General features: G+C 43.5%; 2 protein-coding genes across 3 annotated transcripts; one reads left to right on the top strand and one right to left on the bottom strand.

The window, feature by feature from the left end:
* The first annotated feature begins 10,913 nt into the window (after positions 1 to 10,913).
* Positions 10,914 to 85,251, top strand: drosha (drosha ribonuclease III). The gene is made up of 31 exons (XM_070928041.1): positions 10,914 to 11,767; positions 11,848 to 11,916; positions 12,596 to 12,908; positions 13,687 to 13,828; positions 14,921 to 15,081; positions 15,565 to 15,645; positions 16,593 to 16,679; positions 16,934 to 17,020; positions 18,999 to 19,070; positions 19,420 to 19,501; positions 20,101 to 20,175; positions 21,334 to 21,503; positions 23,350 to 23,474; positions 26,572 to 26,671; positions 30,434 to 30,541; positions 34,300 to 34,407; positions 40,450 to 40,588; positions 40,708 to 40,768; positions 41,090 to 41,149; positions 43,304 to 43,403; positions 45,569 to 45,671; positions 52,134 to 52,204; positions 59,428 to 59,472; positions 62,835 to 62,992; positions 67,933 to 68,038; positions 69,292 to 69,433; positions 71,798 to 71,880; positions 73,361 to 73,464; positions 76,404 to 76,496; positions 77,504 to 77,550; positions 84,607 to 85,251. The coding sequence occupies exons 1-31, from the start codon at positions 10,914 to 10,916 to the stop codon at positions 84,735 to 84,737; spliced, it is 4,077 nt and encodes a 1,358-aa protein (XP_070784142.1). The 3' UTR covers positions 84,738 to 85,251.
* Positions 85,252 to 88,684: 3,433 nt separating this feature from the next.
* Positions 88,685 to 118,068, bottom strand: LOC139304166 (cadherin-6-like). Of its 2 annotated transcripts, XM_070928042.1 has the most exons (11): positions 117,832 to 118,068; positions 110,014 to 110,308; positions 107,382 to 107,501; positions 103,646 to 103,813; positions 101,392 to 101,579; positions 97,781 to 98,034; positions 93,304 to 93,440; positions 91,883 to 92,004; positions 90,758 to 90,875; positions 90,293 to 90,544; positions 88,685 to 89,187 (listed from the first exon to the last, which is right to left on the bottom strand). In XM_070928042.1, the coding sequence occupies exons 1-11, from the start codon at positions 118,066 to 118,068 to the stop codon at positions 88,685 to 88,687; spliced, it is 2,394 nt and encodes a 797-aa protein (XP_070784143.1). The 2 variants fall into 2 exon arrangements, with proteins under 2 accessions (XP_070784143.1, XP_070784144.1); XM_070928043.1 differs by lacking the exons at positions 107,382 to 107,501; positions 110,014 to 110,308; positions 117,832 to 118,068 and having other exon boundaries at positions 101,392 to 101,568; positions 103,635 to 103,787.
* Between the last annotated feature and the right edge of the window lie 26,111 nt (positions 118,069 to 144,179).

Genomic DNA, 144,179 nt, shown 5'->3' on the forward strand with positions numbered 1-144,179 from the left:
ATGCTCTTATTCAATAACTGAGACAGATGTGGTGCATTTCGCAGTTTTCTATACCTCCTCTTTTGTGTTAAATATAATATCATCACACAGAAAATTGTTTTATGGTACATTTCTTGGGGGACTGCCTCATGGGAAGGAGAGAGAGAGAGAGAGAGAGAGAGCCTCATTAGCAGCGAATGATGGAAACTGTGCGAGCCCAGGTGTTTAGCTTGTTGCTAATAGTGCTTATGTTTTGCCTCAGGAACAGAAACGCCGTGATGATAGAGACACAAATATATCTGCCTGTGTGCGTATAAAATCCCAGAGATAAACATATAAAAAGCCCATCCATTCAGTTCAGATCAGTCCTGAACCGTGCATCCACACCAGGGGGAGGCCATGAGTGGCATCTCTCACATTATATTTTAAAGGGATTCACCAGTGCTTTTGTATCGCACTTCCCTGAAGTTAGGGGGACTCACTAGGGAAAGGTTTTTATAAGAACTGTCAAAATCAAAGCAGCAGAAACAAAGATATTGTGACTCCTAGTAAAGAGTTTAGTTTAGTTTGGCCCATGTGATATCTCAAAGTGTCTCATTTTTTTGTCCAACAGTAGAAATGCCAAAGATAAAGCAGGAAAACAGCAGAAGGTGTAACCAGGCAATTCATTTTCATAACTTATTGTATCAGCTCTAATTCAGTGTCCAGTAATCTGCTGTCTTAAATGTCACGTGTATGAGAAATTATTTTATTTCCATAATCATTAAAAAAACCTTCTTGACAGCTAAATGAAAGAAAGATAAAGTCCAACTAAAACTGAAGCTGACTAAAGTTGACTTTAACAGTTGATTGTTTGTAAAATTCAGACATATTTGTACTATAAGGAGAAACTGTGAGCTCCTACAGCAGCGTCCACATTCTGACCTTATTTCTCACAGTGGTTTCTTGAGTGCATGTAAACAAAATAATGCATGATTTTTACTGCTTTATTTCCCTTTTACTCAACAGGTAAAGCAACAAATGAATCTTGCAGAGACTCAAACTTGCTGTGGCATTTAGAGATCTTAAATGACTACTATAATGACAAGGTGAGAACATGCAGTCGAGCTAATGGATGCTCTTAACCGTCATACTTCCAAATGTCAGAAAAACAAAGTTGTTGACCTAAAAAGTGGAATAAAGGAGAAAATCTTGGCTTCCGTTTTCATCCAACTCTCTCTTTTGATTGACAATATGAAATATATAATATATAACAATAAGACAGACGCTGTGAGCTCCGTACACTCAGGCTGAGCTAGATTCATTTCAATCAGGCGATGCTTCACAAAGAGTGAACAAATGTTTCATTGACGTGCTCAATAAAGATAAGAAGTCTTTGGCGATTAGACCCATCGTGATGTCGGATCCACTCTGTTAAGATGTCCTTGAGCACGTTAATCTCATCCATCCTGTATGTGTCGGCATCGATCAAACATGATGATTTCAGCCTTCTCTAAGCCAAAACAAGACTTGACTGGATTTTGCCTCCGTGAAACACCAACATGCATGCTCACTTGAGATTCAGACGAGATCTCTCTCTGTCTGACCTGCCTACCTGACTGGACGCACAACAAACCCGCTGCTGACACCATCGCTTCAGAACCTGACAAGAAAATGATGTTGCTGGTGGACTGTTTTGGATGGATTTATAAATATATATGGCAGCCAAATCACAACACGCCAGTCACAAAAACAAACTCAATCTGGTTCAAAGAAGTACTTCATCGATTTACGCTCAGCATTGCTGGACACTGATGGACAAAAACCAAAGATATCGTCTTTTTTATTCCACGCATTCTTCTTCCAAGTCAAAACCTGGCTCCTCCATTACCCACAATGCAAATCGGCCGCTGACAGTTCAGTTGGGGATTCATGCGTGTGTTATGCTCGTAGCGGCTAATGTAGCCTCAAGCAGAGATGAGGAGCAGTGCAAACAGGCCTGTGTCCCCTTTAAGCATGAAGTAAAACAATAAACATAAATAGTAAACTGCACAACGATAGTTATATACAGTATTCGGGTATATTCAATAATGTAGGAACAGATGATTGACTGGAGAGTCTCAATGTGCAGCAGACAGTAAAACATAAATAAATGATATATGTTTGATTTTTTAATGCGCACAAGTCAAAAGTGAGCAGTCCAATGGAAACTGTTAGTCTGGCAGTGTCCTCCTGTAGTGTCTCCTTGTACCTGTGGAGATGGACATGTCTCCACTGCTGACGTCTTCTCCAACTACCAACTCCAGCAGGTTCAGAGGGGTTGTAGCACAAACCCCAGGCTTCCTGATCACTTCATTCAGTTGCGCTGCAGAGGTAGCTCTAATGCTAATCGCTAAGGCAAATGAGATTGCATTCAAAACTACAGACAGGTGGAATATTTGCAATATTTTTGCTGGACAAATTAAAGGAAAACTTTCCATTTTATGGAACTTAGTACTTCTACTCTTGTCTGATCCAGTGAAAACTGTGTATCTATAGATTCTCCTCCCTCTTAAGCTAAATAAACTATTTAAAACCCTCCTTGGATCAGGTGGAAAATGCATCGTCACAAAGCTGAAAACAGGGCTGTTTTTCTGAGCTTTCTGAAAAGTTGACTTTTTAGAGACACTTGGCACAACGCAGCCACAGACCACAGGTTCAGCCTTGTTTGGCAAACACAATAAGAATGTTTTGAACACAATTAGCACACAGATGGACAGAGGAGAAGTGCTGCAGGAGAGATTTGGAGAGTTTCCCTGGACATTTTGATAACTTGTTTTCACTACGAAACTAGGTCGCTGTTCAATTCAATTCAATTCATGCTCCAAACTTTTCAAAGCTGCCTTTCATGCCTGCAGGTGACTGTTTGACACTCAATCATAAGTTGTCACTGGAGAATTCTCTCACAGAACCTAAGAATCCACTCAATCCCTTCCTGTAGAAAGCCTCAGTATCGCCCTTTTAGTCCAGTCTGCTGTCGAGGAACCGAAACCTCCTCTCCGAGAACGGAGACTGGATTTGTGTTTGAGTCCTTATGTTCCTAAAATCCACCACCATCTTGACCACGTTGACAAATTCCTCCCACTAAACCTACACCCAACAACCCCAGTCACAGAGGACTCAGAGTTACACTTGAACTTGTTGTACAACAAGAAACCGCTGGACTCCTACACTGTAAAAATGCCAATTTACACATATTCTTTAGTATAAATAAAAATTACAAGTTGTTAGGCCTTGGAAACCTTAGAATCTTAATCTGTGATACATTACAAACCAAGAAAAGTCTGTTGTTAACTGGATTGCAGTAAAAACCAAATTCAACTCCGTGTTTACTTGATCCTTTGCACTGTAAAATCCCATAATGAGATTTAATGTCATCGGAGAGGCATGCATTTCTAATGTAACTGGGTCCTTCTTCCCCCATAGTGTCCCTCTCAACATGTTCACAGCTGCACTAAACTCTAAAATACTACAGCTAGTAAATGCACCAGTATTTATAGTGATGTATATTTTCTGTTACTGAAAGGTGCAGAGTGAGGAGTGGGCCTGGTTTATGTAATGTCCCCACCACTGCACTTCAGTACAGCCTCACACATTCATGGCTGTAAACTCTTATCAAACAGATATTGACATTCACTATAGGACAACTTGAAGTTCCTGGGTTCAGAGTTCTCCAGCAAAATTCCCCAGGACCCATGAACCTCAAATCAAGCCGACAAGCACCCAAAACATGTCTCTCTCAACGGGTGGATGTGGTGGCTCTGTAATAGGATGTAATAGGACACGTTCACTCTCCAAACACGATTCCTTGTTGCAAAGCTGCTGCCTTTTGAACCCTAATGTTCTGTTTGGAACCCCCCCCCTCCAGGCCGTCTTTAACAGCTCAAAAACACACGTAACTTGGTATCAGCTTGACTTTTCCTGTGCTCATATGCATGATTACTTGCATGATTGTGAACTGATCAGACGTCCAGAACCCAGCTGTGATAACATGATTACATACAATATATTTTCAGTCTAATATATAATGCATAGCCCATGTACTGTACGGAAGATAAAAACATGAAATATTTCCTGTTATATTCTCTACACATACAGCAGTGGGATCTGCATTATTACGAAACAATATGTGTGAAAAATACAATCTTTCTTGCATAAAAGAAGGTTGAATGTTACATTGATGAGAAAGTTCTCTTATTATTAACGCTCAGAATGCAGTCGCTCAGGACCAAGGACACATCAATACTATTGTGTTCAAAACTGTGACACAACAATAAGACACACAACTTTTGGTGGTTGCGGTTGATGCGAGCTGCATCACTGGATCACGAATAGAGTCTAACTTTAAGCATAGGTGTTGTTTTACAGAGAGACATACCATCCCCAATAATTAATCATTTGAGTTTTATTCAGAGCTGAAAGTTTCGCTTAATGTTGGTTGTTTTGTTCGTTGTGACCCTCCTGTTTTCTAATAGTTTTTACTCCTGTGTGTGAATGGATTCACCTTTAATCTCTCATTGTTCCTGCTTGATTCTACGCTTCCATCCGTCTTTAACATCGTTCAGCTGGGAGATTGTGGGATTTGAACAAACAATGCGTCAATCAAGAAACAAGTGACGTGCTAGCACCCCATTTATATCCAGAAGAATTCTTTAAGTATTAATGTATTTAATGTCTTGATTATGTATTTATTTTTTAACCATCGCTAAAGTTGAAATCAGAACTACTTGTCCAGGTCAGCATTTATGAGGACATGCGTACGCAAATGCTGCATATGTATACGTAGTGTATCTGTACGTAAATGGTGCCCCATTCAAAACATATAATTCTCTTTGAACACTATAGTTGTAGTTGCTTTAACAGCTCCAGGTATACGTAAAGTATCCTTGGCTGACATAAAGACACTAATGACAAGACTCCTCACTTAAACCCAGCCGTCTATACTGCGTGCTGGCTGCATTTAACTGAATGCTTTTTGGGAAACTAAGGTAATCACATGTAATCACAGCAGTGCCTCGGTACTTAAGCTAGGTACATTAAAGAAAACTTCCTGACCTTCATTTTTCTATGAATTTAATTTCCTCCCCCCAGCACTTCAATGAAATGCCTCATCTTTTGCCGGATGTAAAGTGTGCTCCAACCTCTGCACGCCACCTTTGGTAATTATGCGTTTCTATGTGTGCGCAGGTACTGCACGGCGAGTGAGATGACAAATGCCAAGTAATAAGGAGCGTGTTCCTCGAGGAAATGACACTACCATCTACATCCATCAAGGAAGCCAGTTCTCCTGGTTTCAGTCAACATCAGAATAATCACTTCTTCTCTTGAATGGAACAGAGCTCCTTAACAAGATAAACCGTGAAAAACGGCAGTTAGATTTTTCCTCCCAAGACTCAAAATTACAGCCCTTCTTTACACGTATCCAGTCATGTGGATATAGTTAGGTAACCATTGTTTTTCAATTTAATGACTCAATGTAATGTGAAATGACAGTGCGGAGTTGGCCCATGAGATGATCCTGATTATAAGACAGCAAAACACGTTTCGTGAGCCATCAGGAACTCCTGCAGGTCAAACTGGGCTAAGTGAACACTTTTAGGGCTGACTAACTCTGACAAACACACTATAAACAGCCCTGAAATAACTCCCTAGCCTAGCAGGGGTTTGTTACGGCTACAAACGACCCGTAATGCAACACTCTGATGTAGAAGCTGCTACTCTAGTCCACACATACCGACCCCCACTTTTTCAAAAGCAATTTCCAGAAAAAAATACTGCCTTATATTCAGGCTAATGTGGTACTTTCAATCCCACTGTGGTCGGTAGGACAATAACAGACGGGACTGAGCTCCTGGTAGGTTTTGCGATCATTCAGCACAGGCATTAGCACAGCTAACTGTAGAGTCGGTACGTTGGCTGTTTGGGAGGAATAATAATAATTTGGACTGCCAAAACATCCTAGTTGTTCCTTTGTTCAGTCTGAACACATGTTAAAACAGTGGAAGCAGCTTCAAATCTATGGAAACAAAATAGGGTCAAAATGATTGAATGTGTAAAAACGTTTTGATCAAATGATAAACTCCTGATGAATAGATACTAATAATAGATAATAGACAACTAGAAAGGGTCAGTGGCTGCCTGCTTGTTTTTAGCTAATCATGCTAATGACATTCATTCATTTTGCTTTGAGTAAAATGCTAATTACCTTCACTCTTAGTAACAGAAATATTTGGACATATATCAAGTTATGAAGTGGATCATTTGTTAAAAACGTATTTGGTACTGATAGAATAAGTGTTTTACTCAAGTTCAAGTAACTTTTCTGTTTTGTTTTCTTGCCAAGATTGATGCCACTCTTATGTCTGTGCATTAAACATGAAGCTGGAGTCAGGAGAAGTTTGCTTACAGGCAAACAGGATATATATCCCCTGTTTGTAGTCTTTATGCTAAGCTAAGCTAAGTGGTGTTGCTCTTCTCAGCTAACTCTCAGCAAGAAAAAGCTGATTTCTCAACACAATAGAACCTTTTCTGTAATTTCAAAAGGATTTATAGGGAATATTTTGTATGCATATGTAATAGGTATTCTGCATTATTCTATAAAACGTCCAGCAGAAAGATACACCGCCTGGAAAACACATTAAGCATTTTAGGGTTTCTGTGCGAGTGCGTGAGGGAGAAAAAGTGTTTCTGTGTGTACAAAAACATCATTACACAGACGCTCTGTGTGCAGGATCCAGTGGCACAGCCGCCATGCGACCTTGTCCTTATTTGTTTCAATGACTCAATATCAAAGCAGATGACTAATCACTTCAGAAAAGCGGTCCTTCTCTTCACTTTTGCAACCTTGAATAAACTAATTAGCCTTGGAAGCAACTTAATCAGCACAATTCAGCATGTATCAAAAATGGGCATTATTTAAAAGTTTCAAATTTTCAAATCCTACTTGATGATTAGGGCCAACTGGAGCGCTGCTGTCACCTCTTTTACGGCTGCTGCAGTCAGTCGATTAAACGACAGGAAAACTTCAAAAGGGACGATTACGTATGTGTATAACCTATACATGCGCTCTACACCAATCAAGTGGCTCCTGTGTCTCATTTTCTCGGTATTCACGCTGACCTTTTTGAGGCTGCTTTCATAAAAAGTGCCTTACAGCACTGAAATTACACTTCTATTACCCGCAGAGGCCAGGAAGAGCTGATATACCTCTTGTATAAGTCATTTCCATTTAAATTATTCTTTTGAAGATATGTGCATCCCTCAGCAACTGCAAAACACAACATAAAACTGCAGACGTTCTGAATTCAACACCTCTTATACTAAATTTCATTTTCTCCCTGGCCCTTTCAACCATGATGAATCCGAATAAGGGATAGAAAGGTGTATTTTCGCGCTCGATAGGTGCGACATGTTTGTCAGCTCAAGCTCTCCAGAGGTGTGTTTCAATGTCATATCCTATTGCAAGGTCAACACTCTCTGGTTATTATCTGGATTCTCTTTTTATTCGCTACTCCCTTGAATCTGGATGTCAGAATCAGAATCAGAATCAGAAACTGTTTATTGCCAAGTAACATACATTACAAGGAATTTGCCGTGGTCTGAAGGTGCTATTGTTTTGACAACAAATAAGTAGAATATAAAAGGTAAAATAAGAATAAAAATAAAAATAAGATAAGTGTGACACGTTCTTCAGGAATTGTGGTAAATAAAAGTTACTTTTAATAAAGTTTTCAGCTCCTGAAAGTGTGTCAGTAATGTGTGATAATCAAACATATAGTCATATAGTATTCAAATGGATCTTTAAAAACACACGTGAGGTGCGGGGGATGTCTGGTGTTGAAACTCTCTTGAAAAAGACATTTTCATTTCTGAGGGTGCGGCCGGCACCAAGAAAGAGAATATTAATGCTGCTTGAGGCGACCTGAGGTGAATCGTAATGGAGTTCTTCTGACCATCAGACATGTCAGAGGAAAACCAAGAAGCCTTTTTTTCTCATCTCTGCCATGTATGTGAATGTCAAGTATGGAATTTCATTTCATCTGTAAATATCTCTGTTGTGAATTGAATTGCACTGGCAACTAAAAGACAAACGACATGTGTTTATTGCTCGGGATTGGTTTTACAGACAGCATACAGATTTGTCAGCTCAATTCACGCGGGACGGCTGACGGCTTTGAGGGAGAATCCACCCTAAAATATGTTTTTTCATGGCGGTTTTTAGTGTATAAGTATGGCCATGTAGAAACAAGTCCACATGTATGCCTTCTTCCCTTTCTTTTTTCCCCCCAAGAAAGTAGCTCAGCTAATGTTATTGCTAGCTGACATCAGCCTTAACAATCAGCCTTGGAATGAATGAAATCCCTCATGTTACTAATGTTTCATGTGTAACGTTACCCAAAGTTATTAAAAATATTTGGCTAATGCTGCTTAAACTAATAAATGTGACTCAACTACTACCAGAAAAGATTACGCTTCTGCACGCCAGCCTCGATCCACTCTTCTGCGGAGGCTTACAGTAATACACTACATGGCCACAAGTATGTGGACATCCAAACATTTCACTCCTTTGTAATTGTTTATCATGTCATTGCAAAACCACGGGCATTAATGTGCTGCTATCAGCCAGCTTTGTGTCATGTTGAAACAGGAAATGTTCTTACCTACACTGTTTCCATGGTATGTTGTACCATTGAGATTCCTCTTATTTGGGTGGAAGGGACGTAGCCCTAACCATGTGGGCAGGGGTGTCCACATACAGTGTAACTAACCCTCTGGCAGTCTAAATGTTTTACACAGACTCATGCCATACTAGGAGATCAGTGGTCAGTACAAAATGTAGGAGTTTCTGCAGTTTTCCTCGGAGCAACTTTAACCTTGCGCCTCCACATTGATTCATCCAGAGAGAATGTGCAGTGCATAAAATCACAGCAAGGGGTGCGTCAATGCTACCGCACACCGAGGTTAACAACTGGGCTGTGAGCCATGTATTCAGAGCATCAGAGCAACATCTCCTAAGAGAGGGTCAGATCACTACAGAGCGTAAGTCTAATAGGTCCCCCACTCATTATACAGGAGAAGTAGCATGGATTGAGGCCAAAATGTTCCCCAGGTTCTTAAAGAATGCAAAAACAGAGTTTAGCCTTAAGAAATAAAAGCACTAGGTTAGATCTGTGGTGTTGCCTCTGCCTCATTAGTTCTGGAAATTATGTGTGATATGTTTCCATGGTAATGTTGCGCCAGTTCATTGTCATGCAATAAAACAAGCCTCTGCTGCCCTCTAGTGGATACATGGCACAAGCACACAGCAACAGCTTATGGTGGTGTTTTATTTCAGTGAGCTGTGTTAAATAAGACACACACAACTTCCAGACTAAAATAAAAAATACGCACACATAACAAACACAATTCAATGCAACCAAGTCAAATCTAGAAAGTTAGGTTTCACATTTTTCTAGACTTGTTTTGAAGGAAGGCGGGGAAGAGGTGACAAGCCCTGCAGTGTTTTACATCTGGATACATGAAGGTAATAAAGCTTGTAAGATACAAGCCGTAACCTGTATTAACTGATATCAACTATTAATGGATCAGGTATTCAAACTTGACAGACTCTCTTTCTATGAAATACCAACCCAGTTCTTTACTACAAGCATTCCTCAGTTAACAGTAATTTTCAGTGTGTTCAAATGTACCAATTTGGATGACAAATCTCTCCTTTTCTTCGTTGTTTCTTTTCTGTTTTTTAATGAACTACAGTGTGTTGTTCTGTTACAGTAATGTAACATGAGAAAAAAGTCTGTTTATGCTCTACAGTGGTGCTTCCGCCCGGCGAGAACCCCTTCAAAACTACGCTGGTTTTCATTGGGCAATGGCCGCGTCGCTGAATGTGATTGGTCCATCCTTGTTCCTCACTCTAATCACTCCGACCAGAAACACGGCCCCTCGGAAAGCGTGTTAACCATCAGATAACTCATTGTATCGCACAGATTGTCATTAGTAGCCCTGTTTAAGACAGTTGACACTGGTGTAATTGTAGTTTTTTGAACCAGTAGTGAAGACGGAATGATACGCCTCTGTTTCTAGTGCTCCTTATTTCTTGTAGGTAATTTCTTCTCTTGTCATCATGTGCTAGCAGGCTTGCTAACATGTCACCGCTGTGGTATCCAGTGGAGCTTTAACCTAGCTGCTGCTGTTAGCTCAAAGATAATTCTACTAATGACCACAGTTACTACTTTCTCTTCTAACGATAAACATTTAGCCAGTTACATTCAGTTGCTTTCTTGCGTGTTTATGCGTGTTTTGGATTACATCTGTAGTAGCTAACGCTAGCTAGCTAATGATGCTCACATCAGTGCAAGCAATTCGTTTAACGGTGTTCAGATGTTGCTTATGGTATTCAGCTATAACGTAGCTTCTCGTAAACGACGAACTAACAATTAGTAATGTCAATGAGTTATTTTATTATACTTCTTTTTTTTTTTCAAGATGTCTTGTTGAGGTCAAGAAGTTTGTGTTGCGGTTCATTCCGTTAGTACGGTTCAAAGTACCGGCGCTGTAGTTTAGACCGCCTCCCCATCAATTAGTTTTTCCCTTTTCATCAACCTGAACACAACCCTAAACCCAACCAGTCATCTCTACCACTCCAACTGAACTGTACTCCACTCTAACCTCTAACTAAAACCCGGTGTTGACCTAAATGTAGCCCTAACTCCATCTGTAGAAGGCATTGCTATGGAAACAGACTTCTTTGCAGATCAGTGTTTTGTTTTTTATTTATTTATTTAATCTAACTTGTCCTGTGATTTCCGTCACTGTTGCTGGCAAACTTTCATTTAGGTGCATTTACGTGTGTGTTTCATTCATGTAGGATACAGGTGGATATCAGCTGTAACTTGATTATTTTTGTCACGTCCACAGTCATGTCTTTCCATCAGGATCGCGGGGGTCCCAGGGGAGGTATGCCTCCAGGCCAGCACGGCTCCCCTCAAAACTACCGACCCACCAACCTGAGGCCTCCACCTCCCCAGCCTCCTGTTCCCCCATACCACTACGATCCTCAGACTCCTCCCAGTTCAAGCTACCATGGAAACAGTGGATACATGCCTCCACACTCTGACTTCATGCAGTACCCTCCACCAGCACCGTCCCAGACTCCCAGTTCTCTTAACCAGTGCCCTGTGCGCCCACCTTTCCCCAAGCCCCCTGTCAGGCAGGGTTTCCCAGAACCCCCGCCTAACTTTCCACCTCCTCCCCTTCCCAGCTCCACAGGTGGTCCCACACCAGGGTCCCATGTGTCTGCTCAGAATGCCTACCACCCTTACATGATGCCTCCTGTGCCCCCACCACCGTTACCACACCCACCCATGCCTCCCCCTATAGCTTCTCAGTCTATGAGCTACCACTCTCCATACTCCATGAACTACCCCCATCCTCCCCACCCTCCTTTCCCTCCTCCCACCTTCAGTCCTGGCTACACTCAGAGCCCCAGCTCATTCAAGCCAGACCACAGCTTCAGGCATGGGGGGCAATACAAGTACGAGAAGCCAATGGACAACAGGAGGTCGCCAGAAAGAGGGTATCGCCACGATGACCACAGGCAGAAGGGCTATGGCTACGGTAGCCATGGAGATAAGCATAAAATAGAATTTCCTGGAGAGAGGAAGGACCGCGGGAGGAGTCCAGACAGGCGTGGCAGGCCAGAGGGTGGATGTTACAGGTCTGAGTACGACAGAGGCCGGACTCCCCCCAGCCACAGGAGTAGGGATCGTAGCAGGTACATACATTTCAGTATTTCTCTCAAATGAAAATCTGAAATTATTTTTCTTCCTACTGAATGTGTGCGTTTGTTCTCAGGGAGAGGTATCGTCACAGAGAAAGTCGGAGATCTCAGTCGCCCGACAGGCACAGAAAGAGGCCTCGAAGGTACACATGCAGTCCGTTATTTGTCCTGTTTCTTTGCTTACTTCATGTATATATTTATTTACATTAGGGTTTTTTAAGTTCAGTAAGTTTAGAATTAATTATAATTGTACACAGTAACACTTCCATAAAGTTGGGGGACTTAATATAAAAAAGGACCTATCGTCGGTCAAGTTTCAAAACCCGGGAAAAAAGTCCACATCTTTAAAACGTCATGCCCCTTTTGTGTGTTTTGTTTTTATTTCATGCCTTCAGTAGATAGGAAATAGTAGAGAGATGACAAGAAATGAAGGGATCCCCATCTGGATGTGAACCAAGGATGTTTGCTGTTTGCGGTCGTAGCCGGCCACCAGGATGTAATCGAGAACGCCTGCTTTTTGTTAAAAATGTGTAGTCCAAGCCGAAATACTAGCCGGTGATGTCATTGGAATACTTTTCTCACACAAAGCTTCTTCAGAGCCACCACAAAACTGACTAGTAATTTGACTTCAATGTGTAAAATCAGTGGGGCTCCCTTTTTAATAACTTCGTTGCTTTCAACCATATCTCACAGTCTTTATTTAGCGATTGGAGCTGGCTCAGGTGTCGTCAAGCAACCTTAACTTGGTCCTTTGGTCACGTGACATAACCATCATGACTGATTGCAATCATTGAGTTTTTATTTTAAATCTGTGCTTTACAGTCGGTCCTCAAGCAGAGACAGGAAACGTGGTCGCTGGGAAGAGGAGAGGGACAGAAGGTCGGAGAGCTCCTCCGGCCTGAGCAGAGAGCGCAGCTACTCCTCCGTCAGGAGCAGAGACTCTGAAGAGGCCTTCGCTGACCGAGAGCGAGAGAGGGACCGGGAACGGGACAGAGACCGGGAGAAGGAGAAGGAGAAGGAGAAGGAGAAAGAGAAGGGGGATGATGAGAAAGAGGAAGAAGAGCTGCTGAAACCTGCCTGGATCCGCTGCACACATGCTGAGAACTTCTACTCCAATGACCCCATGGACCAAGTGGTACTGCTGGCACATTAGATTTAATTATATCTGTCCAATGATCAGTTAATAATTGTTGTAATATCTAATTGTTAATATAGACCTGGTACACCTTTGAGTCCATAGCCATAAAAATGTCCTTGCCCGCAGTTTGTTTTATGGAGATTAAACAGGAGAATGACTTGTTTAACACAGACTTGTTTGATGTTGTTTTATTCAGCTGGCGTGCAAAGGGAACTTTCCTAATCTTCTCTCTGCCATTTTGTCAATTTTGTCTGGCGGTGTTGTTAAAGAGTTGGCTTAGCTGCTCTCCAACGCTGGATGTTTTTCAGCCTTTTCAGTTAATGGCGAGCACTCAAAAGACACCTTAGTATCACTTTGGAAATCACCACCTGCCCTCTCAAATGCTTTTCTGATGTCTTTGGATCTTTTGGATAGTGCCAACTCCTTTTTCTTCTCTAAAACTCTGACCTTTACCGGAAGTCTCTTAATGCTTGCTTCATGCTGTCATCAGCTACTTTTTTTTTGCCATAAATTTCACGTTCTGCCTAGGACCTGACCTGTCTTTCAAATGTAAATGTCGGATGGAGCCCAACTTTATTTCTTTGCTCCTCCATGAACAGCTTTAGTACCGTGGTGTCTCTGTATTTCCTGCTGTGACAGTGAAGACAAAACCTGTGGGAGTTACTTTAGCGTGCAGATGGGTCACATAACCTCTGCTCCTTTTTAGTGAAGTTTATAACTTTAGAGCTTAATCCTGTTAATCATGTGCTTCTATCTATTCTTTACATTTGTTTAGGGAGACTCTACTGTGGTGGGGACCAGTAAGCTGCGGGACCTGTACGAGCGCTTTGAGGATGAACTGGGGAGGAGACAGGAGAGAGCTAAGTCTGTTCGACCGAAATGGGACCCGCCCAAGACCAAACTGGATGAGGATCCAGGTGGGTAGTCCTGCTAAACTAGTTGGGTATAATCATGGAGGAATGATTTTGATATGTGAAAAACACTGTCACAAAATATTGTTGAAATATTAAGGCACATCAATGCGACTAATAGCTGCGAGTACAATATCTGGGTTATTATTTTAGCACTGTGCAACATTACATGTTTGACAGCTGTAGCAGTCAGTGATTCCTAATGTCACCCTTTACCTGCTCTTTCTTGTGCTCGTGTTACTTCTGTAAGCATGCGAGTTGTTTTGGATGAGCGCAACAACTAAATAATGTGTAAACAGTTAATACATCTGTTGACAATCTTTTGCAATTGATGTGCAAAGAACGTGCTGTCTTCTCAGCAGTGCATTAGGCTGAGACAGAGATTAAGTTCGGTGTTTATGATGTTATCTGCAGGGCTGTCAGCCTGATTGTCTCTTTCAGCACTGCAATAATATAAATCTCGCTCAGGGAGATCTAATTTGCTAAACACGTTGCCCCGGGCACTGACTTCACAATCAAGTACTCGAGTTGAAACGCTGATAAGGATTGAAGACTTTGCTCAGCTAAGAACCGCAAACTATTCTGCTGACTCTTAATTATAATCCTCACTTTGGTTTGAGAGAAATAAAGAAAAACATGAGTGCCGGATGTCAACACTGGCGACCGTGCTGCTCTTTTAATCTCATAGATGCATTTAAGTCTGCAGTTGGCTTGAAAAGTAGAAATTGTGATGGCTTTGAATATTTAAACAATGAATCCAACATAGTGATTGGCAAATAATGCTAAGCCAATTTTTTCCCCCTAAAGAAACATTAATTAAATACAAATTAGATAACAGAGCTGAAACTTTTGTGTATCACCAGCATTGTGTGGATAATGATTCCTCTAAAAGAGTTGGCAGAGCCAGACTGCACAGAATTTGATAGCATTTTGACAGATCGCTTCACTGAGACTTAATGTTGTATAACACTTTGTGAGGGCACAGCTGAGAAGGGGAGCTTAACCACTCGACCAGCTCCGGCTCACCGAATCGTGCTTCAGTTATCAGCCCTGTGACGTTCTTATGATTAAAGACCTTTTTTGCACTTTTGGTTTCAGACGACAGCAGTAGTGAGTCAGACTGTGAGTCTGATGGAGAAGGAAGCACCTGCTCCAGCAGCTCTGACTCAGAGGTTTTCGACGTCATTGCTGAGATCAAGAGAAAGAAAGCTCACCCCGACCGCCTGCACGAGGAGCTGTGGTACAACGACCCGGGGCAGGTTGGTCACTCAGATTCAATCTCCATTTGTTTTCTGTCTTCAACCTTCAAATTATTAAAAGATAGAGAACAGATCCATCCAAAACCACTCCTGAAGCGTAGGAATGACAGGGCCACTCATGATATAGTGCAGTGGCAGGCAGATAGCAGCCAGTGGGCCAACTGCTGAATTTTTTTACTACATTTACCAGATTTTTCACTAAATTAACAGATAACAGTAGATGCAAGTAGGTTAAAATGTGAATACAAAGCTGTAAATCTCAATAAACATGACCTTGTACCATCTTATATGGCCCCTACGTGACGAAAAGCAGGAAAGTGCCTAAAAAAAAGACTGTCAATAAGATGTTCTTGCCTTCTCGTTGCGCAGACACTATTCCAGTGAAGACATAAAGGTCAGGGATGTGAAATGTTCTGCAGCCTCTGTGTTATACATAGCAAGTGAAGCAGTTGTGTCTGATTTACGTATTTTCTTTCTGTCCAGATGAATGATGGTCCCTTGTGTAAGTGCAGTGCCAAGGCCAGACGTACAGGGATCCGCCACAGCATCTACCCGGGGGAGGAGGTATGACACGCCGTGAATAAATCACCCTTTCATAACCTTGAAGCTGTGCCATAGAGGGCCAAGGACCTTATTCTAGTCAGCCTAAATGTATTCTCTATACAGTGGCCATTTTCCATTGTATTAGAGGGACAATAAGATTTTATCGTCCCAAGGAACCAAATGATGATATTACATCTGTAAGAATTTGATCTATTCCGCTGAGTCATCGACTATTTGGCAGAGATTTCTGGTTTTCATGACTCACTTTCTGGCCTTCAAAAAAACTCCCTCATAGATGCATCTTCAACTGACCAGTGTAACACATTATCCTTGTATTGATCATAGGTGTGATATTACTCCGTCATTAGATGTTTATTAAACGGTTTACATTTTAGGAGAAAGGGAGGCCTGTTGAGGAGGTGGTAATATGTTGTTGCAGCCACAAGGTCATTTTATATCTTTAAACGTCTCTTTGGGTGGGAAATGAACATGACCCGCCCCCTTGTTAGTCGATTAGTTGACTAATTGCTTGTTACGGGCTTGTTTGACCTGGAAATTGTTAGTCAATTAGTTGTTTTTAATGGGTTTATACTGTATATGGGAAGTGTGACTGTATTGATTAAAAAGGATGTCAGTTATGTTTTGAATCATCAGGCATTACTGGAAATTGTTGGTTAGATTATTGATAACAATAATTTTGACAAATGTGATTTTTAGATTTTACAAAATCCTTGTGTGGGACTTAATCTGTGTAGGGGTAAATACTTTCTTTTCTCATTTACATCTGTTTGACTAAAAAAAATGGGCTAAGTAAGTTATGGGATGTAAGAAATTCTGGGGTATGTTTCCATACATGAGCATGTGTAATGGGCCGTCCGGGGTAACCAGTACAGTGTACGAACACAGCACAAATACAGTTTTAGAGAGGATAAGCTACATATCAGTCACTGAGTTTGTGTCTTTTTCAGCCTGTGAAACAGTGTCGCACAATGAACAACAATGCAGGAAAGCTGTTTCACTACAGGATCACCGTGTCTCCCCCCACCAACTTCCTGGTAAGTTGCATTTCCTGAAATGCCAAACTGATTAACATTGTACAGCAGAATGTGTATTATCAGTGCCTTTAATTCCTCCAGAGTATTTTTCTGCGTTCTTTAGCTGGTATCGTATTGCAGTACTTGAGTATAGTATTGTGAGTTTGTTGAAGTTTAATACATTTTCATGGTGTGGTGCAGTAATCACTGTGTAGATATTCACAGCACTGCACCGAAGCTGCTGTGTTGAGTGGCCCTGCTGTTTTCTGTTTCAGACTGACAGGCCGACGGTGATCGAGTACGACGACCACGAGTACCTGTTTGAAGGCTTCTCTCTGTTCTCCCACACACCTCTGACTAACGTAAGCCTGCTTTGAATTGTTAACGTATAGGCGATAAGCCATGAATATTACGCCACAAAATAGTTTGACAGTGTACGTCACTGTACAGCCATTTTCCCCTGCTATGCTATTTGATGTCATCTTTATTATTTATTTCCTTTTGTATTGTCTTTTTGGGGTCAGGTGTCACGCTGAGTTTTCTTGACTATTTTATTTGAAAAGACTCAATTTAAACCTCACAAAGGTAAAACAAAAATGTTTACAGGGAGTCACGTCATACTCAAATACACATCTCATTTTGGACAAACCTAAACTTCCAGCTCTGATTTGTTCTGGTGGAATGCCCCTTTCAGTATTAGGGCATGCTGATATTTCAAGGGAAATCATATCGTAAGGATGTGTTTTATAAAATTGTACTGTTTGTGTAAATTATTCCAAGTAAATCATAATTTAAAACTAACAGTTAAAAACTTAGACAGCTCTTGCACACCATTTATCCTTTATAACGGCTGCATGGGGCTGAAAGCTAGTTGTAAATCAGTTTGTAGTCTTTATTTAGTTGGGACATGTCGGTTGGTAGATTGATTTGATTTCACTTTATTGTCAGATTTCTCTGTGATTTGTCTGAAGTAAGACGACAGGCTGCAGGACGTCTGATTCCGTGTTAATTTTTAGATATTAGAGAAGAGTTTTTAATGCATTTGATATATTAGTTTATACTAGTTTCAACTATACAGCCCACTCCTGGTATTCCACCCACATCTACTGTGAGTTCGGTTCTGTCTTCTTTGTGATGTGTGAGCCTGCCTGCATGAACCTCTGCTGTATAAAGCAGCCAGGTCCATGATGCTGTTATTACCTCGCTCCATACACTACTTGTCCGCTGCTCCGCTGGCTCTGCACTGGCCACACATGGTCCCATCCTCCTTCTACATGTCTGTTCGGGCAACACATATAATTTAGGTCAGCGTTTGAGAGAAAAATCCCCTCCTCCTTTTAACTCCACTCTCCTCGAAAATAACTTCAAAATCGGCTTTTGGCTTCAGGCCGGCTTCTTTGTTGCCCGGACAAAGTGCTGCTCTCACTGCGCTGACCTTGTCGCAGAGTCCTCTCCCTCACTTTTGAAGGCCCATCACTGACTGTCAAACATTAGAGAGGTCGTGACTTAAAAGGACCCTCTCTTTCTGCAGCCATTTGAGCTGTGTGCCTGACTTTTATCCCAAGGAGGAAGTTTAAAGGGAGTGAGGAATCGATAGGGGACCGCCAAACCCCATTTCTTGAAAATTTGTTCAAAGTGTGAATCTTTCTGCGTCTAGATTTACATGTGTGTTTGTGTCCGTCAGTGTCTGCGCGTGTGTGTTATCCCAGCATGTTTGAATAATAAACTACTTGGTCAATATCTGGCTAGCTTGAAAAGAGCCCAGAGGATTAGGAATGATTTGAACTGGATAATTTAAGCAGCCCTTGTTAAAAGCTGGGGTAAACGCTTCGTGGCAGTGTGGGGATTAGGAACCTCGGAGCGTGGTGATATTAGCCCCCTGCTAGTTAGCTGGCGGGATGGGCAAGGATGAACGTGGCTCCCAGGTTAATCTCATAAAATGGACCCCCGCGCTCTGACAACAAAGACCGTGTAACTAGGGAGATTAAACACAGAAGAGCAGGCTTATCTATTTAGTGAGATTTGAGTTACTTAATTTTCAAGTGTGTGTGTGTGTGTGGGGAGTGATTTGTGGGAGTGTTTGCACATGTCAAAGTGTTTTTAATTGCCCGAAGGTTGTGCGTGTTTATACACATTACAGTGAGTTACAGTGTGATTTACCGAGTGTACATACTTTTTCTTTACATGCATATGGTTGTGTCGGCCATTTTGGGTGAGCTCCACGGCAGAGATGAGCTTTTAATGAGTTTCCTTGAAAAGCTGTAACCTCTGCCTAACGCCATGGTAATGAGTGGGCCCGTCCTTTCTTCTTCTCGTCCTCTGTTCCTTTCATCATCACAGATTCCATTGTGCCGTGTGATCCGCTTCAACATAGATTACACCATTCACTTCATAGAGGAGATGACACCGGAGGTCGGTAAAACCCCGCTTTATCTCCCAGCTCTTTCTCTCCCCTTTCTCACCCCTTTTTGTTTTTATCTCAAACGGCCGAGTCTGAGCACAGCTGAGCCACAAGTAACCCTCACACCTCAGTGCCTGGGTGAGCGAAGGTGCTAATCCTTATAGAAGAGGGAAAAGAGATTCTTTTTAACCTGCAGAGGTTGATTACACCGATAAGGTGGCTTATGTGAGAAAGTTAGAGAACTGGATTTACTTATCAGTAATATCTACATTAAGGTACTCTTCATGGCAGTATTGCAGCTTGCTTGCACTGTATGCTCACGTAACACTGCTATCGACACTGTCTCTCTCCCTTGCCCAGAACTACTGTGTCCGAGGCCTGGAGCTGTTTGCCGCCTACCTGTTCCAGGACATTCTTGAGCTGTATGACTGGAACCTGAAAGGTACAATTCCCGAACCAAGATCGTTTCACAAATGATTGTCGCTTGCAAATTGCAGATACATTTGCGAGTCCTACCGGGCGCTCACATGCTCATGCATGGGTCGCAAGTATGACATTTGTTTTGATAGCAGAGCGTGTCGAAGTGAACGAGAGGAAATGATCTCAAATCGTAGCTTGCATGTTGCAGAAATGATGAAACGGGCTCCTGGTCGACTGTTGAATCCCTTTGTTTGTGATCATCCTGTTTTTATGGAACGGTATCAAGAGTCCTGGCATGTAGACATTCTTTTGATAGACATATATTTTCTAAGTAAGCGTCCTCAGAGGCAGGACTGACTAACATGTAATTCCACAATCATCACACATAATCACAGAATATTTAGTGTATTTAATCTTCACTTTTTACTTTTTCTGTCACAGGTAAGATTTGAGTTTAAGAAAGAACATTAAGATTCATACAATGAATTCTGTGATGAAAACTGTCAAGCAACATAATTGTGATTGTCATTTCAACCATATCTTTACACCTCTAATCTTAACCTTGTGTGAAAAGCTTGTGGGTTTCCACTGTGAAAGGCTGTTCTCTGCTCTTTCTTCCAGGTCCTGTGTTTGACAATGAGTCCTCCGGATGCCAGCAGTTCCATTTCATGCCCCGTTTTGTCCGATTCTTACCTGGTGAGACTCTTAACAGCCTACAAAGAACCCGTGCTGCCCTCTGTTGGTCAGTGTTGACCCAGTTCTCAAGTTAAAAAAGTGCCACAGAAAAGAATAAGGAGCTTCATGCCCCCAGTGGTGTCTACTCCAAACCTTTCTGCATACGCTGGTGTTGATTATTGTGGTATGTTCTCGGCGAAATGATAGGTTGACTTGCAGTTGCCCGAGCTGCTGTGTAGGTGCATGGTATTCATCTTTGATACACATGATGGTGCTGGTGCACTATGATATTGCCACAGTGTTTGTTATGACAGCCGTGCCACCTACCTTCTTTCCATCAAAAAACAATTTCTCTCCTAGCTCTCCCAATTTAGTCTGCTCCAAACACTTATCTGCCTCTTTTACAAAAGCACAAAAAAAATGTTTCTGATGTGATCTGTGAAGAGAAAGCGAGTGAGAGGAGACGGGGAGCTACAGTGAGAGCATGGTGATGGCGTGTTTGAAAGTTACAGTGAGAGAGTGTGGATATGCATTTGCGAGGGCAGTAGATTTTTGTGTGTCTGTCCATGTGAACACTAAATGGAGGTCAATCAATTTTGCATGAGTGTCTATTAAACCGACTCTATCTGACCTGGTCGATGGCTGTATTTCTCTGCGCACGCATTTGTGAGACTCATTCCCTTTTATTTTTTTTTATACAGATTGGAATGTTATTCTATATCCGTATCATTATGTGCCTTCACGTATCGTATGGCATCCGACCTCGCGCCGCCGCCTCTGTTCACCTGTGCATTTCCTGAACAATGCGATTGCGATGCATGGGGACATTTTCACAGTGTGTAATATTGGTTCAGAAGCTCTGAGTTGGCAGAGGTGAGACGGGGTGAGGTGCTTGTATAAAAACAAAGATTTTCTCCAACATCAGCCTTGATTTTGGGCCAAGGATTTTGAGCAGCTAAAGAATGCATTGTATGGAAGCTCGGTGAAGCATTTTTCCTTGTGGAAAATGTCACAGCTTGTTTAATTCCACAAGCTATTAGCTACAAAAGACTGAGATTTTTGCATTTTTTTCAATTAACTGTGAATCCCCGGTGAACTGCGTACCTTGTGGTGGTGTTTTTATGCTTCTGTCCGTGCATTTATTTTCTGGTGTGTATTTTTATTCATGAATTGTCTTAGATGGCGGGAAGGAGGTGCTGTCCATGCATCAGGTGCTGCTCTACCTGCTGCACAGCAGCAAGCCGCTGGTCCCAGAGGAGGAGATTGCAGACATGCTGCAGTGGGAGGAGCTGGAGTGGCAGAAATACGCGGAGGAGTGCAAGGGCATGATCGTCACCAACCCAGGCATGGTGAGGCCTCAGTTTCACTGTTACGACAGGAGGTGGCCTTGTCTGCTCTTTCAAGGGCAGTCGTCGCCCCCAACCCCGACACTGCAGGAATAAGGCTGTTCCTGTTAGCCTGTGACATGAGCAACCTCACCTATTATCCCCAAGGGCGTTTGCTGTCATCAACACTATTCGGGCCGAAGCTTTTATGTCACGATGAAGTTGGTTAACCTTCTTGTCTGGCCCATATTTTAAAGGATGTACAGTAATTGTGTCTGGGTAAAGGTGAATATGTCATTGCTAGCTAAAAGGTTGCATATGAACAGTGAATATGATTGTGTAACCTTTGGTGTGGGTGAGTTATTGAGTCAACTGCTCTTCCTAGCAGGACTAAATTGTTGCTGTCAGGGTTTTCAGATAAGTGGGTGTATAACAGTCTTCCATCCCTAGACTCAAGTTAAAGATTGGTCTGCCGGTCAAACAAAGTCTATTTAAAAGGTCATATATAGAGACTTAACCCTGCTTGGCGAAAATAGAACTGTCTGGGGCTGTGGTCAACAATGGTCTTCCTTGTCGCTCCAAGGATTTTTTTATAGTGAGTTTGGTTGTTGTTTATTTTATAAGAATTTCATAGTCATAGTCATTTTAATGTTTTATGTAGAATTACTGTTTCCCGTTATTGACAGTAAGGCTGCAACTGATTAAAGACTTTGTGGATTAATCTGTCTCAGAAATCAAAAGGATCAGAAAATATAAAGAAATATTTAAAAAAAGATAAGTTCCTCAAGCCCAAGGTGACATTTTAAGATGTCTTGTTTTGTCCAAACAATAGTCCAAAACCCAAAGATAATCAATTTACAATGATATTAAACAGAGAAGAGCAGCAAAATGTCACATTTGTAGATGTGGAAGTTGTAATATTTGCTTGATAAATGATTTAAACGTTTGGCCGATTATCAAAACAGATTTAATTTGCAAATAATTAAATTTAAATTAAAATCAAATAATTACTTTTGCAGTAATTGATAGTGATCAAAAGCCTCAAACACAATTGGTGCTCTATAATCAATGAGTAATCTTTCGGTGCTACTTCATTTTGTGGAAATCGTACCCACTGTGATATGTCAAGGTCACGCATACTACACCAAATGAAGCGGTCCGATGCCAATCAAACATGCCATGCTCAAGTGATTATGTCGCACAGTGGCATGGTTGACAAATGAGGGCGCAAATGTCATCAACCTTCAAACAGCTTTGGTGCATTAAAGCATAGGTAAAGAAGCGGCGGACACTGAAGGGCCTAGTATATATAAATTAGCATGTTTGTGTCGGGGTTGTAAACAGGGCAATCATCAAGCCTTCCATCAAGCCAATCAAACCTGATTATGTCGCTTTAAAGGCAAAATCAAAGTTGTCTGGCGACCTCTTGCTCTCAAATCAAAGTTTGTATGCAGGCCGTGACGAGCGTGCGCGGCTAATGTCAAGGTGAGCCCGAGCCTCCAGCCATCTGTCGTGCAGCTCATCACGCCTTATGCTACAGCCCCTTCCTCTGATCTCGCAAAACGCCTGACAGGCTAACTGTGATTTGGGAGTCGGCTGTGGACATGTTGCTTGTCAGTCTCCTCCCTGATAAGAGCGTCAGAAGTTAGCTCGCCGTCCCTGACATCACTTTATCATTGCGGTGCGAACGCTACAAGCCGAATCCGGGCCTCCTCTCATTACATTCCTGTGACAGACGACCCTCATGGCGTGGATTATTTGTTCTTTCTCATATTGGTAGCAGGTGATTGAAGGATGGCTGCCTTGTAGCTATATGATTGTGTTTATGCTGTAATACGACTCACTGTACTGACCTCTTTTTTCCCCCCAGAAACCGAGCTCGGTGCGTATCGACCAACTGGACAGGGAGCAGTTTAACCCAGACGTCATCACCTTCCCCATCATCGTTCATTTTGGGATCCGGCCTGCGCAGCTCAGCTACGCCGGAGACCCTCAGTAAGATCCCACACACACACACACACACACAAATGTTTCCCACCCATCCGAGTACAGATCTTTCCCCCCACCTGCTGTGTGTAGTCTCCCTGGTTCCCTCTACTCCTTACCCACCGGCGCTCTCCCAGGACACTGTGACGGCAGAATCGCTCGTGTCGCACGTCGAGGAAGACGAGAACGGCGTATGTCAAAGAGGAGGGGAGATATGGAAATATGGGGAATAGAAGGATGAGAAAACGAGTGGCGTGACATTTTCACATGCGTCGTCACGGGTCCCAGGTTTCCGCTGGGTGCCTCCGCCGTGGGAGCTGCTGCAGTTTATGTCTCGTGAATAGTAATGCCACACACACACACATGCACACGCACACATGCCACGGGGCTGCAGTTGGGAATACTGTACTGTGTTGCTGCATAATTAACAAAAGCAGTGTATTAGATCATCTGAGCTGCGGTCTCTGAGGTGTTCAGAGGGATGCGACTACACCACGTCAAGCACCAATCAAAAGTCAGTACACAACTTGGTTTCTGTGCTCTCCGTCTAAATTTAAACCTGTGGATTTCTTTTTCAACTCAAATATCTGGTCTCACTCACAGCAGTCAGGAGGAGGTTCAGGAGGCAAATGCCGGTGATGAAGACGCAAACAAGAGGATGATCATTAGGAAATCCATTTAGGCAGAACTAGTTTGCTTCTTCCCTCCGACTAATGTCCTCTCTCCCCTGCCGCTACATTTTAGCCGTCTGTCCGCTGAGCTCTTTCATCCCTGTGCACCCTGCTACCATGTCAAACTTCTCAAAGCGGCAGACAACGACAAATTTATGGATGGACTGGGACATCATTAGCTGATGCAGAAACGAGTAGTAAGAGACCAGTGGAAAGGATTTCCTACCACTGCTAATGATGCGTGTAGCGAGGCCAGGAGTCGGTGTTGATTGCGGCGGTGGCAATGCCACAGAGAGGGAGCCTTGGACACAGCAGCAGCATATATTAACTCAGGAGACTATAGAAGCTGTGTTGTCTTCTTCCCTTCACACTGCCCAGTGGACGCATTTGTGTTCAGGATCGGCACTCGAGCTTCCCCGGCTCAGTCACGACTGCTGAGGCAAGAATGATGACATGTCAGAGGTCAGGGAATGTAAAGAAAAGAGAGCAGGATGGAAGGATGGAACATGGCAGACAAGGCTGACGAGGGCGGGATGAAACATGAGAGAAACATGATGGAAGGACTGAGAGAGGGAAAAGGATGCAAAAACAAAAAGGAGGTGTAGACTAGCAGACAGAAGCCTCTTTCAGACATAGACATAATGTGCTGTCAGTTTAACATGTCGGTCTCTTTTCTGTAAAAGTCCTGATGACAGACTTCCGGCTGTAACACTCCCGACCTGGCTCAATATTGAAATTAATATTCTCACATATACGCCTGGGTGTCAGGGAGCAGGGTCTCCCTCTTCTCTGACTGATGGTGAGCGCATAGTTTAAATTCTCAGCTCTAATTCTCAGCTCTGAAGTAAAATGAAATAGTGTGATTTGAAATTAGAAACGGCTCTACAGCAACTTCATTCAATCTATAAAAACATTCTTCACATTCAGCATGTCAGCAAATAGGAATTAAATGACAGTCACAACATCTTTGTTTTGAACCATGTAAAGTGGCAGAATTCTGTATTCTATCTGATAAATGATGACAGTGATGAGGAAATTTATTAGGGGTCTTTTTAAGGTTTGTTACGCGAGTGAGAAGCATGCGAAGAGCGCCCTCCGTGCTCACAACTGTCATTAATGAAGCCACGAAATTGATCATTTGTAATCAGTGTTTTCCAACTCACTGCTCCTCTTTGCCTGCTTTACCCGCCAGGTGTCAAACATCGCAAGTATTGCAGCTCTACCCGTAACGTTCCCGTCATGTTTGAATAGAGCCATTACAGAACATTTATGTACGTTCGAATGCCAAAAAGCCACTACTCTGGCAGACAGATGAAGCCAGCAATGCTACGGATACCATGCCTGAGAAGGGCCAGAGATAGGAAACCGAAGAGAAAGAAAGAGGCAGCATATGCTAATGAAAGCATGTGCAGGGAGTGGCGAGGGCCGCTGCAGTGCTACCCTGAGAGCACAGCGGATCTGTGGAAAGGTCATTGGAGCGGATTGGGGACGAGGAGGCCTCCCAGGCTGGATAGACTTTCTCTCTCGCTCTCTCTGTCTCGCTCTCTCTTTCTTCCTCTCTCTGTCTCTCGTCCGCTCGGGCTGCTTCAGTGCGGAGGTGGTGGTGAGCTGATAATCGAGGCGGTAAAGCCGTCTCATTCCCTCGTCTCAGTCTCTAATGAAGTCCCCACTATTAAAGCTCTATAATTCTTCTATTCCACAGTACACCCCCACCTCCCTCCCTTTCCTTCCTTCCTTGCTGCTCTCTCTCTTTCCTTCTCTTACTTTATGCCGCTCTGCCTTTCTCTGTCAATGCACCACCCTATCCCCCAAACCCCACCACCTCACCCCTCCATCCCACCAATCATAATTGAATAACTCTGGGTAAATGAGGAGAAAGTCTCCTGAATGGGAGCAGAACGGTCACACTCGGCCCTCAGTGCATCAATCAGGAGGTCTGATTGAAAAGAGAGAGAGGGGGAGAGACGGGGGAGAAAGGGTAGGTGGTTAGTATGATGGCTACATGTCACCTTGCCGATAACTTCCTGCCGCTTTTCAGATGCAAATGAGAGCAAAGACAATGGGGTTTTATATAAAATGAGAATAAGGAGGTTGTGAGATAGCTCTCGAGCCATGTGTCAGGGCTGCTCAAATGTCTCATTACTTACAGGTTTTTACCAGAAAAGAAAATGAGATGGAAGTGCAAATCGTCTGTGTGTGTGTGTGTGAAACTCTGCTCACAGTTCAAACGCTGGACATCTGAAACACAGAGAATCTTCTGTGTCCACTGCCCTCACACACGAGCAGCTAATGCAATAACGGCCGCAGGCAACTGTTAAATTATGTTTAATATCAGGCAAGCCGCAGATGAAATATTGATGTGTTGTTGCAAAGCAGGAGAGTGAGGGGGAGATAGACTCCTGTCAGCCTGACACCTCCTTATTTACTGTTGGCAGGTACCAGAAGCTGTGGAAGAGCTATGTGAAACTACGCCACCTGCTGGCCAACAGCCCCAAGGTCAAGCAGATTGACAAGCAGAAGCTGACGCAGAGAGAGGTGGGTTGAAAGAAAACAAACACACTTTGATATTTTGTTTTGTTTCCTTTGTCACACTCATATTTTAACATTGTCTGGTGGCCCGCATTTGTTATGTGGATGTGGTGCAATGTGTTTTCAATTTAAATATTTTGGAAGCTCATTTCCTGCAGATATGAAAGGTTATACTGAAACACTGGAGCACTTGATTCAAAGCCATTAATTTCAAAAACAAAACTATTACCATTACTATTATTCCTGCTGTGCGCACTGATTCAAATGCTGCTTATCTGCAGCTCGCTGCTCGTAGTCAGACTTATTTTCTGAAAGTAACAAGGATGCAGTTTCACTAAACAAAGTGAGACCGCCAAAACTTACAAAGGCAGCATTATTTTCTGGTTTTGATGAGTTTTGTAAAAAAGAAAGCCTACAGCCTTACTTTCACACATTTAATGTTTTGCCACAACAGATGAATGTTTAAAGGGCTTTACCTTGAAATTCATTTGCGCATTAGTACCATGTCCATAAGACTAGATATGTGTTATGTGATGTCGAAAATTAAATGTTAGATATACAGTAATTGGTTTTACTTTACTGTAACCTTACCTTGACTAAACAGTCAGATTGTCCAGCCTCTACGTGTACAAGCAACCATCTCCTTGTCATTATTCATCAAACGTTCACAGAGTCCAGAGAAAACAAAATAATTTTGTTTTGGAATTGGTATAAAGGCAAGTTTTGAGCTTGTTGTTTGAACTTTGCCTCACATATTCCACCATCCCTCCCTCACGCTTCAGACCCTCTCCTCCAGCATGTTTCTACATTTCTGGTTTTAGCTTTACTTCAGGTATAAATACTTTGCTTTTATTTTGGTGTGGAATGATGGGAGGAGTCTTTTATTCAACTTAATAATGCATAATTTCTACTTAATCAACTTAATTTCACTTGATTATGCATAATTTAGATGAATTTACCGTTCAGAATGAAACTGCAGTAACTGCTCTCCTGAGTTGAGTGTGAAGGTCAAACCACCACTAGAGGCCGAGAATGGAAAAGGTTTAGCTTTGGTGAAGTAATGACCATGTAGCCGCAGGGAATCGCAGTGTACAGGTGCTGTGTGTGTGTGTGTGGCCTGAAGTAGCTGAGCAGAAGTGCTTTGTCCCACCGTATCTCTCCTGTAGGGACTGCTGTAACGTCTCTACAGTAGATACAGTCTTTCCACTCTCTAAGGCTTTGAGTGTGCTACAGATCCAGTCTCTTCCTTTGGTCTGTTTGATGCACTCTGAACCAATAATGAGCAAGAACTCCAAGCTCAATTAGCTTGTTTCCCAGGTAGCTCGGCAAAGCTCTCAGGCTAACAGGCCCTGACAATCCTACTGTCAAGCTGCACTGGAGCAATTAGTGAACCCAAACACATGCGCACTCACACACTGGGTCCATCAGGCTCCACCACAAGCATTAGCCATGTCAGTGTCTCTTCACTGCAGTGGCATCGTGGCATCGCTACTTATTTAATGCCCGAGGGAACACTCGAGCTTCCTGTGTAAATGGTCTTTCAGTGAAAGACTAAACGTCTGTTCCTCTGATAGGCATTTTCTACCCTGTCAGAGGTGTTCACAGCAATATTGTGCTTCTCCAACTACCTCTGTGCTCAGTCCACAGAGCTCCAGGGAGACCAAAGGTGTGCGCCTCGGCTAGAAGGGACCTTCACACCAGGGCGCACGCCTCTGCACCCATTTCCAGATCTCATGCTGAGAGCACGGAGGGTTGTGTGGGTGGGCGGAGATGGTGTGGCAGACTGTCAGTGTGTGTTGCCCAGATGGATTTTGTGCGAGTCCCTCAGCCAAACACTTGACAGACTGATATTGTCTTCAGAAAATGTTTTTTTTGGATGATTTTCCTTTCTAAATAAAACAAATCATCTTGAAATTTACATCATTTTTTTTGTTGGTGAACAGTCTCCACAATGTCGCCAATAATAAGAAGGAGAACACAGGTTATAAGACATTTTTGTAACTGTATTGAAAACGAAATACAGAAGTATGTTACTTTATTATCTCAGATCTCTAATTTGAATAAGTATTCAGCCCAGAGTCAGTACTTTGGCAGTGAATTCAGCTTCGAGTCTTCTCTATCAGCTTGGCATATGTGGATTTGGGGATTTGCTCTGATTCTTCCTTGCAGATTTGGCCAAGCTCAGAAGAGCTGTATGAGGAGCATCTTTGAAAAGCTAAATCTTAAACTCATTCCACAGATTTTCCATTGGTTTCAAGTCTGGGCTTCAGCTGGGCCACACAAGAACTTAACACTATTGTTCTCAGTTTATTCCAGTGTTGACTGTGATGTGTTCATGAGGATCATTGTCCATCTGCATCAGCAATTGGCCCAATCTGAAGACTTTGGCTCCTAAACCTGTTTATTGACAAGAATCTTCATTTATTTGGTCCCTAATATAAAAAGCAATCAACACAAAGATCCTACAGGCAAAGATACAGAGAGTGAGACGAAGGTGACAACGCTTATAAATTGGGAAAAGGGAGAACAATTACATTAAAGATCAACGTGGTAGAAACGAGAGCCTTATCAGTTGTGACAATGTGAACAATGTTATGAGAATGAGCTGAAGTCCCCTAAATGAACCTGCAAAAGCACACGTAAGCCAGGGAGCACACGTGCAATAAATGTGCACTTGTTCTTCTGCAGGTAGGGAATTTCAGACAGCGTCTTTGGTGTTTGACCTCAACCTGATCCAAAACACAAGCACTCCTCTCAGCTGAAGGATGTGAGTCAAATGTGCCGTGACTTGTCTGTTTGACCAGCAGACAGTTGGTCTCTTTATCTCCCCCATCCTGGTTAATTATTTACTTTTTGTACTTCAGTCCATTCCCTGACCCTGTAGAAAACCCTGCATAACAAAGTATTTACATAACATTCGCACTTCGCAGTGATTACTGCTTTCCATATACAGTGGCTGGATGTCCATGGAAAGATTTGTTGTGTGTGGTTGCGCATGCATGTGTTGCGCGTGGGCGAGTGTGTTCACTTTGATGCACAGTTCAAAGTAGGATGGCATTATTTATTCATGCCTTTGTTGTTCTTATTTCCTCTGTGAGTCAAAAATTCCTGGCGTTCCATTTTAGGCAGATCACAACTAACTCAGACGGAGTCGATAGCATCTCAGTTGAATGAAACACATTTGTGTGCACACGCATTTAGGAGGTGCAGTCTGTCAATACATCTTCCATCTTGGTTGTTATTTGTAGGACCCTCTTGTCTCGGACTCACCTCCCCCCTACTGGATTTCCAGTTATTTGCTGTAGGGCTGACATGATGCTGTGTGTGTGTGTGTGTGTGTGTGGATCTGTAATGATTCCTGCTGCTGCTGCTGCTGGAGGTACCTCCAGGCTCTTGAGTGGTGGTCCTAATGGGCAGGCAGGTGCCTCAGCACTTGGTGGCTGGGACTGAAGCCTCAGTGTCAACCTTCCTGCACCTTGTACCGCCACCACCACCACCACTGCCCACAGCCATGCTGACCCATTACAGTGCCCCAATTAGCCAGAACCAGCAGAGCTGTCATTTCCCCTGTTGCCCCTGTCCACTGCTGTACGGTATGTGTGTCATGCCATGGAGGTTTCATTTTATTGCATGTGCCAGCCTATCTGTTGTGAGAGCAGGAGTGAAAGAAGGGAGGGGGTGGGGGTGGGGTGGGGTTTTGAGGATGGGAGCTGTCCCCGTAGGCTCTGCTCCTGCGGATCAATAATTGACTGGCTGGTTGTTTGGCAGGAAGCTCTTCAGAAGATCCGTCAGAAGAACACTATGCGCCGTGAGGTGACAGTGGAGCTCAGCAGTCAGGGCTTCTGGAAGACTGGCATCCGCTCCGACGTCTGTCAGGTAACACCCGTCAACTGTATGCATGCACAAACACTGACACGTGCATACATGCTGCAGTACACACTCTCGGGTCTAACACGTAGATGCAAACAACACATTCAGATGTCCAGACGCATGCACTCACTTACACAAAAGCACACACTGACATGCACATAACAATGAAACTTAGAATATATCTTAAGTGTTACAAAGGGCTATAAATATCTTTTTTTTTTTTATAAAAATTGGTTTTTAAATGTGGCAGGACAGGAAATAACTTTAACTGTAAAGTCAGAAAATTGTGAAAAAGTTCCCAGAGCCCAAAGTAACATCTTCAAATTCCTTATTTTGTCTGACCAACACTTCAAACTCCCAAATATTCAACTTACACTCGTATAAAACAAAGAGAAGAGCAAATCCTCAAACATTTACGAAGCTGAAACCAGAGAGCGTTGAACATTTTCGGTAATAAATTATGTAAAACGGTGAATTAATTATCAAATGAGCTCTTTAGGCAGACAGTTCCAGAGGTTGGGTTCTCTGACCTCACCTATTGACACCAATCTGTCCAACTATTAAGACCGAATCTTCGGGTATCTATAGGGTCAGGGTCCCAGCAATCTAAACAGCAGCCAGACCGTGAATAGCCCTAGAAGTTAGCAATAAAATATTAAAAGCAATTCTAAAACTGACTAATAGCAAATGCATTGCAGCGAAATGCTTAGTGCTATGCTCATATTTAATGGACAATTACAACTTGTTGTCATAGCTTTGGCCATATTTCTTATCGATGATAACAGCAATGCACTCGCCAGTTTAAGTGCTGAGACGGACGGTAAAATGATTTCCCTGATGTAAACATCCGTCATAGCTTACAGACCGACTTCCTGCTTCAGTGTTGACCTGATGTTCTGCTCTGTTTGGTTTGACTTCCAAATAAACAGGTTTAGATAATCTTGAACTTGTCTACATCCTGTCTTATTAACAAAGCGAATACAATAACTGGTAGAAATGATGGCCAGAACTGTGTGAAAATGAGACCCAATTTGTAATACAGCGCAATGAGACAGACACAGACCAGCGCTCAGCCGCAGTCAGAAACTTTGCTTCTGATCTTTCCACACATTGCGTCACTTCTCCATTGTGTGTGTCAAAATCTGTGTAAGGAAAGTGGACTCCCACAGAGCCTCCGCAACCATACCCTTCATTAAGTAATGTCTCAGACCTGACATGTTATTTATATGCAACTTCACCACCACTCAGTATGACAAGAGCGCATGTGCCGTTATCTCCCTTCATGCACTTGTTAGCAGCAAAATGAGCCCGGATGGGATTTTATCTCCACATGGTCTTTATGTTCTCCGTCTCAGGGAAGTGGGACAACGTATCCAGCTTACAGTCCCATGCGTGCATGCAGTTTAGCATGGGCGGCCCTAATGAGACTTGAATCATAACCCTGAATGTGTTAGTACCATGCGGTGCCCACTAAAACATACGCAGCTGCATTTGTTCATGGATTTGTCAGTGTAATGAAATGGACCACTGTGCTTTATTTTATGATTCTGTTATTTACTGTCTGTTCCAATATTTTCTGCCTGTTACTCAGAAAATAATTGCCATCAGCGTTGCACATCTTTTTCTCTGAACACATCCCCTATCTCTGTATGCAGCGAGGATAGCCTACAGCTGATACTCATGCTCACATTCGGAGAGGAATGACAGAAAGTTCTAGCCTCGCAAACCAGACCTCTCTTACAGCAAGGTCTAGCAAAGAAGGATCCGATCCATAATTGCCGCCCAATTATATTTGCTTCAAGCTGTACTGCTACGACTAATTGGTTCATGAATAATTTCAGTTCGAACTGCAGTGGTACACTCTGCACAACGTGTGACACAGTTGAGAGATAACGGCAAAAACTGACCCACAGTTTTGATTCCAAAAGCAGGCGCCCTATTCAAAACAAAATCAACCCCCTCGTTACTGACATCGTTCGGTTACACCAAGGTTGTTTCACTTGAAAAGCTCTGTCAAGGACCAGGCCTCACATTGGAGGCAGGAATGGGATGTTTATTTTTTTTTCTCGAATTTTATGTTTGTATGTTTATTTTTTGATTTACTGCTGTTTTTCTGCTTTGTCCTCCTGCCTTTTCGTGTCCCTGATCACGTCCATGTGAAGGCTATCAATCGGTCAAAAACATTTCAAGGGAAAGGCAAAATAAGTGAGAGTGCATCTTTATTCACTGCGACAGTGTGCTGCATTTATTTATTTAGAAATCATTATCATGTAGTATAGACATTAGTCCGCCTACTTATATATCACCTAATCAAGCCAGAGCATGGAGGACTACAACTATCTACATTTATATTGGTGGCAAGTAGGTAGGAAGTAGATTAAATCTCTACTGCAAAATTGAATTGCTTTAATATTTGGCATTGCTGAATATATGTTTCCTAATAAAATCTCTTAAAATATGTTAGAGCTCTGTGAGCCTTTAGCCTTACACTGACATCTCTTACAGCGTGCAGCAATATACATGTTCACTTCAGTTTATTATTTACTCCGTAAGAAACAAAGGGATTTGATTTAGCAGAGAACAAGTTGGGATGAGCATTTCATCACATTCCAGTTAATACAATGATGATATAGGGAGTTAAAGTGCAATTTAAAATTCACGCTTGTCGTATTTCAGCCAGGGGAAAATTCAGGCCGCTGGTCCAGTTGGACGGCGTCCAAACTGCCCAAACGTCATCCGTGACAGTAAATTAGAAATTTCCCACCTTTTAATTACTTGAGCATCAACTCTAACAAGCCCCCACTCCGCCTTTCTACACACACACGTACTCAGTCACTCCGGCAGTCATCAGAACAGGTCAGGAGCTGTAGACTCGACCAGGGCCTGGCTTTGTTAATTGGCTGCTTAACAAGGCCTGGGGAGTGTGTCACCACGGCCCCTGTGATGGCCCTAGGGCTACGTGGCAGCACTGCTTGTAGCCGCCGGGCCTCGGGCTCACCCTCCCCAGTAGCACTAATTAAAACATGCGTGGCTCCCTCCTCTCTCTTGTGGTGGCACGGGGTTAATGTGTGTACACCAGCCTTTGCTTCAGTTTCTCAGCAACTCTGACTGGCCGACTTGATAAGCCTCCACTAATGATTCTGTAGATTGGCTCTCGGACTGTCGGACTCATTTGCTGACCGCTGACTGTTTTTTCTTTTGCTTTCATTCTCACCTTCCGTGTCACACTTCTGTGTCCCTCGCTGATATGCACACTCACTTCACTCCCAACTCATGCACCAGTTCCTCCTCTCCCTCCCTTTTCACTTTCCTTTCACTTTGTTGCACTCAAACTTTTTCTTTTATTATATGAGGGTCAGCGGGGGCTGTCAGTGTTTGTCCAAATGCAAGTGTGTCAACATGTCGAAATGGGCTTCGATTTGACTGTCCTGTTCAAATGTGAATTTCCCTCCTCTCTTTCATTCCCTCTCACAGTGCAGCGATTGGGTTTTTGATTATTTCATCTCTCTGTTGCAGAGCACCACTTAATAAATAATGACTGGTTGATTGATTTCTCCCTCCCTGTTCCCTCTATCAACCCTCTCCCTTTCTTTCTCACAATCTCTTCATCACATTTTCTCTCAAAACACACTCCCCTCAATCTTTTTTCATGTGAGGCATGATCCGTATTCTCTATCTCTTCCCCTTTCTTTCCTTTTCCTATTTTTTCTTCCTATGCTGCGTTCCCTCTTGCCCTTTTTGCTAATTCTCTCTGCCCTCCACAGCACGCCATGATGCTCCCTGTCCTCACCCATCATATCCGGTACCACCAGTGTCTGATGCACCTGGATAAGCTCATTGGCTACGTCTTCAAGGAGCGCTGCCTCCTTCAGGTAAGGCACAGTCATGACAGCTGCTTACTTACAAAGTGTGACTCTATGCCTCAACCCAAGCTGCATTATTTAAAGGCTGGCATAGTTGATAACTAGCAGGATAGATAAAGGTAGGCATATCCCCGCAGTTCTTTTAGGCAGGGTGCAGTCTATAGCCGGTTAGATAGCCAGATAAAAAAAGTAAACATTTTGTGCAGGGGCTTCTTGTGCGCACAGATCCAGGCAGGCAGCGTTTGCCTCATTATTGTGCCCATTCCACCTCTACAGGGACAGTTCAGGTGGAAACAGGGGCTCAGGAGTCAGCTAAGGTAACCCACACACCGGCCTGAGTCATATCTCTGCAGCGAGCAGCCCGGGTCTGCTGTGAGTTGCAGTGACAGTAGTCAGGACAACAACAGCCTCCTCCATAATGCCAGCTCTCCCCTGTCAGGTCTGCAGCCTCAAGCTGTGTGCTCTTGGAGCAAGCCCCACAGCTGCCTCCAGCAATATTGAAGAGCTGTCATAACCTGATACATTAGAAATCAATGTGTTGTAGGCTATTCATAGTTAAAAAGGGGAAGGATGCATTAAGATTCGCTCAAGGCTCTGTGTGCCTCTGTGTGCATGACTGCTCCGTGTGCTGGGTGTGTTTATGTGTGGGGATTTGCACATATCGATCAATGATTGGCCTTTTTGTCGTTTCTATAATGATGACCTATCATTATGAGTGCTAAAAAGGAAACGCTGACCTGCTGTGAGGCCAGCCGGCGGCCGACAAGCTGCGGCCCTTTCATCGCGGAGACGCCCATTTGAGCTTGACATCTCCGTCTCTTGGGGAGAAGTTAATGGATTTGTCCCTCCCTCTTTCTCTTTCAATTTCTTCGCCTTCCAAAAAGACAAACAAACAAAAGAAAAACAATCAGTTTGATCTCACATACAGGCCTCTGCAGTGTGTGTTGCCTGTCTGTCTGCATCGCAGTTCTATCCACTGAGGTGTTAATACCATGACATCGCCATGTGTGTGTGTATGTGTGTGTTTAAAGCCAGGGTAAAGCCAGGGCTGTCAGCAGTTCACCACTACTGGGACTGAAATGGCCCAAGTCGGGAGCCATCATTGCTGGGCTTACAGCACCTTCCTCATCTACTGCACACACACATCAGCGGCTAATGTCCCACCACACACAAACTTTCTGCCCAGATAGGTTTGGACAGAAGGGCTGCAGGAGTGCAATGGTGCTTGTTCAAACAGCCCTCTCCGAGTCAGAACTGATTTCAGATCAGCCATCGCCTCCCATTTGCCTTCACCCTGATGGGATGATCACATTTAATGAGTTGAATGTTTTCCAGCGGCAGTCTACTGATTTCTAACATGAGAGAATCTGGTACCATTCTTTGATTGCGTTAGAAATTAATTGTTCTTTGATACAAGGTTTGTGTGCTTTTGAATTCATTTATCTGTAGCTGTATATAATGTATGGGTGAATGAAGACATTGTCAGACCACAGCATGGGTATTATAACACTGAAGTGTGTATATCCGATGCCTGAGGCTGTACTCACTTTGCCAATAAATTGCCAAATATGCTACTTGCGGTAGCACTTCAGAGCAGGTGGTGATGAAGTGACACAAAAGTAGTATATTTAGCTAGAGAGAAGCCATGAGGGTTTTGAACATATGGATCAATGGCTTATATTGTAGGGATGGTTTGAAAGGTTTCTATGAACGTTTTGATGGGTTTTTTTTTATTGCCACGACCTCCAATCACCTTTGGAATCCTTTGTAACTCCAAGTTGACGTCCTCGGTGAAGTGGCTCTCCCAATAAGTTCTGGGTTCTCTCCTTTTGAGGTTTTGCCCAGGGTGATAGCCAAGTATAGGGATACTAAGGAGCACTGGGCTGAGAATCACATGATCGTCTCTGTGCACCGGCGTGTTGTGGACAGGAAGACTCTGAGTGATTTGAAATAAGGATGGCCAAAAAAAATAGCACAAAAAGCTTTATTTTACATGTTTCAATTTAATGTGTGATACATGCCGTTTTTAAATGAAAATGAAAATAATAAGCTGGTTTTACAAAAAATAAAACAAAAAAAAGGACAAACCTGCTACTTCATGTGCTTAACATTTATCAAATTATATTAAAAGTCAAACACAGCATAATACATACTAGTCTTGTGTGGGTTTTACTTAAAGAGGTATTTCTAGGGAGGAACAGGACTTGGGTGGTCATTCTAGGTTTGGGACACTTGAATCTGTATTTCTGAATGGGAGTTTTTGTTCCAGCTATGAAGGGTAATGAGCTGTACTCCCATTAAAGGAATGAGAATTTATTTCATATTTTCCTTAGAAGAGATGAAAGCAGCTGATCATCTGGGAAACCAGAGAAAGTTGGGTGGGTCTGTACAGAATCAGTGCTTGTTTCCAGCTCATTCTCTGTAATGTTTTAATGAAAGCACATCTGCGAATCAAAATCGCATATGTCGTAAATGTATAATCACTATACGATACTCGGCCAGTAAAGCCATGAGAACATCACTCGATTCTCTGTGCAGCAACATACCTGTTATTGCAGTACAGAATGGCAATGTGATCCTGGCATGAGGCAACTGACAAAAACCCAGCCTGAGAGTGGAAGCCTCTGCACTCGGCACTTCCCCCCGCCTGGCTCTAGTGGAGCCACGGCCCTTTGAAGCTCCTCTTCTGAGAGCCTCCCTGTTAAACATTTAACATTTAAAACTTGGGGGGGTGGGGGGGGGGTTGGAGAGACATGTGTTCATGGTCGCCACATGCTCCCGCATCTCCACATCCACCAGACCCTTATAATCCTACCCACCCCCTGTTGCTTCATCCCCATTCCTCACTTTTGACCCATGCTGACAGAATGAGAGGCATCACAGAGGATCTCAATAATTTAACTGTACAAGTCCTCTGCCCCAGCTCTGATATTGCATGCTTTGTTTGTGTGCCCCCATGAATGCGGCTGTGACTCTGTGTACAAAGTACCAGGGTATTTTATTTGTTTTGTTATTCATGGCGATGCTCACCCAGCCATGTGATTAAGGTGTCCATCTGTTTCAAGTACAGGGTTCGCACAAAGTCCTGTAAGTTTGGGAAATGCTTAATTTTTAGCCGTTATGTTTTCAAGGTTAGGAATATGCTTGAATTAGAATGCACTCCTTTTTAAAAATGCTTGATTCTAAACATAATGTGGTGTTTCATCTACACAGTCACTCAAAAAAATTTAATATTTGAAATGAAACAATCCCCCACATCAGACGAGTACCAGACCGGAGCTAGATGGACTGACACGGGCGCCTGGTGTAAACCCGGCGTCATGAGGGCGACCATCTGCTCTTAAAATAGAACTTTTTGACTTAGGTACCTTGAAAGTGTTTGAATTTTACTCCTAAGAACCCGGCGAGTAGGGCTGGCCTGAATACCTTTTTATCAGGCTGAGAAAATGTGCTCGTATTTCTGACAGACGAAGGTTTTGATTTATAGTTCAGCGTCAGATTTTACTGGTTGATGGCACCACGGCAACACCAGACGGATGCATTGTGTATGATTTTGCCATATTGTGCTTTAATTATACTTCCCACAGTAACTGTGTTTGCGTTCTTTAATTCTTTTTGTGATCTAGAGTGACGGTGGGAAGGTTCGGCTTGACTCACCTCCGAGACTACTGCCATGTGTGTTCGTTTAATCACTATGATAAAGAGCGGCGAGCCGAAAGGTTGCAGTTAGATCTCTTTGCTAAGACACTTAGACTAAGACCGTTTAAATCCTCTGCACCATTATGCGTCTATTATGATGAAGTAAATCGTAAACCATCTCCAAAACATTTGTCAACTGTAATAATGTTAGAACTCTCTTTGAGCATTAGCTTAGTTAGCCAACAATCATGCACAGAGGCACTATGAATCAACCATATTAGCAAGCTAGCAAACAGATGTAGCAATAAAACTGATGAAACCAAATCTTACCGTGACAAGAACATGTTGACAAAAGTGGCTAAAACTTTTGCCAACTGGCTAAATTGTTAAAATTTCCTTTTCCATATTTTACTCTCTCCACCACAGACAGCCAAAGCAGTTAGCTCGTTTTGTCTGTTTACCCCTGAATCCTTATTTACCTGTGCACTATATTAAATAATGCAGTACACGGTAATGACATTGTTGAGTGGTGTTTGCCAAGCAGGCAGTTTGCCCATCACTTTCCCTGCATGCGGGGGCAACAACACTCTTTCCAGTCAAGTCTGCGGCTCTCCACTGAGCGATGATGTTCATTCCCGTTTAGCCAAAGGCGGTTGAGCAGCAGCTGAGGCAGTGATCACTAAATCCAAATCCCTCCGATACTTTACGCAGTCATTATGTTGACAGGAACAGTTGCAAACGTCAATCCTCTCCACAGATTCAGCTTAAAAGCCAATACTGTTGTTGGATGTTGTCCTTAACTGTGAAGGACCTGCAGTGTTTACAGAATAACGGATGTATTTTGCTTGATTTGTTTCCTTTAGAGTACCCAACTCTGTAGTTCAGGCAGTGTGGTAGGCAGTCATTGACTTGTGTCTGACATCGCACAATGGGGGAGTTGAAATTGGAAGTAGACGTGGTGGTGGTTGTTGTTGTTTTTATTTATATTTTTTTTATCAAACTGTCAACACGGCGCTGAGAATTGCTAGATTTCTGCTTGTCTCATGTCAAATAACTAGCTTTTTGTTTTTTTTCACTCAGACACTGTTCCTCTTAACCACAGGAAAGAAAAAAATACAATTGCTAGTGAATTTGTCATCTCTGTGTTCAAGGCTACAAAGCTGAAGGCCTCTTGAGCAACTATAAATATTGAAACCTCTCTGTTAACGTTTTACATATATATCTCATTGGAGCTTGAAATTGATTTGAAGTTGGCTGAAAGGAGACAAGCATTTTGAAAAGCAAGCCCAGGGGGGAGAGTAGTCAGAGTTTTTTTTTTTTTTTTTTTGGGCTGAGATTAACATTCTCCTAATGTAAGATTGATAAAGGCTTGACATATCCTACTGAGCCCTATCTTTTTCCTTTTTCTTCCCTCAGCGAGTTTGAGATGTTCAGCAGCGACAGTCTTTCCAGGCACAGCAGTTTTTGTCCTCCTTTCAAACGAAGCTGAATGTCGACTAATGCGTTTCCTTCAGGGTTATTTTACCTTAAACTCCCACTTTTGCCTCTCTTTACAGGTTTGGAAGTTTAAGTCATTAATTTTCATACAAACAACTTCACCGTGACAAAGAGACACGTGGGACACTCGCTCTCTCTTTCAGTGGCTCGCCTCAGTACAGCTGCCTCTCCTCTTTTCCTTGCCGATCCAACACTATTAGACTGATTTGCGTTGACCAGTGTTACCGTTTGTAATTAGCCATTAGCCAAAAGAGGAAATCAGGCTCTGTGGAGGGCTTTCACAGGGCCTGGGGTTGGGCCATGTTGTTGATGTCTAAACGTGTTCCCTGTGTACACTATTGGTCCTCTGTGACCTGGAACTAAGGAGCCCCAGCACCTAAACTCAGGAAATATATCAGGAACTAATAGCCTCTGTGGTGCATTCCTGTTTGCTTCTGAAGATAAGGCAAATTAGAGTGATACAAGGAATCTGTGACTTGTTTTGAGTTGCATTTTTTTGCACAGGATAAGACAACAGTCTCATTGCATGTTCTTTATAATTTACCGCTCTGCGACTTTTATGTTGGAGTGGATGTTGGAAAGCAGATGTGCAGAGGTGGAATGAGACTGAAAACGCCACAAAGGCACACAGTGTTGCACTCTGTTGTTCACATGAAAATGTCGAATGTCAGGTAACCCTAATCCGACGTCACAAAACTGTGAGGGATTTTCTGAGGCCAAACTCTGCTACAGTAGTTTCTGGGCCATCAGAAAATACTACAAGCAGAGAATATCTGAGGAACTACAGTGAATGAAGTCTCCTCCAGCTTAAACGTAGTTGAAGTTCCTAGAAATGTTCCTGAAAATGATCCTGTGATTGAAAAGTGTTGCGTTACTCCTATTTGCTGTCTATAACTCCCTTATTCTCTCCTCCAGCTTGCCATGACTCACCCCAGTCATCACCTCAACTTCGGCATGAATCCTGATCACGCCCGCAACTCCCTTTCCAACTGTGGCATCCGCCAGCCTAAGTACGGAGACAGGAAGGTCCACCACATGTACATGAGGAAGAAGGGTGGGTCATTTTTGCCCTTGTATCCCCCCCCCCCCCCCATCTTGGTTCTTTTCTCACTGTCAAATGACCACTCTGTCTATTATGGTCCCTTCATCTCTCTACCCTGAATTTGTTTTCAGGTATCAACACTTTGATTAACATCATGTCTCGTCTGGGGCAGGATGACCCCTCCCCCTCCAGGTACGCTGCCTGCAGGCACATATCTGTTCATGCTATCACTGACCACAGGAGCAATCAAAGGGACGATTCTTGTGATTAATATACCCGGCAGGCCTGCTGACAAGAAAATTAACTTTAACTGTGAAAAGAAGGGATATCTCATGGGAAATGAAATGAGCTAATTTTAAGGGCAACGACTGCTAATTATTGAATGTGAGCTGCTGTTATTATCAGAGTGCTGATCAGGTGAGCAGCTGTGTGTGACTGTGTATGTGTGTTTGCCTATAGTCTGTCTTTCTCGCTACTTCTTCAACTTTCCTCCCGTCTCCTCCCCACCCCTAGGATCAATCACAACGAGAGACTGGAGTTCCTGGGCGATGCTGTTGTCGAGTTCCTCACCAGGTGAGAAAGCGTTCGCCCATCTTTGATAGACGCAACCGCTAATTGAAGCCGACTACAGCACTATCAGCCCCCCCCCCCCGTTCCTTTCTCACTCTCTCACTTCATTTCTCCCTCTCTCTCATTGTCTACATCTATCCATGTCTGTGACAACCACACTCCTCTCCATGCTTTCGACTCATTCAAGACAGTGATTTACTGGTAATTGGAACTGGGATGTAATTTTTCCCCCCCTACCCCTTTTTAACGGCCTGAAATTCTCCATGACAACTTGCAATTAGCTGTCTGGAATTGCTGTCTGGAATGCTGACTGTGTTATTGACTCCCAGGTGAGTGCGGACGTTTCTGCCCGGCACTTACCTAAGCACAGTGCTAATTATATGTAGCTATTATTAATCTCGCACACTACCTAGCAATGTAGTGCCCACCTACCCACTGTGGCTCTGCCTCCTCCTCTGAGTGGATGCTACTAGAAGAAAGGGGCTAGATAGATTTTTCTTCTTCCATTCGCCCAACAACATAACTTCTACTACCAAAATCGAATTCGTAACCGTCGACGCTAACACTTCCACAACAGTGAACGTTCAGGAGCAGGATTAAACCTTAATAGAAACTGACAGCGGGTTACACAGGACACTGCTTCAGCTCCTTATGCAGCAAGAACAGTGTTACAAAGAAGGTGGTTAGCCTCTGTTTCTCTGGATATCGCTGGGCATGTTTTGCCACTTTCCCCCCTTCGTCCCCCTCTTCCTCTGCCTTCCTTCTTTGATTGTTAGCGTCTGACGAGACATGCTTGGCCTACGCTCTGGCCCTCTGAATTATTTATCAGCCTCTTGTCCAGTTAAATGGGTACAGCAGATCCAGCCAACTGCCTTGTGCACCTCCAGTGCGCGCTGCCCTTGGAGGCTATCTGTGCCTCTGCTGTCCAGCCAACAGAATATTTTGCACATTTGAATAGCCCCACCGCAGGGAGTTAGTGTTGAACAGAGGGGGGTCATGAGATGATTTTTTTTTTTTTAAAAGGGTCAGCAGATGATGTAAAAAAAATAAGTCCACTTGCAATATTTGTGGTCTTCCTTCTGAAAAAGTAAATATTTCATAAGAGGGAGTTATTGAAGTTCAGGTAAGATTTTAAATTGGTAATAATTATTAAAGATAAAGGCAAACTAGAAGTTGTTTTTGGAAGTAAAGAACACAGCGGGGCAAGTAAACATCACTTGTGTTTTTGGATTTTTTTTTAGCCATAAAGTTAGATCACAGATGAGCTTCAGCGTTACAGTTTTTATGTTCACTTAATGACCCTTTGAAGTACTGGGGTCGATAGTTCACTTCATCATGAGCAACATTTTCGAAGAAGAAAGATTTTCTTTGAGAATCAACTTTATCTATGTGCTTCTCATTGACAACCTGATGGACAAACACGTCGATGTTTTTGTACCTGAAGAATGCTACGTAGCCCGGTTAGCCCGTCTCTGTCACTGACATTTTTGCCAGCAAACCAAGTGTCTCTGGTCTAATTATTTTTCATTACGCTAAGTGGTTTTTATTAATTCCAAGTGCTTTGTTTTCACACTAAGATCACAATACCCTGACAAATAGACCTCTCGTGAATTTGGAAAACAGAACGCCACCTGCTTTCCTCTCTTTGCATTGATTAGAAATGCCTGAATTAAATGGCCTGTTTTAATTCAAATGAAATCAAATGATACGCTGCGGTTAGGGAGACGCTGGACCGTAATGAAAATGGAACCTGCTCGCCCGGAACCCAGCTGTGGAACCACTGAAGCGTCTGCGGCCGTTTCTGGGTTCCAACACAGACCTGGAAAGGCTGGAAATCTCTGGAAAATTAATTAGGTGGTCTTGAAATTTTTGGCAAATGCAGGACGAGGCAGCATGAAACAAATATCTAACAATAATCATCTGACTGAACATTTTAGAAAGTTGTACATTTACTTTTCTTCATCACACGTTCTCATTTTTGTTGGTCTGAAGAAAAACTTTCAGTAGATTTTGTGATGGTCATATTTCTCTGCCACTTTTTCTGTTGTAGTATTAAGGCGCTGAAAAAAGTATGGAATATTTACAGCTAAAAGTGACCGTGAAATCTGAGACTCGTTCTTCAACTGTTCCAATCTGTTTTCATTTCTCTGTCCGCAGTGTCCACTTGTACTACCTTTTCCCCAGTTTAGAGGAGGGCGGCCTGGCCACCTACAGAACAGCCATCGTACAGAACCAGCACTTAGCCATGCTAGCCAAGGTAAACTCGCCTCCTCCAACTCATAACAAGCCCTCCGTCTGCAGGTCAAAACAGTGAGAGGTCTGCGAACTGACAGGAGAACATGTTTGAGACAGTCTTATTGTTTTCTGTCTTGCCGTTATGACTTTGCTTCTTTCTAAGGGGGCACTGGGGAAAAGAGTAATTTTGTATTTCTGCCATCCCTACCCTGCTTTTTTTTGCCCCCTCAGGTTTGTAATTGGAGTTAAAAGGTTGTTGTTTTGGAGGACTACACTAGTGCGGCTGGGGTCCCTGTGGGCCCCTAGAGGTCTCCCTCAAACACTCTCCAGTTCCTGTTATCACTAGGCCCCCTTGCTTCCCTCCTTCTCTCTCTCGCTGGCAGCGTCGTACAGCCAAGCCTCACTCACTGGCACGTTTGTAAAGAACACAACAATAATCGTCCCGTGATGTGGAGAAAGCAATTAAAAACTTCAATCTTTCATGTTGCTCCCTGCTGAATACAAAGATGCAGCCGCCCGAATCTGCATTAGTGCTGTGTAGCAGTTTGGCTTGTTTCAATTTGCCGCTCGCGGTAAAGTGAGTGTGATACAGTGTTCAACGTTGCCAAGTTGTTTACCAGGCTCCTCTAAAGCCGTCTGCTCAAGAACACTCGTAATTATCTTTCAAAAAATATCTTCAGCGAGCAACGGCACAATCCGCCACTTCACTTGGAAGGCTTAAAAGTAAGAACGGGTTCCCTCTGAGTTGGAGTATTTATGAATTGTGATTTAATTTGTGTGCGCAATCACGGGGGGTAGGATACCACCAACAGTTATCAGCCATAATTAAATAGAACCCTGACTGTTTTTTGCCGGGTGTTTCGTCTGTGGTGCGCTGCCAGTAAAGTCAAGTTGGGCTACTTTTGACTTGGCTCAGAGAAATAGTTGCAGAAAGTTTGACTGACCCACAGTCCCACACACATCACAACACTTATTTACATGAAATACAAGAAATAAACATTTTATGATAATCGTTATTATTATTATTATTATTAGACTGAGCGTGAATACTTCTTCATGCGATGTCCTGCTTTACTCTCACACAGTTTTTACAAGCCTACAAGTTGACAACCAGCTCCACTGGAAGTTCACTTCCTTGTTCAAGAGTAGCTTGGTCATAGTTGTCGGGTCAATTATAGGAGAGTTCATATTTTTATCACGTATTTTTCAAGCAGGTCATCTCAGTCTTTCCCTCTGGTGACACGTAAAGTGACATAAACTGTCTCATGACAAGGTAACGCCCAAAAAACCCAAACATATTAAAAGATGAAGAAAATTTGGGAAATCAGAATGAAAAAGACATTGGAAAAAAAAAAGATAAAAAGAGCACTTTGTTAATCCCACTGGCAAATTACAGTGTTACAACTGCTAAGGCACTTAAATCACAAAACAAATGACACTCATTAGTAGTGCAGGTAGATAATATTGTGTTCAGTGTCATATCGTGTACTATACAGCAAGTTGCTGGATTGCGCTTGTATAGATTAATATACAATTAACTGTACATTGATGCTAACATGCACACAGGCAGAGGTATGTAATAATGCAGGGATATGAGGCACCGCAGAAAATAAATAGGACATTGTTATAATAATACATATTTATAAGCTTTGTACTAGCTTTATAGTAACTGTCAGTATAATAAATTCAATATCAGTTCTTTATGTCTTCATTGAGGTGGAGGGGTCAGCCTTTTCCCTGTCATGCATATTTATAGAACTAATGCATGTTATTGTAAAAAGTGGTTTACCAGTGAAAGAACTCACTACTCTTCAGACAGAATGAAGGTCACCACTGTACTATTTCACAATTTATCTTGGGATTATCTGTGTGTGCGCGCCAGTGTAATTTTGTGCGTGCATGTACGCACGTGTGTGAACATTTTCCTCCTGTGTCGGCTTAGTGCATCATACCACAGCTGGACAACACATGGGCACATCTGTCAGTGCCATGAAGTAGAACCTTTTCCAGCAAGGGCAGGCAATCTTTTTCATTTCCCTCGAGTTTTTTGGCCCCTTTTTTTCCCCTTGTTTTCCATGGAGAGCCTATGAAAATGTGTAATTCCAAAAACTGCTATTACTTTTTCAAGAGGCTATTACTGAGGTGTCGGTGGCAGCACACTGATATGAATGTGTTTGTCTTTTACAGAAACTGGAGTTAGATCGCTTCATGCTCTACGCTCACGGACCAGATCTGTGCCGGGAGTCGGACCTGCGACACGCCATGGCCAACTGCTTTGAGGCTCTTATCGGTGAGATTCCCACAAGACAAAGATAGAAGCCGGGATGATGCCGGAGAACAAAATAGACATGCATTTTGAGTGAACTAAATATGTAAATCTATTCCTAAAAGGATAGATTTACATATACTGAAAACAAATACTGTCTCCTGCTCTTATGAACACAGCACAAAGATAAGGAGGGGGTGTAATACTCTAGTTCTAGTGGAGTGCTGCTTTGCTGGACTTTGTTGCAGCATGCAGGTATTTTTATTGCTTCTATGCATGAATTCACCTGCTAACTTCATGTGCTTTGAATAGAACTGAATCTTTTAATAGTTTAATTCAGGATTGTATGTGTTAAGCTGCGTAAATAGCTGCGGTGGACCTCCCATGAGTCCCTGGAAACATTACACAGCTTTATTGATCTCGGGGGACGTGGTTTGACCTCTGGCTGGACAGGCAATCCCCAGAGCACTGCTCTCCTTTACCCACGGCAAACACATACACAAGCTTGCTATTCATCTCGCCAGCAGTTCAGTGATCGAGTTTGTGCAGTGATTAGGACCCCGTGCTGGAAACCATTCACACAAAACACACACACAGAAAATTCTTTTGGTGGGGACGGTCTCCGTCTCTCCATCCAACCCCATGGGCAGCGCCAAGCTAAGCCTCACTCCTGGAGAGCTGCAGAGTCGGCAGCTTTCCTCATCTTATCACCATCTTGATTGAACCAGTTCAGCCATCTCTGCGCTCCCCTGATGATAGATACAGAAAGTGGGTGGCTTTAAAGAGATCGTCTTCGCTTCCCTCCCCCTGCACCGAAACAGCAGTGCACAAGGAGCGGCGGGGAAAGTGCTGACTGGCACCACGGCCCCCTGTCGGCCCCGGGGCCCCATACTTGTTACGGGTTCATTATCGGCAGAGACGAAGTCATAATCTATTCTGTCCCGTGGCTGTCGCCGCCTCATTGCTACGCACATCGGAGCCGGGCAGCGGGGCCACGACACTGGATGCCTCTCTTTCTTTTCCTCTTTCTCTTCTGTCTCAAATTTCAACTTAATAAAAGTGATGAATAAACAGAGATGGTGTTATAAAGGAACCTGTGAGAAAACCGCTGTCAGAGAGCACCCTGTGGTGATGGGTTTTGGATTACTAACACAAAAATATCACCCCACCCCCTCCCCCCTCCTCAACGCAGACACACATGCTGAGGGGCAAAACATGCACACGTACACACCGATTCGAGACGTACAAAGTCACTTGCATTGAGTATGCCGTCTGATGTTGCCTCTCTTCTTTCACTGAGACTTTTGTCATCTTCATTTCAGTTTTTTTTTAGCTCAAACGCCTCCTTTAAGACCTTGTCGTTGAGCCGTCTATCTTGTCTCCACCCTCCCCTGTCTCTGACTTACTCTTTATGTCCCTTTGCGTTCCTCCATCTCTCTCTGTTCCCCCCCTGTGATCTAGAGTTTGGGTGTTATTAGGTGAAAGATGTGCCACGCAGATGATGAGTCATCCTGTCACTCTGTCATCTCCCCCTCTCCTCCTCCCTCCCCCTCCCTCCACCCCCAAGCCCTCCAACTCTCTCACCGCACAGAGCATTTTCTCCTTACAAGACAAACTCAGATCGCTCACACGTGCCGTAGGATGGTACGGGGGGGCATACGAACGCTGTCATTTCATCCTCACGCAGGCCTTTCCGCCTGACAGCGACGTCAAACCACCACTTTCCCAAAAGCAGCAGGCACCACATCAACAAACATACACTTGCAGACGTGTCGCTGCCTTGTTGTCTGAAGGTATCATTTTTTGAATATTTTTTCTATTTTACCACGCTTTTTTCTTCTAGCGTGCACATGCGTAGAATTCAAATGGGCCCCTCTCTGAAAGCTGTGATGGAATATGACATGCTCGTAATATTTCCAAGGCCCTGGCAGATAGCTTTAACGGCTTACTATGCATGTTTTCTGACCTTTGTTTTATTTGTTTCTTTGCCACAGTGACCATTGAACCTGGGCTTTGTTGGAAATGGCAGATAATCTCCTGCTTTGCATGGGCAAAGCTTTCCCTCCGTGGAGCCGAGAATGTGTCTATCTCCTAACCCTGAGGCAGGGCCATTCTCTTGCTCGAGACAGAGAGTGAAAGAAAGGGAGAGAGCTGGAGAGAGAGGAAGAATGGAGGGAGAGCGGTAGAGGAATGGAAAGCAAAGGCATCTGCAATGCAAATGGGTGCCCTGCAACCCTGAATAATTCAAAGTGTTGAATGGAAATCTTGCTTTTCTGATCCCCTGTCATTAACTTCTGCCGGAGTGGGCCATTCTCATTTGGGCTCTTTTGGCCTGAGCACCTCCCATTCTGTACCACCCCCTCCCCCCCTTCTCTCTCTCTCACCCTCTCCGTCTGTACTTTTGCTCTTGCTCACTTTACCTCTTCGTCTTTAGAAACCACTTTCTCTCTCTGCTTATTCATAGAAACTCTGCACGCCTGTTGCCCTCCCGTTTCCCTCTCAGGTCCTCCTCACTGATAAGCCACGTCGCTTCCTTCCTACTGAACTGTTTGAAAAGAATTGAGAGAAGAAGAAAAGAGGCCCCACTCTGTTTTTATGGCCCTAATTTCCTTGTACAGTTGATCTGTGGATTATACGCTGCCAGCAGCCATGGGGGATACAGATGGTGAACCTTTGTGAGGGCCCTCTCTAAGCTCTTCCTATTAAAAGAACGGAGAGAAAGGATTATCTCTCACTTGCTGAATATCAGATTCATACACAATGCAGCCGGTGTATTCATTGAGCGAGTACAGCTCCCTTTGTTAATTGCTGCAATGGTAGCAGTGGTGGAGTTGGTTTCTTGTGCGCCCTCTTTTTTTGTTTCTCTGTCTCAAACCCCCCCCCGCTTCAAGCCTCATTTTTGAAAAGTAAGATGTTTGATGTTACAATGCACTCAGCTGCCTTTGTCGCTGCTGCGGTGAAAATTCTATTTTCCTGTTTTGGTTTCGTTTATTTTTTGCCTTTTAATGTTGCTTTCTGTGTCCGTCTGCTGCTTCAGCCCCCATTGAGCTGAGAGGGAGCAGCTTAATATATTATTTGATGGATTAGAGCCTGAGCGTTTTTGAATAATTCATTCTAGGTTATTAATGTGACTGTCAGCCGCTGGTGTTTCATATGCCCCTGACTCTGGGTTTTTATTGGTCACTGAAAGCCCACAGACATTGGAATTCTATTCCTAAACATAACACTGTACAGTCGGCGTGGCTGTCTGAATTAGACTTGTGACAGATGTGGAGATTCATTAGTGGCTGGCCTTCTCTGGCCATGACTGATATTCTCTGCACAGTACTGCATGAAAACTTTGTTAGAGTTTGTACTTTGTGTTCTCTCTGACCTGTATCAAATTTGCAATTTATCAGTTTAAGGTTGGGCTTCATTAGGCCCTGGTTCCATTTTTGGGTCCAAGTTAGGAAAATACCCAGATTCATTAAGCTTAGTGTCTAACAAATCTAACAAAGGCAAAGAGCAGCGTTAAGGTGATAATTTATCGAAATAGCAAATATGCCTTGAAAAAATGTGAGTTTTAGTGCGCTGAACTTTGAGTTCTTAAATACGGAGTTATTTCTAAAGTTGGTTATTTTAGATTTTAAGCTAAAAGTCAATACATTCGATTTGAAAAATGTTTTATACCGGATTCAGATTCAGTGAAATGCTGGTGAACTCCAGGCTTACATCAGTGTTATTGGGCTTTGTAGGAGCTGGTGAATCAATCACATTTTCCTGGAAGTTTCAAAAGGGCATCCAGTGCACCTTCAAATCCAAAATCCTGCAGCGTCAGTGATTCCTCATGTGCATATTCTAGGCAGGTTTACCTCACTCGTAGCCCTCCTGCATGTAGTGCTGGATGTCCTGGCAGGGTGGACAACTCAGTGTGTTGAATGTGCCGGAGCTCTGAGACTGTGATTTGGCCGGGGCATGATGTTACTGCAAGATGAGCTGCCGGGAGATGCTAGCATGTAATTGCCAGTTGAGTTGGCTGGGCGTCTTTGTGGGCTAAGCGTATTCAGGGCGTCAGCTGCAACTTTGCAGGCTGATGGGGTGGACTGTGAAGCACAGATCTCCGTTTAATGATTGCAGCAAGTTGTACGATTGATTGGATCGCTTTGGGGCACACTTTTTGCACGGACAGCCGCCTTGTCAAGGCGCTCTCGCTAGAATTAACTGCATATCTTGGTTTCTTCATCCACAGGGCCTTTGATTGACACCAAAGGTGTTGCTTTGAGATTTGTAATACCTTTATAAATCTCTTGAGGCTCTCATGGTTTTTCCCCCACTCCCTGCTTACCCCCCACCTCCTCCTTCCTCTTGGAAGAAGTTTTAAAAATCTAAAAAGAGGCAGAAACTTTGAGTTTCAATGACTTTGAGGCCTCCATTTGGGGAACTTTCCGAATCTGCTGTGTCATCAAAACATGAAGAACTGCCTCCCGGCCCCACCCACCCCCCCCCGAGCCTCAGTGTTCACACACATGAATGCATTATGAGTGATCGTTGAAAAGACATTCAAAACTTGGTCCTAGGAGGGAGTTCCTATCCTCCCACAGCTGGTCTCCAGAGGAAACATCTGCTACATAGCAGCGTCTAGAACTGAGGTCCGCATTATGGTTAAACCACAAATCTCAGTGCTGATGCTTAGTGGGAAACATCCTGTGAAGAACCGCCCCCCTCTCTAGAGCCTCCTGCGGTCAGTAAGACGCTCTCCCTGTCATGCCAAGTTCACAGATGCCTTGCTTACTGATACACATCTGCAAGGGGTTTGGTGGGCTGCAGTGCATGTGGACGACTTCAAGAGTTTAGATTTATGGATATTGAGTTATAGGCGTAATGTGTTCAGATTTTGGATGGTCGTAAGCATTGCAGGAAATTACTTTTTTGTCTAAAGACCACAATGACTGGTGCCCTCCAAATTCACAAGCTACTTTAATTATTTTACCACTCAACTAGATTTTTATATTAGTAAAAGGCCTCCAAATGAACAAGAGCCTGTTACTTGCCAAAGTGGCTGCCAGGGTGAGACTAAGTTGTCAGGCTTAATCAAATTTTACGAACATTTGGGCAATGGCTGGCAGTAATTTCCCACTCTGTTTAGAAGTAAAGGGCATGCAAGGCAGATAGAGTGGGTGTGCATTTATGTTTGTCTTTGTGCTAGGTGGTTTGTTTGTATTTTTTATGGTGTCTGTTGTGTAGGCTGCATCTTCACTGTTTGTGTATGTGTGTAAATGGCCTGTTAGCCATCTGAAAGCAGTTTCCCTCCCCAGATGATGAATCCCTCATATGTTTTTGATGTCGTCCATGAAAGCAGTTTGTGCATTTAGACTTGCAACCGCACCGCGCCCCATTTCCACTGGCTCATTTATGCACATAATAAAAACCGCTGCACGATTGTATACCCAATTTGCCAGGTGGTTATTGCTTTCCAAATTGAATGAGCCGCCCTAAGTGTGATGGTTCGAAGTTGTACGCAGCTTAAAGGCACCATGATAGTTCCACTGATTTTAGTAGAAACAGTAGAAGAGCAAAACAACGAAACACACAAAGGAGAGTTGACTTGTGCAGAGGAGCTGACTATTGCAACTGAATGAGCTGGAGATGCTGCATATCATTCCCATAGAGAGAGAAATTTGGGATACTTGTCTTGATCTTCGCTTGCTGTGACAGCAGCTCTTCGGGACCAATCCTCTATCGAATTTCTTTCTTTGTCCCTTGTCTTTTGTTTGTGTGTGTTGGCGTATGCACAAGTTCTATTAAATGTTTGTTTTTTTCTTCCTTGAAATGTAAGTTAGATTCATGGCATTCTGTGTGTTGTGTGGACATATGCCGAGATGTAGGCGAGATAAAGAGGACATTATACTTTTGCCCACACTGTCCATGAATGGGTTGGAGCGTGAAGTACATAAGTCTGTATGTTTGTATATGTTTGTCAGGCCTATTCATACCTAAGCATGTAACACTGGCTCAGCCGAATTCAAGTTTGATGTTTATGTGACCTTGGCCAGTTCCATTTCAGTGTGGTGATGCAACCATCCCTTCCTCCTCCTCCTCCTCCTCCTCTTACGCTCTGACAAGGGGGAGGTGGATCTGCACGGGAACCCCGAGGTCATTTCACCGCCAAAAAGCAATAAAAATGTACTCCTACTTTTAATAAAGCAATTATAACTCATTGCCGAGTTCAATTAATTTTAAGTTTTCCATTAGGAGAGAAGTCTGAAATTGCCTCAGAATTGCTAGAAAATTTCTACACCAGGAATGCACTGGTGGAGTGTCATGCTTTTCACAGCTACTTTAAATTTGTAAAGGCGCCGGTTTACCGTTTCACGTCATAGAAAGTATCCTGCACAACCTCCAGCAAATACTCTACACACACTTCCTGATTGAACTTTGTTGTATTGATTTGCGTCTTCATTCATACTTAGTTTCTTATTTCTTCTTTTGTCTGTCTTCTGTTTTCAGGCGCTGTGTATTTGGAAGGAGGCTTGGAGGAGTCCCGGCAGCTTTTTGGTAGACTGCTTTTCAACAGCGAGGTAACTGACAAAATGTATTACTCCGCTCGAATTTGCTTTCTGCCCTTTGCCACTCTGTAGCTTTATGTACAGGATGTGTATTTGCATGAGTGTGTGTCTCTTTCTTTTTGTGGACGCTCATGAGTTTGTACACATCAGTGAGGGAGATGAGCTGCGGACATGCTAAGCAAGATTTTGCTATTTCGATCTGTGGAAGACATAACTGTAATGTTTTCACCAATCTGGTCTCTTTTATTGGTTGAAACCCACACGCTGCATGTTTTGGCAAAGTACCACACATTGCACGATATTGAGTCCTTGCCAGCCTCACATAATCTCGCTCTACCCGGCAATACGTTTGACTAGCTGCTTATTGTGTGTGCAGTAAGGCTGAGAATAAAGAATCTGGATGAAGCCATGGCTTGGCTTGTATATTTTGCAAAATGAACTGGAGGTGTGGAACATTGCAGTTTGCCGGTCTTGAGCAGGACACCTGCTATTGTTTGTGAGAGTGTGTGTGATCAGCAGGCATGAATAATTGATGAATGAATCAGTATTTGCATTTATCTTGGCAAGAAATGTTATGAATCAATTAAATGACTTGCAGCACGTCTAGTATGTAGCAGCAGGCATGTTTCTAATTGGCCATTGAGGTTGTTTGTCTGAGATTCAGTCGGTGACTCCCACACACTACAGGACACATGGCGATCTATCAAACACGTTTGATCAAAATCAGTAGTCTTTGAGAGACCAGATCAGAGGCTTCAGGGCTAAATCTGTGAAAGCCTCACACCACAAAAACAACTGGGGAAGATTATCATTAATTGGTTATCACCCTTCCAGAAAAAAAACAATTGCTGGAGGGATAAAAAAAAGTATCTATTCCATTTGTCTGAAATACTTTTTTTACACACTAACTTTTCTATTGATAGGACTTCTTCAGGGTTCAAGTCCAATAATTCAACATTCTGTGTCAACTTTTAGCCTTTTATTTGCAATGTTTTCACTTGAACTGACAAAATATTTGGCCTTGATTTGTATCCTTGCTTGGCCAAATTACTGATCCTTTTCTACTGTGTGACCACACATTGTGTTTGAGTGCTGACTGTAGAGTGTGTGTGTGTGTGTGTGTGTGTGTGTGTGTGTGTGGAGAACTGAAACGTCCATGGTTCTGTTTTACTGTCATCCTCTGGCCATGAAAGTTGACAGCAGTTAATCGTGAATTGGAGGTCTTTATTTGTGTGACGAGAAATTCCCTCATAAAGCTGGAGCTGCTGAACAGTGGATTGGAAAAAAATACAAAATGTCAAGTATTCTAATCACAAAGAGCAGTGCGGCATCTATTGGGGCAGACAGAGGATGGGGCACAAAGAGAAACATGTACACACAAACATGTCTTGTAATGCAAAAGAAACAAACATTGTGCACATCGATATCCCATGGCTATTAAAGATACTTGCTGTTTATATTATGCTATTATATGATAGTCTAACTGATGATAGGATATGGTGCACAGGCGTTTGTTTCATCACTCAGGGACACAACAGATGAGAGGAAAGTTAGACATGCTTATGGGAGCATCCATGTACCATGAGTAAATTAAAAAAAGGACAAAGACAGGGTGTATTAGTAGCATGTTTTATAGAAAAAAGGATCCCAAGTACACAATGAGTGTGATATCAGATGCAGAATATTTTAAATTGTGCTCAATCTTAGATGAAATCAATCTGCATTTGATCTTTCAACTTAAGTAAACAGCGAGATCTTAAAATCAATTCTAAAATCTAATAGGAGCCTGTAAAAGGACGGCCAAATGGTGGATATGTGATCCATATTCTCTGCAGTGGAGATGAGTGTGAGCTTTGCAGCTTATGCAAGAAAACAAGGAATTCAATTGGTCAATACAAGAGTCATAAAATTATAAATAACTCATTCCAAATCTAAAAGGGATAAAGAACATGATTTAAAGACCCTTTGTACATGATTTGGGAAGTTTAATTCGAATAAAAACTGCCCTGTTTCCAATAAAGCTTCCTAATGTCAACCAGGCGCAGAATACAAAGTCAGTTGATTCACTCTGGATCTTCCATCTCTCACAGTGTGGCTCCTGGTTCGGGCTCTCTGTGGGAGTTGGTTACGATACGGACTTCCTGTAAACGGAGGCAAAACAAAAACACAACAAGAAACACAAGCTCTGGTCACACCAGTGAAAAAAATACCAGGTTCTCGTTCACATGGGCATCTTCAAGGGGGCTCGGTGAACAAAAATGGCTCTGCTGGTGACATACACGACTCCGCAGCGCTCCAGCATACCTTCTTATCAAACCAACCTGACAGCCAATCACGTCAGGTGTGGCACAGTGACAACACTCTGTACAGTCCGAGTTGCACTGCAATAAACCTCACCACTACTACTGTACAGTCCGGATCATAGTACAGTTGTAGCCTATTTGTGACCGAAGTTGTGCAAACCAAAGTGAGTGATTTTCAACTTTGGTTTGAAAGTTTTTAGACATGGAGACTAAGGATTGAAATAGTATGGCTTCCCCCCGCCCTCCCTGCAGAATCCTCCTGATGGCTGATCTGTCACACAAAGCTTAGAAGAGACAGATGGACACAGACCAGAGAGCCAAACACCAGCCGGGTGGTATGACGGGTATGGGGGTGGGGAGTTGTGGGGGAGTTGCGGGGCAGACCACAGAGAGGCGGACGGACAGAGGGTGTGATAGATTTCTGTGGTCTGCGGGACCACTTGAATCCATCTGTATTTCTAGTTTAACACGTCAGAATGGGTCTTCACACTGCACATTAACAAACTAATGAGATGCTGTGCAAAACTGAAGGACTCTACATTTTTCTCGGTATGGTATTCCATTCACGCACGGGTGATCAGTCCCATACCCTCCTTTTCTCTCTGTAACAACAGGATGCTGGCTGGTGTCTCTCTTCTGCTCCCTCTTGTTTTCTCCATCTTTCCTTTCCATTCTTTCCTCTCTCTAACACCCCAGGATGTCATTACCCCCACAGATGTTTCGCTCCAGTCCTCTTATGACAAGTCAACACAAAAGCTCCACAACTCCCGGGGTAGAATTCAGAATTGACTACCTAAAACAAAGCACGCATGTAATTTCCACCTCAAGACCTAGCCAGACAACTAGTGGCCCCAGTTTATTCCCCCTCTCCTTCTCTCTCTGTTATTCCCTAATTGGTATGGCATTCATGGCTGGAGCGCAACAGTTATTTCCATCCACTTTTGTTTTTCTCAACACATCACCTTTGCTGGCACTGGTTCCCAAACAACAGGGCTCTTGCAGAGGATGGAATCTAGCTTCATTGCACACAAAACCCCGGAGGAAACAATAGATGCTAATTTGCTAATGACATTACTGTGGAGGTTATTAAAGCATCAGCAGAGAGGCAGGAAGCATCTTCTTCAGGGGGAGCTGCTCGATTGCTCCCAACCTGGACTCAACAGCAGTGCAATATTGCAGGGAAAGGATGTTGATGCCACAGTGCTGTCCTGAGGGCAGTGTCTCTTTTGAGGAGCAATCACCATAATGATGATCTCACTAGTTGCCCCATGGGCTAATCTGTTGGCTTTTATTAACACCACCACACAGGCATACACACTCCAACACCTAATGTAACAAAGGTTGCTGTGACAACTGAGATGGTCACCATGGTGCTGCGATGGTCGCTTTTGGTTATGGCATCGCAGACTTCGTCCTAACTCCCTCACTTCTGGGTGCGGTGCCAAAAGGGGTTTTTAGAGCAGCTTGCTTTCAACTGACTCAAGCAGAGATGCATAAACAGTGTGAATCTTTCAACCTTTTCTCCCCATTTTGATATTGTTAACAGTGCTGCTATGTATTCTGGATTGCCAGTAAATCAGGTTTTAACTGTATTTGATTATCATGACTTACTCTGATGTTGTTATGGTCTCTTGGTACACCAGTAGAGTGTGCTAGGCTTACATCCGGGTGAAAGGCTGGCTGACTACTCCCTCCATACTAACCCCACCTCACTGGCGTGCAGCAGTAGTAAGCCCTTTCTCTGTTAGGGGGATTCAAGCTAGTTGTTTCTGCATAAACACAGGTCAGTCATTTGTGTTCCTTTTTTACAAGAACGTCCAGTCTTTCTGAGAATGAGTGTTTCTGTTTTCTGGTACATGAACCACAAACATACACTCCACTTCTTTTCACTCAGCCACTCATGACCCCTTCAACATGTCAATGTCCCTCCTTATTGATATTTGTGCAATTTCTGTGCTTTGTCTGGTGACAACAGCTAATATTTCAAATGTATGGATGAGAGTGCGTATGCCTTTTTTTTTTCTTTCTTACTGTCCTTGGTTTAGTAACAGCATGGAGAATGAATGCATTCACACATTCACAGGCCATTTTGCATTCACATTCACTCTTCTGCCCACACTAACAGGAACTATAAAAGTTGTGCTCTTCACCTCAACCATGAATCGCATGACAGCCTTCACCAAAGAGACGACATTAGTTATCCCTTATTTGGAAGATCACCTTGACCATTCACTGACAGAAGCCTCCGTTTTGGGCTGCTTTTATGTTGGTATTGATCAGCGACGCTATCTCTTATTGATTTCTTTGCTGCACTACTACATTTGATGGATTGATTGGCAGCCTGAAGCTAGAGACCAATTTGTCAAGGAGCATTGGACCTTGCCAGAGAAGAGCACCATTATGTCCCAATCATGGATGGCTAACAATCCCAGGGGGGGGTGTGGGTAGAGTGTGTGTGTGTGTGTGTGTGTTTGTGGTTAGTGGGTATAGTGGTGTTGCCTATTCACGGTTGGCTTGTGAGCCCTGAGTATGTGCAAGACTGAGCAAGACTGAGCCTGCGTCTCAGCTCCCCCGTGGGTTACAGTAGCGCTGATTGAAGCCCACCTTAAACTGAGATCATAGGCGTTTTTTTCCCCCCCCAAGTTTCTTTTCATTATGCTCTTAATTTCAACTCTCATTATGGGTAGGCCGTTGACATTCAAATAAACATGTTTGCATATGTTTTCTTTTTCCTTTTTTTCCTGTTTGTAGCACAAGAGCTCCATCCTCCAAATGGCTATGATTCAGCTGCTGCACATGATGATTTGTGCCCCCAGTAATTATACCTTCCTCATGCTGGGAGAGAGAGAGAGAGAGGGCGTAGGGAGAAAAAAACCTGTTGTTATTCTTAAATCCCCACTCGATGCTGGCTTAATCATTGTCTGCCTTGTCTTTGGAATGGCTGTAATTGAAACATTAGCCGTTCGGGTCTATATACAGCATGTGGGCGGATCGCGTGCGCCCTGTGGACGGATTTTAATCATAAGCCTCGATCACAAGCCGAAGCAACTTGTGTGTACTTCACTTCTGCTCTCTTTGTTTTTGGTGTTTTCCTGTTCTCTGTCCTCATTTTCTGCATCCCTGTATGCATGTGTGTGCTACATCTAGACGCATCACTTTCATGTGTATTTTACAGCATTTCCGTGGCTGCAAAATCACTACGTTGAAAGCAAGCGATCCATTAGCCAATGCTATTGACTTCCTCGCGATGGCATCCTCCACACCCAAGAACCCATGTTGTATTTACAAGCAGGCTCTGTGTTGACTTGATACCTGCTATGTACTTAGTGCTTTTCAACTCCAGTCCCGGGCTAAGAGACAAGCAACCAAAAGGAAGCATTTGCTCAAACGTATTGACTACTTTCATGAATCTTTTATTGGCTGCTCAAGGCGATGGGTTGCCAGCTGGGTAGGTTGAGAAGATGAGGCGCCTATTCGATGCCGCTGACCACACACAACCTCCCTGTGGGCTAGCGCCGCATTTTAAAGGTTTATCTCCTTGAACCTTTTAAACACCTGAGTGATACTGTACTTTAGAGGCCCTCGCCACATCTCTATCACCGCTATGACTCACCCAACATTAGACCCCAGGCCCAAAACTGCTTCTGACTGGCGTTGTCCTTGGCAACAACTTGAGCCACAGCTTATACTCCCTCTCTCTCTCTCTCTGTGCTGTCTATTTTTGAGCCTCTGTCTCCCTACCATTCGATCTTGTATGGTTACCTCAGAGCAGGGTTCAGGAAACATGTTGATCTTGCACGTTTCTCTCCACAGGCAGGGGAGGCAAAAGGAGTCCAGCACTGTCACTGTGTGTCTCCAGAGACAACACACCTCTCAAAGCCAAAATCCCACCAACCCTCCAACCGCAACACCCCGTCTTCCACTCAGATCCACCCCTTACACCCCCCACCTCACTCCCCAGTGGGTGGTCGATGTACAAACCTTTTGGTCTGAAAATGAGATGCTGACTCATTTGCTGTTATTTCGCCGCCCCCCATTGGGGCTGCTGATGGCACCTGAAAGCACTTGGCCTAAGGAATGTGTCTATGTTGAGTGTCCCGACACAGAGCCATCTGTGGCGCATCGTCACAATCTCTGTTTTTCCAGGTTTTTTTCGTCTGCCGCAGAACGATAACTAATGAAAAAACTAAAAAGCAATTGTTTCGTAATAATGTTTAACCATAAGGTGATATGTCAATAATGTGTTTACAGCTTGTTCCCCTGCCCCCAAGTGGCCAGAAAATCAATGAACACATTCCCCAACCTGTTATCTTACACATCTGTACAAATCACTTGTATAAATGTGTACGATAATAAGGCAGTCGACAGAAATCCTAACCTGGAGCTCACATTACAAACAGTCTGCTTAGCTTCTGGTTCTCTTAATTAACTTTAAGTTTTTGCAGGTTTCTTCCATATATGTACAGGTTAAAATTAGAACTTTGTGTCAGTGTAAAAGGTTTCCTGTCCCATCAGAATAGCAAATTAAACTTTTCAGTTCCACCATTACATCACAGGAAGTACGCAAGGCTGATGAAATTCAACAAAATACATGTTTAAATACTTTGAAATCCACCTTATAGTACACGTTCGTTGTTCTGAAGCTGGGACTTTAATTATTTGTGGTGCAACTAAGCATTTGGGGCTGTAATTGCCACCTGAGGAGGGATTGAATGGATCACTGTGGCATCTGAAGATAATTAAATCCTTTATCTATAAACATATAATCTAATGTTTTGTATTATTTTTTTTTATTTTTTTTATTTATTATCGTGTTTATTTGTACTGTTAACATATTGTCAGAATGATATTCTTCAACATTGTAGACCCTCACTCTGTAATCTCTTTCCTCCGACTGCTCACCAATCCTCCCCATCTTTTCTCTCTTTGCAGAACCTACGGGAGGTCTGGCTCAACTACCCACCGCACCCCCTGCAGGTTGGTTGAAATATGTTTTATTATTGATGTTTATTTTGGCTAGGTGCCTCTCATTAAAACTCACCTCACCCCCAAGACACAAAAGCGTTCTCCCATCTTTGAAGTTTTCCAGGCCTGAATGTATGTTTTTTTCTTGTGTGTGTGTGTGTGTGTGTGTGTGTGTGTGTGTGTGTGTGTGTGTGTGTGTGTGTGTGTGTGTGTGTGTGTGTGTGTGTGTGTTGCTAACAGAGGTGGGCAAGCTGTTAGTTATTTTGCCTGAGGCTGATGGAGTTCTTTGTAGCTGTCACAAGGCCCCCAGTAGCCTTCCACTAGTCTCAATTGTTTTGCTCATGTGTCTCGCTGCTCTCCTTTTTGGTCGAGACCCTAATCCGCTTTTTCATTTACTCTCTCTTCCTCGTCGCCATTGCTCCTTTCTGTCCTCTTTCTCCGCTGCGCCGTTCTCCCCATCTCCATCATCATGCTTCTGCACTCACTCACTCACTCTCTCTCTGTCTGTTCTGCCCTTCTTTGCTTTGCATGATCTGCCCAGAAACATTGAACATGTCAACAGTGTTTGTTTGAAATTAGGATTTGGAAGAAGAGATCAAAGATGCCATAACAGGATTACAGTCCCGAATCACATGGGGCCTCCAGGGACCGTCAGGCATCCTTCTCTCTGATGTGTTTGTGTAGAGAAAGTGTTTCTTTGTGTGTATGATGAGACTCGTCTTGAAGCAGTTTATTCTCTTCATCTCCCTACGTGTGCATGAGTGTCTCTGCGTCTTCGTATGAAAATGTTTTGCTCAAAACAACATTGTTTCTGTTTTATTTATATATATGTGTGTATATATATATATATATATATATATATATATATATCTCTTTGCCTCCTCACCACGATATTTTTCATCACCAAATGCTGAAGATCCACAGAGTGCCTGGATGTTTTTGTTGAGCTTGTCAGTGCTCAGAATAAACCCATTGAATCCAGCAGTCTGTTTTCCCGGTGAGTTGCACAGCGGGGGCCCCAGCGGCGGGCACCATGGTCAGGGTGGAGCCCCGAGGTCAGCCCTACAACCGCTCGGTGGTGCGAGGGGAACCTCCACAGTGTGCTGCATGAGTAGTCATTAGCCGCTTCAGAGCTGTGGCCTCATTACCACACACTGCGCGTGGCTGAGGTTTCCTCTGGGTGGTCCCCTGCCAGTGGGGTAACGCCTGTTAAATTGTGCCAACCTCTTGGTAGCTTGATAGCATGCTGACCTTTTTGTCTTGAGATGATATCACCTAAGCAGTTTCACACAAGGAAGAAACATCTTTCCCTTCATTAGTTATTTATTTATTTAATTATTTATTCTATGATTGAGTGAAGGCCCCTCAGAGTTAAAGCTTGAACGTTATGCCCAAAATTGTTGCGAGGATGACAAAACAGAGGTGAAAGAGGAGCTGCCTTAATGAGATTTGAGTAGATGGCAATGGCAGCTCGCCATGGCGTGGGTAATTATGCGTACACCCGTCTTTGGCATACACGCATACATTAGCCTTGCCACCGACGTGCCCTACAGAGCGCAGTGGAATGCTTCGTGGTTGACAGGCACATTTATGTCTTTCGTGTTCGCTCGATTCGCACCAGCGCATCATCACCACCAGCCCTCCAGAATAATTTACCAGAACGTCATTTACGTTGAGTCTGGATTTCAAAATTTCTCCTTTGGTTTATTGGGGAGATACATGAGTGTCGGGCATTTTGGGCCTCAAGAGACCTCGGCTCTGATTCTGCTTTCTGTCTGGACTGAGCTGAAAGTGATGCTTTGAAGCCATTTCAAAAGTGTTTTTTTTTTTTCCTCATAACTACTGTTGATTCTTTTTTTTTCCTCCTCTCTTCACTTCGTTTGAAGCCTTGCTGCTGGCCATTCCCCCTGAAGGATAGCTAGCGCCTGTGAGTGCTGAACTCGTCAGATGCCGTTAGTTGTGATGCATGACATTTAAACGCCTGTGGTTAATTAACAGAGGGAAAAAAGGCAGAAATTAAATGTTTCTTAGGACATATTGGAAGATGGAACCATGACATTACTGGCAGCACTCCAATTAAAATGCTGAATTTAAAAATATGTCTCTGCTCTGCGCACTGGCTTGACATGGGACACTCTGATAAAGCTGTTTACTTGTCTTTTCTTCATGAAAACACAAAGGAGATGCTGAAAAATGAAGAAAGCGTCCATCTTTCCCTGGAGAGCCTTGAATGCAGCTTTCTTCATTCTTATTTTTGGGGTGCAGTTAAATAGAGCAAGCTATCACGGTCGTTATGATGTGCTTTAGTTCCCTTTGAATGTCCATGCGAAATTATGTGGCTCAATGTTTCTGTTTTCCTTGGAAAAGATGTCTTGGTCAAGCTTACAGTTGTACCACGCAGAGACCAATTAGATGTTTCTAGCAGCCTAATTAATGCACCCATAAGGATATCTCTTGATTTAACAAACATGCATGCACATATTTTCTTAGCATATCAGTTCTTTTTCTAATGGGTGCAGACATGAGCAAACACTGTAGTTAAAGCGAGCGGCTTGTTTTGCTGAACCCCTCTACCTCTGAACTCACCAAGGCCTAAAGCTAATGTTAAAAGCATAATCTTCAGCAATTTTCTCAACCAAAAACTGTTCTTTCAAGATTTATCGAAGTCGCGAGTCTCTGATATAGCCTGCTTTAGAACAAGCGAGGAAACTTACAGTATAACTCAGTCACCAGAGATATTAATTGACCGTTTGAATCACCAGATTTAGAGAGAGAGGGGGAAAAAAAGCAAGCTGTTTGACTTAAAACTTAATGACGAAGAGATTCCATCTGCTGCTGATCATCTGAGTTTGTTTTGAGGCGGAGTAAAAACACACACTCTAAACAGGCCCTCAAGCAGCGCATACTGTAGAGGTTCATTTCATTTAAGGAGTTTATTTGACGCTCTCATGCGGAACGACTTCATCGGGCAAGTAAGGTTTTTTTTTTTGTGTCTGGTTCAAGGATCCTGGAAGTGGTCACGCTGGTCTGGATGCATATTTGCTATTTTGAGATTTGAGATTCTGTCCTTCTTTATTTCTCCTCTTTTTGGTACATCCTTGGAAAAATATACTTGATGCTACACATTCTGTAAAGTAAAATGAAATATAATAATAATGAATAGTGTTGAACATAGACAAGATATTATACTTAAATGTATACAAAAACAAATGATTTCCCTCCCTAAAATCATTACAGCAAAGACTGTTGGGATATTTTACAGCATGCATTTTTAGTTATCATACGTATCACATACTATCGCAAATAATGGGTGCAGACCCACGTTTTTTGTCACCAAACCACCTTTTGTGCTAATTTCTTTCCCCCTTGTCCAGGTCCAGGAGCCTCAGACAGACAGGCAGCTGATTGAAACGTCTCCGGTCCTCCAGACGCTGACCAGCTTCGAGGATTCTATCGGAGTTTTGTTCACACATGTCCGTCTTCTGGCCAGAGCCTTCACCTTGAGGACTGTGGGCTTCAACCACCTCACCCTGTAAGTGCGGCCGGTGTTTGTTGGTAATGCAGTTACAGCCAATTAAAATGCAAAGTGGAGCACTAGTTGGCCAGATGTAATTTGCAAGGATGCTGCCGAAGTAGCCAGACACCGTCTGATGTTCCCTTCAGAGGTGATGAGGCATGATAATATATAACATGATCTGAGGTGCTGGGAGTTTTATTATACGTCGAGCTTTTTAGATTGTTGTATCTGTTGTGAATGCCGCCTCCTCCCACATCATCATTAGGTTTACTCCCTGCAGCGTATACGTTTTCTTATAGTCTCTAAGACTTTCTGTGCAACAAGTGATGTCTTGAATGTCATGTTCAAAGTACCTCCGTGAAAGATAGCCTCCTTCTCTGGCTTTCTGGCCCCGTGCCTAATCCGAGGGTTTCACAGTCAAGAGAGAGAGTCATATCTGTAGTCTCCCTGTACCTGTGAGGCCATAACCCCACTGCCTCATGGGAAATGGGGTTTTGATTCACTGGGTTGTCCAGGACAGATTTTTGCTTCAGTCCACGATTTATCCAGATTTAATTTAGACCACATCCACTGTACACATATGCACTTGGACTTTGGGTCATTTTTCTCCCTTAATTGCAACGTTTCACAGTGATGCTGTGGTGATTTAGCACTGACATTGGAAATGTTTTTTTTTTTTCCTCTCAGCCTCTGCTTTAATATTTGCTCAGTGGCCAGTAAAGTTACAAACTTCAAATTGATCGGAGAGAGAACGGCTTGGTCTGTTTGTGCCTAATCTTTGTGCAGCTGCGGTGTAACCTTGCTCATTCATTGATGGAATGCTGAAAAGATTGCTATTTTCATAAGAAAATGTATTCACTAATGAGTCTGTTCACTCCAATTTGAGGTGTTTCTGACTCTGAGAGGGTTATTTGCAGTGGAAGCTTAACTCACTTCTGAGCTTTACAACGTAACACAATAGTGAGTTTGACAGCTAAAGCAAATTAGCCTTGGCAGCACACCTCTGATATCTTATTGGCAGGCTCCACTCTCTAATTGCTTGCTTAGGTTTGCCACAAGGACACTGCTACTGTGTGTGTGTGTGTGTGTGTGTGTGTGTATGTGTGTGTGTCATGTACACACATTCACACATACAGTACTCTGCTGTGTATGTTCTAATCCATCACTTAAATGTCAAACTTCTCCCCAGTCATGGTCAGTGAAGTCGATTAGAGGTCCAGAGGTTTGTCTCCCGCTGAGCTTTACTTTTTCCAACTCAAGGTTGATACCAATAATATTTTCTGACTTGGTGGCATCACATCCAATATCTTAATTCTAAAACTAAGTTTAATCTGATGTTTTTTTTTATATTTCACAGAATTTTATTGTTACTTTTCCTGGAGCAAAAGGAAGAAATTCATATATTTTCAGGGTAATTTATGTTCATTAGCTCATTAGTGGCCAAAGGCAGGTTGACCTAAATAGAGCCGACTGACTTGAAAGCTGGAGCTGAGCAACTGCTGCCCATAAGGACCAAAGGTTATACCAAAGTAGGTCACACTGTCGTGATGGAGAGAAGAACGAGGTCAGATAATGGAAAGGAAGGTCAGACAATAAGGTAGACAGCAGATGAGGAGACAGGACCCAGGTTGGCCTTTGGTCCATCACTTTATGCAGAAATAGAGGACACACTGTCCTAGAAGAAGACAGCACAAGAAGCAAGTATGGGGAGTTGACCCTGTTGAGAGGCGGTGGAGACCGGAGGCTACCATCAGACAACAGAAATGGAGAGCTGTGGCCCCCAGGCGCTGGGCTTCCTATCTCCTCTCACAGCGGAAGAGCTGGGTGTTGCAAGAATTTCACTGTTGGTGAAAAAGGATCCATCTCTCTTCAAGTTCAGTATATGTTAAGTGAAAGTACATTTTACTGAGCAGCTTTGGAGTAGTTATTTGAAACGCACATGCAATTTTGTTCTACTAAATAGATTCAGGTTGCACAAAATTGCCTTAATGCAACGTTTCTGGGTTTTGCAATTTTAAAAAGCAAGATTCTCTTAAAGGAACTGCAACAACTTTAGCACACAGGCCTCGTTACACCATCGCAGATGATCTCCGTCACAGTCATTTAGCAACATGTTTCTGGTTGAAAATAAGGTTAAATGATGGTGATTCTTTAAATAAATGGATTGCCATTGGGTTGGGTAATTCCAGTATTTTCAATTACACTTTCACTTATTTAAGGACTTTTCTGGAAGTAAGTTTCAGTATTTAAACAAGACAGAATAAGGCAGACGACTCAAACGATGTGATTCAAGACAACCTGAAAGTTGTGAACAATGAAAAATAATGTGAAAACATTTCACCTAATTTTCTATTTGAAGAAAATTATGACTTTTAAGATTAGGTAGTCCATGAAATATCTTCTCTATAAAGATCGAGACGTTCGTACTGTAACTTTAAAGCCAGTGCAACATTTTTCCTCTGCAGCGAAAACACACTTAATTCATTTTCTGTTTAGTACAATTCTGCTAAAAGAGACCCTGAGATATAATTACATTGAAGTACCATTTTGAATTTCTATTGATCTTTTGATTTAGTGAAATGTACTCTCATACCATCCGTTGCCAACAGATTCCAAAGTCACCGCTCTACTTGCCCCCAGGTGCACTTTGCAGAAAGTAGCTGCAGATTACACATTTGAACCTTACACAAACATGCACATATGAAACAAGAACATTATTTCCTTAAGAACCGAGAGGGGAAAATGGCCTTAAAAAATGGAGTGCTCCCCTCTTTTAGAGCGGGCAGCTTGTAGCTGCCTCTTCAGAGGGGCTGTTTAAGGTATTTTAGATCAAAGTCAAAGGCGAATAAAGACCTCGGCTCCACACTTTACCTCAATTTCCCCCCACAGTACTGGAGCATTGTGCCTCCGCTGTTGAAGTGAATAAGGGATGGCTCTTTGTGACGCTTCACACAGCAACGCATTCCTCTTTGACCCTCTCTATCTTTCCTCCCCCCCCACTATCTCCTCTCTTTTCCTTTCGTCTCTCACTGTCACTCCACTGTTCCCTTTCTCGCTCTGCCTTCTATTGGACTTGAAATTAGCTCACACTACACCTTCTCAATCTGTTTCTATCCAGCGTACGCTCTCTGGCATACCCCTCTCCCAGCTCACATACAGTATGTATGGTAGATTTTGAGAAAATCCGCAGTGAACCCGCTGACGTACAGTACTGAAGTGCAGGATGAACAGGGAATTCTCTCAGCCTCCCACTGGCCTCCATTTCCTTCCTCTTATTACCCCCTCCTCATCCCAACCTCTGCTCTTCACGCTCTCATGTGTTGTGGCAGAGCCTTTTCATTAAGAAGCTCTGTGATTATTTTTAATGTGGGAGTGTGCGTCAGGCAGTGTCCCTTCCCTCCTAATGAAGCTCAGAAATAAAAAGTAGCTTTTCTTTTACTCATCCTGTGTCCCTGCATTAAATCCTTTGGGTAGATGTCTTTGCTATCTATCAAAATCCTTTTATTTTTTCTTTTGCTTGTCATAAACATTTAAATGTTCAAATGGGATTTGGGCAACCAGCAAACCCTCGCAGTCATATAAAACATCGCTGGACTAGTGCTTAAACCATTAGTTGATATTCTGTGTTTTATATTAAATGAAACATCGTTGGGTTTTGGGCTGTTGGTCGGACTCGACAAGCGATTTGAGGACGTCACTGTGGGCAGGGAAATTAAGAGTTACCAGACATTTCATAAACTAAGTATTTTAATGGAGAAAAAAAACAATCTCTAAGGAAAATAATTGTGCGATATCACGGGTCAGAGGTGTGGGTTTGGATGTCAGTTGGCAGGAAGTTTTTTTGCACACTTCCAAAAGTGCTGTTGTTGCGGTTTAAGTGACTTCAATTTATTCATTTCTCCCTCCTCTTCTGCCTTCTTATACATCAACGTGGGTGAGAGAAGTGATGATGGAAGCAGAGGTGGGGGTTCCTCCTCAGAATAGGTTTTAAAAAAAAAAAAACCCAGCCAGAATTACCCTTTAACTGATGTTTCACTGCGTCTTTAACTCAGATCTCTTTGCCTCAGATCGCTGCAGCCCCATAAAAGGCAGAGGCACCAGATATCGGACAATAAACTTTGGCCTTTTTTTCCCTCTTTGATGTCAGCTTCCGACTCTGCATCTCTCTCTCTCATCTTCAGACTTTCCCCTCCTGCGAGGAGCTCATATCTATAGAGGGATATGTGCTCTGCTGCCGTATATACCTCCCTGCTTGCATGGTGCTCGCTAACGCCCCCCCACCCAACGCTTCCTGCCTGCCTGGCACAGCACCAGCCCACATCTGCAATGCTAATCTATAATTCTGTTTAATTAATGACCTGCCTTTCACTGATGGGGAGCAAGGCAGGAAGCTGATGTACAGGATCACAGTGCTGCCTTTACTTTTTTTCTAGAAATTGTTAGAAAGTTGTTTTCTAAACCTGTGTGCCCGCTTGCTGCTTTTATGGGCTTAGGGTTTTGACAGGCACTCCTGCAGGTGTACCAGAGGTTTTTTTTAAGCGTGTATTTTTCTTCCGTTTTTTTTTCCCATTTGAATTGCAATCAAAGCCGGGCGTTTTTCTTCAGAAGGACTGCTACTTCAGGCAGCCTCTGAGTTGTCACACTACCTGTCCCCAGCTGTTCCCAGAGGCCACCCATGAAATGTACATCAGCCCGACTTCAGTGTTTCTGTTAAAAAGACTAAAAGCCTGGTAGATTTGTCGAGAGAGCATGATGCCTTTCATGCCTCCCTGATATGTAGCTGAATAACCTTATGTGAAACCCTCCCTGTCTCCTCTTTCTACCCCATTTTCCCTTGCCCTCCCACCTCACCCCTACCATTTCATTTCCACCCTGTCCTTTTGTAACCTTATGTTTCTTTGAATTCTCTCTCATCCTTTACCTCTGTCCACCCATCCTTCCTTCCTCTTGTCCAGGGGCCACAACCAGAGGATGGAGTTCCTGGGAGACTCTATCATGCAGCTTGTGGCCACAGAGTACCTCTTCATCCACTTCCCTGACCACCATGAAGGGCATTTAACAGTAAGATCAAATCTCTTAAATCATATGTCATCACACACACACACACACTCCTCACAGGCTTTCTCCCGCCCACAGGCACTTTTTTTAATCTGCATCTGCATCTTTGCACCTGTGTTTTGTCTTTATTCTGTCTGTGCTTCTGCTGTCTGAAGTTGCCCGCTGTTCCCTGCTTCTTACACGAGTTTACCTGAAATGAAGTTACAGCTGTGCTTTTGTGTTTGTGTGTGGGTGATTTTTTTTCTTCTTTCCTTCCCATCAATCTTTGAATCTCCAAGTGCCAGCCAGCTATTCACCCCCTTCCTCTTTTCCTTGTTTCCACAAAATAACTCCCTTCCACTGCTCACCCCACACTGTGCTTGTATGTTTACTGTACTCCGTGTGATGGGTATTGTCATGAGACAAAATTGTTCTGTGGTTTTCAATAACACATCTTTGTTGGCACATTTTTTTGCTGAAGCTGTCAAGTGTAAAAAATAAAGTTGCGTGTGTGCGCAAACTTGCACACTACCTGTGTTACAAGCAAGTGATCACTCTTTGAACATGCAAGTCCATTACAACACCCTCTTTTCATTCGAGCATCAGCACTTCTCTTCAGAAGACTGACTGCTCGCGGCCGGAGGGATTGAACTGGTCCAGAACTGAATGAGAACCTTTGCAGTTAGATTTATTCGTGGATACTCCTTATAGATGGAAGCTGTGACGTCATTTGTTTAAAAGCTTCCAGCGAGCTTTCGTTTAGAGACTGAAAGCTCCAGCAATGCCTATGCCCAAGAGTCGAGATGGGGTACATCTGAAATGGATTTCAAATCTGGGGGAAAAAAAGTGCTCATTCAACCAGTGTGTGTGTGTGTGATTGCGTGTGCACTGTTAAGGAGGGAGGGCACATCACAGCAAGACAGTTTCAGACAGTCATATTGCATTCTATTTGCTCTTTTCCGCATCTTGTAGCTATATTTAACATGTTTGTGTTTTTCCTTTTAGAGAAGTAAATGTACCTTACCCGGTCTAACATGTTGTCATCCGCTAAGCTCCAAGTCACAATGTAATATTTAACAGAGCAACGTGCAATCTCCCTGAAACATTTACTCTGCATTACCATTCCTGTCTTTGATGAATTATTCCATGTGGGGTTTATTTTGATGTTTTTGTGTATTTCCATGTCAGCGTGTGTTTGCGTGGCTGTGTGTTCACACCTTGAGTACATCTCTGATAGGTGGACATAAAAATCTGATGCTCTTTTTGCTTGTCCATAGCTACTCCGCAGTTCACTGGTAAACAACCGCACTCAGGCCAAAGTGGCGGAGGAGTTGGGCATGCAGGAGTTCGCTATCACCAACGACAAAACCAAGCGACCAGTCGCACTGCGGACCAAGACTCTGGCTGACTTGTTGGAGTGTATGTTCACAGTTCTTTGATGCATTTACAGAAATATAGAATGAAAAAGAAAGAAAATCTTTATGGATTCCTGCTGAACCTTTTTCTCGCATGTATCTCCAGAATGTGCAGTTTAAGATGGCAGCATGAAGTACCATTATTGATTTCTTTGTTCCCTTTGTGTTGGGGGTCAAACACAGTCACTTCTCTGCTGAAGACTCTGGAAGATGCTCCCCATGTGTCCACCAGCTACAGTTGCCACAATATCCCACAATTAATAAGCTACTTGTGGTATCTTACTCGCTTAATAGATGTTTTTGACCAGAATAAGACTTCCAACATATGCTTAGTGATAGAAGTGGATGATGGAAGACTCACATTTGGCAGCTAAAGAGAAAATTACCTGCATTGTCCAGTGGTTGTTTTATCTACCTTGGCTGAGGTGGACCTTGTTATGTTGTCTTGCTTTCCGGATATTATACAAAGTAGAGTGGGCAGTTGGCCTGGAAGATAGTTTCATAACTAAAGCATGCTACAATTCCAACTGAAAACACAGCCGGTATGTGTTCATCATCAGGGGTAGCTGTGCACCAGCTTTACTCCTGGTTACACGCTGAGAGTTAGTTAACTAAGTGGAAAAAAAGAAAATTGATAACAATAAAATAAGTGTGCTCCAGGGCAGTAGGTAGGCAGCATTTAATGCCCATATTTAATTATATTAATCAGTGCAAGTGTTAGACCCCCTGTTTCTCATAATTTAGTCATATTTTACCATATTACATGTTTCAAATTGTGGGCTGTATGTTGAGGTAGCTGGTAGCCAATTTCCTATTTGATGGGATAAAAAGTCATAGTACTATTCATTTAAATCACTGGTTACAATAACATCACATTATTGTAATGTGTAATAATAAAAATAATGGTCAGTGAGGAGCGTTTGCAGGATATTTAAGGTGTTTGTGGGTGGTGGATCGTGTCGTGTCATTGGTCACTTGGTCCTGGTTGAGCTCCTTCCTGAAAGGTGAAAAAGAAGTCCATATCATGGTCACAATTCCGATAGCGATATCGATATTTGAGAGTTTAGAAAAATCTGGCAACATAGATGGCAACACTTACCATAAACATTTTTGAAGGAGCCCTTAATGTTTTTTAAGTTCTTAGATAGCTATCGGTCTTAAAAAATCCAATATTGGTCTGGCTGTAATGGATACTTCTTGTTCACGTTTAGATTTTTATTACGTAGCCTACTGTTGTGATATGAATGCATAATGTCCCCTAATCCCTAAGTTCACAAATAAAAAATAGATGGTAAGTTCTTCTTTTATTAAGGCGTGCATATGGGTATAAAAATCAAATAAATGTAGCTAGAGGAAAAATGTTTTTTCCTTTAATTTAAACTTCAATGCACATTTCTGGATTTGAAAACCACAAAGAAAAGGCAGTCTTAAGGAAAGTGTGCCAAAGGTTTATGTTACGTGCATGTCAAAATTGATATTAGCAGAACAGAGGAGCAAACGGGTGGGGGCAGAGTGGAGAGAGCAAGGGCCTTTTTGGGATTGAGCTCATGTGTATCGGAGGAGACCCATTGCAGTCCACATTGGGCCATTAGGGAGCTAGCAGCACCAGGGACTGTAGTATAAAGGGGACAGGGAATAGACCATTGCAGTCTGGCAGAAAAACAAAGAAAGAAAAAAGCACTAATGCATTCCAGGTCAGCATTCAATAGCCAGACCTTATTACATGAGCTTCATATCATTTGCCTTTCAAATTATCCTTCAGAGTTCGGGCCAGAGCAGAGTTGATGACACGGGAAGGGGACCAGGGTCAGCGCTAGAAATGAGTGCAGCTCTTCCGCATATGAACAGTCGTGCCCTGCAGCTACAGCAGGCCCTCGCCGGCCTCCTGAAATATTACCTATTATTCCCCTCTCATGTCCCGCTGTCTTAGTCACGGAGATGAGTGAACGCACTGGCAGCTAATAGAAGAGGAAAACAAAGGGACAGTCATGAGATGAAGATGACACCCAGCGCCTACTGCTTACATTTCAAATCTTTTTCAGTCCAGTTAGGCCGCCAGTCACTCCAGCTTTTATCTTAAATGTATTATATAGATGTTTCCGTGAACTCTGTGTGGCCCTCGCTATACCGCTTTCCTGTTTGATGGAGAAAGAGCCATCTTTTCCAGTTGTTTACGTTCACATCACATCACTTGCTGTGGAGGGCCACAGCTGAGGTTTGTCCTCTGGTCTTTGTTGATGTTTTATTTGCTTAAGGAGCAGAAAGAGAGCCAACTGTTAAGCAGAGCAGAAAAAGAAGCCACACATCAACTTCCATCTCTCATTGTTTTATTTGATCACAAGTGCTTTCTCTGTTTTTCTGTCTGCAGCTTTCATCGCAGCTCTCTACATTGATAAAGATCTGGAGTATGTGCACACCTTCATGAACGTCTGCTTCTTCCCCCGGCTGAAGGTGAGCCCCCATCGATAGCCATTCACCACTCGCACCTGATCAATGAGCTGCTGAGCCGTGCGTCTCCAAGAGAAAGAACCAGGGAGATGACAGGAGGGAGCTAATGGCTGGGCCCTAATGGTGCTAGCATTGACGCACGGCATGAAGTGATGCTCGGCTGTTGAATGCCTCTCGCGGTGGCGGCTTGCTCACTATTTTAGTCATCTTTTACGGGAATTGCAGCCGTGTTGTCAGTGTTTTTCTATTGGTCCAAGAAGTGCTTGGGCTGTTAATGGCGTCCACTTCTGGAGTGTTTCAGGAGTTGGATAAATCGAGTAAGCTTCAGTCAAGACTCCCGTGGCCAAATGTGAGTGAGGAAGGACAGGCATTTTATTCTCAAGCACCACTGGATTGTCCAAATTTAGATAGAAGAGCCCTAAGACACAAACTATCGCATACACTCTCATACCTAAACAGGCATGCGCACAAGGGTGCTCACACACATGCTCACGTACGAGTACCCACACAGCGTGGACCTCTCCTTGTGAAGATGCTGCAGTGGTCTGATATGCCATGCTAATTGCTGTCTTGGTGTGCCTCTCCAGGGAGAATCCCCAGCTCTGGAGGAGCTGAGCTTTGCGTCATGGTCGCTGCAAGAGAGCACCTCATTTCCACTTCCAAGAGAAAAGTTGTGAAACAGCCAGCACGTCTCCTTACATAGCATTCTGAAAACCACAGCGTTGCACACTGTGCTGCTTCATCCAATTTGGATGGAAATAGAGAGGCAAAACTAGGGACATAAACGCTCCTTTGCTTGTGTTCGCTCCTTTCCTTATGAAAAGAGCGTAGCATATAGCTACGCTCTTTTCAAAACAGCCTCATTTCTCTGCTTTAGGCTAAAGGGGTGTAGATGCCCCCCAGAGAGAGGAAAAGTGGGAAGGAGAAAAAGGGAAGTAAAGCGCGGAAGCAAGAACAGCAGAGATGGAGGGGTTGGGGGGCAGTAAAGCGAGAGAGTAGGAGCGCGAGCAACAGAAGCAGAAGCACTCTTTGTAGAAAATTAATAGGAGCAGACAGTTCTGGATTCAAAGTCTGCCTTTTTATGACAAGGCTGCTTCCCTGTTAATGGAAGGGCTTTTAGAAGTCCCCCTTGGATAAGAGAAATGTATCAGGGCTGCACACCTGGGAGACTCCCAGACGCTCTTTATATCTGGCCCGGGATTGGCTTTTGTCTTAAGTAGCCTGTGATTTGTACTCACCGTGAAGACACAGATGGAGAGCCAGTCAGGGAGAGAGCAAATAAGTGAGTGCAAAAGGAGGGGGTAAAAATGATGGAGAGGGTCACGGCAAGAATAAAATAAAAGCATGAGCGACCGAGGGAGAGAGTTTGGAGCTGCAGCTGAATTTTATATCTGATGTTTCTGATGATTCTTTGAAGGAAGTTTGTGAAAGAAGTAGTTTGATTACATGTGTGTTTTGTTTGGTGTGTGTGTGTGTGTTGCAGGAGTTCATTCTGAACCAGGACTGGAATGACCCAAAGTCTCAGCTGCAGCAGTGCTGCTTGACCCTGAGAACAGAGGGCAAGGAGCCTGACATCCCGCTGTACAAGTAAGACCCCAGAAAACACAGAGAGACACCAGCTATTTGAAGCTAGCGCTGAAGTAAAACATGCATTTCATCTGCCACGAGTGACTTTTTGTTTACCTTAAGTTTAGGTTGGTATATGTTTTTTTTAACATGTTTTGAGGGTAACTTAATAACTTCTTGCTAGAATCCACCTATGAAAGTAAAGTTTAAATTTAAACCAGCCTTTTTATTTAAGAAAACATTTTCTAGTTGGTTCACAGTATCTAGAAGTACTAAATATATGATAAAAAAGAAGGAAATACAGATAGTAAAGTGGTTCCCAGCCTTTTCTGAGAGATGTACCCCCACAGCTCTGTCAGATAAATGTATGTACCCCTCCATCGATTAGTTTCAACCATTTATTTAAACTTTTTATCCATTGCTTTTAGCTAACCAGTTCAGCATATCTGCTAACTAGTTTTCACGCACTCTCAACATGTGGTGTTCAGGTACAGCTGACTGAATAGGTGGATATATTTTTTATTCAAATTGTAATTTCTCTTTTTTAATTAGTTGAGCTACTCCACAATCTTTCCACGTACCCCCAGGCAACTGCAAAAATGTCAGTTTGGTTGGGAATCACTGGTCTAATACATCCATGAACAATAAAGGATTTGCGACCTCGGTATGAACAGAATTATATTGTGATCTATTGTATAAATTGGTTCCCTGATAACCTAAACATGTGCATACACTCCTGCACATGTACACCGTACATACAAGGAAAGAAAAGTCCCTCTCTTCGGCGTGACCCGAAGTCTACAGTTGAGATGGGTTCAGTCAGGCATCACACGGGCCACAATACACATACAGAGAAATGAAATGGCTCAAACATAATTCACAGGACTTTTCTCCTTGCCATCGGTCCCTGAACATTGTGAATAGCTGTGTAAAGGTCTCTGTTGTGATAAATAAACACACCCAAAGAGACCTCTTATTTGACAAAAGGTCAAGGAGCAAGTGTCATTTGACAGAAGGCTTTTGAGAGCTGCCATGTAGCGGTGTGTTTGTCGTCATGGAAACTGACAAACAGTGTTTTCTCTGAGAAAAAAGGTGGTCGGCTGGACTTGCAAGGGCGGTTGGAGACGGAGCGGTTTTATGTACAATGAACTCCACAATCCAGAATTTAATCAGTCCCGTCCTCCCTTCCTCTCTTCCTTTTATTTATTTGAATGTCTCCTCTGTGCTCCTGTTTATTATTCTCTCTGTCTGCCCGGTGGATGGTGATTTTTGACACAGCACAACTCTGACACTACAATCAACACTTCCCTCCAACTTTATTGCCCACAAGAACGTGAACGAGAAACAAATGGAGCTCCTGGGTGACTTGAATGTCAACATTTCAACACTTACATACACAAGAATAGACCCAAGCTAGCCACCGATGAATTTGAGGCTTTTGCCACAGCCTTTGGGTGTAATCACTACTTGCTCTGTTTCTGACGAATGCGCAGGATAGCCTTCAGCACTCCCTTAACCTCCTCATGAGATGACCCCTGCTGGTCGATAAGCCAGAATCGTACACCTTTTTGTAGCATTTCATGCAGCAGCTGTTGGTGTCACAAAATGTCAGACTGTCTTCGGGGTCCGTCTGAATTTGTTTACAAGTGTGAAGAGTAGAGGAGTGGAGGGTGAGACAAGAGTGTGAGTCAGACAGAAAGAGACTAAATGACCAACGGAGGGCAGGAAAGGACACAGAAAGGGGGAAGGGAAGGAGTTAACGCACCGAGCCCCATGCTAAAGGTTCCCTAGTGAATGTGTCTGGCTGATGACAGATTCACACCTCAACCCCACCATCACTTTACTGTACATCTCGTCGGGGCGGGACACACCAGGGAGCAGACGCATACGCACTTTCACATTGTGCAGAGAATGGCCTTAGTCAGAAAGTAGCTGCTTTTAGTGTGAGCTGAAGCTCGCACAGACCCTCTACGGTGCCGTTTCTTCTCCCTCGCACACTTCCATCTGTGTGCAGCCTTGAAGCTGACAACTTCCCAGCAGCTCACAGATTTCCTTTTCATTCCCTCTCGTTTTGTGTTATTTTAGCAGCGTGATAATTCCAAGTGACACGCTCTCCCTGTTGAGATTTGGCTAAAACATCGTGCACGAGAGTCTTATTTGCTCCACACATGCTATGTGCTTCTTCATTTGTAAGTGAGAAAGGGGGCTGAATTATTGATAAAGTGTCATAAGTGACCACATTGCATTAAAAATGGATTGCTCTCCTGAAATAAGTAAATTGTCTGTGAATAATTTAGGTGACTCACAGCTTGGGCCTGAGATGTTTATGCTAATGTTAACATTTCAAACATCTCCCAAGTTTTGTCTGCTGTCTTGTACATATGTCCCTGCAGAAATGGAACAAAATTGACAGCTTGGCTTTTTTTTTCCTTGTTAAATGAGGTACATCTGTAAATTAGTTGAGTGATATTCTCTTGTCATCCCTCTCGCACATTTCTTGGTCTCCTTTTAGCTTTTTCATTGTTTACCCTTCTAGCGCACCAAAGACTCGTGGGTCTCTCAAAGACTATTGTCATTCTTTTCTTTCAATTGCTCTCCCAACATGTCATTTTTTTGTTTTTTGTTTTTTTTACCAAACGCAGATCTTGGTATCTGAAGATGATGGGTGTGGGGAGTTGGGGAGGCTTTAAAAGTTGTTTATATGTCCCTCAGATGGCTTCTGCGCCCTCTCAAAGCACGCTACTGAATCAAAGTGCTATTCCCCTCCTCTCAACCCGCCGCTTGAGATGAATTATATTTGTTCCAATTGAAACTTTTTTTTTTCTACCGCCCTGTTTCTTGTTATTTCTCTGAAGGACAATGTCCCTGAGTGTCCTTGTGCCTTTCTCCTGGGTATTATTATTATTTCTCAACTCTACCCTCCTCCCTCTCATCCCATATTTCTGTGTTTGAATTTGCAGGACCCTGCAGACAGTGGGGCCCTCACATGCTCGCACCTACACCGTCGCTGTGTATTTCAAAGGGGAGCGAATCGGCTGTGGCAAAGGCCCAAGGTGAGTAAGACAGTACAATATAATAAACACAACAGGACAAGGCTCTCCACTTCTCAATGCACCGCTAATGGGCTCGAGAATAATGGCTGTGCTTTATTGATGGTGTTTATTATAGCAATTAAGCTCTTGTTGGCCTATTCTATCGGGAGAGACATTATGCAGAATGAAAACGAATCGATTCATTATTGATTTGACGTAAATTGTGTTATGGAAATATCACTTTGTGCAGGAGAGGAGTCTGTGACCAGGCGACATGACATCCAGGGCTACATTTAGGTCTACCTGGGATGTTGTGTTCGCAGCGGGACAAGGATGTGTGTGTGTGTGTGTGTGTGTTTTGTATTTCTGTGTTTGACTGCACACGTTTTGTGTGTGTGATCACACATTCACGCTTTTGTAAAGTAAAGAAAGTGAATCTCCGCGCGAAGGCCTTTTCAGGGTTGGAGGGGTTGACAATAAAGCTGCAGCTGAGCCTGCGAGAAATGAAACCTAAATCCATCAAACATCTTCCACCCTCCCCCCATCCCCCCCCACACACACACACATGTGGAAATCCCCTCCACGGCCCCCTACTTGAAAGCGCTCTCTCTTGCTCTAAGCTGGCGATAAGTTTGTCCCTTCCATAGGATCTTTGACAGCTTACTGTTTTTGTATTTACATGACTTAAGCTCCCAGCCACCTCCGCTGCTGGGCTATGATCACACAGCACATAATATATACGGAGGGACGGTGAATTGCAGGCGTAAACAGTGCCCAGCGCAGAGCCGCCAATAGGCTTACCTTTTTCAAATGTGTGCACTGTGTTACCTGGGATTGTTTTGGCAAAAGGGCTCTTTCAAAACAAATATAAAGCACTTTTGATAATCCGCTCAATATTGGGCCTGTATTTTTTTTTTTTTTTTTTTGACAGAATTTCAAAAAAGGGACATTTTGAATATGCTAAAGACCTTTTCTCCCTCTTTCTCTGTCTCCCTCTCTGTCTCCATTTTAAAATATTTCTAATCTAGCATCCAACAGGCGGAAATGGGAGCTGCGATGGATGCACTCGAAAAATGTGAGTTGTTTGGCAACGTGAACCCCTCCCCTCCACACACACACACACACACACACACACACATATTCACACTTTAAGCCTTTCACACGCTTTGCCTCAGTGTTGAATATTAGCCTTGGCTGTACAGTATGCAAGATGGCTGGCAGAGAGCTGTGGCCTGACCAGCCGGTTGGCTGCGACATATAGGACATTAGGCTGTTTGAAGTACTAGCCCAGAGCACAGGCATGGGGCCTAGCCAGAGATGGAGAACCAATAAAACAGGGACAGGGGAAGCTAAGCATCCTCCACCATGTCGATCAGGAAGTTTGTGTTGAGGGCCGCGCGAAGTTTGTGTTTTTTGTGTGTTTTCGAGCCCTTTGACAGACCCACGAGAGCGAGGCTTCACACTCTGAGCGACTCTCCTGCGCTCAGCACTCCTCTTCACTTTTGAAGGAGTGCAGCTCTTGCGTTCCCTGTGTGCTCCTTCACTCCTTGGCTGTTTTTCATCTTGTCATCAACCACCACTTAAGGAAAATAGATAGTGGTTTTTAGGCATTTACAATGTCTCATTCACTGCCAAGTAAAAATACAATTACAGGGCTCTCAGATCCACGAGCCATTTCCATCATCTCCCATTCGCCTCTTACACTCGGTGCGTATGTACGTGGACGCATAATGTCGTACATTACACTGTGTAAAGAGTTGGGTATGTGTTCAAGTGTAATTTTTGGTCTGGACTCTCTTGCCATCCCTGTGACCACCACATTTATCAAATGTACAATTTGTTCTTTACTCAACTAATTAGCTGGAGGTGAACACAAATGGCTTTGTTGGAACAGGCCTGTAGAACTCGCAGAGGGCGGGAAGGTCAAACTTTGATTTCATTTGGCTCTTAAATGAGGGCTCCAGCCGCTTGTGATTGATACTGTTTGTGCGCCCAAGCTTTAGCTTTTTATGAAACATTAGCGCCGGGGTGTTATTATTTAAAGCCGCTCTCTCGATTCTCCCTCTCTGTCTGATTCTGGCTCCCCCCTCTCCCTCACCTCCCTCCCTCCTTATCGGGGGGCGTAGTTCAGTGCACACACTCTCTCTCTCCTGTGTCTCCCTCCCTCCCTTAATTCCTCCCACTTCCTCTCCCCAGTGTACACCTCTGTCACCATGATTGATAGATGCTCATTGCTAGTAAATGAACATTTCCCCCCTCATAAATTGCTGTTTCATGTGAGTAGATTAGCAATGCCTTTTAAAAGGTCAGTTGATTTAAACTCATCTATTCGAGTCTTCCTTCCTTCGGCGCAAAATGCTTCCAGTTCGAGGGCTTTGCTTGACTTTGTATTTTCTTTCTCCTGAGGTGAGCCTGTCTGATTATGTGCTTTTAATTAATTACTTTTAAATATCAGGAATATTGTGATAATATTGGTCTTGTAGTGGAATCGGATGAAAATGTTGATTCGTCAATCGACAGGATAGTTATCGACAAAGTTAATTATCAGGCAAAAAACGCTAAATGTTGAATATCTTTAGGTTTAATAGGGTTAATACTTTTATCAGTCATGAAAGTAATCATCAGTTGCAGCTCTAATGTGGCCCCACCAGGCTGAAAGAGCTCCACCAGTGAATGGTTCGGTTGTGCTTGGTCAGATCTGTTCCACCATCCATCATTTACAGGTAGCGCTCATTATTTAGAGGTCAAATGTTTTTTTTTTTTCCGGCTGATCATTTCTCATTTTTCAAAATTCACTAGTCAAGCCTAAATTAATCACTTCTGTGCACGAAATGTCCTATTCTGTTATCCCATTGTTGAGCATCTTCTTTTTAAATATAAATATGCAAAGTCAGTCAGCGGGGTTCAAACACGCCTTTGAAGGATGCGAGTGTCTCCTGACCATGAGCTTCTATAATGAGACTCGAGCTCATCTGCTGCAGAACCGCCTGACGCATAAACTCCTATTGGAGCCGCATTGTCTCTCATGTGATTGTCAAGGGCCTCGCTTCATTTGTTCGCATAGCAAGACTAATCAAGGACATTAGCCCCGGTGTCATGTAATTCGTCATTGATTGTCTTGTTGGCCCTCACTGCAGCATTGGCTACACCATTACTCCTCTTGTACAACAGCCCTACCTTGTGTTACTCTCGGATCGAAAACACCTCCCCGCAACGTGTCAGGATTCATTTCCATGTTTTATTTAAGGCCTCCTCGAGTATCAGGAGCACTTTGAGCCGGATTGAACTTTTTGTTTCTGCTGCAGCGCTTTTCCTGGCAGACAGGATCCGCGGCTCCAGCGGTGTCGGAGAGGTGAGAGACATGGCTGTGTTCAGTCAGACAGCTCAGAGCTCATTAAAGAGACCGGGGCCCAATATTTGGTGTGTGTGCTGTCTGTAGCCGATCCGCTGGTGGCTCAGCTGATTCACATTTCATTATTTGATGGCCCACGTTTTGACAGTCTCCTGCCTGTATCTGTCAAGGCAGAATTAAATGTTAACCAAGGCCCAGACTGGGAGAAACATGAGTGCAAACAAATCGAGCTGAGAGCAGCCAGGTAGGAGAACGGAGTCGGCGGAAGGAAGGAGTTGGCGGTGCAGAGTTTCTCAGGCCCTGGGGCTCCATGCACCACGCACCGTTAGGTCTAAGGCGACATCAAATATACATGGAAAGGGCTTAACCATTTATCAGTCATCCTCACAGATAGTACTGTCTCTGTTTAAAGTCTCCAATCTCTCTCTAAGACTCCATCGCCTCCCCTTCCCATTTTTTTCAGCTTCCCCGCAGCTGCTTGTTTCTCAAACAATGCAATATCTGTTGAATAAGAGAAGGAGCCTCGATCTGGCTAGTAGCTGGAAGGAGACTACATTTTTTTCCTCAGCTTTCTCTAAACCCCTTAATCTCCGGATAAAAGCATTGGATGGATAGAGGCAAAGTACAGTATGCAGAATCTCTATTCACTGGCTTGAGTCTTTTGTGTGCCCTTTGGCACGGCAGGGAAATCCCTTCATCAGCACCACTATACAGGCGCACTATTGGCTTGTTGACCGATGTGGTTCGCGTGAGCTCTAGGTGATAGACTCAGTCGGCGCAGTCTATTGTGTAGTCGTCTCACAGCCTGAGCTTAGGCTGAATGGTGAATGCCTAAGTGAAAGGACACTGTATGTTCTTGTGGCCTTTAAAGGGGGAGCTGATCCCTCATCACAGATTCCACATCCAGCTGCTGTGTGAGCGCGCATTTCAGCGCTGCTGTCGGCGGGCACAACAGGCCGCCTTGTTGCCGAGGCCCCCCGGAGTACCTCGCTGCTCCGAAAGCAGCTACACCCCAAATCTCAAGACGGCAACCTCCGTCCTTGAGAGGAATTACTGCATTGTCGATAAACAAAAGACCTGAGCCGAGCTAAGTGCGTTACCGCCTTAACCTAAGGTAATCAGTATGCGGAGTGCGCCGTTTCTCAAAGGTGCTTTTTCTCCAGAACTCAGAGTTCTCAGCCGTCGACACATATTTGTGTTGGACATTGCAATATGTCTTTGCGATGCCCCAACGCAGACGGAAATGAATTCTTTAGCAACCCTATTCTTTGACGCCTGCTCTTGTGCCTCATGTTAAACAATGTAAATGGCCAAAGCCCCCCCCTCCTCCTCGAGTGTGTTATTCTGAAGTCATCTCCCAGGGAAAAATGCTGGTGATTTCCATATTTTAACTGCAATATGTAGTTTTCTCTCCAAGGCTCTTCAAGTGTTCCTTACTCACCAAAAGTATATTAAAATAGTCGTGTGTGTGTGTGTGTGTGTGTGTGTGTGTGTCAAATTTCCCTCCGAATAATTTTTTTCCTCTGCGCATTCTGTCTTCGGGATTTTTTTATTTTATTTGATCCGTCTCCTTTTTAATAGGATATTGTCGTTATCTTGCACTTTTCCTCTCTGTTGCCATAATGGCGACTTAAGAGTTCGAATACATCCTCCTCTTCTTCTATTAACAAGTCAAACACATGTGTCATGGGAATTGCCGTTTGTGTCAGTGTTTCTTTTATCATAGGAGGTTTTTGAATTCTGATTACAGGAACTCATTGCAGACAGCCAAACACGACATGGCCTCAGAGCCAATTCCTCCTGACAATCAGTTGAAAAATGTGTTCTTCTTCTACTGTTTGGTCCTTAAAATGACTCGCAGCTTCCTACAGCTCAAGGTGACATGTTTAAGTTGTTGTGTTTTTTTCACCAACCAACAGTTTAAATATTTCATTTAAAAAGATTTTTTAAAAAAACACTGAAAATAAGCAAATCTTCACGTTCTTCAAGTTGCTGTAAATAGAGAATTTCTTGCATTTGTAGCTTGATAAATGACTTAAATGATAAATTAATTCTCAAAAAAGCATTTAACACAGGAAACCCACAGACTGTGCTCTTTATTAGACTTCAGATGAGGCGTTCTTTAAATAAACTGTTGGAGTGATGGATTTTCGAAACGACTGATTTGCTAAGTAAGAGCTTATCGGCACCAGAGAGGGTGCTGAGCACAATCCAGATGGATAATGTGTCGCTCCAACATGTGACAACCATTTTTACTTCTGCTCCTGCGGTGTGCTTCTCCATCCGTGGATATGGGTCTGCAGCAGGGTGTCGGCAGCCGTTTCCAGAAAACACAATATCCACACCAGATAGTTGAATAGTTGGCTCAAACCCTAAGGCGCCATATTATCAGCTGTGAGTCCGCTGTCTGGACAATAGTAATAATTAAATTTTCCAGTTTATCAGAGGATAATATGCAGTATCTGCCCGTGATACAGCGCAGACCCTAAGTATTTAGACAGCGACACGCGCCGATTTGAAATGGAACAGTGTGTGAGGTTAAAGTGCTGACTCTCATCTTTAAGGGTGTTTGAGGATGTTTACGTCCCGACTGGGCAAACAGTGTCTATCTTTATACACAGTCTTTCCAATGTTAGCAGCAGGAAAATGATCCTAAACAAACGAGACTTGCTTAAGACCAGAAACAACAGCTACAACTGAGAGAGCTTTAACAGGAAGTGTCTGCTGATGTCTGGATCGTAGACCTCACCAGACATTTACAGTCAGATATTAAAAATGATGACTTTAATATTTGTCCAAAATCTTTCGGTCTTTTTTTAAATTTGATGTGTTAAAGAGCTACAATTCTTCCAAGCTCAAAGGCTCTTACCATACTTCTTATTTCAACCTTCACATGCTGACGTTCACAGCCAAAATAATAAAGAGTGACTGTTCAGTATAGTATAATAAACCACTAATCGGAACTATTAGAAAATCATTTTTCTATTCAGGCACAGAAGTCCTCTCTATTTTCCACCCCAGACTGACTTTAAGACTTCTTTGGGAGTACTGATTTTAATTTGTTTAGGTTTGCGTGGTCATGGTCAGCGGCCGGAAAAACTGCACAGTCAAATGTGTGTCTCAGCGAGTCGACACAAACCACCGGGCGTCTGTCATGCGTGCTGTTTTAAATTGAAGTGTGCAGCCGGTAGACCCAGTAATGTAAACACTTAATGGAAAATTACCTGAGCTCTGACAGCGATACCTGGTGGGTCATCGGGTTGAACTGAAGCCAGAGCGTCTCCTCTTTTCGCTTAAGCTGAAAGTTTAAATGTTCCTTTATGGGTTGGGATATTCAGCAGCTATTTTGATAATCGATTGCGAGCAGAAATAGTGAAAGAATAGTGCCAAACATTCTCCAGCTTGTCAAAGGAGAGGATTTGCTGCTTTTCTCTGTTTAATGTAAAGGAAATATCTTTGGGTTTTGGACTGTTGACAGACGAAGACATTTGATGGTGTCACCTTGGACTCCCAGAACTTATATGAATGAATTATGAATAAACGATCAGTCGAAAAAATATGTATTGATAATTAAAATAATTCGTATTTTGGCTTGTTTTCTTGGTGCTCTATGATTGTAAGTTGAATGCCTCCCGGTTTGAATATGTCAGCCTGGGCTTTAGGGAATCTTAATGGTCATTTTTCACAATTTTCTGACATTTCGATGACAAATGGAGACAGAATAATCAGCAGACTGATCGATAATGAAATAGTCATTTGCAGCCTCAGCTTTAACCTAAATAAACTTTGAGTGATAAATGAATTGTCGTGAAGCTGAAAGCAGAGCAGTGTTTGTTCGCTCATGAGAGGTTGACTTTCTGGAGATACATGGTTTTCACAGGACAGCGGCGCAGTGTGGCTTGACATGCAGTCCCATCAATGGCCACCAGGTGCCGGTTTAAAATAAAGTGTCGCAAGGATTCATAAAAGGCGTTTAGGTGCATTTTCGAGCGTGTTGCCTTGATTGACAGGAGTCCTGACCTATCAGAGTCAGTCGTTCCGGTTGTCACTTCCTCGGCCCTCACTGAATCCACCCAGACTCCCTCTGTATTTGCCCAGTTTGTGGTTGTGTGGCTTCACCCACAAGGCTCCAGAACTTCTCTTGAGAAGCTCGTGGCAGATGTGGCTGATGCTCCAGGTGTTTCTACAGTTTGCTGCTCGACAACAGGTCGTGGCGTTTGTCAGCTATAAAAGACGTCTGGCAGTCGGCAGTTTTCAAATCACCATGAGACAGTTAAAAAAACTTTAAAAGATCGTCTGGGCTCCAACTGCAGCAGCAAGTTCTTTAGTTGTTTTTCCCTCTCCTGTCTATATGTTAACATCCCATCAGCTTGCATCTGTTTTTGTTGTATTCTCTCTGCTGTCACACCACACCATCTTATTACAGATCTCATTTAGAAATGTTCACTTGTAATTATGCTATCAGATCTCATAGTCATTGTGCTGAAACCAAACAAGGCCTGTCTAATTTCTTGTTACTTCATCATTATTAATGAAATAACAACATGGGGGCAATTTAATCGCAATCCTGCCTGCAACATTTTCACTCATTTGACCAAAGCGACAACATGACGCTTGCTATGAAAACTATTGTCGGCGCAATTTGAGCCCTAAATTGCTGTCCTCGCCCAGTTGGAGGCTGACCTTGTCTCTTCACACCCCTGCCTCTGTGTCTCTCTCTTTATCTGTTCTCCTTGGTCGACTTCTCTCTGTTTCCCGCTCTGCCTCTCCCTGTACCAGATAACTTCCCACAGATGGCTCATCAGAAGCGCTTCATCGAGCGGAAATACAGACAGGAGCTGAAGGAGATGAGACGAGAGCGGGAGCGGCAGGAGAAGGAGACCGACGAGACGGAGGAATGCAGGAAGTGACAGCACCTTTTTGGGGGCCAATCAAGACCCGCGTCCACATTAAGGAGCTCTGACTGCAGATGTGGCAGCCGTCCAGGCAAAAGTTGGCGAGATAGAGATATGCCACTAGTTGAGTTTAGAAATGATGACTGACTGGTGCCAAAGTTCTACATGAACACTGATGGGACTCAGGTGAGGATTAGTTGGGTTTCTGTGACTCTTAATGCAGAGATTTAGGGAGAAATTAGGTTTTTGTCCACGATTTTCAAAGTTAAAGTTGGACAGAAGGCAAACAGAATTAGAAATGAAGCAAGTTGCCGTCATGTTTTATGCTGTTTAGTACTATAGCGCTGTCGAAGGTGGCCTTATGTTGTCTTATGTTTGTTTGTTGCCTAATGTTTAAATATTGAGTTGATGACTAACTTTTAAGCTCACAATGTTACGGACACATGCCCCAAAAACAAAAAAAACGTTTTTAAATGTTGTATCAAATGCTAAATAAACCATCACCATAATATTGTAAATAAAGTTTCAGATTCAGTCAAAAATCAGATATTTTGTTGTGTGTTTATTGTAATCCTCACCCGCTCAGCGCTCCGCTGAGAGGCCTAAACCACAAAAAGGGTTGAGTCAATTATATTCAATCACTACAATGTCACCATCTGTCTCACATCTGCCACTCATCCACTAATAATCAAAATGTGATTTTTTTTTTAAACCCTCTCTCTTTTTTAACCTCTCTTCAAATCCGATTGGCTGTCTAACAGATCTTAATTATAGATTGTCTAATTAACAATTTCCTCAGCTCAGTAGCCTCTGGATCCAGCTATTTAACAACAGCCGTCAAACGAATCCCTATCTGACATGTAGAGTTGGGTCTTTTATTCTGAGATTTATTGTAGATAGTATATACATACCTGTGAGGAGGGTAAATCCCCTGCCTGTTAGCCTGTGGCTGCTATCACATTCCAGATAAAAGTTAAATTATCCTCATAACCAGAAGTAAAAAAAGGGAGAGCAGTCCACCAGAGCTGCTACAAGTAAATAAACCTGTCAAATTACAAACCCTCCATTTAATGTGGAATGTTTTTTGAAGATTGCCTCACAAAGGAAGTAGAGAGGCTGATTTTAAAGATATTTAATCGTGTCATATAAATATTCAGTACAAAATATCACGTTTTACAAAGCATATTGATGAATGGCCAATGATGTAGGGCCCCTTACACTGCCACGACCTCTCAAATTGTTTCTACATTGACAAAACTCGACTGCTCAATCACATTGTCACCAACATAATATACCGTAGTAGAGGTGAGCCCCGAGGCCGACCGTGTCTACACATCAACAACCACAGGTCTATTGTATCTGGAGAAAGAGGACGACAGCATCACCATCTAGTTGCCTCAACTTAAAAAATAAAATAAAAATACTCCGAGGCGGTGCGGTGCGATACGTTACGATGTGCAACATCATCTGTTATCTTAGCTGAGCATGGCGCCAATGCTTGGAGGCAATTATACTCTCCACAGGAAATCACAAGCACGTCTTCGTAATGGCGATATGCTGACACCCTGTATGAAGACAGAAAATAGTGAAGACTGAAGGAAAAAATGCTTTTGGTGAGTGCCGCTGTCATGTTGATTTCCATTTGAGACCTCACATTGTACCTTGAGGCAGAAAAGCAGTTTTCTTAGAGTGAAGGGTTTCTAAACCCATTAAATGCTTATCATGGCAACATTGCCGCAGTCTGAAATGGCCACTTACACAATGAGAGCTCCAGCAACAAGCTAATAAACAAAACACGGGGGCAAAAAAAGAAAGCACATGTATACAATAGCCGAGCATAAAGAATTTTCCGACCACTGTGTTATCAATTGGATTGTTTAATGTGCTGCGCCGTCGTTCAGAGTACAGAGAAGAAAAGTGTACCACTGTGGCAATTATGCCATTGTGTTTTGTTATTACTGTTTCAAACGTCTGATAAATGTCAGCCTCTTCACAGGTTGGCCTTTTGCTAAAGTGAGGGCAGAGCTTGTTTTAGCTGGTCTGGTTTTTTCCTTGTTGATATCATTCTGCCCTCCCAGTTCCACCAGACCTCTTCGTTTCAAAACTGTCCGTTCGTAGTCGGGAGGTCTTAAAGTAATTTGACAGTGTTGCTCTATTTTTCTTTTGTTTTCTAAATCACATTAAAAACCAAACCGTCTTGTGTTCTTGCTGCAGGATAATGTTTTGACCTTCTCTCTGAGCCGAGGACACACCTCTGGGTTTAAGAACCTTATTCCACACCACTCAAAGGTCAGGTGCCCCTTGATAAGCCCCTTTATGGAAAAGGCTGCTCATCCCTCAGGAAATCAGTTGGGTAAAGCCTAAACACATGGCCTGGCTCCATGTACAGAGCATGTAATGAAGGGAATAGGAAGGGTTTTTAAAGGAAAATACTGGCGTTACCTTAGCTTTTTATTCATTCTTTAATGCTGTAAGTCATGAGCTCCGTTTAGATGCTCATTTAGACTTTTACTTGTGAGAAGAATCTGACCCCAAATCAAGGAAATCTTCTTATTGCGTAGATTTGTATTTTATAATTTAAGGCAACTCTTTTGACTCATATCATAGACTTTGATGCTTTCTCACATGAAGTATAAAACCTCCACAGATGAGCACAGAGTCCAAGTTTAAACACTTCATTCATCATTGTTCCCGCTCGGTGCATTGATTCAAATGCTGCTTTTCCTGTCTTTCTTCATCACCTCAAGAGATAAAAGGAACCATTTAGGGGAAGAAAATGAAATTGCATGATGAATTTTAAAGGTAACTGTCCTCGAGATGTTTCATCTAATCTAATCTGATGCCACAGTTTCAAGCTCGGTGGCATCCTTTCAGCACAGGGAGTTAACACCATGCTGTACAGAGTGCAACAGTTTACACATTTCTGTGGTGGAGGCGAGCGGAGAAAGCCCAAAAAGACCAGTATTTTCCTCTAACTGAGCCTGGTGCACTTTAGATTGCTGAATTTTTACCACTGTATCTTCGAAAATAACACTATTCTGTGGACTTAATTTCTCAGCCAAAGAGTTGGCTGCGCAGAGACAAAATGGATCTGAAGACATTCAGCTCAATAAAGAAATATTTGGTATCTGGGCTCACAGCGAGTGCTCAAAGCTGAGTGGAGATGAACATCAGATACTGCAAAAATGATAAACTGGTGTGTTTGCTGTGGCCGGAAAGTCCACGTTCCTTAAACGCAGCTTCGTGTAAGCTTTAAAGAACATTAGCCACTCGTCGACGGCAACGTGCCACAAATTTCGATGATGAATACCTCTCCCACCCAATCTGTGTAGAGATTTCTCATTTTGAGAGAAGACGATGCCAAAATGTTCTGGCTCAAGCGCGGCTGTGGATAAGTGGCTAATGTGAGGCAGCCATCGCTGAAAGGGGGGATCATTTGGACAATAGAAATCCCTAGAAAAACAAAACTGTACAGCGTATTGTATCATATTACCGTACGTACACAAGCTAAGATAGAACTCACAATATGCAGCATGTTTTTGTCCCAGAAACACTGAAAAATACATAGGCATATCTGTTGGTTTACAAAACTGCTTGTTGAACGTGTCCATCACACGCAGCTTTGGAAAAACAAACAAAAAAAAAGAAAATATCAGTATAGATATATTTGGGCCTCATGTACAGCCCATATACACACAAAAAAAAAGTCTTGACACAAAGTCTGTTTTTACTGCACCCTCGCAAAAACGCAACTAACACTGACTGGACACACAAAGCCTACGTCTGGTCACCGGAGGGACAACTGAATGGTGATCGATGGCGGTGAAAGAGCACTCGGACAAACGGCGCTCGTTTCTTGGTCCTTTCACCGGTTTTCTCGCCACACATGCACCAGAATTGCCCGAAAGTTTTACACGTGTTTCGTTTCACATTTCTCTCCTCGTCTGTGTGCCAGGCTCTCGTTAGGAATCCCTGTCGCTGTCGTCGCCCCCGTACATGTCTGCCAGTTTCTTAAACCGGGGTCCCCACTCGCTCAGGTAGTTGTAGTCCTGGTCGCCCTCGGTGGTCACCGACTCCAGTGAGCTGAGGGACTCCGCTACGGAGCCGTTTCCCTCGTAGGCGTAGGTGGCCAGGGAGTCGTAAGGTGGCGCCGTCGGGTCGCTGTCGTTGTCCTGGAGCCTCTGGCTGATGAAGTCTCTCACGTCCCCGTTATTGTCCCGGGTCGGGGGCAGCACAGGCCGTCGAACCGGCGGGTAGAAGGTCTCGGGGACGATGTCCCTCCGCTGCTTGCTCTCCTCGATGGCCTCTGGGTTGCGCAGCGTGCCAATATCAAAGGCCTGAGTGTCCTCCTCTCCGCCCCCTTCGTCGTTGTAGCTGACAACGTTGTCTCTGACATCCTCTTTGGAGATGATCAGAGGCTCCTTCTTCCTCTGTCTCCTCAGGGCAGCAAACAGCACCACGATCACTACAGGGAGAACAAAAACAAAGAGAACAAGTAACAGAGTTAGGTGACTTTTGCTGTTGTTTCTTTGCTCCCTCTCCTTGCTCCGAAGGCCAGTGACTATCCAGGGGGAATTGTTGATGTTGCATGAGTGTTCACTGATGTTCAGGGACTTTGTCTGACTTTGTAGAACAGCCTCAGCTACCACAAGGATGCATTATGTATTTCTCCCTCCTCAGGGCCACTGCTGCTTAAGATCACAAAGGAACGCAGTTTAAGAACACAGCAAAGTACAGTGTGTGCTAGAAACGCAATGTATCTTCTGTAGCATTGTGACATTTGAGTTAAGCATACGAAGCTGGCCTGGCCTCTTTGGATTAAGTCAAAGATGAAGTCGATCTGTATCTCTCTGTTTATCCAGTTGCAGAAGTCTTCTGGCCTGTTACATAGGCAGGTCATTGAAAACACGGCTGCTGGAGCAAATTTAAACTCTATGGGCCTCAAGCTACTAGTGCAAAAGGGCCCTTTTGGCTCTTTTAGACTCCTCAGAAATTGCACATACATTCCCCTGAAGAAAAACAGCCAGTTTTTTCTCAATATTCTGATATGATTGAGGTTGAAAAGTTGTTTTGTATTTGCAGAAATAAACCATGTGTGATGCAAGAATAACTCCAGTGAAACATCTGTACTGTGTCAGGACTTAAAGGACAAGTAGTGTTCCCGAAGCTACTGCAGCTGCACCGCCAATAGCTAAATCACTTTTTATGTAAAAAATGCACCTGTCTTGTTTATCCTAAAGCACAAAGTTGGGTTGCAATAAAGGACAATGTTCCATTCGGCCAGCTGTGGGGCCGTAGATCTTTGCTGCTTTGCTGTTCCAATCAAATTAACATGTCAGCTGTGGTCACTGGCAGAATTATCCGCCCACAGGAAGCGATGAATCAAATTAAGGAGTGAAATACGAAACTGTCTCTTTAACACCTGCGAGAGGCCATTTGCTGCGGCAGGGAGCTCTCGAGCGTAGCCTCAAGACACGGCTCCAATCAAATTTTATCACATTGAAAACCAAATGTTTGCGAGATCGAGCTTTAGGCGCATTTCGTGTGCTTCTCCTGCAGCCTGTACTCACTTAGCAGAATGATGACACAAAGCAAAATGGCCACCAGGGCTCCCGTGCTGAGTCCCGCCCTCGCTGTGAGAGCCTCGGCGTTGCACAGCTTCATGTTGCCCTCGCGGTCGCAGGTGCACACTCGGATGGTCAGGGTGCTGGTGCTGCTTTGCATCGGGAACTCCCCGTCAGAAATGACCACAGGCACGTGGTAGATGCTCTTCTGCAGACTGTTGTAGCTGTTCCTGCGGGTCAGGATCCAGGCCGTGTTGTCTGAAAACAACAGGATATCCGGTTACTATGCAGCAATCAATATTTCAATGAACTCCGCCGGAGATTTCATCTGCGAGATGTAAAATCACATCATGTACAGCACGATGCTGGATGTGGTTAAGTTTAACAACAGGTGTAAGTGCCTCATGGGAGCATTATACAGAGGACTGAAGCTAATCTGATGACCACAGGCGTCGGCTGAGAGCGTATTACCTTTGTTATCGCGGACGGAGAAGTTAGCCTTCCCAGCAGCCTCCTGTGCAAGACTGAAGAAGAATCTGTGTCCCCCGAGTGGCTCGTCAGGATCTGTGGCGCTCACGGTTTGTATCCTCTGAGAAACAGGAACAGGTGAGTGACAACTGTACGAGCTTGTTAGTGGCTCGTATATTTGCATGTTATCATCAGGTTAAAGGTGTAGATTGGTCTTTGGGGAATTCACAAAGTCAAATAGTTGATGGCAAGCTAACAAGTGTCAAACCTCAGAGTTTCTCTGACGGTAAACACTCAAAACACAAACGCATCACACTTACGCACTTAACACACGTACGCCTCATAGTTTTCAGCATCACACTTGTTGCCGAGGTAGACGCACAGCTTTCCAACATGACGTGTTAATGTCAGCGAAGCAGTGATGGAAATTTACATTTACTCAAGTACAACTACGTACAATTAATTTCCATTTTGTGCGACTTTACTCTTCTACTCCGCTACATTTTGGACTCAAATGTACTTTTTACTCCACAGTTTTAATTAATAGTTACTTTGTTGACTCAGATTATTAATACAACATAATAAATATATATATACTAAATAATTGGGTCATTCTGCATAATGAGTACTTTGTTATTGTATAATATTTATTGTTTGTAAGACAATTATCTGAGTTCTTCTTCCACCACTGCAGGTTAGAGGTCAAATATCTAAAAGATAATATTCTACATACTTTTTTTCATTTTGTTTGAATATTACGAAGTCTAACAAGTCGGGGCTTGGGTCACACGCTTGCTGTGAGCCCAGATAAACTCTACACAGCAACATTTGGTTGAGACCCGAGTGTCGACACAAAACGTGTGTGATACTGAAACTGAAAAGACTTCACAGTTTATGTCTAATGTGTCGCAGCATTCTGGGTTTTCATCTCCGGAGAAACGGCAGCAGCACGACTGAAAAGACGGAGCCCGCAGGTGTGTTTGTGACTTCTTTAATCGAGAAGATGTGAGCTTCATGCAACATCTCTGAGGTCTGCTAATTACATGCTGATCTGGGAGCGGACGCGCAGTCCTAACGGGGAAGTGGAGATGAAACCATGACTACTGCTTTGTGTTTGGTCACACCAACCTGATTAGCTTTGGCGTTCTCGCACACAAACGTCTCGTAATTGGTGGCAAATGTTGGCGCGTTGTCGTTGACGTCCAGCACTCTGACGTAAACGGGCACGCGGCTGATCTGTCGCGGGTTGTCTAGGAAACACAAAGGTGAACACGGTGGGTTTAGACTAATGATATTTCTTTACCTAACGAGGCCATTTCCATGCAAACAGTAATGCAAGTATTGTTAGACAACAGTTTAATTAAGACATTTATATACATTTTTACAAAGACTCATTCATTCATTAAAGCCAATCAGAACTACTGTACATTCTCAAATAAACATTGAATAGAAAAAGTGAGTAAAAAACATTGAGGTGGTTTTATAACCTCTACTACAACAGCTTTCATGAATGCATAATATATTTTATATATATTATATATATATATATATATATATATACACACACACAGTATATATAACAGAGACATCTTCTGCTCTGAGCTTATTTACATATTTATTTTGAATATTTGCACTTGAATGTGTACAAATGTTATTTCAAATTTTCTTTACAACGGTGACATGTACTTATATTTCATGTATTTTAATTTTTTTTTATCTTCAAGTTTTTTGTCATTAATATATATTTTTCTAATTCTTATTTTTATTCTAATTAAAATTACTTACTGCACACAAGCTTTTTTGAGGAGGATACCACCCATCATGTTCAAAATAAAAACCTTTGAACAGACACACTGTTCTAATTCTTTATTTCCAGTTAAATCTTTTGTCCTTTGAGTCTGTTAATGAAACGTCCTGCAGATGTTTCACATTAAAAGTCCACTGGGAGAGGGGTGGGATTAAAGTGACTGAGCTACTGGAAATGGCTCATAATGTTAAACACGTTACAAACATCTGTGCAGCAAGAGTTAACTTCCATTGACATTAACGCAACACCAAACAAAACAACATAAACAAAAGAAAAAAGTTACTGTCAATGAACCATTTTGAGTTTCACATTAAAAGTTTTCCAGCAAAGGGCATAACCCCCTCTCCTTTCCACGTGGGCTCTTAATGTGACTCTGCAGGACGTTTGTTGGTTAACTGACAGTAACGTAAGTGAAATTAATTTGTGAATGGGATCAGTAATTCTGTTAAAAAGAAAAACTCAGCAAGTACAAGGTGATTTTAATGTGGTATTGATGGAAAAACAGGGAGGCTTCTCAATAATTCGATAAAAATGCATTTATAATAAGAGAAAAAGTTAAGAAAAGATTAAAAGCTTCAAATAAAGGCCTGGTCTTCTCTGCAGTTGACTTAAATGAAGGCCATGTTTTGCAAACTCAACACACAACATTCAGGGGTTAGTATCAACTCCAAAAATCCAAATTTGACAGAATAAGAGGAAGCGGGTGAACAGAAACGTCTGCTTCCCGTCCTGCTGCACTTACTGAACTCTGTGGCGATGACGGAGATGTTGTGCCAGGCGTTCTCTTCTCTGTCCAGCTCCCTGAGGATGAACACTGACCCGTTGCCCGCATGGATGTTGAACACTCTGTCCATGTCCGTGCGCCGATCAATAGTGTACCTGCACAAAACACACACGGGGATCGGCCTCTAAACGTGTGGAAGTGTGGCTGAGGGATACGGGGGGCGGTCACATTCACAGAGTCTCTCACGTACGAACCGGAGTGAAAAATGGTCACATTTCCAGGTGAGTCTCGTTGAAATTGACATTCTGTGTGGTTAGAGGGGTTTCAGCAGGCGGGAGGTACTCAAAACAAGTCTGACTAAGCATGATGGACTTCGTGCACTCTGTCATTATTTCCTTTCTTTGCTTTTCATACCACACAAGAACACATTAAGAAAAAGATGAATTTTAGTATCAATCCAGGCAGCAGTTTGCCCTCAGAAGAAAGGCCAACTTTGTTGAAGAGAACAAAATTGGTTTTCACCTGCACAAATGAGCCAAACTACAGGAGCTAATAAACCGCCTCTTAATGTCTTCAGACTTCTACTAAAAGCTCGCTTTACACGAATCACAACAAACATATATATTTAAATATGAACATATTTTCTCAATTACCCTTTGTGGTACCACGCAGACAGATTCAGGTTTCTGTTTGGACATATCCGCCTCTGAGACATCTGCCGCCACATGGAGATATATCTATAGAGATATATAGATATATCTCTATAGATATACGTGTGCTGCTCAAAACGGGGGGAAAAAATCCTTTTAGCAAACAGCAGCGTCCTTTTACAGAAACAATGTCCTTGTAACTCGGACGCAGCTGTCACTCTCAGATTGATTGACAGGTCTTTTACAGATTGTCTCAATTGCTTTGGCTGACGATTTTCAAATGACCGTGAAATTCTCAGAATTAACAGCTTATTTTCTCCCAGCAGTTAATGCATTCCTTCAAATGTACCAATATCTTGAACTGAGCTTTTATATTTCTATCTTAAATGTTTTACCCTCACAACACCCTTATTGTGCAAGTATAAGTATAAATATTTGATATTTTGAGTATTCTGGTCGCATCATAATGCCTCAAGTGAATCTTTATATTAGTAACATGAAACCAAAATGATCCGCATGACTAGAAACAAGTAGACGCAAGTAAAACAGCACATTTGGGTGAACCGACCCTTTAACATACATGGTGAACTGTCTTCCATGGTGCTAACAGTCTTGAACAGTCTGTCCTGGAGTGATGACAGATTTATGTAAGTGCTTGCAATCCCACACACACACACACACAGACACACTCACACACACACACACACACACACACACACACACACACACACACACACCAGCCAACAGGTTATCCAGTCGTGTTGTTTTTCCTCTGCTTTCCAGACTACTGTGATACATCAGTGTGATTAATGGAGTAGCAGGCATCAGGAGGGCCAGCGTAAGAGGGAGGAGACCCCCGAGGGGAGACTATGAACCCGGGCTCTCAATGCTCCGCCGCACCGCTCTCTCCTCTCTCCCCCTCCCCACCTCCCCACCTCCCAGCCCCTCCCTGCCGCTCCTCCTGCATCAACCATTTTAGTGTCTTTATCTAAACACTCCCTCCTCATCTCCGCCTGCCTCTCCTCCGCTCCCGCCACCTCGCCGGCCCGACAGTAACTCTAACCTCGTTAAATCTGCGTCGGCCGTGGGCTTTACTAATTGCTTTTCTAATATTCCCAATAATTCAGCTGGCTGGGCCTAACCCTTCCCCTGATTAATGGCAGAGAGATAACAGCGCGCCTCGTCCTGACCGGGCATCCAAAGTGCTGCACTCAGCAGGCAGGCAGCTGGCTGGATGGGAGGCCAGGCAGAAGGACATGGAGGGTTACAGCAATGTTAGTGATCAGCAGGTTGGGACATATATCCTCTTTCCTCACCGCAGAAGCTTCACGACCGGCTGGCTTGCTGCAGCATTTTCAGAAGTCATTCTTTGAGAACAAGAGTCAGTGGGCATCCAGTATAACTAGCGACTCGGGGATTTTCACATTTTCAGGTCAAAAGATGTCCAGTTTGATCTGAGTTGTATCTCTTAGACGTTAAGGTCACACACAATCGCTGTTATACAATATTTCAATCTAACACTTTGAAATATATTCATGTAAATTCACCTCAAGGTCCATTTAGTAGCTTTTCAGGAGCTTCTGATCATATCACATGACCTTCATCATCAGATAAGAGTTTGCCAGGAATCATACAATGGAAGAGGTTCAAATTTCCATTTTTAGGGCACTTTAAGGACTTCTCGTTAATGTTGGCCAACATTGTTGAAAAAAAGATTTAAAGCTCCTGAATGGCTAAAAACCTTGAGGTGTTTTTAAGGTCAAGAATGAACTTGAAAGTTTTAGCACTAAAACACACTTATTGCACGGACATGGTGTGTGTGTGTTAAACCGGCGGGATGGACGACATTTTGAATGAATATTCAATCTCTAAATTGTTTAATTCTCACGTCTAACTTCAATGTTTTCCCCAAAGTCTGCCTTTGGTAAGCTGGAAACAGCATTGAGAATATCGCAGCACTTAAACACTTCATTAAAACCAGGACTAATAAAATTCTTTTAAGAGTTGGCAGCTTTTTAAGACGGAGTGAACCATCCGAAGGCTTTCCGGCTTCCTGTGTGTGTGTGTGTGACGAGAGGAAATAAAGTTTTTATTTCAGGTTTTAAAACCTTGAATATTGTTCATGTTTTGGGGCTTGAACATCAGTAGTGACTCTCCATCATACTGACACGGACTGACTGACTAACACCTCCCCGTCTGTATACTGCACACACAGTAGGGTCATGCATGCACACATCCTCGCTTACTGAGGGATTTGTGTATACATCGGTGCCTAAATGTGCACACGTCTGCGTGTTATGTGGCGAGCGGTGCGAGCTAATAAAGATAACCATCTCAGTGACTTCTTCATGCCAGGCAGCCCCCAGGCTTCCCGGCCCTCCTCCTCCACTGCGCGGCTTTAAATGCCACGGGGTAGCTACCTCCTTGATGATGGGCGATAAAAGAGAATGATATCATATTTGACACCTGCAATAAAGTGGTAGAACTTCAACCTTGAGAGCCAACTCCCTTAGTGCATCATAAAAATGAAAAAGTCTTTGAGACAGAGTGGAAGGCGCAGCCTCACACCCCATCGCCATTACTTCCATTTAATAGAATACTTACTTGCATAATTTTGTATCTCCATGCTCCATCCTTTTGTCGCATTTCAGTGTTTAGCAGCATTTGGTATGTCTAACAGAACAATGCGTCTCTCTACCAAGGCCTCATTATGTATTTTAATGCTGTCTTCATGTTTATGGTAAAGAAAATCTGAGGACTAAGGTGCACTTACTAACTTTGGAGCTTTTAAGTTAATATTTAAATAATTCTCTTAATGGAAGCTGCAATATTGCTTGAAAATAGACAGTCATAAGTTTGCATTAATAATCCTCCCAATAGAAGTCCAAGACCCCCTTAATGGATTAAAGTGCGTCTATAGAAAAATCACAAAGAGGTACATTTCACAATTATTAGACTCAAATTTCCTCCGATTTGAAAATGTATAAGGACGACCGCTCTTATAATATCTGTGATAAAATATTCTTAACTCAAGCTTCCCTGAGTAGCTTCTCGTCCAGTGTGTGAACCTCTGCGGCCAATTTTACGGTAACCACATTTTCACACAGTAGACGCAGAGTAGATGGGAACATTTACCACATTCACCTGATACAAAATATTACCAAAACGGGGGTCTGTGAGCTTGACTTCACGAACACGTGACCATCACATTAAACTTGGGGTGATCCAACCATTGGTGTATACTTAACCTACTATACACCACCGACTTTATCAAATGAATTGAGTTTATTGATTCTGTTATCAAAGCTTCTAAAATCAAAGATTATTTGGACCTAAAGTTCTTATCTAAGACGATAATGTTTGGTTTTCTAGCTTCGATACAACGACCTCCTTACCTACCAATCGCGCATACTTAATATTTCTGCTGACCATCTTCGAATGCATAATGTATCCACAGTTTTAGACTTTTGGATGTATTTTTCCTGACTCGTGTTCGCACAGTATGAAATTTAAATTCAGGCACGCAATGATGTTATTATAAATAATTAAAGTCGTCTTAATTAAAAAATAAAACACATTTTAATTCAAATTATTAAAAATTTAAACTGAAGGTCTGCTTAGGAGCTTTTTTTTTACGGTACTTTTTTCTGCCTCTCACTGTTTGTTCCTGAGCACTTTTAGGATCATTTCTATTGGCTCAAACTTTCAAAGGTCTTTGTGTTGAAGTATCGTTTACAGTCAAATTGTTGTAAATGAACAGAAACCGATGGCTGCCTTACAATGCAGTCAGAAATGTCTAAAACATGAACTGATAAGGTCCCCTGAGATGCGACGTGGCTCAGTACCTGACAAGGCTGTTCTTGTCATCGGGATCAGACGCGCTGACGGAGCCGATGACGGTGTTCCTGACGGCGTCTTCTTTGACCTCCATGACGTAGCTGGCGCGCTCGAACACCGGCGGCTCGTCCACGTCCTCCACAGTGATCTTGATGGTGGCCTCGTCCCTGAAGGGGCCCACGGAGAAGAAGCGAGGGTTGATGTGGACGTTTTCCACCTGAACGCGGAGACTGTACTGACGCTTCCTCTCAAAGTCCAGAGGCTGCGAAACAGAAAGGTGATATACGAGTGAGATGTTTAACAGACTGTAACTTTACATGTTTGTTTTCTTGGATGAAAAAGAAAATTCCACTGTGACTTTTTTTTTTTGTTTCTCTCTCTAATCACAGCTGTTTACTTTTAAACAATCATTTGTATGCAGCAACACGTTCAGCTGTTGATTTTGGGGGAAAACTAATATCCATTCAGAGCATCCTGCCACATTTAATTTCAGGTCAGATTGGGATTTTATTCATTAAACTGACAATCTTGTCCAGAGCATCGTTTAATGAGCGCGTGTGAAGGGGCTTAGTGTCTTGTTCAAGGACACTAACAAGACTGTTGATGGACACACGTGGGCTGCAGCACAGATCAGGCCTGCGCTCTTTTGGACATGTAAAGGCCTCCCACTAACTGCTGCCACGTCCTGAATAATCTGACTGATTTTGGTGGAAAACTAACATGACGACCACGCGGTCGGGTTGGCGTACATGTCGGGGCTACACGTGATTAAAGAAAGTATTTTTATTGCTGAAATCTGGTTTCTACTTTTTCTTTTTTAATTCCGTCTTTTAGTTTTTCTTTTGTTCTTGGACTTCTTGGACGTTTGTGCTTTCCAACTTGATTTCCTGATCCCCGCAAACACTCTATGAAGCAATCAATCAGAGACGTCTGTGGATGTCTGCTGGGTGTCTGTTCATTAGATCACTGAGATCAGTATATCAGATAGTGTAAAAGCAACAGAGAAAAGATTGCGGTTTGGAGCGTCAGTGGATGCTGAGACTTCGGTGTGACGGAAAATGTGACTTGTAACACAGAAGAAAATCTACTACTTTAATTTGTAAGGCCGTGCACTTTTCTGAATTTGAATGATTAGAAAAAGACTAAAAAGAACAACAGATAGATAAAGAAGATAAAATAAGATCATGGCTGACATTCTGTTGAAGGACAAATCTGTTGAGCGCCACGACTCCTGCGTTTATGTTTTAGGTATTTAGTTCACATTGAATAGATGATAGTAAAAACTATCAAAATAAAGTATTATGTGTAATTACAAATAGATGTGACCCTCCTAAATATAAAACTACATCGACACTATTCATTCTGTGGCTTCACTTTCTGGTTGTTGCTTTTGTAAATGTATGTGATACAGTAATATAACGTATGTATTAGACACATTTTATTTTCATGCATGATCCCTTATAATCCTGCATCTATTGTACGCTGCCCCTACATCCTATAATTTATGGACTGTGCACAATGATTAGTTGCCTGATTCCTGCATAATTGCCCGAGTTTTCTGCATTTCAGCGCAGGTTGGCGGTACACTTTTGCTTTTATGTTCTTTTTCTGAAGCTGCGGCCACTGAAGGTATCCCCCTATTGATGGAAATAATTGGGGAGCAGTGCATTTTAATAAACGTGCGGCAGGCGCTGAGCAGAAGCAGCCGGATCAGAGTGACCTTCCTCGCAGGCTGCCTACTGTACATATGAAAGGACGCTGGGTTATCGTTGGAAACAGCCAATGAAAGCTTGAAAAGTCCACATGGAACGAGCCGTTTTCTGAAGCCGTGAATAATAACATATAAGTCCGTGATTTTGGCCGTTTCTTGTTAAGGCAGGGGGGTGCACGTCAACGGGAGGAATATGTGGCCTTGAAGGACCGGCACAAGCGACGATGGGACGCACTCCCACTTGACGAGCCCATTTAATTAGTAGGTTCAGAATTAGGGCAGGCTCACTCCCCACACACACTCTGCCCGCACACCACATCCACTACAGCACCGCCGCGGCCACGAAAGGCAATTATGTCATCCTTCACTTAATGATGGCATGATGGAAGCGATCGATCGCAGGCTGCAGAGAGGGCGCTTGATAAGGCAACTGCCAGATTCTGTTGAATACATCAGAAACACACCACAGCACACCGCTGAACGCTGCGATCCATACTGAGCATCAATATTTCTGCTTTGGTCTCAGCTGAGAGGAAGAATGAATCTCACTCAAAACACATGTACTGGGAGTGTGGGCAAGTGTACGTTGAAATCTATTAACTCTACTGTCCATCCCCCGGCTGTCAGAACATATGGAAATAAAAAGTTTCCAGTGAAGTTCATTGTGTTGTTTCCCCCTTTTTTTCCCCCCCGATGCTCACACACAGCGGTGTAGCTTTGGATTTGGGGGGAGCTCAACAAAGAAACACCAAAAACAAACTGTGAAAACAGTGTGAATGCTATTTCCTACATTTAGTTATATTAATATAGCAAATAATACTTTATGATGACATTGCTATCGTGCTGTCGATACCTGGACTTAATATGATGTCAGAGAATGCTGTGTTTACATATTTTCATGAAATCAAACCCCAATTTTGATTCTATTTCCGGTCAGCCATTTCATTTTTCTTTATAGTAGTTTTTATTGATAGTGGCAGAGTCCGCCATTCTAGCACTGGATTCAAAACGCCGTCACACACACACGCACACACACACACACACACACACACACACACACACAGGAAACGCGTGCTGCTGTTGCTTCAACGGTTTTCAAATGGCAAAGCACAGGGCGGCTTTTATTGTGAGCCAGTCACCGGAAACACATTTGTCACCATGGTTACTGTGCTTACTGTGATGGCTCATCAAAGACACGTCTTACGAAGCAAGACACGCATCAGTTCTAAATGTTTAGCAGAATAACAGAAAGGGACGGAGCAACCTCAGTGAGCTGTTAGACGGCTCCAACTCTTCGGTAACCAACTTACTGCGGTTGCTCATGGCATGATGGAAAAAAGGTCGATTATTATGACTTCTTTGTTAAAACAATATGAGATTGTGCTCTTCTGTTGTGTTTCTGACAAAGCGGCTGTTACAAGCAGTAACCAGTGGTGCCGCCAAATCAACCGGGACTGAAATCTTAAAAATCATAACCTTTAATGTCTTATCTTTACATCCTGTGTAGCGAAAGCAGCACGTTCTGTGTAGACGGCTGTGTTAATTAAAATAGAAGCATATCTGTTCCTTCAGACACGCATGAGACTTGAAATCATGTCTCATGCAAATCATGAATGTCTCCTGTGTAGACGAGCCTTTGTTGTAAATAAGAAATGTAGATCGCAGGGCTTCCTCTGAGGCAGCGCGAGGCCCCTATAAGCTCCACCAATCAGAGGGTTAGGGCAGCCTGACAGGGGAAACCCAGGGCAAAAGAAGATAACAAAGCACTCACTGAAACTTACTGCTGTAATACTCGTAATGTAACGATCATATCTGTTAAAACGGAGGGAGAAAAAACGGGATTTTGAAAAAGAGGAAGACGTGTACGCTCTTCTACCCCTCCCCGAACACCAACAGAGAGTCCCTGACCTTCCTCAGCACGATGACGCCCTCCTGCGTGCTCCTATTGGTGGTGACATCAAACATGCCGGGCCCGTCGCTCCCGATGATCCTGTAGTCCATCTCTGCGTTCTCGCCGATGTCAGCGTCCATGGCCCGGATCACCCCCACCGCAGAGCCAACCTCGTTGGACTCGGGCACTCGGAACTCGTAGAGGGCTGCAGAGAAAGAATTTTTCTCTCTGTGATTTGGTGGTCGCATGAAAAGAAGGCTTGTTCAACGAGAGCAGCATTGTCAAGGGCTAGAGGAAAAAGAAAAAAAAGCTAGAGAAAGAAAGGCTCACGTCCTTGGTATTTCTGTTCAATGTTCATTTCAGTTTTTCACACAAAGATGCGATTCATGAAAGAGGTGAATTAAAAGCCTAATCAAGCAGAAAACAGAGAGGATACAAAACAGAAACAACAACACCCCTGACGCCCGACGAGCGTCATAACCTCAGCGTTTTTTTCTGACCCTGTTAATGAAAAAAAGAAAGTGAGTCAGAGAGCAAGAATACAAGAGAGAGCAAGTCAGGGAGAGAGTGAGTCAGAGCCAATCACAGAGCAGCAGCCGAGGAGCCGGCCGGGGAGGGAGAGTGTGTGAAAAGGAGAAGCCGAGTGGGAGATTTAGTGCTGCAACATTTGTAGATCAGCTGTGGAGCAGACATTTCATATGCGGTAAAACGTATTTCATTTCCAAAACAGACATTTGGCCTTTCACGTAAGTTGCTACAAGCGGTATTGACTTACTACTCGAAGTTTAGGATGTAACATAAATTCTGGGCCAATTTGCACAACATAAATTAATTGCTTCTTCCTTTTTTTTTTTTTTTGGTAAGATGATTTCCTGGTTTGAGGCGGATGAATTGATGGCTGCCTGTCGGCCGCGGCGGCCCCAGCTGCATCTCGTATGCTTAAATAAATAGCCGGACTGCAGGAGGGAGCGGGCGTGATATACACACAGCCTGCGGAGACAAACAGCACTGACACACTAATAAAACATGCTGACAGTGTTTTGGCAACGCCTGAGTCGGCAGGTCTCCGTGACGCTGACACTTGCCTCCACACGCACACACACACACACACACACACACACACACACACACACACACACACATCCTGAAAGCGACGCACCACGAGGAGGTTTCCCTAGGCTAACAGGTATTTAGCATTGGGTGGAAAAGAAGAGGCATCACTCCGGCAGACAACAATGATATCGCTTCCTGACACTCTACCTCCTCTGGGTGTCCCATTACAATATCTCTTCCTCTGTCTCCCTCTTTCAATCTTCCCCTCAGTCTGCCCCCCCCCCCCCTCCACATCACAGGCTGTCTTTCTGTCGCCCGCATCACTCTTCCTCTTTCTTCCTCTATCTTCCCCTCCTGTCACCTCCTCCATCCCCGTCGTATCCATCCACCTCCGTCCTCTCACTGTTCATTCATTGGTGGAGGGGCTGAGATGACAGAATCTGTCTCACCCCCCCCTCCGTCCCCCAAGCTGGCGGGAGGAAGAAGTGATAAATGGGGGGACGGCGGGAGTTCTGCGGTTGCGTGTTTGCCGTGCGCTTGTGCACACGCGTCGCCCACCGTACAGTCGGCGCTCGCTGTTACTGAGGGGAAACACGACGACACCAGTAATCTGTCAATCTGATCTGGCTGCCTTCGCCATTTGCCAGATGCACAAGAGGAAGTTAGACGGGTGGGAGGGGGGGGGGGGGGGGGGGTGAGAGAAGAAAGGGAGACAATGTGTGAGACTGAAAGAGAGTAGGAAGGGAGTAGAAAGGATGGATTGATGATTGATGAGTGAGGTAACAAAAAGAGGGAAAAAGTGCACTAAGGACAGTAGGAGCACTAAATTGAGAACATTGGTTTTATGGAGTAAAAGGCAGCAAAAGAAAGACTTAATAGTGGGAGATAGACAAAGAGAGTGGAAGAGTAGGGGAGATAAAGCCCAGTGAATGTACTCTCTTCATTTAATAGGGATTACAGGGCTGATCTGATGCACTTTGCAGGACCCTTCGCTCTGTCATATGGCTCTATATTTAATTATTCGCTGCCTTTAAGAGGCGCACAAAACCCAAAGCTCCCTGCAATAATCCAAATTCATTTTGAAACTGACACCAGATGGGGGCTGCCTGCCTGGCACCGGCTCACACTGACAAGTGGTTTTCATGGGCTGAGTATTGGTCACTCTGTGTGTGTGGGGGGGGGGGGTGTGTGGGTGGGTTTCCAGGACGCTGTACTCACTCTTGGTGAAGCGCGGCGGGTTGTCGTTCACATCGGAGAGGGTGATGCTGACCGTCGTGGTTCCTGAGAGACCGCCCATCTGTCCGGCCATGTCTTTGGCCTGGATCACAACCTGGTAGTTTTCTTTGACTTCTCTGTCCATGCCGGGCAGGGCTGTCTTGATCAGGCCTGAGGAAAAACACACAGAACCATGGTGAGACTTTATCTTTAAAAGAACATCCATCTGATTATTTCACAAGTCTTTAATAATGTATTAATACAGCCCAAAATCACAAGATTGTGTCAGTGGGCTTTACAGTCTGTAAATAAGACTCTTTATTTTCTTTACATACATATTTCATTGTTACATATTTATATGTATTAAAAATATATATATTAAAGCTGAAATAATAAGTCGGTTGACAGAAAATCAATCTGCAGATATTCCAATAGCCGATGAATCTGCCGGAGATGAGCTTGTTTCATCTTTGAAAATGCTTTTGTCGTTATTACTCGACATTTTAAAGACAAAATGATTCATGGACCAATCAAGAAGATAATCGTCAGACTAATCGATGATCAGTTGCAATCCTAAAACGATTTATCAACGTTTCATTGGTTAAAAATGGAAACGTGACCTTCCTGAGACTTTGCAGCACAAAACTTTTTTAACCACTTATGTCTGTTTGACTCTGATGCACCGTCAGCGGCTCATTTGCCCTCTTTGCTCTTGACTTTCTATGACTGAAAGCATTTTCTGAGCACAAGAGGACCTTGTGACCTCGTTGACCCTTCAACTGTGGTCAACAGGGTCCTTCTGCTGCAGCAAACAGAACATTTGGGTGTGCTGGAACATAAAAGATGAAAATCTGTCTGTAGTTTGTTGTACAATGTAAAGCCAGTCAATCACTCTACTCTAACTCTAACATACATGTTACTGGGTATAGCAGCTCTAAATGACATTAGATTACAGCAGCAGCAAATGCTTATAGATATAGTGTAAATAAACCAATATACAGCATGAATAGGGCAGGTGCATGCAGGTAGGATATGTCGGCAATGCAAACTAACTGTAATATGTACAGTATGAGTCATTAATATTTAATAATAAATAATTGGCAACTATGTGGATAGTTGATTAATCATTTTACCAGCAGAAATTCCCAGTTACAGCATCTCCGTCTCAATATTTGCTGCTTTTTTTTCTCTGTTTTATATCGTAAACTGAATTTCTTTTTTGGTTTCTGTCTGTCACGTTGGACTCTTCGATAATCAAAAGATGAATTGATGATGAAAACAATCGTTAGTTGCGTGTACAGTCTGAGTGAACGTAACTCCGATGTATAACAGACAGCATGTACGACTCTAAATCAACCCGCCATACGACATAAAAATAACGAGTGTTTCCAGTGTTGGACTGCGTCTACAGATCGCCGTCCTCTCCTGAAATATTTCTAAAAATAAGCCTGTCTGCATCTGCTGTATTGAATTAATGATATTTCATTTTTTAGATTTATGTATCTGCAGGCCAGATAATTAAACCACTAAGAACATTTTATTACTGAAAGGTCAGTGCTCTTGCTCAGTATGCGCAGTGGCATAGAGCTCAGCGGCCACCCAGGAGCACATTCTGGTGTCTGTGTTCTCGTGATTTAACTGGTAAGTGGACCAAAGGGCCTATCTACCAAAACCACAGCGTATTCCTTTAATTTTTCTAAGTGTAACATTCGCCTCCAAATGCATTCGGCATCATTTATCTTCTCTTTGGAATTAAGACGGTTAATGTTCAGCCCTTTCAAGTGCCGTGCAGTTGCTCACTTCTCCGCTCTGACACGTTAGATCTCTAGTTTGGAGTCAGGACAGAGACTGAGTGAAGCAGTAATTGGCAGCACATTCAAAAGGTGTGCTCCATCTCCCATCAGAGCCGGTCTTAAATCCTGTCTGCTATTACACGTTTGAATTTGAAGCATCATAAAAAAGAAAAGAAAAGAAGAAGCAGGTGGGGAGAGAGACAGAAACACGATGTGGAGTGGGAGAATAAAGACGAAGAAAATAAAATTTCACCCTAAATAAACTGCTTTGACAAACTTCATCACTTTCAGTCTGGATAGATGATTCATTGCATATCAAACAATAAGGAAGAGGGAGAGGCTGACGTGGCGCATCACTCAGGCTCAGATCAGACTGGCCTACGCTCTTCAAAAGGCCCTCTTTTGCTCTTTTCTTCCTCTCGTACATAACGTGGCAAAAAAAAACGAAATGCAAGCACAATGCAACTTGCTTTTTTTCTTCTTTTTTTTTTTTCTCCTTTCCTGCTAACGATGTGCAATTCATCTCGCGGACAACAGACTGTTAAAGAGAGCAGCGATCGTTCAGGCTCTGTTGCAGGAAAGGAAGCGAACGTATAGACGCTTTACAGCAGCTCGCTCTGTATCTTTGTCTACCTTTGTTATTGCTTAATGACTACAATACACACACAGAGAGGAGGAGAGGAGAAACAAATCCTGCTTATAATGTGATGTCCAGGCATGTCTTTGTGTAAGAGGGGATGTCAGCTTACATACCACATGTGGGATAAACCATATTACTGTTAATCCCTCTGCTAATCTGCAAATGGCATTTTTTGTCGTTTTCCTTTTGTTTAAGCAAAAAAGACACGAGCGGGATGTGTTCCAAAGCGCACATTAATGATTAAAACTAGCAAGCGGCTAGATTTTTGGGGTTGGTGATTTGCCACTCTCTCTACTACAAATCCCCCCCGCCCGCCCGCCCGTCAGCCCGCGAGAGGAGGCAGACGCGTTGATATTTTTGGGTCGGTTAAAGTCACAGCATTCCAGGACTTATTTCGTGATAAATTGTTTTAATTTACTTTCCTGGTGAAGCTCAGCTAGCCTCCTCTATTTCTGCCTCAGTTTGTGATTTGTCATGTTTCCCAGAATGGCCACCTCCAGACGAAGGGTGTGAACTTGTTGCGTTCAGCTGTGGGTTACACATGTGGGCGGAGGGAGCAGTGGCAGTAGCATTGTTAGAGCAGGAGGATAAGAGCTTCTCCACTGAAGAAAGACTGAAGGAGCGGTGCACATTAGACAACATGGCTGCAGTGCATGCTGCTCTACCGAGGCCACACTCATAATCTTTTCTATGATGGATTTTTCCTTGTGTGGGGGCTACATTTTGGTGCAGAATGATGTGTCTATAGAGAAGCTCTCGTCTTTTGAGTGAAGGACCAAGACATGATGTTTTAGATCCATTTCTGCTATCAAATGTCACTGCTGCTGAGCTGGAGGGATCTCAACACGGCACAAAGCTCCACTTTTCTGTTGTCTGTAATGACGTCCTTAAAGTCTTAAATAAGATTATTTTAACTTGATTCCAATGAAAATCAATTTGTTACACCAATTAAAAAAACAATTAGTTTAGTTTTACTTGATTCGAAGAAAAAGAAGAAGAAGAAATGCTTATTTATTCAAGATACAGATCTTTTCCTTTGAAGCTCTTGGTTTGGTCAAATTTGGTTTCTATTGGAAACACGTTTAAATATGTTGTTACTGTCGTGGCAGAGATTTGAGATTTTTAGGACTCCGATATTAACAGAAACAACAAACAACCGTATTTTGGAGAACATGTTGAGACTCAGTTAATGACAGAATTGGACTTGACTTCACATTGTCAACGACTGGAAGGAAAAACAACAAAATGGAGGCAGGAGTTTTCAAAGTACACCCCGAGTGGATTATACATTTGGCTCGACACTGACCGGTTTCTGGGTCCACAGAGAAGTACGGCTGCCCCTCCAGGATGCTGTACACCACCCTGGCGCTGTTCCCGTACGTGGCGTCATCTGCGTCTGAGGCTGTCACCTGAATTACCGAGGTGCCTGGGGGAAGAAGATTCATGACAATGATTTAGATCAACTCTTCAATACTGCTGAAAATTGCCTGCTGGATAATTGGTTAAGCTGATGCACCTTCTGATGAGGTGTCCGATCCTCTTCTAATCATGCTCATGCAGAATGTGACTGATCATTTCTGTCCCTTTGCATTACCCAAACCAATCTTTATTCCTCAGCCACTTATGCCCTTATACGTGATTGATTTTCCCGGGTAATCGATAAGTCCTAATGTATTTTTCTAAGTATATCTCTCTAAGCATACAAGCGGCACCGATACCGGCTCTCTGCAAACCCCAAGAAGCCTATTAGTGTATCCACAGATCTGGAGTTTCTAAGAAGCCAAATATCTGATAGCAGACGAGCGACTGTGATCCATTTTCCCATCCTGAGAGGCTGAAGCCCTGTTTCAGTAGAACAAAGGGAAACGGTTAGCCAAGTGCTACCTCCCAAATGGCGCCTTGCGGGGCCAAGTGTTGCCTCATTACATGCAGAAGAAAATTAATTGAGTAGAAATATTTAATGGCAAAGTGGTATAAATATAGAATTGTGCAATACAATGGGATAACGACTCCATGAAACTTCTCTAATTTGATGTCAGTTATGATCTGTAAGGGGTGAGAGGAGAGTTTCCCTCCTTTAAAATCGATGTCATTTGTATGGATGAAGGATGCTGTGACAAAAAAAAGAAATTGGAGGACCAGAAAGCAGAGGGAGAAAGACCACGGCTGTCTGATTTGGTGTAAGTAACAGTTCGGGAGGATTCCTGAGCAAGTTCACCGAACCTTGATCACTAATACCTTTAACTAGGGAATTAGACTCAAAAGAGGCTTTTCTGACATCGCGGCTTTTAGAAAATATCACTGATCCACATCAGTCATCTCATCGCCGACTTTAAGCTTCTGAGAAAAGAAATTTCTGACAAACAAGTCAGGAATAATCGCAGTTTTTGTGCAGGGGGAGTAAATTACCTCGACTGTAATCGTTCAGTTGTCAAAGAAGGGCCGCGTCAAAGTCGTCCCTTACCGAGCGTCCGAGAGAAGAATGTCAGCCGTGAGACTATAATAAAACTCAAAGTGTATGTCACATTTAAGGGGGCAGTGTCTCGACGCAGTCACTCGTGAACACATGCTCTGCCAAGCGGTGACATCACACCTCGGTTGTTGCCATGGGCACCCGTGCTGCCCTTAGATAAGTGCCGGCCCCTCTCTTGGGGTTGCTGAACCAAGTGACAACTCTGTCACATGTCTGGGCTGCAAGACCGATGTCCCTCAGTCCCCGAAGCACCGCAGCAGCAGCAGCAGCAGCAGCAGAACAGAGAGTTCACCCCATGTTTTCATGCAAGTATTGATTAGGAGCCTTTTTATATTGTTTATCTATATTCATGAGGCCGCTATGTACTTTTAGACTAAGAGCTAGAGCCAAAGTGCACGCTGAATTAAAGTTTAATTTGGTGCTGAATGACAAGAAGAGATGATAATACGAAAACGGCAAATGGTGCTGTCTCAGAAACTGGCACTGCAGCAATGGAATCCGCAATTATTCACTGTGATGACACAGCTGACAATGCTGGTAATTAAATTAAATACTGTTTTAATAAGATACAATACTGTATTTAAAAGATTATCTTCACCAGTGCTGTAACCGTCACAGAGACGCTTTACCTTGTTTATTCTCCGGTCATAAAACAGCCTCATTTAATTAGTCGGGCCCTCTTTGTTGAGTCTGCATCATTATTATGATTGATAAAGTCCCATTGATCCGGTAAGACTGGCATTTTATAACGTCTCTATCCTATTTGAATCATAAGCCTTTTAATCCAACTCCTCACACTCACAAACACACACCTTCATTTGCGCAAACACTTAATTTTTGTCCATTTTATGATCAATAAATATGGTTTTACACACTGAATGCAGTTCTCAATGCTCGCACTCTCAAAAAACGATCAATTATTACTTACTCATGTTCACATTCTTTCTTTCTTTATTATTTATTTTGCTATTATTATTTACGGATCTGTTTCTTTTTGTTTTGTATCTTTTAATTATCATTAATTTCCATATATGGCAAAATTGTCTCAGGGGTGGGTAGAGGGCTGTAGGGCAGTATGGGTGAATAATTTACCCATACCGCCTTAAAAAAGCTTAATGATTTGTGAGCGTTGTTTGTATTCAATTAAATATAAAGAAAAATAACAATGCTTTTTATTTAAATTCTAAAGTTGGCGTCGTGTGGGGAAATTACTGCATTTTCAAACTGATTTGACAAGAAAAACTTACTGGCTTTCAAACTTTTTCCAGAGCTTTCAACCACATCTCACAGTCTTCATCAGCAGATGGAGGGAGTTTCTGCTGACGAAGACTGCGAGATGCTGTTCAGTAAGCCTTTGTTGCACTGTTTGGCATTACAGACAAAACGTATCAGCGAATGAACAGCCCAATAGAGTGAGTACATACACACAACACGCTCATACTTAATATTTACGGCAGGAACTTACCGATGTCAGACATCTCAGGGACTCGGGCCATGTACGGGTCCTTGGTGAATCGAGGCTCGTTGTCGTTGATGTCGTGGATCTTGATGATGAACTCGGACTGACCCTCCAGCGCCTCGTTGGTGAAGCGGTTGACGGCTTTGGCGTGGAGGATGTAGTAGGCCTTCTCCTCCCTGTCCAGCCTCTTGGTGGCGTGGATGTCCCCCGACTTCTCGTCTATCCTGAAGAGGGTCCCCGCTCCCTCCCCTGTGAGGACGTACCTCACGCTTCCATCCCCTCGGTCTGAGTCTGAGTGAAGCTGTGAAGAAACGGAAAGGAGACGTGATCACGTGGATCCCTGCAGCACCAAAACAACACTTTCAAGCAACAGTTTGTGGCGTTTTCGTTTTAATAAATTTCCACTTTGCAGCTCTCTGTTGCTAATTGTTACAGCACAACAGTGATTCAAACTCCGGTTTATGAAAGCTTTCATATTTGCTTAATTTGCTCTTACGAACACCAAGTGTCAGTCAGCTTTCTAGGAAAATATCTCCTAGTTAGCGCGAGCAGAAATGGCCACTGCAAACAGAAACCTCATCTACATAAAGTCCAAGAAAAAAAACCCTCACAGAGCTGGCTGCACTGTTTGATTGACAGGTGATCTCTGAGAAGCGCAGAGAAAAAAAAAAAAACCTTGTACCAAAGATGTCTACAAAATCATTCAAAGCAGAATCACAGTTTTCCACTTAAGTATTTCTGATACACTGCGCACACATCAGTGATCTGACCAATCTGGGCCTTGGCAAAGAAACACTGACAGCTTTGATAAGAGTGTTTGGTGTTATTTAACAGATTCACGTCATCTTTAGTAAACTGTCACTGCCGCGTTACGGCGATACACATTCATGATTTCACCTCGTCTCTTTGAAATTCACATCCTGCCAAGAGGTAAACACACAGCCGCAGTGTTTTAAATGCACATTTACTGGTATTGTTACATACAGGTTGTCATCGTGCTTTTCTACCGCAGGGCCACTGTGGCATTTTCACAGTGCTGTAAAACAGAATGCCAGTGGGTCGAAGTCTGTGAAGTACCAGCATGAGTCCGCGCACGTCCGCCGCCTGCCAATCCCTGATGGATCAGCAACATGACCAACATGCCAGAGGACCACGAGAGTCCACTTGTCTGTGGAGCATCTCATTATTATTTGCTCTCTCCCTCTCTATCTCCTGTTTAATTTTTTCTGCATGAACAGCAGCTTAGCATGCGCTGACATTTTAATTCCACCACCAAATCCCCCCAACATATTTATCTCAGAGAACTCATCAAAAGCTTGTCCAGTCATTTCCCCTCCCACTGCTTCCCTGCCTACTTCCCTTTCCCCTCTTTAATAACCAAGGACATGGCAATAATTGCAGGGGGAGGTAAAGGGCAAAAGGAGGGCACATGTTTACAAAGTACAAACCAAGGAAAACGCCATCTGAATGTTTACCCCGATATGTGGGCGCCAGGACATAATTCAGAGGTCTGTTATTGACACCTTGCTAACTCAAGTGAGCCGGCACGTTTGATTCTGACGCTTCGAATGCATATTTTTTCCTTTGAGCGTGAGTTGTTGTTGTGTCTACAAGCGCACTTGGCTCTGCCGGTGGACAGACTGAGGGGGGATATTGTGCGCTGCAGCTGGGTCACGTGGGAGCACATTGCAAAGTCTCCCTTCTCATCATATATTAAAAAGCTTTTCATCCCAGGTGCTCGGAAGCTTTACTAATTCATGCTGTTTTATCAGGGCAAAGCTGGCACATGAGAGACGAACAGCTTTGTGGATTAGCATCTTTAACACTATTTTGTTCGCCTGCTTGAATGCTGGTAAAAATGACTGTTTTCATTCCTTTCTCTGTCTGTCTAACCAAGCCAGTCGAGTGTGCTGCAGAATTTTTGCATCTTCGGATTAGGATCTGGAGCGGGGCACTGTTTCATTAACCCACTTGAATTCTGGTCAAAACAACTCTTGTTGGGGTTTTTTTTTTTGTATTCTCTCTGTCTAACCAAGCCAGGAGAATATATCCTGCAGAATTTTATTTGTTTTCTGTTCTGCTTTACAGTATGTGCCTCCAAACAGAGATTCAGTTGGCTGAAAACAATCCACTTCAACATTATTATCTTTCTCCCGCTGTTATAGCTGCAATGTCCTTTTCTATGATTGTCTATCAAGCTGCCTATCTCTGCCGGCACGACAATTCAGTTAATAACCGTTGAGTCCTCTCCTTTCGGCTGAGATCTGAGATAGACAGTGTGACATATGCTGTGTCGACTGTCATTTCTATGGAAACAGAGAGATCTTGAGGTTCTGAAGAGTTCCTCCTCGCTCCCCTGAAGGATATTACAAGGCAGCTCAGAGTATCGAGCTCCAGGACCTGCTGCAGTGACCCCGTCCCTCCCAGTTGCCCACCTTGCTGGCGAGGAGAATTTACTGCTGCCCTTCTACTCAAATTAAGAGGGGGGAAAAAAATCTCTCCCGGAAATCAATGTGGCAGCCCAACGTGCATTCACAATGGCCCTTTGATCAATTTATATCGAAAATACAATTAAACTGTCACGGGGGTGGGAGCCACATGTGCATTCAGTATGGTCACCAAGAAGCCCTGGCACGTCAATAGCTAGCTTTTTCTCCTCTGCCCTCCTATGGTACCAAATCGTAAAAAAGGCAGAGAGCATGACGCTATATCCATTAACATTGGGACCTCTGGGACACTGCAAAAAAAAAAATCTCTACCTTATCAAGTCAATTCTGTCTAGAATAGAGGCCTAAAGTCCTTCTTTTCTCAAAGGAATAGTTTGACATTTTAGGAAATACGCTTGCCGAGAGTTAGATGAGAAGATCGAAGACATTCCCACGTCTGTCCAGTAAATATAAGGCTACAGCCAGCGGCCGGTTAGCTTAGCTTAGCATGCAGTTGTTGTTTTTACACTTAAGTTTTCATACGGATGAAACAAACGAGATGCAACGTGTTGATTAGTACGTTTTAGAGGTTTCTGTGACCTTTGAAAAAAGCTAAGCTGGCAGTTGCAAATAAGCACACTTCCCAAAATGTCAAACTATACCTATTCCTCCTTGCCACTGCAGCGAGAGACAATTTCCAACAGTTTTCAACAGAAAGTGACTTATGATAATGATGATGTCTTTCTCGAGAGCAAAGAATAAAGTCGCTGCACTCAAATCAAGAAAAATGAAACTTGATTTCAGAGAATACTTGAAACGCGTTGATTTTCACTGGAAAATGAGGCTTTAAGGACTCAATTACAGACAAAAATGACTAGAGAAGATTTCTTTGCAGTGAATCAGCTGTGAAACAAACTATTATGTATTTGCTTAAACTATTTATATATCATCAATAACATGCTATATATTTCAAAGCCTCCCACTCAATTAGCTTTATCTGCTAAGTGATACCATAATATTTCCAATGGTGGGCATTTTTTCACCGTGGAAGATATTTATTTCTATTCCTGCATGCTTCATCTTCCAGTTTGAAGTGGGCTGAGAAGTGAAGTGGTACTCGTCAGACATCTGCGCGTGACAACTTATAAGCGAGCCATCTTTGTTTGTGAAATTAATCAGCTTCAAGTGCCGCAAATGTTAGTGCAGACGCGATCTGGCCGCCATTTGTGCTTCACTCGAGTTAGGCCAAAAAGATGGCACTGGAAATGGGCCGCTTAGGGCAATTAGCCAGTTAGCCTTTAAGGCCTTGTGTCCTGGCCTGTCGAGAACTGGCTGCCTTCTATGTAGCCAGATGGTAGCCTCAGACTGTGCACAAAAATAGCCTATCAAATGCCTGTTGATGTGTAAACTTGCAGTCAAAGTTGCAGAGACTTAAAGGTGAAATGTCAGTTGACATATATTTTTCTCTTGTGTACAAACGACATCTTTTGTTTTGTGTCCCATGCATAATTTCCAGCATGTTATCTTTTAATTACAGGCGATTCTCAACAGTTTGCATTCACTTTGCTGCAGATTTTAACAACACGAGTGGTTGTTTATATTGTACAATTACACACACGCCATACATGATGTCTTTTTAAAGATGATTCTGGTATTTATTTTAGACTCGGTATCTCACAGTACACGTGTTGTTTAAGATACAGACTCATTTTTGCATATTTTTCAGTGTTACAGTATTACCATTAAGAGGTTTTGCAGCGTGGACAAAAAAAACAAAAACAAAATAAATTTAAAAAAAGGTTTAAAGGCTTTGAAGCTTTTTTTTGGGATCTTTTTCGGTCAAAACGCTCTTCAGGGGTGAACTTGGGCTCCTCACCTCAGCATATCTAAAATCCTGGCTACAGCTCGGTTTTGCTGTCATATCCATGTGCTCCTCATTTGAATAAAACTTGGAAAACTAAATACTTGATTGCAGAGTAAAAGCCTGAGTGTTTGATGATAGAAAATCAATTAATCTCACCCTGACAAACCCGGCGGGTGTTTGAAACAGTAGTAGGCAGGTGATAGCACGGAAACAATTGCAAGGTGCCGCGGCGGTGTTGGCGTATCTCGCTCAGACATCGATTCGCCCCTGCGACGTTGTCAGACAGATGTTTGTCGGGCCTCGACGCTGCATGACCTGATCGCACCCTTTCCTCCGTTGCGAAGGAGAGGAGCATAATTGAAGTCGCCCCCTCCCAGCGCACAAGCGGGAACTTATCGCCTAATCAACAAACACTGCCAATGTGTGCTCCAGGTCGCCGCTGGAGACCGCAGGGGTTGCCATGGCGCGGGTACAGCCAGGCCTGTGCCATATTGCAAACTCCTTGCCTCTTTGCCAAGGTGAGCAGCTGGTAATGGGGGAGCATGAACAGAGACCAAAAATCACCCCACCCCCCACAAACAAACACACAAATCCCCGCACCTTTCCACTCCGCTGCCATAAGATGCTCCAGTCCTTCCCCCAGGTTGCCTCAACCGCTGAGTCATACAGGACTGGGAAGAATATTATGTCTGTGTTCATTCTTCCCTCTGATTTCCAGCCCATTACTGGAGGCTAGTGTTGCAGGCGTGTGTGTGTGTGTGTGTGTGTGTGTGTGCGTGCACGCTGGTGTGTTCGTTCACATACAGACAACATTGCTCACTAGCTAGGGACTATGTTTAGGAGTCTACCCACCAGGCCCAGAACCACTGGGGCCTATCAGAGGCTGTAAATACTTTATGAGATATGATAGTACAGCACAAACACTCCTAAACCACAGGCCATTAACCATTTTCAGTGGATATGTGCCCTTTGGTAAAGTAAGAAATAATGAAATAAACAAACATTCTCTTCCCCCAGTGACAGCCCGGGCCCTCTGAGGCCTGTATGCAGCTCGCCTGCTAATGAGAGGCAGTGTACGATTCTCCTCCTGCAGGAGGAAAAAAAATCATTGGCCAATACAGCAAGATTAGCAAGATTAGCAGCCAACCAGCTCCCCGACAAGACACTGCCAGAGTCTCCTTCTCCCCCTCATCTCGATCGCTTCTGTTAATTCCTTCCTGTTCCAACTGCTTTTGTTACGCTTGTTCAGGAAAGATTAAAGTTTCATTTGTTAGCACTGCACAACTCGATAAAGCTGTCGTTAAAAAAAAAAAAAAGAAAGAAAGAAAGAAAACCGGGGGGGAGATTGAGTTTACCAAATAACTGGAGACGGGATGCTGTAATTCAAGTGCAGTTTCATCATTCTATCTTTTACTGTGTGTCAAGAGCTGCTCCCTTGTTTATAATAACCTGCCATTGTGTTATTTCCAATTCATTTTTTTTTCACCACAAACAAAAGTGGTTTTGTTCCATGCTGTGTTCTCTGGTTGCCATGATGTCACTTGCACTTGTAGTTTTGTTGTTGTTTTTTTTTTCTTTTTTCCTTCAGACCCACCACATTGTGAGAAAGCGGTCTCCACCTGAGGATACGCATGCAGATGGTTGTTCTCTATGTTGAGCCATGTGTTCAACTCAAAAGCCATTCATTCCTTTTAGGGGCTCATTCATCACTTGTACTTTATCTGGCAATTAACAAACAGTAATTGCAATCAGATAAGATCTACGCACTGCAATCCTATGTGACAACTGGCTAGTGAGCTCACAATGAGGAAATGCGCCCAGCTGCATGTACTTGGGGGGAAATAACAAGCGCTCAGAGTCATGATTAAGTGTGGTGCTCTAAGGTTGATGCCTTAATGGCGTCTTCAGGAGACGGGCTCTCAGGCCGCAGCCTCTGGCTCTCTAAGTGTATACCACACTCAGATAATCCATTCTTCGTTTGCTATTAGTCCTTTTACAAGCTAAAAGGACGAGTGGCACATCAATCACCACTCTCTAAAGACAAAGTGGTTTGATCATGCTCGGTACTTACTTTTGATCTTCATTCGCTTTTTTGTTCTTTTTAACTTTTTTGTTCTTTCCCGTATTTGCTCGCCTCCTACCATAGCGAGCGTTGTAATCCTTTTAGACCAGGGCTGAAAGTCAACCCTCACTCGGGGAGGACGTATGTTGCAGAATCTCATTTGGTTGGATGACTCTATCCTCCGTGGACACGCGATAGGAATGCAAAGCACTAGCCCCATTCAACTCCTCGCACAAAACAGTCTTTCTTCCTCCTCAGTCGTCCTGACCTTGCAACAACGCTTCACAATCTCCTCAATTACAGTAGGTTGGAAGAGGAGACTGATATCTTGACTTCCGCTCCGCTGCATGTAAAGCAAGCATTATTTGGCCCGTCTTCGTGTACGTCCCCCAATGTTATCTAGGTCGACACTGTGTTTTCATTTTGTCGAACAAATAATACCTTCGGAGGAAGTCATATTTCACTGTAGGGCAAGACAGCCGCTTTAGGACGGCCCGATGTGAGTGGGATGGACATCTTAGCAAGCAGCCACAGAGCTGACAGTAAGCACAAAATATATTGGACAGCCAACAGCAAACAAAGCCTGAGGACGGATGGATGGAAGTCCGATATATGAGCGTTAGCCGTTCGGAGTATCGTGTCATGTCTACAATCTGATGATGGGATGATTTTCCTATTCTCAGAGACAGAATGACACACTCACATGCAGCACGTTATTCATTTTGAAGCATCTCATTAAGAGCAGACATTCTCCTTTGAGTGCAGAGAGAGGATGATTGCCTTATCTAGAAATCCATGATGCTGCTAAGAAGAAGGCACAGAAAATGTTTCTCCTTTTAGTGCTCTTATAGAAACTAAACTTTTATTAAAAGTTGCAAACAAACTTTCAATACATAAACTAAATATCTTTCTAGCACAGACACATCGCAAATAAACGTATTTTATAGAGTTTGTTTGCAGCTTTTGGTCCACTCGTCCCTCTCCCCTCCACGCATCTGTCTTATGAAATAGATAGGCAACGTTTTCTTTATGTTCTAAAATTGTTGTATTACAAATTCAGATTTTTTGTGAGACTATAAGTTTCAAATGAAGCAATCTGTGTTTATGCACGCGTGAACAATAATAGCAACTTCTCAAATGTTGGCATGTTAAAAGTTTAAGTTGTGTTGTGACAGCGCCTTCGTGGAACCTGAAAAAAGTCCCAGAAGAATTAGCAAACATTAGACATTGAGTAAAAGACACAGACTTCAGGAGCTGAAAGCTGTGGATTCGATGCACCCAAAGATTTTTTGAGTTGAAAGTTGTCTTCGTCTCTGATGTGGTGTCTTCACTTCTTAGAGACCACTTAACAACTCAACAGTAAAAGCAAAAAGACATTGCTTTCTGTGTCTGTGTTTGTATGAGATCTGTGATAACGGAGTGCAGTGTCTGATGAAGGACTAAGAAACAGTGGAAATATGTTTTTAAAGTACCTTTCCGACATACTGCATGTCTGTCCCGGTGTACTCCTCCAACAAAAAGAACTGGTTCCACATCCAACCTCGTTTGGAGCGCCTGAGCGGAACTCCGTTGGCGTCCTGTCCTGTCAGCCCTGTGGACCCCCTCCGCCCCCCTGTAGTCCTTCGCAGGGCCCTGAGCCCGTACCCTGGAGAGCTGAGGTGGGCCATGGCCCACAGCACCATCAATACGCAAACTTTCCTTCTATCCATGGCCACACCACCACAACCTTCTGTCTTCTCCCCCCTCAGTGGTCTGTGTCCAGTGGTTTTTGGTCAGAGTATCGGATCAGTCCTCATGCTGTAATCTACTGAAGCAGGAAAGGCTCCTCAGACTCACAGGGCGGCAAACAGCACCTGGAACATTAACACAGAAAAACAGAGTGTCAATACTGGGAGGGGAGGCAGCAATTTGTTACTGCACAAGCTCTCGTTTTGTTTCGTAAACCGCAGTCAAGACCAACTCAGCAGGGCTTTCAAAACTGAGACCGAGTGCTCCTCGAGACGTCTTTCCAAATATGTGCGTAACATAAGTGTTTTGTTTTTTTTAATCAATAGAGATAAAGATCTGTGAAGTTTTATATATACATATATCTTTTCATTTATACGGCCAAAAAGTCTGAAATAATAAAACAAAATAAAATACTAAATAAAAACCAAATGATGTAAACCATAATCAAATAAACAACACTGTGAGCAAGGAATAAAAAATATAAATGAACAACTAAACAGCTGAATTGCCAGATGAAACCAATGGACTTCCAACAGCAAATGCACAAATTCTTTAATAAAAACAACCTTTTTTGCAGCTCTCTGGTTTATTTTCATTTGAAAAGCTTTTGCTAGGTCAGGTTTGGGTCTCTTATTTACAGCTTTGGTTTCTTATTCATGTTTTGGCCATAAACTGACTCTATTTGAAGATTTTACCTTTATCAGCTTCTGTGTGGGCATTTCTTTCACTAGTTTCTATTTAAACAAACTATTTATAGACATATATAAATAACAGTTAGTTCAAGTCCACGTGCATGATACCCATCGAGATGGAAATTCAAACTTACTACCAAGATATTGAGTAATAAGTACAAGTAAAAAGGCCAACATGATAAAAGCGGTGTGGAGAGCAGACAGAAATGTGTAACACAGCTCTGCATGTGATTGACTGACTTTTCTGCTGCCACACACACACACACACACACACACACACACACACACACTCCCATCGACACAAGCCCTGATATGCATTCATGTGCGCACACACACATACTGTATGTTGAATGTCAGTCATCTGATTGATGGGCAGGCTGAGTGCTGTCTAACCTGATAAATTTCAGATTAGAAATATTACACATCAATGTATAGGCGTTCATCTTGTACAACACGTGTAGAGCTACTTTATCTGCATTAAGCTCCCGCATCAACATCTAATAGAGCGCAAGGCTGTATGTGCTGCAGCCCATCCTATCTTTTTAAACAATCTGCTTCGGCACACTTTGTTATCAGACCCAGCAGAATGCCAAGGGAGACCCAGGGCAATGTCAACCCCAGTTTATTACCTTAAGATCAGTGTAAAGATACTGAACAAAATGACTGTTTGCAAACCACAGAGAAGGGCCTTGATGTGGGCTGTGGAATATCTACGCTTTCAGTCTCTCAATCATTTCTCCCACCCATCCCTTTTCCTCTTTCTCTGTCCGCCGTTCCTCCGAAGGCCAAGACAGAATGCGCTGGAAAATGTGAGAAGGAAACGGAACAAGAAGAGCAGCGCAGGACGGAGGTGGAGGAGGAGGAGGAGGAGGGGTAGGTGGAAAGAGAAAGAAGGCCATGTATTCTGCTTTTGTTCTCATTATTCCTCCCCGGCTGGGCAATCCAGGCCGCCAGTGTTCCTCGACTGTGGTTTGGGAGGAGGGTTATCAGTGGGTCCGCTGGGGAGCGTCTGCGACGTTCCTCCGTATCGCACGTTCTCAGAAGGCGGGTGGAGGGAGTGGGGGGTGCGGCGGGAGAGGAGGGTGCAGCCTAGCCCCCCCAATGTATGGCAGGTCTGGTCGGCTTCCCTCACACAGTATGTTGGGGAAAGAGGAAACGATGTCTCTGGACATGAATTAAGTACCCTGACCTGCATGCAGAAGTGGAGCCAGACAGACTGAAGGGAGTGAGGGAAATGGAGCGAGAGAAGAGGAGTGAGAGAAAAGGTGGCCGGCTAAGGGGAGTGGAGGCAGCGGCGCTCTCACAATACCACAAATTTTTGTCTTGGATACAGCGCTAAGTTTAGTATCTGAAAATCTGATACCACAGAAATAAAGAAACAACCATCAAGCGATGTCACAGAGCAACCGCTGAGCTTTATACAAACAGACGTCTCACCACGTCGACGGGAACAGCGCTACACAAACTTTGGTTCGGAGGTTTTGATGTCGGCTGGGTGTCTTTGTTGGCTCAATAAACAAAATACAGTAGCTGCATATTTCACTTCTGTGCCAGTCTGTCAAGCTGTTTGCGGTGAAAGATTCGGTTCAAAACACAATGGAGAGTTTGATACAGTTGTGTGTTTTCAGCTATTTGGCTCTGTCTGTTCCTCTGGCAGAGGTTCATAAAGACAGTTTGACTATCTTATTTACTTTCACTCCTACAAGCCCATCCCAAAGTGCACCGAATGGCACGGATTCCAACATCACGTAAAAGAAACGTACCTGCTGAAAAGACGAGTGTCAGAGTGAGCTGCAGAACGCTGTTAGCAAACTTTATTTTATGTCGCATTTTTCCAAAACAGCAGATCCAAAAGGAAGAAACGAGAGAGAGAGAATAAAAGAAGAGTATAAACCACAGAATGTGAAGTTATAAAAGAAAGAAACAAAGAAAACAAGTCAGGGGTTTAGTAGCATGCTAGCTTGTTTGCTTCCTAATTAGCACACTCGCTGACTTGTATTTTGCGTATTTTATTTTTAGAGCTGCAACTAAGGTTTGTTTTGGTTTCAATCCAGAGTGAAGATATTCAGTTTACCAGTATAATTATAAAACAGAGGGAAACTAATTGTTGCTTGACATATTGCCCAAAACACAAGTTAATTGATCATAAAAAACACAATTAGTTTTTTTATTTTCAACTGACAATCTTTCAAAAAAGAAGCCACCTCTTTAGTTCTTCAACTGTCAGCCGTTGTGTCTCTCAGTACGGTTGCTGCCATTGTTTTTGTATTGAGTGGATGATTGCACTGCTTTGTGGGATGACTTTGGAGATTCTGAGAAACCCAGATGACAAACTGTCTTTATAAACTTATACACCGCGATTCTTCAAACAAAGACTCCAACCCCATCGTGTGTTTACGCCCTCTAACGAGACGCGGTGGTGAAGTGGAATTCCAGCACTCCAGGACACACTTGCTAAAAAGTTTTTGATATCAGATGTAGTTACCGTGACAACACTAAGGGGCAAACGGGGGGAGAGAGAGGGAGTGAAGGAGAGGTAGAAACGTCCTGTCAGAGCAGCGTCAGCAGTCAGGCTGGGAGACTGGCCCATCCATTACGCTACCTGTCTTCCAGAGGCAGCCAAGGCATGCCCTGCTTTCCCCTTATGAGGCAAATTGCGAGCGGTTGAATCTGGGGGTTAGGTCCCTTCTTTCTCTTTTCCCTCATGCGTTGCAGTTTATAGCACTCCCCCACCCTCCAACTCACCCCTACCCCCTCCCTCTCCTGCCTCCACCTCCCATCCCCCTGCCTCTGCCTACTTTGCTTGCAAAGGCCTGAGCTGATATGCATTATCGCTGGGCTTTTCGCTGAAAGCTAGTCACTTTGCATGTGTCCTCTGCCTGGCTCAGCACGCGGAGGTGGGGGGGGGGAGGAAAGACTCCCGGGTCAACAGTGCGTGTGCTGATGGAGGCAGGTGAAAGTGAGATGGACTGTCAGGCTTCTTAATCACGACCGTGGAGAAATAGTCTCTCAGACCACCACTCTCTCCTTTCTCTAAGCCGCAACTCTCGTGGCAGAAGCTCTGTTTCCCATCCAAATTTGCAAAAATGACTGGATGATTTTTCCCTGCTTTTTCCTCTACCTCTCTCTAGTATGTCCCTTTTTATTTCCCTCCCCCAGCTCCCAGTGCACTCGACTTTATGAATTTACTTAATTGACGCTGGTGAGGAGCATGTGGGACTTTGAGCTATTGATTTGCTGTAGGCCTCAGCGTAGTTGGAAATACCAGTCGGTCTCTGGGGTAGACTCATGAAGCTTTCTACCTCGAGTCCCCCAGCACTGGGAAGCCGGCCTATTCAATAGATTTCTTCATAATGTCACTGTAGAAAGCTAATGCTTTCACTGTATGGAGGGCTCTGCCGTCCCTAAGGAGCGCTCGCCCCTTGACCACATTTGTCATACCCTGGAAGCCATATTGTACAGCTCCCTGCCCCGATAATTCTCTTGACAAGGGACCACGACCAGGAGTAAGTCAGCTAAAGCTTTATTTTGCAACGTCAAAAAATGTCACAGCGGGTTAAGGACGCTATGGTGCCACATGTAGCCCAGTGGCTACGACAAAATGCCTGCCTCTTTACATTTGTACTGTAAGGGGGTGAAGCTGAAAGAAAGATGGACGAAGACTTTGCGATTTATGACAACTTGGATCTTATTCGTAGCACCGACCTTAGCTTTTATTGGCACCGGCTTAATTACTAAGATTAATAATGATGATAATATGGCAACATCGCTAAGAAGGCAGGCCCTCAGTTTAGCTGCACTAAATTGGAGGAGAAAAATGGTCTTCTGTCAACATCCATCACAATTTACAGACTGAAGTCTAGCCTGCCGTTTTATTTCAGGTGTGCTCACTTTTGGTTTTACCTCCAAATAAAGTTTATCTAAACCTTTTGGCTTGTTGCTCCGTCAGACTGCATTGTAGCAAAGAAATCTCAGCAAACCCAAGTTGGGATAAATCTGAATTTCCCTTTAAATAAATAGAAACTGGAGCGAGACTGTGTAACCATGACGGAGAAAGTGCCAAAGAAAGAAGGAGTGTGTTCACTGTTTACAGCCGTCTTCCTTGAACACCAGTCGTCACCAGGTGATTGTTGAAAAAGAGCCACAGGTCTCGTCTTTCCCTGTTCGCTTTCTCAGGGAGCACCATCGTCATAATGAAGGTGTGTAATAGAACATGACACCATAATTATATTCTCCCAGTTAAGAGGCAGTGTTTACAACAAGCACAAGGCTGCCTTTATTTTCTCCCTCCTTGCACACACTCACTCTCTCTTTGTCTCGCTCTCTCGCTCTGCCCCGTCTTTGCTTCGTATCATGTGCCATTTAATTGCATTAAAAAAAATGCTTGATGAAAAAATGAAAAAAGTAAATTGCTTTAAATTGCCTGTCACAGATTGTGTGGAGTCGCCATAGAGCAATAAGACTTGGGCATTGTGGTTGGTGTTGGGTAAGCAAGATTAATGTGTCTGTTGCCAATTTTCGAATGCCCCGTGATTCTACGCTCAAAGAATTGCCTGGGATAACATTTTGAATCAGGACAATTAGCTATTAAATGTATCTATTGGTTTTATCGAGCACAGGACCATGAGGATAGAGACGGGGACACAGAGAGTCACACAAATGCATTTGTCAATACATATTGGATCTAGCCGGCTAATGGCCTTTCCAGTGCACACGTGCTGTTACACACAATGGGTTAGGGTGGCATTTTAGCCTAATCTAGACTTGGGAGTGACCTCTCAGAGTAGGCCGACTCCTCTTCGCTCCTTCTCTGTCTTTCTTACCTTCTTCTACCTCTCCCATCTTCTCTTCCTGGTTTTTTTTTTCTCTCTCCCCCTAACGAGGGATATGAGCGACACGGCAAAGCACCCTATCGCGCCCGGTGAGCCGCAGACTTCCACAGCAACCCAGAAAGAGCCCCGGGGGTGCAATTAAAAGTGAGAGAGGAGAATGTCAGCCAGGGCGACGAGCAAGGGAGAAGAGAGAGGGTGAAGGAGGGAGGGGCGAGGGGGTAGAGGAGGAAGGTTGGGCACTGGTACCACAGGTAACGTGGTCATGTTACAATACTCGGAGGAGGCCCTTAAAGGCTGCTAATGTGTCGAGGTGTCAGCAGCAGGTTGTTCCACCATCTCTGCTCTCTTTGGCCTCCTTGCCTCATCTCAGACTCAGTTTGTTAAGAGGACTCAGACTCAGAGTAGGTGTCATTCACAGTCCATGTTATGCTGCTCGCTGGAGAAATTTACAGCTGAATCCCAAGTGTGAATTTGGAAACAGTGCGCTCGACCCAAATCTGGGGCTCTCCATTTGTCTTATTGCCCATGTGGGTTAGTGGTTCACAACCGAGTTCCCACTGGCGAATTATCAAAAGACTTGGTGGCTGGATGAACTTTTGCTCTCCAAATGTATAAAAACAAGCATCGTGTGTCCCTTTTCCTTGCAGCAAAATGGACACAGATGCGACCAAACTGAAAAAAAAATTCCCTCAGAACCCTGTCAATATATATTGATCTTTTGTTTAGCTGAGAAACACCGTCTAGACACACTGCCGCATTGTCTTGAAAATAACTTCACCCCACTCCAATCTGACGTACAGATGCACACGCCTCACAGATTAAGGCAAGGAAATTGATAACTAAAAGGAGATTTCAGACAGATGGGAGATATTACCACAAAGGAAAATACAAAATGTCTACGGATTGAGGAGGGTAAAATCATCATCATAAAATGCCGGCGAATAAACAGTTGAAAATCCCCAGTGAAATTGGAATGCAAAGCTGAACTGAAATTCCTGACTGAATGTTAGCACTGTAGTGCAAAACACCAGAGTCCTCTAGTCGAAATTAGGATTCACCCTGCAAGACTGGAATAGCACCAAGATTTAGTTAACGGTTCTCTAAGTCCCCTTTCTGCTTCTAAATAGCACATTAAGTTTCACTCCAAGACCTGGAGTTTCAACTTACTCTCAACAATATGATATGAGGGATGTTATTGGATGTATATCTGCAAACTGCTATCACATGTGAGGAAATATTGAGGAATTACATTTCAGGCAACAGCGACAAAAAGGACACATGGCTTTGGTATGAAACCCTCAAAACTGTGGACTATGTGTTTAATCCGGGTCCTGATCATACAGGACAGGGATGTGAGACTGTACCTTTGACAGGATGACAGTAATCCGAACAAATTAGCTCATACTATCCCTGTCAGAGGCAGGGGTGTGCCCACAGCATTCATCCCAGTGCACCGCTCCAGAGCTCACTGCAAACACATTACCTTGCCTCGCTGCCCAAATGCATACCAAATAACCCATATAAATCATACAATCTGGGCCAACTCAATGAGAGCCCCCTATTTTCCCTGTTTTCTAGTTATTTCCACCGTGCCATCATTCAGCAGAGCTCGCATCACTCAGTCCGAAGCTCTCACAACCGTCGTCGGAGTGGCCCAGTTTAGAACCCGCAGAGGGCTCCTGAAGTAACCCTTCCTCTAGTGCACTTGATTTTATGTCTCCACGGTCTGGACTAAATTGTGGGTTGCCAGCTCTCCGCACACAGCTCTGTCTTTCAGCTCACTCCCTTTTCTTTCTCCCTGTTGTCACTTCGACAAAAACAAAGATGAGCTTCTGTGAACCTGCACCAGTGTTTATGGCTGTGTTTACCATCGAGCGACACGGCAGTTGAAGAGGACTCTCTCAGCACATTATTTTAAAGGCTCCCTCCTCTCTAAAGTCGCTGCAGATTCTCTTAGTATATTAGGGCAGCATCATTTTGCTCCAACTCTAGTGCCAAATAATGACTTTCAGCCCTGAAACATGGTTTTGAACTGTGTCATCATAAACAACAAAGACTCTCACTTTTTAGCACGCAGTTTCTGATTCCACTTCTCAGAATTAATTGACTAAATGGGAGCTTAAAGTCATTATCTCCCCTCGCCAGTTCTCCAATCCTGCGCTAGGGGCTAATAAATGGAGGTTTGATTTCGCTAAATGTCCTCTCGCGAAGATTAATAACGCCTAGTACCCTGGTGGCAAACAGATGTGGTCATCCTTGCTCGACAGCAGAACAAATGGGCACAAGACATCCGCGCATACAAAGAGCATAGAAATAATAGCTTAATGGCATTCATCCGGCGACACGTTAGCAGATGAGACATCCTCGGTTGTTTGCTTTCCTGTGTGTTCACCAGAGCACATGTTTTGTCACCAGCGGCCATGTGGTCTAACACAGCTCTCTTCTGAGGGACTGACAATGGCAGAGGGGGGAGGGATGGGAGGAGGGAGGAGGCTCAATGGAGGGGTCTGCTGGCTTCCTGCTTCCCTCACTGTGGCCTTTGTGGTAATACACTGGTGGTTATGGGAGCCTCCGTCTCTATGCAAATCAGCGTTTGCTTCCCAAGTGTTTGTGTGTGCCATGTGCAGTCAAGTGCAAGCGTTCGTTTTACTGTATATTTAGCCCTGCACTGTCTGGAGCAAAAGGCCAGAGCTGCATCAATGAAGGAACAATACATTAAATCGGGTAATTAAAAGCTGTTATTTCTATATCAATAATGCTGTTTACCTCTTAATAATACTGCCCTACCAGGATATGAGATCACGCTGCAGCTGTTGCTTTTAAATGAATAGTGCATCTCTGGAAGCAGATGCATTGATTGGACTACATAAAGGTCAAATTTGGTGCAGTGAATTGAAAATCAGTGAAGGAGTTGTGTTCCCACGTTTGTCTCGGCCTCCCCGTCGTGACAATTACATGAGAGGGAACGACGTGGAAGCACATTTCCATTCAGGCGTATATCGACTGTAACAGCGGGTCAACAGCAAGACGGCTACAAACACAATTGTCACACAACACTAAATAATACATGGAGCTAAAACAAAGACATCACACACCTAAAATATGGCCCTAATAAAAGGCTGCGCAGGGAAAATGTGTTTCCCCCTCGACTAAGAGTAATGACCTTTCCTAGAAGCCCACCATAAAATAACACAGCGACAGTTGGGAGCACCTGTTTTTACATTATTAATAGTGGAGACTTCACACACACTCAAAAGCCAGAGACGTGCGCTGATACTTTGGCTTTTGACTGTTCTTAAATTGGGTAAAATTCTCCCAAACTGCACCCAACTAAAACCACTGAGGCATTCGAGTGTTAAGAAAGCCATTTGTCACAGGCAGGACTTCTGCCAGGGCATCAGCCCAGCCTTGGGATAAAAAAACAAATGAAAATAATACGAATTGTATGAATACCATTCATGAATAAGCCACACAATTTGCGATGGCATCTGAATTCAAATGCCTTGTATAAATACATATTCTGTTAGCAATGCTCCTCAAAAAATGATATTTGCCAGCTTTTCATTTGTTGCGTTTTGAATATGTACTGCACTATCGCTGCTAAAATAAGGGTCTTTCTGCACTGTTCTCAATCCAATCACGTCAAAAGAGATTCAGGCGTCCTCTGAGATGAACAACAGACGGCCATGATCTCCTCTGACCTTAACTGTGACTCATGTTTATTTACCTCAGCTAGTTATCCCTGAGGGACAGCGGCCTCATCACTGAAATGAGCGCTGTGATGGGTTGTTTTTTTTATTGCCACTCCTGGGAACGGACATCTCTAATGAACAAAGAAGCCTGATTGATCCAAGTTAGCATTTGATTCCCGAGCACTGCCGTGACACACGATTCAATATGCTGGCATGCCAGTGGAGTACCCCTTGAACTTTGCTGTACATACATCTTTAATCACACTCACCTGTTCTTGTGGCCGGTGAGACTTCCAGCTTATTTGTAATTACCAAGCTCCTTGGGGGGTGGGTTGGCTGAACAACAGGCCCGGCCATAGGTCACGGAGAGACACTGTAACTGGCCATATGGGCTCCGGGGCCCAGGGGCAGAGAGTGGGTGGACGCCGGCATTAGCGCCGGGAAGTTACCAGAATGGTCGGAGCAGGAGATTGAATTATTTGGAGACAGGAGACAGCCTTATCGAGCAGCGGCCACATTGCACTGACGTTTTCACCCCAGTTTCTATTTCCCATTTCACACCTGGACTATTGCCAGATAGGATATGTTCAGCCACCTCGTTTTACCCCCAGATTCACAATCGCCGGCTACCAGTCAAAAGAGGGTATAGTGCGTTATCTATCACCACCTTACCACCCGCGGCACCCTCCCCTCTGTCGCTGAACCCTCTCCTTTCTCCCCCCTCCCTCCAATGTTGTCACCAGCGCGGCAACACAGCACGGTGTTATTACAGATAAACAATCAATACTGCATTAACGTGTCCACGGAGGCTACCTGGAGTTAAACAGGCAGACGAGGAAAATAATTCAACCCAATGTCATGGGCGGACTTCAAGCAACTAATCTTGCTCATGAACTGGCAAACCGATATATATAAATATATATATATATATATATATATATATATATATTTATATAAAATTCAGTCCACTTTCTTTCATTATCCTCAGCCATCAACACCTTTGTGTTTGAGGTCACCAGATACATTTCTTTTCCTTCCTCTCCTCACTGGTCACAGAATGAAACCCCACTGCATTAAAGAAGTAATACCCTACTTTATAGCAAAGGTGACCATGGATATTGGAGAGCAGGGACCCATACGATCGATTTGGAGCGAGGAATGGAAATTTTAACATGATTCCCAGCCAGGCATTTTAACTCGGGAGTATTGGACCCTCTCTTTTGATGACTGCTTCCAATCCAACTTACTGCTCCATTTCAAAAATCTGATGACGTCTTTATTTAAGGAAAGGGCAGTGAGTGAGTCAAACCCTGGTGCCCTGCTGATGGCTGTGTGGTCCTATTCCTCTTTGCAAAGCTTGTATGCAGCGAATTTGCATCTACATTCCCAGTGCTGCCATTGAAAAAGAGGCTTTTTGTTTAGAACCTCTGTGAAAAAATGAAAACAAAGGCGTTCTTATGAGGAGGCCCAACAAATAGTCCCTGCCCCTCCCTCTCCCAGACTGGAATTAAATACCCCTCATTCCATCCTCATTCATTAGCCCCCACGCCCACAACCCTAACGCCGTACAGGGGGTATGAAACACCTCGCGCACACGCACACACAAAATAAAAGAGTTGGACTTGGCTGAATGATTGCGGAGACTGTTTACTAATACTGCTGCTCACTCTGCTTTATTACAGAGTGCCAGGCTTTCCATTACTGCAAAGGGAGAGAGAAAGGGGGGAAGAAGCCGGAGGAGGGGGGGGGGGGGGAGTGGACAGAACAGAAAGAAGAGAGAGGGAGAGAGACTGCCAATGTCAGATTAAAAGAAGAAGAAGAAGAAAAAAAGAATGGCTCAGTTGATTTACACCTTCATTACTCTCCCCTAACTCTGCTTATTGCAAATCATGATGCTGCTTTATGAGCTGAATCCTCTATTACGACAAGGCCGGGAAGACAGTGCTTTAGTCCATAAAGCAACCGTACAGTAACCGCCACCCGGCAGCGCCCGATCCACTCATCCTACCACCCAGCTGCCAGAGGGGAAGGGAAGCAAGGCGGAAACCGAGCCGCTGCCGAAACCTGTTCCAGCGCACAAACCCTGAGCTCGCTGGTTTGCTCGCTGGCTGTCCCCGTCCTGGCCTTATGCCCGCGGACAACACACCCAGACTTCTCTGAGCCAGATGCCAAGGAAGCATGACTTAGTGAGTGCGCAGCTCTGTGGCTGCGTTGAGAAGGAACACACAGCGAGTGTTTAATGTTAAGTATGCGGTGCCATATTTAAGTCAACAAACATGTAAGGCACTGGAGGTGTGCGTTTACCATCTCCCCACCACCAAGCTCTTCAAGTAAACACATCAGTAGCATCTCAGCTTCTGGGGGAACATGTGTGTATTTAGATAGACAACAGAATGTATTTTCTTTTACTTTTATTTATTGAACAAAGGGGAGGTTGCACTCTTTCTTGCAATGACTACATTTGTGTCTGTATGTGTGTGTGTGTGTGTGTGTGTGGCAAGCAGGTCCAAGAAGAAACGGTCGAGGAGGCCGGGTGCAGGACCTAATAAATCAGCAGATAGGTTGAGGCGTGCAGGTGAGCCGGGTGTCAGTGTGCTGATGTAAACAGGGCGCGGGTGTACGAGACACTGGATGGAGGTTTGTTATGTGTGTGTAACGCGCTGCTCTGGCCTGGCCTGTCTGACTCCCATCTGGAACAGGGTTGACAGAAAAGTTGACAGATGCTTCACCAACGTCCATTATTTATGAGACTGAGGAGATCCACACTGCATTTCACAAGCGTCTGCTTCTGCTGCTGTAGGTCGAGTTCTGACATTGTATTCTGTGTGTGTGTCCACGCATACACACACACACACACACACACACACACACACACACACATCCACTTGCTTTGCACGTGTTTGTGGTGGAGGCTGATGAGTGGGTAGTTCAATGTAAAGGTCCATCTTTATTGCATGTTTGCACAAATGCACAAGTGTTTGCTAACGTATTTGTGTTGGTACAGTCGTCCTGGTGTACACCAGACTCAAGTAACCACTCCACCTGCCTCTTTGAGTCTCACCCTTGACCTCTGGAGTGTCACTAAATCCCTGCTATACAGGCAGCCCTCCAGCTCCTGCATGGAGGACCTTACACCAGCAGACTCCAGCTCTCTTAAAACCCACTTAGAGGCTTACAGCTGGGAGTCCCGACCATCGGATTGAATTAAGGCTATGATTAATTGAATCTAGTGGTGAGTAACTTGAGTGACTGATGTCTCGTAGGACCAAAGGTCTAGACACAATGCTTCAGAATAAAGCTATATTCATTTATTCAGTGACATCACAGGCAGTTTCGGTGTGCCTCAGGCACGGATGGTTGCCTCTAATATTATTGCTTGGAGTGCTGCTTTAAGCCCAACACCACCGCCAGCGCTGCTGCTGCTATGCACGCCAATGTTAATAAGAGGCACAATATAATTAATACAAATGGAATGTTTAATGCAATTTTTCCATTTCAAAGAAATTCCCCCGGCATCTTTCCCAACAATGAATTCAACTCTCTTGCATTGTCCTCAGGCAAACAATAACCCAAGTTTGGCATTACCTTCATTAGATCAAACTCAATTATTGCAGAGCGCTTGCAGCTCCTACAGCACAGGGGTGGACTCTGAGGCTGCCTGCTCCAGCAACTTGAAGGTCCTCTGGCAGGTCCTGCCCCATTTGTCTTTGATGGACAGCGACGTCAAACAGTAATTGGAGGCCTGTGAGACCCGTACACATCCGTTTGTCAGTTATTCATGTCAAAGCACAGTGTGCAGCTGTTGGGGTTCTCAAAGAATGACCTTTTCTCAAAGGGGACAGGTTTCCCCTACTGTCTGAGAGACGCCCTGGGTATTATTCAGTCCAATACAGTAGTGTGCTGTTATTACTGCGTGTCCCATGTTGCTGCAGAAAGCTTGTATTGTGTCCTTCCCTGAGGAATATACAGTCCCAGAATGGTACGCACGCTTTGATTCGGCAGGTAGTTTGCGCGGAGGTCTTTCTATTTCTCTCGTTCACAATGAACCATCCTAATGTTTTGAGAAGTAGCAGAACAATGGCAGAAACCTCTCTTTTTCACTCTGGGGATTGAAAGTAAATAGGACCTTTGCTGACGTGTTTGCCTGTTCATTTACAGCACCTCAGAATACAGCTTGCGCATTGTACCTCTGCGGGGAAAAAAAAGAAAAGAAAAAACTCACAAAGGCGTTCTGCAGGACAATGGCGCAGCGGAGGAAAGGGGTGCACAATGGAGTCCAGATATCATTCACAACATAGACAGGAGACCATTATCCACAGAAGGCGGGGCCCATCTGAAGGTGACAGGTTTGGGAGACAGAGGAATTGTGCACACGGCGCTGCCACCAAGACAACAGTCTCCCTGAAGCCTAACCTATAAGGACAGGTTTTTGCAGCGCCAATGCCCGCTGGGTTGAGGTGTTACACGTCATCTGCAATAACCTGGATCATTACTCCTGGAGGCTGTTAGAGGGGAAAATCACATCACTCTGCTTTCACCACTGCCAAGAAAAATTGACACGCTAAAAGTCACACACAATGACGCACGTCAATATGCACGTGCATGCACAGACAACAGCCTCACCCTGCTCTCTCACACTTACAAACAAACAAACAAACGCATGTAATTGCACACCCGCGATCTATCACATACTGTCAGTGGCGTCTGGGGGGTTACCATACCAAGTGGCATCCTGAAGCTGACAGCTCTCACTGCGGCTGCCTTGCAGGGGTAAAGTAAGCATCATTATCGCCTTCTCTCGCCATACGTCTCTCTACTTGGAACACGCATAACGCTCTTTCAAAGCCTCCCTTCTTTTATCCACCGCCCGACCCTTTCACTTCACTGCCTTCTCTGTCTTCATTGTACTCCAGTCAGGCGCTAATGCTCCTTGTCCTGTGGCTGGACTCTCTGATCTCCTATTACCCTCTCGTCATCCAACAGTCAATATTATCCCCCCCGTCCTGACCAATCCTCCCCTCTCCTTTCCTTTGCTTTCACAAAAGTCTCAAAAGTCAGACAGACAATGTTGCCCCCCTTCACCCACCCCCTCCACTCCTTCATGCACTTGCTCGTCTTCCATACACTTATTAACTGGCTGTCATGTTCAGCAGCCTTCCCCCAGACAGTATTTAGCGTTCCTCAGTCCACTTACTGCAGCCAGAGTTAAGCCTCTGGGCTTTGCACAGACAGGAATCCAACTAGAGGGGAAAGGCAGGACCTGCGGACATGATCTGTCTGCTGCACTCACTCGCACTCTTCCTCCTGCACCAGCTACCTCAAGGCAGGGCTCAAACACACACACATCACACAATACATTACCTGCAGGATGTTTTCTTTTTCCTGTAGGACAACGTGCAGTAGTAGAGTAGCAGATGATCAGTTTTTGAATTTAGGAATGGAGGAGGACATTTGGACAGAATTCCCCATTTTAAAAGTCACAATGAATTGAGAGTTTTTTTTAACTTTTACACCTCAAAGATTTGACACTTTGCCCACAAGGCATGAAAACTGTGTAGAAAGATGCTCTGAAGATTTAAGTTTGACAAAAACTTAAAAGGTAAATCAGTGGGTTCATTTTTACCTCTGGCGGGGAAGTTGTATTAACCCCCGTTGGTTAATCTGTATGTCAGCAGCGTGTCTGAAAAACTCATGAACACATTTCCGTGAAATTTGGTGGAGAGATCAGCCTCCAGCCAAGGAACAGTTGATTAGATTTTGATAGTGATCTGGATCTGTGATTTCCACTATTAGATGATTATTGTTTTTCCCCTCACATATTGGATATAGAGATTTAATTCCAAATCCAATCCAAACCCTAACGGTACACTCGCATGGGTCAAGAAATCGATTTCACCTCAAATTTAAGAAATAAGCAATGTTCAGCGTCCTTGAAGGTGGCTTCCTTCTAGTTTTTGCTCATATTTTAGATGACACCCAAACAGAATTCGACTGCCGGGCTCAACTCGGCATTGTGTTGTAGCTACAATACTGGATTTGTCATCTGCCCCTTCCTTCTCCACCCTCCCCTTCCCAGGGCAAGTAGTGTAAGAAACGAGACGTGGCTGGTGGATATACTTTCATGCCCCTGCTTTACCAGTGTCATTTCTGCAACTCTGAAATTGTGCCATGGTCTACAGGGTTTTGTTGTAAATCACTATCTCCCACTGTCAGACTGCAGTCTGCTGTACACTATGGATGCCTGGCTTTCTGCTGCCTCCTGGGTGACTAATATATCTTGTTAAATTGTGCTGAGAAGCGTGCGGAGAACTGTACACCTTCCTTCTTTGTACTGTGTTTGTTTGCTTGCATTTGTGCCTGTGTGTGTTTGTGTGTGCCTACTTCAAAATGTGTGCTGGTCTGTGTCGGTGCGTCTGTGTCTACGTGTCTGCATTTCGTGACTGAATAGGTAGGTGGGGATGTTACTTTTGCAAATATGTTCACTAAACTCCACAAGTCTGTCAGGCTTTGTTGGTAATTCAGTTAGATTGCTATTCGGCCAGCTTCCGCTCACCACCACCACCACCACCACAGTATCGGAGTTGTGAAGCTATCTCTCAGCCACTTCATAATTAGAAAAGCTGTGGAGCCAAGCCACAGTTTGAGGGGGAAGAGGGAGAAAAAAAATGTTGGCAGACTGCATTATTCAACATTGGCAGCAATTTACTCTGTCTCCCACCCCAAAGACATGAATCTAAGTGATTTCATAGTCACATCCGTCCTAATGTGCCATACTGTACAAAGCTGGACTCTTCTCTTATCACCAGCTCTTAAGCCATGCACTGTATGCTATCAGCTTCATCCAGAACTGTATATATACACAGCGCACACACACCGTATCTCTGTCCAGACACTTTGAAAATAGATTCATGTGTATATTTCTGTGTAATTGGTGTCCTCCTGCACGAAGCAGGGAGAGGTAATTACCCATTGTTAAGCGAGGTGTAAATTGTCTGATCCATGTGTATTTATCTTCTCAGCACACGGAGAGTAAAACAGGCCTTTTTGGGGATTTAGGCAGACTCTACAGTGACATTTTACTCTCCTGGCCACCGTCCAGCTCTCAAATCCCTTTTGCTGAAACCCGTCGAGAAACAGCCTTGCCGTGGCTTAAGCGTATTTCGTCTAATTCTAAAAAGTCTTTCTTAGTCATAGCAAATTCAATCTGGGACTAGGGCTGACCTCCAGAGAGAAGGTGACACCTTCCCCTGCCAATAGTGTATTTAACAAGAAACAGACATCACATTTTCTTCCTGTGTGTTGGTGGGTGAGAAATACGTCTTTCCTTATTTTGGTTTCAGTGCAATTATGGTTGTGACTCCTCCGTAAATAGGCGTCTCTGAAGGGAATCTGTCTCATTAGTAAGGAGCAGTTATTAAGTTGCCATTGTGCCTGCAGAAAATTTGTACTAATGGTCTCAAGAAGCCTCGAGAAATAAAAGACAATGTCATGGTAGGGGGAAAAAAAGTCAAATCTGCCATTCTTTCTAAAGTGTCTAGACAAGTCGGTCCTGTACAGCAGGGGGCATTGTTCTGGAGAAAGAAAAGAAAAGACAAGAAAAGAGAAGAGAAGAGAGAAGCCCAGTTGGCTGGCACTGAAAGAAACAACTCCAGATAAATATTTGGCACAAGAAAATCTTAGGAGGAATCCCGGAGCACTCGCAGTACAAACAACGTCATGATTTATTATCACATCATACAGAGCGTGACTAATGCACTCAAACAATCAAGGTGCATCTAGTGAACTACAATGCCCAGGGGTGCTCTCTGCCACCGACTTCAAACATTCGTAAACGAAGCACACATACATTAGAGCCACTCGCTGTGCACGCAGGCCCGACAAACGTCCCCAAGTATCCGAGCACACGCGTGGAAGAGGAAGGAAGGCCGTACATTCCCACAGGGGGGGATCGGAGCGTGTTCGGCTCAGACGTCGGCCACTGGGATATGATTTTATTAGCTCCAGATGCCGCTGAAGAGAGGACTAGAAACGGTCAATATTATGAGCAGGACACATCAAAATGATGCTGCCCATCTGGAGCACAAATAATGTAATCAACTCGGGTCACCGGTCATCATCGTCTGGCCGTCGGGTAAACCCACCATCCTGTGACGTCACGGCTCACAGGGACAGGCTGGAGCCGGCCGGCAGATTGAGACTCGAGCTTTTCGGAATATCCCCTAAGCTGCTGCACATGACCCGCGGAGTGAAGATATTTGGGAGAAGAGAAAGATGAAATGTGAGGGACTGTCTATTGTAATCTGAGCCCTGGTTTAAAAAACTGCAGATGGCTCTGATGTGTCTATTCCCTTTCCTGTCAAATCAGTTCTGCAGTATTATTTTGAACGTCTCCACACAAAGCGCTCACGCAGCTCGGACCATAAACACACGTACGCTCCGTACTGTATGTTCCCCACACACATGCACAGGCGCAGGAACTCTATTTGCAGAGGCTTTAAATATTCAGTACCTGCCGTGTTTTCTGTATGACTTTGATCAGCCACAGATTCTACTCTGTCCCTTTCATCTCTGAACTTCAAAACCAGCGTATGAAAAACCTGGACCACAAAACCTGTTCTGGTTCAGGCAATCTCCGTTCACCAAGCTGCTCTCTGCCTCATGAAATCAAGCAGGAAGTTGTTCCAACAAAAAAAAAAAAGAGAAGAAAGACAAGCAGTGAAGTTAACCTGCTCTTTACAAACGTAAAGCTTCTTTTTCAGAGCCCACATCGTTGCCCAATCTCCCGATAAGCACACGTCCTTGTTTGTAATTTAAACAGTATGCGCTTGTGATTATTGCAGAATATTCCCCGGGTAGTTTGACAACTCCCCCAAACAACTTCTTGGCCGCCTTCAGGCATATTACCTCAGGCTTACATTGAGCCAGCGCAATAACTAACATGGAGCAATCTGCAAGCAACAGGAAGGACAGCACAACTTTCCAAAGCACTAAATTCAATTTTCAGGATTCAGGCATAGTCCTGTTAGACTCACTACACCCCACCCCTCCACACACACACACACACACACACACACACACACACACACACACTCTGTCAATACCTGCAACTTTTGAGTAAAGAAGCCAAGTTAATTATTTCATAGCCCTGCCTGCATTATTCAACAAGCCCATTAAATATTCACAGCCACATCACTGATATCATCTTGTAGTCAATAACGCTGGAGGACACGTTGTTTTAGAAAACTTGAGTCAACTCCAGGAGTGCCCCCCCCCCCCCCCCCCCCAAAAAAAGCAGGGCCTTTCAGCTGATCTCAACAGCCAGTACATAAAAAAAAGAAAGGCAGCAGGGCATCACAGTGCGACTGCAGGCAACCACAGATATCAGAGCATGCTGTCCCACCTGCATCGATTCGCCTCCCGTGGATTTGCCACTGGCTGCAGCAAGATCATCGGTGGAGAGGGAGGGGGGCAATAATCAGCTCCACCGATAGATTTAGAGAAAGCGTTAGAAGAAAGGCCCTGAAGTTTCATGCGTGACAAAATAGGGCGAAGGTGCGTTCAGAGCCCGGGCCCGCATGCTCGCATCACCTCAGCGCGGCGGGGCAGACGCAGGCTGCCGCGTCGTGCAGGACCTCTGCACCGGAGGGGCACGTTTCTGCTTCGGCATATGAATGAGAATTACGCACAGAGCCGTTTAACAAAATACAAAAGTTGATGAACCCGCTGGCCATCGATTGACCCCCCCTCTATAAGTTATATGAATATGATGTGGACGTGAATACCAATAACTTGCGACTCAAAACTCATTTCCAATTCAAAGCCCGAAGCTGTTTCAATAATAAGTCGATATGGATTTTGCTTCTCTAGCGATTTCATTAGAATCTATACGAGATGAGATGGAGCTCTTTCTACGAGCGACACAACTATTTCGCACAGGTCATTAGTGTGTGAGGACACCCAGAGCAGCCCGGCTCGGACAAGTCAGAGCAGGCTGCAAACGCTGCGGGAGAAGTGACTGCTCTCTGCTCGAGCGGCGGAGGAGCCGCAAACGAGAGAATCTCCGCAGCAGAAGGAAGTTGGAAGCAAAGCGCCGCTCACCTGATAATGAAGTTTATTCTAAGAGGAAACGGTTCCCGGGGTTGTGGAGGCGCGCGTCGGAGCCAAGTGTATCCGTTCACTGCAGCTTTTGTTGCCCGTTGTTCCAGCTCAACTGCGCGTCTCAGTCGCGCTGCATCACTTCTCGCTGTGGATGTCAGGGAGGCTGAGAGGCTGAGGGGACTCAACCCTCCCATTGGCTGCCATTCACAAGTCCCCAGCAGAACACGGCGAAAAAGGAGAGGGGGGTGGGGGGGAGAGGAAAAAAAACCAACACACGACAAAAACAAAAGGAAGATGGAAGAATGGGAGATTAGTGCTCCGGTGGGGCTGCGTTTCAACTGCGATGCTCAAGTTTAATAATACGAGCCGACCGTTGTTGTGCACGCGCTTTCTTCACATTTGCATAATCCCTGCTTAATAGTTGCAAAGTCAGAGGTTGAGTGTGGGTTTGAGTCAATCAATAAATGGTGTATTTTAGTAGAAGCCTCCAGTCAGACACACAGAAAGCCTTGGAAGCTATAGATCTGTGCATGTTTGCAGTGGCTGCTTATGTTTGGGTGCCTCTGGTAGAAGTAAATGGAGTAACCAGCAACTATCATGCCAACACAATTAGCATGTAGATGCTACCATGTTACTACTGCAGGCTACTGCTGTTATTATCATTTCTTCACCAGGATCAATACACTTTTTAATGATATTCAGTTTTTTTTCCGAGTTGCAAACTCACTTTAATTATATTTGAACAGTGACAATCAAGTCTATGAGCTAAATAAATAATACTGCTGCTGCAACTTTGACCCTGCAACTGTTACTGCACTCACACTGCAACTAATACAAATACTTTAGGATTAGTACTAGTACTAGGTGTCGCAGTAGCTCAGTCCGTAGGGTGACCGGTTCAAGTCCAGCACAGACCACGGGACGGAGTGTAGACTGTTAGCTGGAGAGGTGCCAATGCACCTCCTGGCCACTGCCGAGGTGCCCTTGAGCAACTCCTAACTGGTTGGGGCACCATCCAATGAGGCCCCCCCCTCTCTCTGGCATCTCTCAAAACATTAATACATGTGTGTAGGTCCTCTTTGTGCATGTGTGTGTAAAAAAATAAAAATAGAATTTCCCATACAGGGATTAATAAAGTATGCCGTTCTTCTTCTACTACTGCTACTGCAACTAGTGCGTCTAGTACTAGTAGTAGTACTAGTACTAGCAGTCCAATACAACAGCCCTGCTATGAATCACACCTTCATGAAGGAAACTGTCCACTGGTACGCGGAGAGAAGTACTTATCAAAATAATAATACTGATAATAACAAAAATAGTGATGATAATAATAATCCCACCAATAAAATATAAATCAACATGAACAGTAAAACAGCAAAAACCTGCAGTCATACTGTGTACACCACGTTGAACTGAGCTACGCGTCTGTAGCTGACTAAACGTTCTTAAAGTCATTGTTTTGTTGCTGGGTGACAAGGCTGTGATTTGCATCTGAGACCTTCCCTACCTTGCAAGTGAAAACTGAATCTGTTCTCCACGGTCCATTGATGTTTAGAGCTGCTAATGATGTTAGACTCTTTTTAGAGAAGGTTAGAGGGAAATCTGATTACTGTCCAAGCCTGTAAACTGTGGGGGTTTAGAGTAATCAAACTAATGCAGCTTATAAATGCTTTATCCAGTGCTCTGCCTTGACCAGATTACACACTGTAATCTGTTATATTTTATTTGTATGTGTACATACACTTGTAATATATTCTCACTGTTGCCGTTACCGTGCCTGAGCTCGACAAATTATGAGGAAAAACAGTATAAACATGAACAGAGGAGTTTTTTGTTGTATGTTTTCACATGTGGAAAGACCAGAGAAAGAGAGAGGTAAGAGAAATATTCACCCAGTTGCCATTTACTGTCCGAGCATCAGATTTTAGTGGAGTAAAGGTAGAACACAGGCAGACACTGGAACCATAATTAGTCACATAATTAAGTTGTGATGTCGCAAAGGCAGTTCAGTGTTATCTCGTGATGATGAGATAATGAAATTATAATCACACGTAAACAAAGTATAATTTCTTGAGATAACGGGATAATTAAGTTGTGATCTTCAGATAACAGGAGTAAAATAAAAAATTAGCAGATACCTGCTCTCCGCTTCCATACTACTTTGTAAACACTGAAATATCATTTTATATTCATATACAAGACTCAAGAAATGAATGTTTTCGGTGTTGGAAATAATAATAACGATCTCAATCACTGAAATACGCCGCTCATTCTTTTATTAATCATTTGTGTCCCGTAGTTTTCAAAACACAGCTTTAGCCAGACATGAGCCACAAAGCACGTGTCACGTCTAATAAAAATGTAGTACACAGAAAATGTGCGATATGAAGATGGAAGGAAAGTCTGCAGGCGTTTATGGTTTTATGGTTTAAAATGTTTCCCTTTTTTTTTTTCTAAGCCAAAGACCCCACGCTGTGCATGCGTTACCACCCATGCAGTGTTTGTGTCATGATGACCACTGGCTGCTGTTAGATTCATGAGTTTAATCCCTGGAAGCGCTCCAAGCATCCACTTTGCTGCTGCCCTGTCCTCTCAACCAAACATCAAACTCTTGCCTATAGCGCAAAATGCAGTGAGCCAAAGGGATGTCTGCATTTGGCATCATGTTCTATCAGGAGATCAGCCTGAGATGAATAACCGCTGCCCTTGACTGCATCATTGCTGCTGAATGAGCTTACATTGCCTCAGTATTCTGTGCAGTTTATTTAACAGCCTGCTCCCATAAAGTACCACAGCAGTGAAAACGGTCTGTCCCAATGTGTCACATGTACTACTAGTTGATAATAACATGTACACAAGCAGTTTTTTTTGTGTCTTTTACATGTAAAAACAAAAAAAATAATGATCCAGGCAATTATTTCGTTTTCCTCTAAAATGTCTGTAAGAGTCGACTTCTTCATATTAGAATAGAAAGCCTAGATATTCATCCTCATGCCCCATGTGTTACTTTACAGAGAAATGACAGTTATAGGGCATGGAGTTAGACAGGGGATGTAGAGGGCAACTTCAGTACAAATTTGTACTCCTATTATGCCTGACAGCTGAGATACTTTAGGATTTGTCAGAGAAAGGAATTGTTCAGAGTATCAGATCTGAAGATCCAACCTCATTTGTTGCCAATACTCTCGGCTTCTGTGTTTATAGACATCCATATTTCATTAATCTGTCTCACCTTGCCAGAGTCTGTGTGAAAGTGACAATAAAAATGGAGGACACAATGAGCTATGTTCGCACTGCCTGGTAAAAGTAAACCCATCCAGCCTCAGATCCAGTCCTCCAAGCCCTCACCCCCAACCCCAGCTCCCCCTCCAGCATCAGGTATTATCTCGGCCTTGTTTGAACTCATTACAGATAGCGATTTGGCTGTGGTTGTTAGGTTGCAGTTTATTCCTGTGCGAGATGTGGAGTGTTAAAGTGGAATTCTTTTATTTTAAAAAATATATATTGTTAAACTAATTGAAAAACTAAATGTAAACAGGTGGCCAAACAAATGGAAACCATAATAAAGTGCCAGTCTATCTCGAAATATCTCTTCACACTGAACCAATGGGGCTAAAAAAATCAGGTCACATATACATAAGCCTTTAAAAAGCCTCAGTCGTTCCCTAAAACAGCTGGGCAGTAAACAGTCTAGTGGTCTGGTGAGTATTTACAGAATCAGGATTACCTCAAAATAAACTACAGTGACCATGTTCATGGTAGTGAAGGAAGATGTCACCTACTGCAACAGTGAGGCTCACTGATGTGTTTTTAATAGTTTTTGGGCAACAATGGAGCTCTATGGCAAAGAGGCTACTTATATCACCCTTTAATTAGGTTGAAATATGATTAAGTTGACTTATTTTATTACGTGTTTAAGTTTATGTGTGAAACTTGGAGCTCTGCCGTGGCAGATCCCCCAAAAAGGAAATCAATAGGTCTCCTTTTAGACACACAGAGTCCTATAAACAATCCCAGAAAAAAAGATCAATACGCTACAGGAAAGTGAACAAGGGAGCACAGAGGAGTCAGGCGCCCAAGCACCCCGTATCACAGATATCATAGTCTTTTCTTAAAGAATATCAGATACACTGTTGTTCTGTGAGGCAAAGATAAGTTTTTATCAACATAGTTTCCCAACTCCCAAGAGAAATGAAAACACAGCAAAATGTTTGGATCTTTCAACTTGGAGGACTCTGTGGCATAAATATTCACTATGTCGCAAATAATGCTGCGTCTCCTGCATAAACTGGAACTGTGCCTGAAGTCGACCATATTTCTTCTGTCGTTCTCAGCTGAGATAAAGCGACGCTTAACACAAGGAAGCAATTCTGTCTCAAGCTTGTTCACAGCACATATACTGTACATTGTGTAATTGTGTTTGGGGGCATTTCTTGAATCAGTGCACTGTTTTGAGTAACTCACACTTAAAACAGCTGATGGTCACAAGTTTTCCACTGCATGGTAGATTGTTTTCTTCATTGCTGAGGGATTTGACCTTAATATTGGTTTGACATGGCTATATGATGCACATTTCCTTTGACTGCTGACCAAGCTGCCTTTCTGAGAAAGGCAAAAAAGTCCTCCTGAGTATGGAAAATATGGATTAAGGTTAGATGAGCTAGAGCAGATCAAGAATTAAGTTATGAAATCTCTCTCAAACACCACTAAAAGTAGAGCTGAAAATAAGGCTCACTGTCAGAGGGCTATTCACACTACGGGTGTCTCTGTTCCCCTCTAATGACTGTGGAACATAAGCCATGACCTTTAGTACATGTGAAGGAATAAGGGAACTGCTGTGAGGAGCTCTGCATAACTCTCTGTGGTGGACAATGTGTACCATAATAATGACACTGCAGATAACGTTTGGTTGCAGGGAAATGGTCAGAGATAAACTGTGGTCACACCAGCCTCCAAGTCACAAAGCTATGTCTTGATTTGCTGGAAATTGCTTAAAGCAAGATTATATAACTTTTGAAACAAGAAATAACACATTCTTCCGCTTGCAAATTAAAAGTTGAATTCATCCACAATAAAATGCAACTGTGTTCAATTCATTCCATACAGGAGTTTTGTCACAACAACTTTACTGGTGTGACCAGTAGCTCTGGTGGCTAATTTTAGCTGATGCTAGCAAACAAAGACATCGCTGTTTGAAGGACATTACTGAGACTTGTGCTACAGTCACAGCCTGAAACACTGGCTCTGAAAAGGTTTGTAGTTTGCTCCGTTTGTGCAGGATGGCAGCTTTAATATAGTCAAAACGTTCATAAGCAATAAGGCTCAGTTTACAGTGTCTGTTTGTCGCTTGCATGTTTAGCATGGTTATTTTTTCACATGCAACTAGTTTAGCTAGCTTGCATTTGGGCATGCTAGCTACAAACCATATATTGGAGAAAAACATAGCCTTCCCCCCCATTATGTATATTATTATGTATTATGTACACTGATATGAGATATTTTGTATTTTCTAGTTGTACATAAGATTATAAGACATGAAATAGATAAATAATACCATAGCAAAGTTTAAATTACGGTATTTTGTTTAGCGACTTCCAACTGATTGACTTCGACTTCTTAATGGCCGAGAAGTTGTTGTTTGACTTACAGTTTGTTTGACTTACAGTATGGTGCAGTGCGTCCATATATAAAGTGCTTAACATGTTTTAATAGGACACTGGCATGGGCAACTACAGTAAGCAAACACTGAAGCCAATTAAACTGGATCTGCATGCTAACAGTCTGTTTCGTCTATGCACATACTGTATTGCTAATTTGGAAAACTGATACGGTCTTTGCACTTGTGTTTGGCCTCTATGTGTCCATACTAAACACGAGGATGTGGCTTTCTCTGGTAATTCCCAATAATGAGATGAGACCTTTTCCAGTGTCCGAAATACCCCTTTCAGCTTCAGCAGGACGTTATTAGTGAATAGTGTCGACAAAAATACACAAGCCAGGGATTACGATCTGTCCTTTACCATCTCTGTTCAGTTCCCACGCCGATATATTCTGATTACCCTTCCCTGAGTGGAGATTGGCATTATGCAGAGGAAAGCAGAGCAATAACTGTTTCTGGAAACTCCCCCCCCACAAGTTGGTGCAGATTTTCTGACATTGTGCAATAATCAACATAATTCTCTGCTGACAGAATGGCAGCCACACCTCATGCTGATCAGCAGATTAGTCAATGGGAATATTTTAAAGGATTCTCAGCAGCTCAGAGGGCCAAGAGTCTAATTTATCCCAGATCATGAACGCTTTACTGGCAAACACTCATATTCCTAACAAAGAAATATCGCAAAGATGTGACTGTTCTTTTCAGATGAGTCATACACTGAGGCAAATCTGGTCTCAATTGTGGTGTTTATTGAAAAGCTAATAGAATGGCATAAAAATGTCTTGACTCTGCCCCTCAGAGGTTCTCACAGTCTCTCTGCAGCTGAAGCACACCAGGAGTGCCAGTTTTAAAGGGGGCTGGCACTTTTGAGCCTGTCCAGATATGCCATTCAATAAATCACAGTGAAGCATCCGAAAAGGATTTTAAATGGCATTTGGACCCGAATTTGAGGACCTCATGCTCTACAGAAACTAAAAAAGCAGAAGTCGAAAACCATACTTCAGGCTCCCTTAACAATAGTGAGGGAAAGTGGCACGCAGGGACTGTATCAAACATGCAGAGAAATTGCCAAGGGGAGTTTATATTTGCATGACACTGTGACACCCTGTGTTTATTAGC

Source organism: Enoplosus armatus, chromosome 21, assembly GCF_043641665.1.
Source record: "Enoplosus armatus isolate fEnoArm2 chromosome 21, fEnoArm2.hap1, whole genome shotgun sequence".
NCBI classification, from domain to species: Eukaryota; Metazoa; Chordata; class Actinopteri; order Centrarchiformes; family Enoplosidae; genus Enoplosus; species Enoplosus armatus.

Coding starts and splice junctions, on each gene's coding strand:
- drosha (XM_070928041.1), top strand. CDS start 10,914: ATGTCTTTCCATCAGGATCGCGGGGGTCCCAGGGGAGGTATGCCTCCA. Junction 15,646..16,592: donor GCATCTACCCGGGGGAGGAG/GTATGACACGCC, acceptor TGTCTTTTTCAG/CCTGTGAAACAGTGTCGCAC. Junction 68,039..69,291: donor ACCATGAAGGGCATTTAACA/GTAAGATCAAAT, acceptor GCTTGTCCATAG/CTACTCCGCAGTTCACTGGT.
- LOC139304166 (XM_070928042.1), bottom strand. CDS start 118,068: ATGGATAGAAGGAAAGTTTGCGTATTGATGGTGCTGTGGGCCATGGCC. Junction 110,309..117,831: donor ACATGCAGTATGTCGGAAAG/GTACTTTAAAAA, acceptor GTTTCTTCACAG/CTTCACTCAGACTCAGACCG. Junction 92,005..93,303: donor CGTCATCGCCACAGAGTTCA/GTAAGTGCAGCA, acceptor TGTGTTTCCTAG/ACAACCCGCGACAGATCAGC.